Below are 121896 nucleotides of genomic sequence, written 5' to 3' on the forward strand. Positions count from 1 at the left end.
GTTCAGCTCCTGGGTCCCTTTAGTACTCCACACTACGTCATAGTTGACTTTGGTTTGCAAACCTTTTGTGTTTCAACCATAATCAGTTATGTGAGTCAAATCATCAGTGTCCAAAAAGGGTCTGTTTAATTCTTAGCTATGTACAGATACTCCAAATATTGTACATGTGTATGTGCAAGATACGATATTTTTTTCTTTTAGGAGTATACTATCATTCATAAACTCAGGTAAATGTTTATAATTGTGGCTATGCAAATATATGTAATAATACCTCTAATAAAAGCCTCTTTTTGAGAAATAAGCTATTGTGGTTGCATTATGTTGCATATAGATGTGTCTATTATATGGCATACATGAGAATATAAAATGTCGTGAGGTAAAACAGAGCCTAAGTAATCAACTTTAAAGTATATTTCACCTAAGATGCATGGACTTTGAAGAATACTACTGATCCATGACAGTCTATGTAAGATGTTGCCTCTTACATGGACATCCCATTCACCCCCGGAAGTGATTTTTTTTTTCCTTCTCTAAGCTCCTTCAAATTTTTATTTTCATCTTCACTCTTCATGTTCTAACTGTTGTCAATGTTACGTACTATAGGATTTATTTTGGATAATTGTTTTCAGCTAGATTGTAAACTCCTTGAGGAAAGATGCAAATTAAAACTTATTTGTAAACTCCATCCACACGCATACACATTGCTTACCATACTGCAAACACTTGATAAATGTTTGTTGGATGAATTTATACCTTCTTTTCCCCTAGATAGCTCTGGAGTTGGAAGTGCTATAGCCTTTATAGCTTTTATTTATTCTGATTTTCTCCCCAAATGGAACAGCCTGGAGATCTCAAAATCCAGGGAAGGACTCCAGATAGCGCTGATAAAAGGCGCACAACTTTTCACTAAGTGATCTGGGGAGGAGCCGCTCTCCCTGGCCCCTTGTAATTCTCAGCCATCTTTGTATATGACATGTGACTAAAGCACATTTTATCACCAAAATAAGAAATTCCATCACTGTGAAAAACGTAGAAGACAGCAATAACCAATCAACCAGAGGTGATGAGAAGTTTGGAGTAACACACAATGATGAAATAGGACCTGGGTTTTCACCTGGATTGAGGCTTGGTCCACTGAGAGGCGAGAGCCATGTTGGTACCCAAATTAGAAGTCAGTGGGACACAGAAGAATGAGTACTGCATTGGGTGTCACAGGCCTTTAATGCCAGATCTTATCTGCCACTAGGTAATTCTTGACTGAGGGAACATCACTTAGCATCACTGGCCATGGGATATTTTAAGTTCTCTCATAAACTGAAGAGGTTAAACTCAATATGTTCTGATGTTTCTATAAGTTATTAAATTCTATGATTACATATCAAATATATCTGAAGCCTCTCAGTAACTACGCAAACCTAAACAGTATTTTGAGAATTTCTTAAAAGCATGGTATCTGAGTCTGAAAGAGATGATTATAATAGTAATAATAATAATAACTAATATTCATTTATTTAACAGATATTTGTGAGGACCTACCTAGTATAGGCTGCTGGTCTAGGCAATGATACAGCGGAGAACAAAACACACCCAGTTTTGTGGAGCTTATGTTCCAGTTTAGGGAGACAACATTTAACGAATATAATCCAGTGTGTCTGACTGTGATGAGGACCTTGGAGAAAAATAATACAAAGATGGGTGACGGAAAGTGCATATTATACATTTTACATGTATTCTCTCATTACATCTTAACAACAATCCTACAAGATAATTATTATTTCCCTACAATTTATTGCACAGATGGGGGAACTAAAGAGTGGCTTACAAGAAGAAAGGATGAAGATGACTCCAGTGGTACGTAGAAATAGCCACAGAGACTCAGCCCCTTGGTCAATCTACAATAGCCACTGATGATCTGATCATTTCCTCTCCTCTGTGTTTGGATGACTTGAAGGCACTTCCCAGCAAGCAAACCCATGACACTAAAGCCACATTCATTCCCAGTTTATACAGATTTCATCCCATCATACCAACAGCCCATATAGCCAAAGAAAGGGCTTTCTAACACATTGTTTCCATGGTGTTTATGTGTTTCTACCCTAAACAGACAGATGCAGCTTAAGCAATGCATGTCAATCCCATTATGAGGCTGTGAAATGGGCAGAAGTTTTGCCACACACTCATGCAATCACACACATTGTGCACATCCTGTTTATTTGGCTCGCCCTCTGATGATTGGCTGTGGTGTATCAGCACATTACTGACAGCTGGGAATTTCTCCAGTGGAACATGCCTTCCCTATGACAAACATCCAAATAACAATGGGAACACGTGTCTGCCCACTGTGTCCACACAGAGCAGCACAGTTTCTCCAAAAGCAGAGCATGTTGGGTGCTTGGGTTTTGCTGGAATGCCACCGAGGGGCCCCCAGTGACCTTTAGAGGCCGTATGAGATAATACATTCTTGGACCCCTATTTCCGGACTGCTTCGGCAAGGTCAGGATGGCAAAGATCCCACTTCCACAATATCAGATGTTACGGTAATTCCTTCTAGCTAATGTGTAAGAGCAAAGGAATGCCTTCAAACCTCATCTAGGCCCTGTGGAATCTGTTGAAAATGCATGACAGCTGTGGGCTTTGGCGAGGCTGTCTGTGAATGTATGAGATTTGGAAACAATTCAAAGCTAGAAATAACTGTACAACTCATAACCCTGCACCACGGCTTGCTCTCTCCCTCTCTCTTCCCATCACTCATTTCACACACGCTGTAGCTGGGTCACCATCTCATCTTCATGACTTTCATGCATTCCTCATGGCCGGGAACTGTGGGTAACATCCTCCCCACACAAACACAGATGTGAAAAGAAGAAAGAAACGGGGGCGGGGGTCAGAGCAACAGAATGATTTTAATAAGGCACAAGAACAGGAAATTGAGAAAGAGCCTTTTTTTTTTAGTATCCAGTTGGGAGTTGAGAAGCTGCAGTAAACTCACACACTTGTTTTAAAGCCCATCTGCAGTTAGAATCATCATCGAGTTTTCCAGTGATTTATAGAAGCACTCATTTTCTTAAACCTGCATTATTTTTAAAGACTGTGACTATTTACACTTGGCTCTTCCGTCTTATATGTATTCTATGCCCTTCACCGTTTACTCTCTCACAGCAAGAGTGTGCATACAATGCAGTTGAAAAGGACCTACGAGAAACAAGGTCTGCTTAAAGACTCGATTTCCTTACATCAAATGCCTATCATCCGCGTGCCTTATTGATTTGGACCTCAAAATTCCTACTCTTGTCATTTTGACTTAAATGTCACCTCAAGACGCAAAGACCTTCTGCAGCCTGACTCACAAACAATATGACATCCTAGGAAACACTGGCTCTTCTCCTGTGACTTCTGCTACTTCTATGTACAGTCCGGTTGCCCCTCAGTATCTGCGGGGGTATTGGTTCCCGGACCTCCGTGGATACAAAAAAAAAGTCCAGGGATGCTCAGGTCCTTTACATAAAATGGTGTAGTGCAGCGGCTCTCGTATCCACAGGTTCTGGTTGGTTGAAGTTGCAGATAAGGAAATCGCGGTTATAGAGGGCTGGCTGTATGTTTAAAATATGACTTCTTGGCACCATCAGGTTATTCTCGCAGTTTTTTCCTTTCGAGTTAACCCGGTTTTGCCACACATGGTGGCTGTGTGTCAGTCATTAACAACACAGACTCTTAACCAGCCCAGAATAAACACATTATCATTATCCAAAGTTTGGGCAAGGTAACTCCCCAAGATGGAGGCTTTAGAAGTAAAGCATTATTCCTCCAGTTAATAGTATCCCATCAATATCTGAAAATGAACAAGAACACACATATCATATTTAAAAATAACTTAGGACGTGGAAAACAACGTAAAGGGGGAAAAAACGGTTCCTCCTGAGAATTTGCTGGATGCTATCAAGCACCTCATTGGCCAGCTGGATCTATTTGAGCGTTCAGAAGCACAGAAAAAATTACTCTGGCCATCCATGCACTAAAACTGATTACACCTAACTCGAAGAATAGATTCCCAAAGAAACTCACTTGGGGGACGCACATGCTTGCTTGGGGGCATTTATTCTTACATTAAGATCACTTCTAACAAGCTGTGTTATTTGGATTCCCAGGCCACAGTGGATTAGAAACAGCACATTGAAGAAAAACAGCATTTTGGTAGAGGAAAGTGTGCTGGCAATTGCCAGAAGCACAGCTGGCTGGCTCATAGCAAGAGAAAAGGGCAACAGTTCAGCAACGTGATTGTCCAGGGCATTTAGGAAAGGGGTCCTAGAACATCACACTGCAGCAAAGGACAATAATGGACGTGCATAACGTCGACACTGAGTCATCAAGGAAGAGATACGTCTATATAAGAATTCATGGAAGTGTATGTACATTTACGGTGTATTCACAGCAAAACAGTACAGAATGAGAAATTGTGCTCCTTCAGAAGAGCTGATTTCCTTTATGTCCAAAATAAATAAATGTGAAATACCTCATTGTCCCCAAATAACAGATTTTTTAAATTACTGTATTTAAATACAGAAGACTTATAAGAATTTAATATCAGTGTCTCTTGTTTTTCTTAAGCTCAAACTCCATAAGATATACATTACATGCCATCAATTTCACTTAAGCACTTCTTAAATAACTTCAAGAGTATTCTACCAGAAAAGAAAACCAAAGAGACAGAGATTCTGCTTTTATCACTTAATATCTAAAACTGGAAAATTGTGAACGTCACTGTATTCACACACTCACACACATACACACACACACACTCACAAACACAGCACTCCACACCAATGACTGGAAGGCCTAAAAGGAGCAGTGTGCGCCTTCCATGTTCACTTCACAGAGAGAAGCTGATACAGTGAATTAAGCAAGTGAGTGACCTAGGCAAGAGTGAGAGGACAGGGACATTTCTGATGCAGAGCATTCATGGACAGACAGCAAAGGGTAGAAATGCTTAGGGATTAGCTGTCTGGATGGAACAGTACGTGTCTTCCTGTCTCACATCCTCTACTCTCTTGTCTGGGTTTCACACGACCTCTTCCTAGCTTTGAAATTCCAGTGGCGCATCATGACCATCAAGCAATGCACCAACCTGACTCTCATCCTGTACCTGTGACTCAACCTGCTGGTAAACTCCTTTTATAAATCCTGCGATGGGCACCAGCACCAGCTTCTGATAACTACCCTATACCATTGTCTTCATTTCCTGTGGCTGCCATGACAAATAACCATAAGCTGGACGGCTTAATACAACAGAAATTTGTTCTCTCGTAATTCTAGACGCTAAAGGCCAGAAATGAAGGTGTGAACAGGGCTATGCACTCTCTGAAGGCTCTAGGGGAGAATCCTTCCTTGCCTTTTTCAGCCTCTGGTGTCTGCAGGCATTCCTCGGCTGGTGACAGCATAACTCCAATCTCTGCTTCCATCTTCACATGGCCTTCTCTGTGTGCCTGTGTATCTCTCCTCTTTTAAAAGGACACCAGTCGTTAGATTTAGGGCCCACCCTAAATCCATTATAATTCATCCCAAGGTCCTTAACTAATGACATCTGCAAAGACCCTCTACCCAAATAATTCACATTCTGAGATTCTAGGTGGACAAATTTTGGGCGGGATACCGTTCATCCCACCATACCCATCCACATAATTACTTTAAACAACAGCCATGTTTTATACTATGAGTCTATACCTCTGGCTATGCATAAACATTCCAGTGATAGACATCTGTGGAAACAAATTGGTCCACATTCGACAGCCATTCTTCTCCCCTTCTTCCCTAGTCTTAGATACCTATCTCCAAAGTTAGCTGCTGCGAGTTCCAGATACTCATTTTCCCAAGCTCCTTGCAGCCAGGAGTGACTACGTGACTCAGTTCAGCCACAGAGACAGCACAGGAAATTCAACAGAGACAATTTACATGGAAGCTAATGAAGCTTCAGCTTAGGACTCCATACTCACAACGACCCCAGCCAAGACTCTATGACTAATTTTGTATTTTTAATATTATTCTGTCTTTCTTAAAGAAGATCCCCAAAATTATATTTGTTCAGGCCCCAGTAAACCTAAAATGCAGTAGTGTCCCTCATGACAAAGAGAGAATGTCCTACCGAGAGTTTTCTTTTCTGCCCCCTTTCCTCCTGCTTCAGATGCTGCCATGAGGATATGATTATCGTAGAAACAGTGGCCATTTTTCTATCATGAGTGGAATGCTGAAAGAATCCTAGATATTCTGCCCCTTGACATCATTTAGTGCTGAACCCGCCCCAGAGCCATCTCCCTCCAGATTTCTTGTGATGTGAGAAAAATATATAATAAAGGGTTATTTAGATTTTCTCTGTCATACAGCAAAAAGTGTCCTAACTGATATGGCACTTGACCTAGGCTGGACCAATCAGAGCCTTGCCCTGAATTTTTGGACATGAGTCCCAGAGACTCTTGTCGTTGTCCCTCTGTTGGCTAAAGTCACAAGCTATGAAATTCTGGGATGTTTGGCTACCTGAATTCTTGCCACATGAATAAAACTCTTACAGAAAGAGAGACGAATGTACTTGACACAGGGAGAGAAGCACAGCTAAGAGAAAAAGAAAGAAGACTAATGCTCTGGTCCCTGATTCCCAATGTTATGAGAGAGCGTGGCCTTTCTCCAGTCACGGTTGTCCAACTATTTCACAGCTTATCTTCCCATTAAAATCCTCTCTTTTGTTTAAACCAATTCAGGTGTGATTTCTTTCACTAGTAAAGTTAAATCGACTAATTAGTAAAGCTTCCTTTCCTTCTGCCAGATGTTACCATGCCCTGTGTCATTTTCCTTTCTTATTTCCCTTTACCTTCTGCCAAGAAGCTGGAATCCAATCCCATGGTTTCAAATGCCCTTGGTGATTAAGAGCAAGCTATGTCATCAGACATATCTGGGTTTACTTCCTGGCTCTGTTACTTACCAGCAATGAAATGCTGGCAAGTAACCATCTCAAAGCCTCATTTACATTATTTCAAAGAAAAGGGTCATGGTAATATCAATCTCATGTAGTTCTAAGAAATAAATAAGCTGGTATGTATAGAGCATTTAATAGAAGGCTTGACACACAGTAAACACATAAAATATACTGATTATCATCACAAAGCCAAATATCATTATAATTTCTGGATCACAAGACAAAAATCTTTCACTAACCCCAATCTCTCTCTTGCATTCTAATCCTACATCTCTTATTTCCTTCTGAGCCTTTCCATTAATATTCACCAATTTCACCTTAAACTAAACTGATTTCCACTCTTCTTTCCATCACTCCTCTCCCACCCACACTTCAATTAACAGTCACAATTCAGTTTGTGACACTATCATTATTCTCTCAGTGATCCAGCCTCCGACCTAAGTTGGTCTAGTATTGGTTTTGTTAATTACCCTGTCACACGTATGTATAATGCATTCCTAACTAAAACAAAAGCAAAAACAAAAAATCACAAGGATTATGATTTACAGTTTGTTGTATTTTTCTTTTATTTGTTTAGTTTAGCTATTCAATATTTTTAAAAGTGAATCTGAGACTCTACAATCTTGAATCTACTGTGCTAGGCACAGGTGGTGATTTAAAAAACAAAGATATCTTTCACTGGTCATAAAGAGCTTGTTTTCTCAATGAGGAGATACAACATGTGGGCGAACTATTATTGTATTTATCACATTTTTTCCAGGCATTCGGAGGAAAAAATGCAAAGTGTTTAGAGATTTCAGAATTAGAGATCACTCCTAACCTAAGTACACTTTCTTTTAGAAAGTATTACACTTGGTTAAGAAGAATACCTTTCTTTGGGCCCTACGCTTTAGGGAGCTCTGCCCGTTATAAACATACAAACTAAATTTATAAAAGAACACCTGGATGCCCTTGCACCTGAGATCGAGCAGACAGAGCTGATCCAGCCCAACCTGCAATTTTAAATGTTAGCTCTTATGACAAACTTCTTTCAGTTCCCCAAAAATAATTTCTACAAATCTCTTGCTGTTTGTCCCCAAAACAAAAGATGAGTGCATTCGCATGCCTCACCGGACTTCAGAGTTGATACTGCTCTGTTATGTGGGAAAGACCGGAGGAGCAGAATCTGTTAAGTAAGAGAAAACACAAATGCATTAACTGGTCCTGTCCTTCTCAGCGTGGATGCGATAGATTCTTGCGAAATGAAGGCTCTTTTCCCAACTGTTGCTGAGCACCCATTTTCTTCTCCAGGTGTGTTCCAGGTGTGGCATCTGGACATACTCCTACTTTAGTAAATCAGCATATTTGTAATAGGTGTACATGGAAGGTGAGGAACAGTTTTCACTATCAAACATTTCAAATTTTTCTTAAATTTTAGTATAAGTAGGTCTAGAAGTAATATACATCACCTGTGATACTGATTGTTTATATTACCATATGGATTTAGATATTGCTTTAAAAGGTGATCAAAGAGATATACTATTGCTAGCACTTTATTCAAGGAAGTTAAAATACTTATAAAATTTTTCTGTGATGATGCTATTTTGTCATGTCTCTTTATTAAAATGGTTGAACACAGTGTATGAAATTTATGGTAATTTAGAATCAAATACTGCTTTAAGAATTCTACTGACAATTCCAGTTATGATAGCCTTAATAGAATTCTCCAAATTGGAAATTAAAAATACAAAAGTCTAAGAACTATGGTGACTGAAGAAATGCTTTCTAAATTGGCATCACTGACAATATAACACAAGTATGTAAAAAGAATCTTGATTATAACTGCATTACTGACCTTGTTGAAATGAAGGCAAGAAAAAATTTTAAGAAATAAATATATAATAATTATTCATTATGTTTATATTTTATTACTTAACAAAAAGTGTCAGTTGATCAACACTGAATATACAGCTATGCACAATAATAGTAAATTTAGTAATCTTGGATATTAGCAACACTGTAGTCTTACACAGTTTTCAATTTTGACATTATCTACCTAGCAAGGTTTTTAGCTAGATTTATGTTTTATATATTTAGACAAATGGTACGTGGCTCTCATTCATACTTTAGGCCTTGCAAACGTTAACAGCAAGTCTACTTTGAGGGCACTTTATGGGTTAAGGAAAATATGAATTTAGCTTTGAAATACAAGTACCAGTTAAGAGACTCCTGAACAAAGTTGAGATTGGACAAACAGCGAGGAGTCACCACCAAAGAGGGCAAACGTACAAAGCTGGGGATGCCCATATCCACGTCAGAATACAAGATCCATGAGAGCACAGAGTGTGTCTGTTTTGCTTATTGATACGTCTTTGGCGCCTAGAACATAAATATTTGTTGAATGAAGAAATGAATGAATGATAGTTAAAAATCTAATTTAACTAGACCATGGAGTATATAAAATAGAAGAGTGGGAGATACGTCGTAAAGGAACAGATACTGGGAGATAGAAAACAGTTCAAATGATGTTTTATCTAATTCATCAGAAGACAGAAATATTGTTTTATAACAGAGAGTGGCAGACATCTTCCCTCTATCCTCTCTTCAACATGAGGACAATATTGTTCTAGGACATGGAAATTTTCATTGATAGGATCAAAGAGATCACTGGAAAAAGAAAAGGGAGGAAAGGAGAAGAAAAGAGAAGAAAGGAAAGCTCCACATGAAGGATCTTTAAGAGGCTTTGGGGATAAGTCTAGGCAGACATCTGGAGGTTTTATTTGTATAAGGAGGTTTTATTTGTATAAGGGCTCAACATGTTCCGGGAAGAGCACTGAGAAAATGCTTTGGAAATGACTGGGAGCTTCAAGACTGAGAGGTCTAGACACAGGGGAGAGATAGAGGCCACCTCCTCACCTCTTGGGACCTGCTCCCATCGAATACAAGAAACTCATCCTTCCTTGGGGGCATGTCACCAAGCTGTGTCCTGTCCAATGATAGTGATCACAACAGTGTTCACAAGGAAGACAGCTTCAGCGTGCACTACCATTGGGTCCATTCACAGCGCCCTATGGGTCAACCCTTAAAGAAACTCTGCTAAGTTCCCCATGAAAGAAGACCTTTGAAAAAAAAAAAGATAAAAGGGTGATTCTAACTGAAGAGTCATAGCATTGAAGACAAAGAAAAAAATTAAGAGAAGTTCCTCTATAGAACCTATCCAAAAAAATGTAGCACAGCATAGATGAACTTGTGCAGAATTCTATAGCTAGAACTATAGAAAAAAAGAGAAACAAAATGAGAAAAAATTTTATAAAACGTTCACTTCTTGCAAATATTCAAAGTTGGTTCAGTTTTAAAGTCTTGTGTTTAGTCACCAAGTTTCTGTAGAAGTCTCATACTTTTCTTTCAGTTCATAAATTATTTTTATTGCTAAAATTGAGGCTTCACTATATGCCTCTTGACCTGGGTTTACATTTTACAGCTGAAAAAAACATATAAAATCTCAAAAAAAAATCATAGCCAAATTGTTGAACTTTAGCTGGTTTTAGGTCAGAGGGCAAGAATCCATTGAATTTTGTTCTTTCCACCTAAAATAAAGAAATGCCCAAGTTTGCCTAAAGCTTGGCCCTAATTCCCCACTGTATCTGGGGCCAAGTTTTTCAGTTATTCTGGCACAAAGATATAGTTTTTAATGACACCTGAGACCAGGTGAATTTTTTAATTCTAAGATTTCATAAGGCTACAGAAAAAAATTTTCCATTGCCAAAAATTTTCACTTGATGATTTTTAAGGACAGAAAGTGAAGTCTCTTAGAGTAAGTTTATATGATACAATTCATTTGTATCTTAAACTAGTGGTTTCCCCAAAGTAGGCACAGAATAATTTCACGCTTCCATGTGGCTGAGGTCTCAGTTAAGACTTTGTAACATGGAATCAAAGTTCAAATATTCCTTTCCTATTTAGTGATTTCTTCCATCCAAATTTCATAAGCCAAGGTCAATAAGGATAAAACGTGTGAGTGAATGGAGGTTTTGAAGCAATGGATTATTTATACTGTGGTTGTGATTAAGACATAAGGTGGGAAGTAAAATGAAATTCTATAAACTGACTTCATGAAGGCTAACAGTTGTTTTAAAGCCAGGAACTAGAAATTCCAATAAGAACATAATTTATCTTAGTTCTAAAACATTAGTAAATTGCTGAGAAGTAGAGTTTGATTCCCTATCAGGGGAAAACTTGTAAAAGATAAATTTAAGCCAGGCTATCTTCCTCCCAAGATACATTTGTATCCTAGTTTCCACTGAGGATTAAGGTAACAAGTCTTTAGCAAGCTATTTCCATTTTACCAAACATATACCACAAAAGACGTGAACTCTATCCTTCAAGGTATATGTTAGGTGAACCAAGCGGGCATAAGCAAGATAGACGAGGAGCTCGCAGAACACTAACTAATCTGCAATCCAAATGCTAGATTGTACAGAACAGAATAGGGTTTTAGAGAATATCTTTTAAAAGTCGTTAGCTAAATTTTAAGAACAAATAGGTCTTGAGTTAGGGACTCACTGACTCCTATTCCACCCTTAGTGAATGACGATTGTTTATTGGCACCGTGTGGAGTTGTGGAAAGTCAAAGATGACAGAGTCCGTATTCTTTACCAAAAAAATCTGTGGGGGACACAAACATACACAGAGGGACAAAAGACACGAAAATTCTGTACGCTATAGATACATGTTTACGGTGCAAGGTGAACACAGAAGGAAGGCACCAGACTCAGCAGGGGATGGGTGGGAAGGGAGTTCGTTGGAAGGAAGCTTGCACACCAGACATGTGGGAAGGAAAGGGAGACCAATGCTAGGCAGAGAAGCTGAATAAACAACAAAACCAATGAGTTGCAATGAACAAAGTTCCTGGGCTAAGGGTAGGGTAGGGATCAAGAAATAAATAGAAATACTGTTGAGAAGCACAGTTGGGAAGTACAGTTGGAATACTGTTGGGAAGTAGGATGGACAGCTGGGCTGGGGCTGGATATGGATGGTGTAAGTGGGTTGAATGGTAGCCCCCCAAAAGATAAGTCTATATATTAATCCCCAGAACCTGTGAATGTGTCCTGTTTGGGAAAAAAAAAAAAAAAAAAAGATCTTTGCAAATGTAATTAAGTTAAGGACCTTGAAATAAGGAGATCATCCTGGATAATCTGGGTAAGCCTTATACCCAATGACAAGTGTCTTTATAAGAGTGAGGCACAAGGATATTTGACACAGAGGAACAGCCTCAGAGAAGAGGAAGAGGCACTAGGAAGACTGATGTGGAAACTGGAATTTTGCAGCCACAAGAAATCAAGAAATGCCACCAGCCACCAGAAGCTGGAAGAGACAAAGAATGGATTCTCCACTAAAACCCGAAGAGGGAGCATGGCATTATGGACACCTTGATTCTGGACTTCTGTCCTCCAGAACTGTGAAGGAATAAATTTCAGTTGCTTTAACCCACCCAGTTTGTGGTAGTTTGGTATGACAGCCCTATGAAACTAACAAAGGGGACCTTGGGTTCCACACTGAGTCAAGGCTCACTCTGATGGCGAATGATTTTATTCTGCCATGGAGGTGGTTTAAAAGTGGGATACAAGATGGATGGGGAGTTACAGCAGGGATTATGGGGAAGGAACCCTTTTGGTAAACTATTATAATAATTCAAAAAAGAGGTCATAAGATTGTTGTCAAACGTATAATTTCCAACATCGTAAGACCATATAATTCTCATACAGATTCACAAAGTTTCACTGAACTTATTAGTAAGGAAAATGGCAGGATACAAAGCCAGTCTATCTTGCTGCTTCATTATACTAAAACATGCTAACACATGGTGACGATACTTAACACTGTATGTATTATATATTTGAAAGTTGCTAAGGGAATAGATCTTAAAAGTTCTCATTACAAGAAAAAAATTGTAACTATATGTGGTGATAATGTTACCTAGACTTATTATGGTAATCATTTTGCAATATATGCATTCATTAAATCATTATGTTGTAAGTACACCTAAAATAGTATAATGTTATATGTCAGTTATATCTCAATAAAAAATACGGAGTTTCTGAAAAAATAAAACACGCTAACAAATGCATGTAGAGTCAGTGAAAGAAAAAAAGAACTCGAATGAGATTGCTAAATTACAACAACAGCAAAAGTGATTTATTTTCCTTAAGGGCCAGACATCATAATCTTTGGATTATCTTCTTTACTGGGCTAAAACTATTGCATTACTACTGGGAAAAATAAACGTGCACCTTCTTTGTTTTCTACAAGCTAATATTTATGTTTACAAAGTTGTAAAATGTTCTCATGGATACCACTAAACATCAACTCAAGGAAAGATACATTCTTAAGATAGATGACTTTTGGGTGAGTTTGTCAGACAACGCCATCGCTTACTGATGAAAATCATGCCATTATCTTTTTGCCTTACTTCCAACTTCTGGATAACGTTTTCTTAATATTTGAGACTCGAGTCAAAAATAGAGTGGAAAACGTATATTTAGAGACCTTGCAAAGAAAGCCTTACAAGACAAATACTGAGGAGCACCTCCTCCAATATCATGTCATAATTTCATGTTATCCTGATGTAATTTGTTTGCAAAGTCTTCTAAGAGGATATATTTTTAATAAACTGCATTTGTATTACTGTATTCAATAATATCTGAGCAGCTACTGTGTATATAAAGTTACATGATACTTTCCTTCAAGGACTTTATCGTATTGCTAAGGTTTGAGAGTGCTAAAGGTTTTACACATGAAATAATAAAAGCAATAGAAATATCATATCGTAAATGTTAACTATATTTAATCAAATGTCAAAATATACGATTCCCTTCTTATCCTGGTCTTAAATGTACAGTTTCACAGAGAATTTTTGTGTAATGGGGGAAGTTAATGAGATATGATTAGAAAGCTAACAAGACACTGGATTTCATAGATGACCAGGAAGAGGAATCCTGATTTTGCTGGAATAGAATGTAGAAACGACAAAATTAGGGAGTAATGAATTCCATTCACGTAGTTTCTCCTCAAAACAGATTTAGTAATAAGATGAACTTCCTTGGAGACATGATACAAAGAGAAGTCTTTGTTGGCAGCTGAGGAAAAAATATCATCTTAATTTTTTGTTAAATAAAACAGTTTGATGATTTTAAAAGGAGTCATAAATGTACTAGCAACTTCCATTTTAGTGGCTACACAGAGAAGAACTTTATGTCAACCTATATGATTAAGTTTGGATTTTTACATTGGAATTTGTCTAGTACTGTACATATGATGTGACAAACATAGGAAACTTGCTTCCGGGATGCCACTTATGACCCATGATTTAGTTCCCACAGTGCCTGGTTCATAGCTATTGCAGCATTTCTGATATTGTATTGTAATTTTTCTTACTGTTCCCCACAGTGGAATGTTAGCCCCTCAAAGACAGGAAACATGCTGTTTTCATCCCAAAATTCATAGCACAGTGCCCGACACACCCTAGGTACTCAATTAATAAATGTTAAATTGTAAATGAATGTATCCATAAATGAACAAAAGATTTGGGGGTATTCTGCCATAAAACAAGCTTAAGGTAAGTTTGCCAAATTATATTATATATATAATGATACCTCTAAAAGTGATTTACCTCACTCTGTCACTTTTTTTTGGCATATGGTATACAAAATTTCCCTCAAAAGGAAATATTATTAGAAGTTTCTAATTCAAAGCATTAAACCATTTACACAGATATAGAGAGATACATATTGAGGGAAACAGGAATATGTCACACCAAAAAATGCCACTTTGGCATGTGGATTATTTTGAATGAAAGGCACTGAAGAAACAGCAGGTGCAGATACTCTGACTCTCCTATGTTTCCACTGTGTCTCATGCATTTTCCCCCTACGGATGACTTGATATACATCAAACAATCACTGTAGTTCCAAGGTGCATAAGACTGCAATATTTACTCTGTACTCAAAGAATAGCTGTGCAGGGATGGTTAATTAGGGCTCAGGATCAAGATACTTCAGCAATAGCCAATAGCCAGGGTGAGTAAGTCAAATTTTAGGGACTATGGAATTCAAGCAAAAGTAAGGAACTTGGAGAGTCTTGATTAATCAGGCAGATATTAGAGATCAAAGCAGAACTATAAATCCACTGGGATATGCAGGCGGGCCGGAAGCAGGAAATCTGGTTAGTGAAACATATATGGTTATTGCCATTGTATAAGGAGGCTGTCCTTTTCAATAAAATTTTCTTAGAATTTGGGGAATCCTGGGAACCTTAGCATCTATTCTCCACAAGCAGCAAGAAGAGCAGTGCACTTCTGTGACAAGGTATGTCTACACAGATATAGAGGGTTCAGTAAGTGAAACATGAAGTCTACAATTGAAGGTGAGAGCTAAAATGCTATTTCTGAGTCAAGAATACCACAGCAGAGCTCTAAAAAATTAGAATGAATTTTTAAAGTAATTCTTTTGATGAGCTACGTATGTCAAAGTCCCAGAAATATCCGCCCAAAGACACCAGACAAAGAATGCAGAGGAAAAGTTTCAGCCACACTTAGATTCACCTGAGCTAGATAGATTGCCTGTTACGTAAGCTTATCTTGAATTCTCCACTTCATTTTACGAATCAATTCACTCAGCTCTGAGATTAAAGATGGTATAACGCAATACAAAATGTTGTTATTTGACCAGGAAACATCCAAATCCCTTAACAGGATTAGCATACAGCAGAAACCCTCAAGTGAGGGACTCCTTCCAATAAAGTGAAGGGAAACATGCGACTCAAACTTAAAGGGTCTCAAGGAGTCAGCACAAGTTTAAGGAAATTCAATTCTGTTGACCACACGATAAACATAAAATACTTTGAACATGGTATTCCCTCTACATAGGATGTAGCTCTTGACACACATTTCAGCTCAAGTGCCTTTCTTTTCTTGAGGTAAGCCTTACCTCATCCCAAGTAAGTTTCTTTTATTTTATACTCACATACAGTTTGTCTCTTTCCTTTATGTCACATACTTCAATTTTTAACTATAAAATCCCTTATACAATTATTCATTCATGTCTTTATTTATGAATGTAATAGTAGAGACTATGTCTACCTTTGTTCACCATTTCAACTGTGCCACCTAGAATACAGCATTTCATATGCTATGAGCTCAAAAATATTTGTTGACTGCCTGAATGAATGACTAGATAAATGAATGTCATCGCCAACAGGAGTCACTACTATACTTTTAATTCCAACCAAAACAAGTAGAATACAATACATTTGCCCATAAAGATTGGACAAATAGAAAAATATAGCCTAGAAAAAAAAAACAGAGAGCAATTAAAGAGAGACAAATACAAACCACTACTAAAATTTCTGCTTTCAGAAAAAAAAAATCAATTAAAATCAGTGACTCCCTTTTCCTTAGGCAATATCTCCTCTAAACCCAGTTACTGAAATCAGACCATATAAGAAACAAAGGGAGACAGTAGAGTGATTTAACCCTGCCAATGGAGGATGCTTTAAAGGTGGTTTTAGTCATGTTCCCATTACACCCAGTGTAATGGGAGGCGGTGTCCCCCTCTGGAGCTTCCAGTCATAATTGTGACGAGGAGAGTTGGAGGAAAACTCTGAAAATGATTAAAGAGTCAAAAAAAACAGACACCATGATGAAAGCCTAAAGGAATCAGTATTATTTCACCCCCAGAAAAAGTTGGCAGGTTAAATAATGGAATGGTATCAATGTGAGCAGCTGTTCTACATTCCCAGCAGCATAGGTAAGGGAGGGAGGCTTGAGGCTTCAAGTTCAGCCTAAGGAAGGACTCATTCTCCCTCCCACCCCAGTCCCACATAGCTTCTCTCCCACTGCCACGGGTTTCAGGTGGCCTCCCACTTCTCGGTGATAAACCTCTTCTATTTCTTTACCCATGATTCTCCTTAAAGTCCTTCTTGTAAAAAATTTCCTCTAACTACAAAAGTTTCGTGAAGACTCTCCCATGCAGCTACTCCTCTGGAGCAATTATTTGAATCTATTGTTTCTGAAATCTTTTCAAAGCATTTGATTAAAACAGGAAGCCTTAAAAGGATCTCAGATTTCTTTAACGTCTTACGTCAAAAGCAAAAATGCTTGATGTAGATGATACATATTTTCCATAATATTAAGGATATACCTGCAGCGAGACAACATTTTTAAGGGGACAGATGCCAGATTATGTTGTTGCCTATTGGCTTAAATCAAAAATTCCTTTTCCTAACTTTTTAAGCTCTCCAGCAGTTGCAGTCCTGCTTGGTGACAGGTTAGTGAAGACAGAGAAAATGTAACATCTCTCACAGACGTAGAATAATATATCCTTGAAAGAACATAGGCTCTCAGTGTTCACTGAACCACATGTGATAACCTACTTATTGCATGAACTTTCTCCCCGAGTCCTGGGCTCTCTTCCCCTTGCTGATACTGTCAAGTAATGAAACGACTACAGAAAATTTCAAAGAGAGTGAGGGTGAGTGGTATTCAGAACATCTTATCTGACTTCAGTATTTGTAGCCACTGATAGACCTGAATAATATTTTCAAGAAGAATGATTATTTCCTACTGATTCACCACCCCAAACTATCCTTAAGAACAGGTGATTTGGGGCTTTATTCACACAGTGTACAAAACAGTTTAATAAACTGCACTAAATTCAGGGACTGGCATGAGTTCTTTTTCATATTACCAATCTGATAATCAGATACAGAATTACTATTAATTTAAGATTCATTAGAAATCTTCAAGCGTGACGCAACAATCTACACAAAGTTGGCAACTTATATTACAATAACTCAAGTAAATTTATTTTAACATCAATAAATAAACAACGTATCAAACTAGCAGAGAATCAAAACTCTCAACTACTTTTATCTAGGAAATGTTAAAATGAAACCCTTAGTAGAGTTACAATTCTTTACGAAGACAAGATAGAGACATCCCATGTTCTTAAAATTCTAAGAATGATTTATGTTTTGAATTTTAGTTCTGTGTGTTTGTGTATGTATATGTATGTGTATTTTAAGTGGAGAGGATAGGTTTTATTCATTTCCATATGAGTCAAATTAATATTTTTAAATATATAAGATCTATCTTTGCACTGAAAAATCAGAACCCAAAGGGAAAAATATGAAAAAAATCAATTAAGAGAGGACTATAATGAGACCTGATTTACAGTCTTAAGTGCACTGTTCAAATACTCTAATAAGCCACATAGACCCCTTGTGTGATTTCATTTTCATCACAGAGAAATGAACAAAACAAGTCATGAATAACAAAAGCACCTACTATCACTCAATTGAAAATAGACACACACACACAGAAAAAACCAGTCCAAGCAACTTTGGAGCTTAATGCTAACAAACAATTTTATTTCATGTAACCAATTTTGTAGCATTTTTTCTAGAATTTAAGCCTACTACAGTATTTCGTCTTTTGGTCTGCATTTATAAAACAGATTAGGGGGAAAAAATGCCTATGTCAGAGTCCAACTCTAAAGAATTTGTGCAATGCTTCCAAGTTTCTAATTGTATAAATATTCATGTTTCCAAACTGAATGTAATAATTAAAGTAGTGTGTTCTACTTCAAGAAAACCCATATTTCATATTGGACGTTACTCATGGTAACATGGACAGAAGTGCATTTCTGTGCTCTGTTACACATGCTTTTCATTTAGTATCTAAAAATGATATAGCCATGTGATAGGCAACCAAAAAAAGCAAGTTGATGGAAAAAGGCCTTCGAAGTATAATATCTTTTTTAATAAATGTTTTTATCAAAATAGATTAAACTTTAAATTTAACAAGGTCAGGACTCCCTCTTCAAAGCCACGTAAGAAAGTTTCACCCAAGCTTATGATAATCAAAGTGACCCCTTATCCATGTGATAGAGTAATAAACACACAAGAAACACAACTGCCTGTTAGGCTAAATTAAATGTACTTCCCTTCTGTGACAAGTCTTAAAAGAACCTTACAAATAAATGGCTATGAAATGGCTACTATCTCATTGGTCTTCCGTGGTTTTCCGCATTTTTATTATTCTCTTCCCACTCTGCTCCTTCTATATCCACAGTCAAATAAGGTAAATGGGAGAAGATCAAGCACCTAATATTTCTGGATAAATGGAACTAAAACTGCAAGATTAGGGAGCTGAAATGGGAGAAATGGGACTATTTTTGCATAACAGTTACCTCTTATTGGGCTTGCAACAAATGCCCAAAAAGGCACTGGACATGTCATGCATTGCCACTAATCCTTGTCACTAACAAGCTCGTGCTAGACACAGCAGAGACAGCATCAAAATCCAGGTCATCCCAACTTCATAGCCCATGTTTTTCCTGCCGTGCCAAATTTCCTTCCTTTGGAGGGCTCTACTGGAGCTCCAAAAAGGTACAGAGTTCCAATGTTCCAGCGGAATTAAGTGAGTGAGCAAAACACGTTTGCACAGTCAACGGAACCAAAATCAGAAGCATATCCCTTAAAGGTCAGTCATACTCAATACAAATACGACCCAATGATTTTACAAAATAGGATCCCATCCACACAGATAGTAGAAGCTAATCGACTTAAAGGATCCTATGGAAAGAGGTCACCTGTAGTTGCAATTACGTACAGAAGAGAGAAGCAGAAGTCTAGTCTCAGGATGTCTAAATGTGGAAAGGGCACAGAGGGCGCACAAGCAGCCTCACGTGAGGCCTTTGCCTGAATCATGTATCCCCAGTAGCCAGCCTGCTGTCGAGGAAGCGCACAATGGCAACTTACCCATCTGGGGGCTAAGGAATGTCAGCTGAATGTGAAAGATGCCGTGGTTATGCTATCCCACCTCACAATCAGCTGTGTCTGCAAGGTCAGAGTCACCTCTATTTTAACATAAACCGTAGGTAACTCTGTTTACGGCTCTGTCCCTCCAGGGCACCAAGATTTCTCCCTGTGCTCTAGATGGACCACCTGACCAAGTAACAGACCAAGTAAATGACTCTTGTGTTTCAAAAAGTTCTACTCATATACAAAAGGAGAGTTTTCTTATTGAGCAGAACCCAGTTGTATTATCTATTTCCTTAACACTAGAATATTAGTGCAATTTTTGCTAAAACAAATATTTGCAAAAGAAATTAATGCAAAAGAGAACTCTTCAGTTCAATTTATAAGACAGTCTAAGAAAATGAGTACGCTTTAATACCTCTCTAGCCACATGGATTTGTGAATTACAGTAAGTTGACCTGGTACAATTACTGAAGCTTATTAATGAAATTCCCCAGAAAGGAGGCCTTTGTATTATGTAATAATACATAAAATAATCCAAAAAATGAGGTTATTCTTGGTTTATTCCATTGTACATCTTCAAATCATTTACAGTGTTTACTAGCCACATTAATATGTTCTGACGACTTTCCACATAAATACACTCACTATTATCAGATAAACACACATTGAGAGAGATCTGGAGCTGACACTCATGTAATACTGTCACAGTGGACAAAAAATCTGTTGTCAATTTTTTTTTTTTTTTTTGCGGTACGCGGGCCTCTCACTGTTGTGGCCCCTCCCGTTGTGGAGCACAGGCTCCGGACGCGCAGGCTCAGCGGCCATGGCTCACGGGCCCAGCCACTCCGCGGCACGTGGGATCTTCCCAGACCGGGATACGAACCCGTGTCCCCTACATCGGCAGGCGGACTCTCAACCACTGCGCCACCAGGGAAGCCCATGTTGTCAATTTTTTATAAGTGACAATAAAGGCAATAGTTTATCCATGAATTTGTTCCGGCTGCATATAGTATTGACATCATGAGTAGAAAAAGTCTCTACAAGAGTAAACCAGACAGCAAGGAATGGCATATATTTAAAACTCTATAATATAACATGCTATGGGAATATTTTTCTTGTACATTAACTATTATATAAATATTTTCAAACATTTATGTCGAGTATGTTTCTATTATTCATATTGTTTGAAAGAACTCCCATCTTAAACTCTCTGAGAAATTTTGAAAAAAATTTAAAAGTTCTCAGGTGACTATGAAAACTAATATAATTTCTGCTGTCTCCAATTTCAACAGCCAGATTCACTGGCTTCATCTGATTTTCAACAACCAATTTCCCAGGTTTAAAAAAATAGCCCTTATAATAGCTAAGGTTTCCAATAAGCTGTTCTTTAGAGGTCTGGTTTGATAATTACTCCAAGCTCCATAGGAAATGCAATATTTTCAACACACACGGAACAGCACACCTGTGTCCTCCGTGCAGGCTGGCCTCCGGTAATCTCCATGCGAGTGTTTCCAACCCGTTGGGTCTTTTGGGTCTCCTCCATTCATAGAGGGACACAAATGGGAACGTTTTGATGTCTGTTAATTGATGTTTGTCCAAGCATTATGAAGTAATAATCCACAGGAGACACAGAAGCTTTTACAAGGCAAAATCAAGGGAACAATCAAAGTTTTGAGTGGATTATTGCAAGTCCACACCCAGGCAAAGCTGAATCACAGCTTTTCAGCCTTCCACAATGATACTATAAATAAAGCAAAGAAATTTTTGTTCTCGTGTAATCCCCTCTATTATGTGGTCTTGTAGGCTGTCTCACGCAATTGGCGCGGTCTACACTGGGAGCTTGCCATGCGGCGGGGTGAGTCACAGAGCCGTCTGCTGGCCTCACACCATAACTCAGTGGGACCTTGAGGGCCTGTCATGTCCTTGTGAGGTAAATCTCCGAAGTATAGGAAAAGAACTCCTAAATCCAAAGAAGGAAAACGGTTTGGAAAAGTTGAGGTTAAAATGCCCCAAATGCAATCTCAGAAAGAAAAAAAAAAAAAAAAAAACAGAAACAACTACCTTTGAGTTGTTGCTCAATGGAACACTCCAGCACTAGCTTCCATTCAGCAAAGATAAAAATAGAGAGCACTCGTCTGTGTCATATGGTGTCCTATGCTTCTCCTTCAAACGCTACAAAGAACAAGTGGTAGCTGTCCCTAATTGAGGAATGAGCAGACTCTCCCATCAGCACAACTGGTGTAAATTTGCTGGATAATCATTTCAGCTGCAGTGAACAGTATAGTTGAACACCAAGAAAAGGCATGAATTGACTCCCTCCTATGTGATTCCTCGTTTACATAAAAGCCCTCAAGGCATTAACAACTTTGTGGTTCACTTAGTTTCTTGGAATGACATAAATCCATATACGTTGTAAGAAAAATAAATTAAGCAGTACCTCCAGGCCGTGCTTATTTCAACCACCTTTAGTCATTATTATTTTGTCCTTTTAAAAAGTCAGACGTACAGTGAGTGTGCAGGTGTGTGTGTTGTATATGTCCCTTCCACCTGGCAGAAAGCTCACTTTACCATTTATTTGGTCATGATACAAAGCTAACAATCACGCCTGATTTAAGGCAGACAATAGTCCTCCTGTTAATAACATGGTAAATATAAGTTGATATGGGAAGTATTTAATCTGTACTTGTGCCACCACCCTGAAACAACAGGTATAGACATTAAGTTTACATAGAAATTCTCCACACCATGCCTTAGAGGATTAGGGTTTGTGACAATAAACTCAGTACTATACACACTGGAAACGCAAAATAACTATCTGCTAAATTAATGAACAGACATCAGAAAAACACAGTGAGTGTGTGTGTATGTGTGTGTTCTCAGTTGTCTGAAAGGGATAGGATGGAAGAAATTTAAGGAAGGCTATTGCAACGTAAGAGTGGATAGGAGGAATCAATGTCTACATACTGTCTACAGACTCAAACTTTCTTAATTAATAAAAAAAAATTTTTTAAGAGATGTTTGCTTTATCACTGATGAGCAAAGGGATTCATTGTCTTTGGGTCAAATGTTCATGCAATGACTGGGAAGTTAGCAGAGGTCACGGGGTCATGTTGCTTTCCCAGGACTGTGGTATGACAAGTTTTCCTTAAAAAGGATGTGATCAGGACAGGCAATGAAATGGATTGATAAAGACACTATCAAGATAAAGTTTGAAAAAAATCGCAGAGGGCTTCCCTGGTGGCGCAGTGGTTGAGAGTCCGCCTGCCGATGCACGGGACACGGGTTCAAGCCCTGGTCCGAGAAGATCCCGGCTGGGCCCGTGAGCCATGGCCGCTGAGCCTGTGCGTCCAGAGCCTGTGCTCCGCAACAAGAGCGGCCACAACAGTGAGAGGCCCGCGCACCGCAATGAAGAGTGGTCCCTGCTCGCCACAACTAGAGAAAGCCCTCGCACAGAAACGAAGACGCAACACAGCCAAAAGTAAATTAATTAATTAATAAACTCCTACCCCAACAACAACAACAACAAATTGCAGAAATGTTTACTCATTAATTTGAAAAGAAAATGATCAACCTTTCCAGAAAACGCACATAGTTTCTGAGGAGGAACGGTTTTAGACCTACATGCTTAATGATCTGGGGAAGGGCAAGGATTATACTGATGTTTCAAACACTCACGAAGCGGACTCTTTCCAAGGGTCACCTAGAGAGGCTCACTTAGAAAAAGGCTTTAGCAAATAATCCCTCATCTTCACCAAACCAGTATTCCATGTCTGGAATCACACTGATTCTGAAAACTGTGCAGTGTAATAGGGAGAGAAACCGGTCTGGCCTGACAAATGTTCCCACGATCATTCCTGGTTTGTTCGGTAGAGGCTAGGAATTTTTCTAATATTGAAAGGTAAGGAAATGCCTTTTTTTCTTGAAATCAGATGCTGCCTTGGCTGCTGAGTCTGCCCAGCCTTACTACTGAGCAGGAACTAAGGGAAGATCTTGGAGCAGTGAAGGTTATTAGTACAAAGACTGAACCTGGAAAAAAAGGGTTCCCACAGCCTACAGACTTAAGCCCCAACTCTTTAGCGTGGCATATAAGGCTGGTCTAGGAACACTGCTTTCCGTCTTCTACATACATTCTGTGTTTCATGAATATCAGAAGTCAGTTTATTCCTCCGGTGCACCACGTACATTTCACAACCCCATGTATTTGCATGGACAGCTCACTCTGCCTAGTTTGCCCTTTGTTCTCTTTTCCAGCTGGCAAGTTCCTGCTTACTTCCCAAAGCCCTACATCGAATACTAAGCCCTTTCTCTAGCTCTTCCTTATTCCCCAGGTACTGTTTTTGTTTTTTGGGGTTTTTTTTGCAGTACGCAGGCCTCTCACTGTTGTGGCCTCTCCCGTTGCGGAGGCTCCGGACGCGCAGGCTCAGCGGCCATGGCTCACGGGCCCAGCCGCTCCGCGGCGTATGGGATCTTCCCGGACCGGGGCACGAACCCGTGTTCCCTGCATCGGCAGGCGGACTCTCAACCACTGCGCCACCAGGGAAGCCCCTCCAGGTACTTTTAACATCCTTTTAGCATTGCGTTTTTCACATTGTGCCTATTATTTATTTGTATACATCTGTCTTCTGAGACGCCGAGCACTTGAAGATCAGGACATTTTCTTATTTATCTCTATGTTGTAGCATAGTACCTAGCATAGTACCTAGCATACTGTAGGAGATCAATAGATGCTAGTTTTATAAGGAAAAAAGAAGATGCAATTTAGAGAATTAGGAAAATACTCATAATAAAAGTCATTAATGGAGAGAAGATTTTGGACAAATTTGAATATTTACCAAATCCTTCCACCTCTCAATAAGACATGTATAAGTTTCTCAACAGAAGGAAAGAGAATATTTGTTTCAAAAATTTGTAATAACCTGTGCATGGTTTAAAAAAAGAAAAGGTAAAAGTATCATAACACTACAGGGGAGGACATTGCCTCACACCCATCAGAGTGCTGACCAAAGAAAGGAGCCCTGAAGACAGGCTTTGTCACTGAATGAAGGGCATCAAGGTTAAGCATCATAAAAAAAGAAAAAAGAAGTCTCAAGATGAAGATGGGAGCGATGGCAGAAATAGTCTCATAAGATTTCCAAGAGGCAGAGAAAATAATAGCAGCAGCAACAAAAAGTGACAAAGGGACCAAATCAAAACAGATACGAGTATTACAGTGTGCTTTTCATGGCCATTACACGGACAGGGAATATCGGCAGTGGTGCTCTAATGGCTTCACCACGCTTCCATCCATGAACAAAATCAACAGTCAAGCATAGAGGGAAAATTGGGGCTTTGAAACAAAGTAGATCTGGAGTTCAATCCTGGCTCTACCAGTTACTATGTATAAGAATGAACCTCAGATAGGCCTATAGCCTGGGCCTTCTAAGAGATGCCATTTCTGGGAAACTGACCTTTTATTCACCTGGTTCCACAATAAGCACTCAAGAATCTGGAGGCGTTATTTTGTACCAGTGACTTGCAGATGGTCATATGGATTAAAAAAAAAACGAAAGAAAGAAAGAAAAGCTCATCTGGCAGAACCATCACACTGTGTAACACGTACTGGCTGCACCTGTGCCTCCATCTGGGAGGGCAGTGTGTTGCCTCCTGCTTTGTGTAATTGGTACCATAAGCTTCCACATCTTTGTGATTAAAGGAACTTCACATCCTTTCACATGTCTTTGGTATCTCTCCATCAATCATTTCAGTACACTGTGATTGTACTATTGTGACAACCACATAGTATCTATGTGACCCTAGACAAATGACTTAAATTTCTGAGTCCCGGTTCCTCATCGGCATGTAATGGCAGCTCGACAAATGATAGCAATGAAACAGCAAAGAGATTTTTTATAAATTTCCAACTTCAACGTCTTTTACCTTTGTTTACACTCTTTCTTACTTCCTGTATTTAATCAGTCACCAAGTCACATCAATTTATCCTTCAAGATATTTATTGTCTGAGCCTTCCTTTTCATTTCCATATGTTTATAAAACACTATACACTATATCCCTCACTCTCTTGGAAATTTATGATGCATATTAATATATTAAAGACAAATAATTACTAAAGAAAAAAATTCAGTTTATTTACTCAATATTTGCCAAATGAAATTACCTCTGGAACTGTTTTTTTTTTAATTGAATTATTTTGAAATTTAAGCTCTTCTATTACCAACCAAGACTAAACTATAAGCCATGAAAAGTTTTGACCTAAGAAAAGATTTAGGATAAATGAAGGTTCTTTTCTACTTAACTTTAAAATGATAACTAATGATGCTAAATATTGATATTAGTGGGGATAGTAACAATATATTCCTAAATGATTTTATTTCTTTACATTTGATTCATTTTAATCTTGATTTAAATTATAAAACAGTGTAGTCAAAATTCATACTTTTATTTATGCTGTAAATTTTATTTTAAAAATCTGTCTTTGTAGACTAGAAATACCACCTACTACCAGTGTCGTCCTTTTTTTTCTTACCAAACATGGCTAAGTTCCGAAATTTTAGATATAGCAAGGAACTCCAACTAAAGATCTTAACCCAAGCCATTTGGTCACCAAAACAAATACAGTCCTGTGGCTTCATGTTTACTTTCTCACTCCACTACATGTGGAAAATCAATATGAACCTAGGGAAAGCCAAGACAGGACATTGTCTTTATGCAGTTACATGTTAAAAATGGAGCAGTTCTAAAAGTAAGATATTACATATGTGGGAAAGTCTGATGAGCCCACAATAGAAATGAATGTTGTTGGGCTTCCCTGGTGGTGCAGTGGTTGACAATCCGCCTGCCAATGCAGGACACACGGGTTTGATCCCTGGTCTGGGAAGATCCCACATGCAGCAGAGCAACTAAGCCCGAGCGCCACAACTACTAAGCCTGTGCTCTAGAGTCCATGAGCTGCAACTACTGAGCCCACATGCCACAACTACTGAAGCCCGCGCGCCTAGAACCCATGCTCTGCAGCACGAGAAGCCACCGCAAGGAGAAGCCCATGCACCGCAACAAAGAGTAGCCCCCGCTCACCGCAACTAGAGAAAGCCTGCGCGCAGCAATGAAGACCCAACACAGCCAAAAATAAATTTATTTTTTTAAAAAGAGAGGTGGTTACTCTTAAAAAAAAAAGAAAAAAGAAATGAAGGATGTTACTATCCCGAGATTTGGGAGAAAAGTCAAAGATAAAAAAGACAGAGTAAAGTGGCAGTTCACTGTAGAATAAGGGTAAGTATATTTATAGGAACAGTTAAATAGTCGCAGTTTTGTATGAGATTAATAATTTGTTTTTGTTCTAGTTCTGATTAACACTAGCTTATAACTAGGAAGTTTTTGCTGTTATTTTAGCTAAGTTGGTCTTTCCAAATGTGTTGCCTCATTGTATAACTATTTTAACTGTTTCACTAAAAAATTAATACAATAAAAGTAAAAAAGCAAAATTCATTCAGTAGGCCACTAACAAAGAAAGCCTGGATCTGACCTTTATTCCAGAAGAAGAAAGGTTGAATACTGTCCCCAAAGAAGCAAACTAGAAATTGTATAGAAATCTATACATGGTACTTGCATATACTCTATATGATATATTTCATAAAGTAATTTTTATCTCATACATTTTTGGGTGATTCACTCATGTAACAAACTTTTATTGAATATATTCTTTATGAGAAATACTATTTTGAGGATACATGTTCTTAATAAACATGGTGGAACAGTTTAACAGTAAGTGTGGCCAACAGAAAAAGTTGCTTAAAGTAGGGAATCACAAAAGAATGATGCATACATACCTTAAATATTTTGTTCTAACTCAAAACATATAAATGTATATTCATTTGCCAATCTTTTGATGTTGGGCCAAATTTTTTTTTTAGTATGATTCCATTCTTTTTCTTTCCAGAATGAATCATAATCAAAATGCATCATCTAAGATGCAGTCCACTTGTGCTCTTTAAAGTGAAACCTTAAACATATTTGAGAAACAATATAAGTACATATCTTTCCTAGGTGTATACATCTTCCAACATTTTACAGTTGTCTTGGTTCCAATTAGTTCGGCAGCAATTTTTTAGCATCAGTCCTTACTGAGTCTTTCAAAGCAACACTTGTCTGTTTCACCTTCTTTAATCTCTAATTAAATGTTATAATTCCAAAACAAAATATAACTGAGAAAGGCTGATCTTCAAAGATACTGTCCAAGTTGACCGTTGACTTGAAGATTGGCATTACAGAGCAGATGCAAGATTCTGTCCAGTGTCTACAAACCGTTTATGTAAATAGCACATCCATCTCACAGTTCATGTCTTTTCCTTCTGTAACTTTAAAATTTCTGGTACACTGGTGAGTATTTAATAAATAGCTGTTGACTAAATGAGGGCACACAAGTAATTATCCAATCTTTACTGTACATGCCTGAAGCTGTGTGTTTACTGCTAATCCTTTTAGCAGGCAACACGGTACACTGAAAAGAGCATGGATATTGTGATTAAAAGACCAAAATGTGGATGCCAGGATGTGTGACTTCTGGTGAGTTATTTCACCTAAGTCTTCACCTCTCACCTGTATAATAGAGCTAAAACTACCAACCTCGGGGAGTTACTAGGAAGATTAAATAACATAGAACACTGAAAGAGTGTCACAGGTGGGTTCTCCAAGAAGCAGACTCTGAGATGGAGTTAGAGTGTAGAACATTTATTAGACAGTGCTCTTAGGATCAGCACCTATGGCGGGGGGGGGGCGGGGGGAGGAAGGAAGCAGGATTGGGCAGAGGGAAATTTGAGCTTTTTTTTTTTTAACTTTTTATTTTATATTGGGCTATAGCCGATGAACAATGTTGTGATAGTTTCAGGTGCACAGCAAAGTGACTCAGCCATACATATACATGTATCCATTTTCCCCCAAACTCGCCTCCCATCCAGGCTGCCACATAACATTGAGCAAAGTTCCCTGTACTATACAGTAGGTCCTTGTTGGTTATGCAATGGAATATTACTCAGCCGTTAAAAAGAATGAAATAATGCCATTTGCAGGAACATGCATGGACCTAGAGATTGTCATACTGAGGGAAGTCAGACAGAGAAAGAGAAATATCGTGTCATATCCCTTATATGTGGAATCTAAAAAGAAATGATACAAATGAACTCATTTACAAAACAGAAATAGACTCATAGACTTAGGGAAATTTGAGCTTTGATGCAGACCAACAGCTTCAGCTGACCCCACAGGGAGCTTTAGAGCTAAAATGAGCCATTGGAATTTCCCCAGGTAAGGCCAAAATGGCTGGACTTTTATACCTGATGCTTGATCAGGGTGCTTCCCAGGGTGCCAGCCACTCTGGGAAGGGTGTGACCTTAGGCAAGGTGGCTCTGTGCAGCTGAGGAAATCCCTGACGGCTGCCTGTGACCAGCTCTCCCAGTGGCTGGGCCACAGACTCTCAGTGGAAGGGGATCTAGGCATCCAATCTCCATATTCATCACAAAGGGCCTGACAAATGATATCAGAAAACAAAAGGTAGTTCCTTTCCTTCCCACCATCGGTCCCCTTTCCATCTAGACAGAGTCCCCACTCCCCTTGAGCTTTCCCCCAAGTCACAATCCATGCCACCACCATGCCCTCTGTTCTCAGAGAAGTTAACCCACTTCTCATTTTAGCACTGGAAGCATGCCCTTCCTGGGCATGCTTTCCCTGCCTCTGCTAAACAGGCACTTTCTCCCTCTGCATTCACCAGCTTATTGAAAGCACTTATATCTGTTCTTGGATGTAAAGTCAACTATTTTACTAGTATAGATAGTCTACATTATTACTCATCCGAATGGTCTGAATTTCTCTATTTGTATTATCTGTAAGGATCTTAAAGAGCAATTTTGCACCTAATACTTGATAATATTTTAAAATTTTGACATATGCACCAAGAAGCAGGCATCAATTGTTCAGCCCTCATCAAACATCTGGGACCTGCTCCTTGAAGACCTAAGAGACGTCCACAACTGGGACAACAGCTTCTAACCAGAGGTCACGCTGCAGTCAGTTTCAGAAATTGGAGAATAAGTTGAGCTCTTTGGAACTAAAGATTTTTCTAACAAATAAATGTCTGAGTTTTGTGAGCTCAGAACACATCAGGGATTTTAAAAGCCCTGCAGAAGTTAAGACTGCATAGTCCGAAAAGTGCCTTCAGACATGGGTCAGCTGGTCACCCCATAAACGAGACCCCTTTCACCAAGCCCTCTTCCCTTCTATACACGGGGCTTTCTCCTCTAAATGACCACGTCCTAACCCTGTAATAATCTCCTTTATGGTTTAGTTTTGCAGATTGGGAGGGAGGGGTATTTGTTTTGTAATCAAAAATTAACTAAAAAATGAAATGAGGATCATGGAAGCCTTCAGAAACATCAGAGGATAAGAATATTTCAGAAAACTTGCCTCATTCCCCTAAGACTGAGATTAGGACACCCTTAGCTATGTGGGAAAATAAAAATAAAAACCTGATCAAAGTCATCAACTACCGAACTATTTCTGAAAATAGTCCAGCATGTGGCCACAGAAGGGGTGGTGTGGTCTTTCTACAGGTAGTAATGACACGACATCCTCCTATTTTGTTGCTTTCTTAACCATTTTTTAAAATTTATGTTTTAGTTAAATTACAACATTGTGTTAGCTTCAGGTGTACAGCAAAGTAATCCAGGAACATACATATTCTTTTCCAAACATCCTCCTGTTTTGAATGGCCATTTTGGTTGGAGGGGAGGGGCATTGTTTGCTTTTGTGTTACTTACAGTCAGTGGGCTGCTTTAGGACTAAGTTTGCTTCTAATGCAGTATTAGGAAGCTTTTTTTATAAAAGAAGAAATGTCTGGAATTTTCAACCATGCGATTAAGCATTGAGGTTTAATCCTAGTTCCTTTATATGTGTGAACGTTCCCCATCGTACCTGTTGTTAAGAAGTCTGAAAATGCTGGGAGAAGGAATGGGAGAAAGAGAGGAGGCGAGCAGGGACCAGGACCTAAGAAAAGGGTTGGGGTGGGAGGGGAAAGGTAGGAAGAGAAAGAAAGCAAAAGGAGCGAAGGAAGGTATTGGCGACAGAAGGAGGAAGGAAGTGGGAGGAAGAGGAGAATGAATACAAACACGGTCTCAGAGAAAATCAGAAATGGAATGGGGACTCCACATACGGCCAAAGCCTGGGGAAGCTGTCTATATGTGCACACACGTGTGTCCATGTGCACACGAAGCCCTTCATGTTCCTCAGTTACACTACAGAGAGCTCAGAGCGGGTGGGGAGAATGAACACACAACGGGTTCTCACGGGTTCTTTGGTGCCATGTGCTGGCCTTGGCACTTTGCTCTCATAGCCCACGAAACCATCCGATAAAATAATTACTGTTATCTGCAATTTAGAAGCAGGGAAACTGAAGCTCAGATGGGTAAGTAATTTGCCCAAGGTCATAGAGAGAGCAAATGGTAGAGCTAGGATAAAAACCCAGTTCTTTTTGACTCAAAAATCCTTACTCATGATAGAAAAATGCCTGATGTTAATTACAGATTTCATAATTTCTCTTGTCAGTCATTCTAGTTTATATCCTTGGTCATGAAATAGATTATGTGGCAGGAAAGGTTAAACATGTATAGAGGTCACTGGGTGAGTTCCTACCACAGTGACGCTGCCTCCAGGACAGCCTGGCTCGAGAACACCTCTTCCCCTCTTACATAGTGACAGTGTTATGGCTGGTTATGTCCGCCGAGGTTAGAAAGTTCTCCTGTCTTTGTGCGTCTAGTTACAACTCTCCACTATGTGGGAAGAGATTTGTCTCCAAGGACAAAAACCAGTGCTGGATCTCTCTACACCTGTTACTCGGTGTTTTCTGTATAGGCTCCGTCTTCAGTAAGAGACTTCCCCTGGGGGGTGGGCTTTAAGGACCTCAGAATCTCCTGCACCAAAATAAATATCTGACTCATCTGTTAGTTAAAGTCTGAAGTCCCATAATTATCATCTTGAGCCAATCAGGAAACACATTTTTTGTAGGAAGACAAGATAAAACTGTGAACCCCAATTTACACAGTTCCAAAATTTCCTAACCTCTCAGCATGTACCAGTGATGCAGATGCTGGGAGCACATTACCTAAACCTAGAAATATTGTCATTTACTAGGGACCTTGTCTACTAGTGTTCTTCGTCTGGAGCCAACGTTTTCACACATTTTTAATATTGTCTAAAATTTCCTCCATATGTAAGCCATATCTTAAACTTTTTATCTATTATCTGGGTTCAGTTCTTTAGTACATTTTCTGAGATGTTGGAATATCACACAAAAGAAAACTAGAGTAAGAAAAGCCAAGATGTCGCAAATGTTTAGCTGACATAATCCAGGGGTGGGGGGGAAACTTTTATAGGTATTTTTATAAGACTTTACCATTCTATTCATGTAAGCTACTCCTTTATTTAATGAGTGTCATTGGTGAATATTCTCTCTTAATGCGTGACAAACTGTGAAATAAAATAAAATTCCAAGGATGTTAAACTGTTATGTTGTGTTCAAAACATATAATACATTTATTCTGAAGATAAAGAAAAGGCATACAATTTGAGGGCTGGGATTTTTAAAATATTTGTTTTACTTTGGAATAATTTTAGATTTACAGAAGAATCACAACAAGAGTAGAGAATTCCTTTGTAGCTTCACCCTGTTTCCCCGAATGTTAACATTGGCAGAACCGTGGTACATTTGTCAATGCTGAGAGATGGACATCAGTACAATACTATTAACCAAATCACAGACTTTATTCGAATCACCAGTTTTTCCACTAATACTCATTAACTGTTCCAAGATCTCCAGGATGCCACATAGCATTTAGTACAACTTTCATTAAAGCATAATCTGGTTCTTCTCAGCCCGTGAAATAAATGATGGACAGATAATCGGTTTAAATAGCACCAGATCATTAGCCTACCAGGAGGCTTACAATTCTTGGTATTATCCTTATGAAAGAAAAACTTCAGGAAAATATTGAAAGAGGAGGTTCAGGCATCTCACATGGACAGACGTTAGCATATAAGCAATGCTACCTTGCCATTTATGTGTAGAAGGATAACTCACGGCCCATAGAAAAATGAGCAGAGTGATTTAGTAAAAAAGATACCTTTACTCTGGGGGATCCTATCCTAGGATGATAATGGGATGGGATATACAGGTAATGTAAAATATACCTTAGAGTTAAAAAATAGTCCAATACAGGTGAAATGCTACTAGAAAAGTATCTAGTCCAGTAGAGTTTAAAAAATCATTTTAATAAATAAGCAGATGGCCTTAAGAAATTGCTCTGCCAATATGATTACAGGTAATTCTATTAACTTCTCAATAATGGATATCTACCAGGCCTCCTTATGTGAAACATGCCGCCATTTATCATCTAAATGGTAACTGCATCTGTCTTCGATATTAGGAGCGTTTTTAAAAGCTGGTCAAAGTCAGTGTCAGAGAAGCCAACTACCTGAAGATCTAAACCAACATGACTTGAACAAATTTAAAAAGACAAAATGAAAGAAAAAATGTACCATAGAGAGGGTGAAACTTAAGTCCACAGGCAGAGCAGAAATGGGGAAAGTGTGGAAGGAAACCCAAATACCTGGTTTGTAGATGAAAATCTTCAGCCCAATGGCTCCACACAGACACCCCTGTCTCACTCTTCACAGTTGGAATTGGAAAGGAAAAAGCAATGCTATCTCCACTTTTCTCTCCACCTCAGATGCAAAGAGGTTTTGATTCACAGTCAAGATTCTCTATGAAATCTCAGCAAAATTTTGTATCAGGGAATTAGAACTACTTCATGAAAAACTGAATAGGCTAATGAAAATATACAGAGAAGTTCTCTTAAAAATATAAAGCACTACATACATGCAGGCTATAACCAATGGCCAACATTATCATCTTTTACAGAAAAAAGGTTATTAAGAAAGTCGTAAATGAGCTAAGACTGTAATGTACCTAAAGTGGTACTAGCCATAGAGTTTATCTTCAATAAATGGTAACTGTTACTTTTAAATCTTTATTATTAAAACACAGCTACTAAGGATCATGGACCATGTTCACCAAGCATTAGATAATGTTTTGTGATATAGCTGATGTAATTAAATGGTAGAAATTCAGATAGTAATCAGGGTCCTGGTTTCCTAATTCTTATTTCATTAGATTACCTAGTCTTTGACCCTAACGGAGTTAGGCACTAGTGTAATGATAATGATTAAACATAATAAGTTACAACAAAGAGGCACATAGCACCTATCATTTCCCTAATATCCCTTCCAAGCTTCTCATTCTCACAATTTGCCGTAAAAAAAAAAAAAATTAACTTATTTGAGATTATGGTGCAATTGGAATAATTCCATGCCCATGAAGTACACCAGATCCACTGAGCCTAAAAATCCCAACCATACAATCGTCAAAATATTTTTAAGTGTTTTTCTTAAATGCAGTTTCTAGGAAACTGCATTCTTCACAAGCATTCAAGTTACACTGGTACCACTGACATAAAACCAGTATAAATGCACAAATCTGATAACTGACCTCTCTTTGTCATTCAAAAGAGAGTGCTGCATCCCAGATTTGGAAAGAAAACTGATCTGGACACTGTGAGATTTCTGGAATTCTCAATTTCCTAGCAGGTATAAACACTGTGAGAAATCTTTTCTTTGTAGCCAAACTGGGAGAAATACATCTGAAAATAAAAGGTGGAGAAGGTTTCCTTCAGGGAGTTTTTGTTTTGTTTTTAATTTAGGCTGTTTCCCGTAAAGGAAGATGATACAATTGGTTCATGATCAATGGAATGTGCATTTTGAGCTGGTCATTGGTGATGCCATCCATTTGTTCCAGGACTAGCCACCCAAACTGGGCCCCCGGGATGCCCCAGTCCTCACCAGACCAACCAGCACACACTCCTATTCTCTCCTGGGCTGTCCTTTGCCCCTTACAGATCGACTATTTTCTGAAATGCCACATACTCCCAAACCACCTTTCCTCATTTGTTCCAGTTCTGTGAAATAACAGAAAAAGAATGTGTGTGTGTGTGTGTGTGTGTGTGTGTGTGTGTATACATTTCTATAAATATTGGTCTATATATATTTGTCTCTTCCTTTAGTTCCTGGCACAGAGCTCCTAAATCCCTTGGAATTTCTTGGGCGATAGGAGTGTCTTTTGTTCTAATGAGGTGATTAGATAGCTTCCAGATAGGAACTGGTCACCAGAAAGACTAAGCCATGCTTATTAGAAGCTTGGAAGCTGCACACCCACCACCCATCCTTCAGGAGAGGGTAAGGGCCTGGAAGCTGAATTAATGAGCGATCATGCCTATGTGAGGACGCCTCCATAAAAATCCCCAAAGGATGGAGTTCAGAGAGCCTCCAGCTTGCTGAACACAAGAAGGAACAGGAGGGTGGTGCACCAGTGAGGTCACGGAAGCTCCGAGCTTTCCTCCCTCATAACTTGCACTATGCAGATGCCCATCTGTATCTTTTACCATATCCTTCTATAATAAATCAGTAAATGTGTATGTTTCCTTGAGCTCTGTGAGCCATTCTAGCAAACTCTCAAACCCAAGAAGGGGATCATGGGAACCCTGACTTACAGTTGGTCAGTCAGAAGACTTGCGGTTGCCATCTGAAGTTGGGGGAGGCCAGTCTTGTGGGATTCAGTCCTTATCCTGTGGCATCTGACAGTATCCCCAGGTAGATAGGGACAGAATTAAGTTACATTATAGGACACTCTACTGGTGTCAGAGAATTGCTTGGTGTCGGGGGAAAAAGCTCCACATATTTAGTGACCAGAAGTGTCAGAAATAAAGTGAAGTGTGATATAGTAAGGTGAGAGTAAAGGAAACACACCGGAGTGTTTTTCCTGCACAAGTCTTTAAACTCCTATCCTTATCCCAGGTTTTCCTCAATGACCGATCTCTCCCATAAGCAGTTTCCAGTTAGCAGTAAACCAGCTAGTGAAACTAATTTAAACTAAGATCTAACATTTTAAAGGTATTATTTGTTAATACAAATGGCTCTCTATCAGGTAGAGCTTAAGGAATCACAGGAGAATGGGAGTATGAGGGCTCCCCCAGTACCCCGAGACCATTCCGTACATCCTCTAGCCCTAGGCCTGTCATTCTTCTGTCAGCACCAGATCCTCTTCTTGACCAACAGCAAGTATTTTAAAGGAGTCTCACTAAGACTCAGAGTGTAGTTGATTCAGGGGTAAGAGATAAATTAACCCGTTGGTATTGTTATTAGACCTGACATCTGGGCCACTTCAGCATCATGCCCTAGTGCCTTGGTACCCAAGCATGGTCCCCAGACCAGCAGCATCAACATCTCCTGGGAGGTTTTTAAATTTGCAGAATAGCTGGGCTCCACCTTAGACCCACTAGATCTCCAAAGATTTGCAGATACGGTGAAGTTTGAGAAGTTCTGTAATCTACAGAGCTGAACATGGCCAGCAAGTCTTTAATAACAGGTGATGTGTGGTGACACTAACTGTGTAAGCAGATCTCCTGCTCTTCTGATTAGCAAGAATCGTATCTGCAGAACACCTTGCTTCCTATCTGGTCCGTATGAAGTAATGAGAGAAGAATGTCCTGCCAGAAGTAGCCAAGGCTGGAAGTAAGCTTTGATCTGTTACCCTCATCTGTTCTCTGCTGCTTTCAGACTTCAAAAACGAACTTTCTGGTTTCCACATTCACACCATGTTATAGTCATTAAGGCAGAATGATATGTGGACTCTTCACAGTCACTGTGTCGACACCTTGGCCATGCATTACATTATAAAGCCAAAACCAAAGCTAAGGGCCATTCAACATAATTGCTTGAAATGACAAAAATACACCAGGCCTAATTCTTCAGTGGGCCTTTCTATGGCAAAGATACATAGAGAGAATCTTGTTATCTATAGCAAGTATCAGATCATTTTGTCATGTTCCTTTTATACTTTGGGAGGAAGGAAAGTGAGGATGGAAAATGAATGCATTGGGACTACGTAGAAGCCGTATCACTTAGAACGAAAAAAACTGTCAAGTGGTCCCCAAGTAAGGAATAAAACCAAGTCCCCTGTTTGATTCATGTGACTATGGAAATGCACTTCTTTCATTTCTATGGACTATTGGGGCCATGAAAGCTAGTCACGGGCCAACAGTCAGGGTTCTAGCCTTCAGACTCACGTTTGGGGGCAAGAAAAAAGAATTTCTATGATCTCAACAGCCAAGCCTGGTCGGAGAATTGCATGTGTTCTCCCTGAAATTCTCCAAACTAGCCTAAAATGAATGCAGGATAGCATGTAGTACGTATCTCTACATAAGGGGCCATAATGGAGAGTGTATAAAGGAGATCAAGAGGTAATTTTTAAAAAGTAAAACACATTCTATCCCAGCGGAAATAGTAACCTGGTCAAAACTACATCCTGGTAAAATATTTTGCCAGCATCCTGTGTATTGAGTACCTTTTTCCCTTTGGGTTTTCTCATCAGAAATGCAAGTATTGTGTGTGGGGTATTTTTCCCCCAAGAATTTCCTCATTGGCCTTTTCCCACTCGTTTTGATGTCCTCATGAAATTAAGAGAAAACAACTGTGGGAAAGGAATAAGTATGTATGTTAACCCATGCCTGCGTCCCTAAGGCTTACAATACTATTAGGAAAGGTGCATAAAATAAAACAGGCACCCGAGTCCATGAAAATTTGGTCTGTAAAATGTTTAGTTCTCATAAAACTTGTCTTTATAATTTTCCCAGCTCTAGCTCTACAGCAATTACTGCCTCCACACCCTCTTACAGTGCTGTACATACCTTTATGTTACTGTATGGGTAAGGACATTCACTGGGTAAGGATAATGTCTTTTAAACTCTTCCTAGAATACATATATATATATATATACATATATATACATATATACATACATATATGTACATATATATATATATATATAACTGAATCACTTTGCTGCACATCTGAAACTAATACAACATTGTAAATCAACTATACTGCAATAAAAAAATAAAAAATAAACTCTTCCTACTGCCACAGCTCAGAGTTTGGTACCAGGTACACGAAAAGCACTCAGTGAGTACTCACTTCTAAAAATGCATGAAACTCTCCTAACTTTTTGTGGCAGGAACTCAAAAAGAAGGTTAAATTGTTCTTTGGGTGGAGACGGAGGGTTAAGTATGGTGAAGCAATTAAAAACAGTGTTGCCCAGGGGACAGCATGGCCAGCCCACATCATTTAACTATATGCCATGTACATGTCAGACACGGAGAGGAAATTCTTGGCCTGAGCTACCTGAGGTCCTCGACCCTCCTGGCAGCCCTTGAGAGGGGAGAGGTAGCCTTGGCTCTTATCCCTGTTGGCTTTGACCTAGTCAGGAAAGATGCCAAAAGTTGGACCTGGATTGCTAACCCTTTCCTTGGGCCCCCAGAACCACAGAGCAAGCTTCTGTTCATACTCATTGCACTCATTTGCCAACAGCCCTACCAATTTGGTTTAAGACATATCACCGAAGCTTCACTATCGTCATTAATGTCACCAAGAAATTTCAACCTCAGGCAACCTTTATCTTCATGACTTTTTTCCTTAACTACAATATCCCGTTACTATTTTCTTTTACGTGCCAATTCTGCGTGATTTATTTAGCTGTCTCAGGAAAATGCTATGTTACAATACCACAGAAGACATTAACCTTAATGGAAAGTGCTCCAAAATTAAGGTCTTTCATTTTTACTCTAAAGCTTTCTTATTCAATCCCCAAAGAAACAGTGGGTAAGGTGACAATTTAACTACGTCTTAGAATTTGGGAAATGATTTTAAATTATCCCCTGCTTATCCTGGGAGAGAATTTTAAGTAAAGTTCCAAAGTAACTTCATTTGGCAGTGAACTTTCAAAATAAGTGATGGTCACAAAGCCCTGACCAACTTCAGACAGATGTGTGTAGGTCCTTCCCAGAAGGCTGACTACCTCTGGCACTGCTAAATTAGGAGGGCACAGCCCACGAGTCTCGCTTTGGCGACAAGCACCCACACGTAGTCAGAAGTCCATAAAAGGAAAGTGAAAACATCCTCCGTTTTGCCAAAAGCTTGTGTCCTCCGTGCTACACCCTGACATCTTCTAGAGCCTGGACCCCACCCATTCTGATATCTCAGGAATGAAAAATTCTCGCTATTGATGAGTCTTCTCTGGATTTGACCTTTTCCCATTCTGATCTCTGACATCCAGGGCTATCTTCCTCTGTGAATTCAAGCTCCTTCCCTGGCCTGTCTAAAACCAAACCAATCCAAGCCCCTCCTGCCAATTCACTACTCTCTGTCCTGTTCATCTTAGTAATTCCTGATCTACTGCTGCCCCAGAGTGACAATTTGGCACTAGTTTGCATCCTAGCACTCCCCGAACAAGACATTACATGCTTTTCAGAATCAATCACACACAAATTATTTAAAGAGTCCCTATAAATACACACTCAAATATTAAAGAAAACGCAGTGCCACTGCTAACATTTCTCCGAAGAGGGATTTGTGGCGAAAAGCCTTAAAAGGCGGGAATGAGAAGGGCATGGCCTTTCACTCTACAAGGCACGTCGACTTGACCCCAGAGAGGCAGAGAGTCAGCGATGACACCGGCCTTCAGGGTAGTGAACGCTCCACTCTCTGTTCAGCTCCATCTCTGTGACCACCAACGACCAGTGTCATGCCCTCAATGGCTGACCCCCATCAGCAGCTGAGACTGGCCCAGAGCCCGCCGTCTGCTCCACTTGCAAATACCTTCTTAAACCACCTTATATGAACGGTTCAGTTCTCAGGCTACTCCAGCACAGCTGTGGCCAGCTGTGCTCAGCCTCCAGCCCAGCCATGGATTATGTACCAGATGATTCTTGTCCATTGAAAATACTAGAAACAACAAGGAATACATCGTACTGCTGAGAAATTGGATCCACCAAGAGAGACCAAAGGAAAGCTATGACATTTGAGGAACAGGCAAACATTTCCCGTGCAAGCTTTTACCGAAACAGGTATATTAGAAGGAAATGTATCCTTCGGATTCCCAGACACACATTTATTTTCTAGTTCCTTTGTTTCTTCATTTTGTTTCTTTTTGGTGGGAGGAAATTTAGGAGAAGGAGAATTCTCTCATACTTAACCCAATATGTTTTCTTTTCTTCTCTGTCAAAGACCGTAAAAACAACTTTGGATATTCTGCTGGAATGCTGTCACAGTTCTGAATTTGGAAACCAATATAACTATGGCTGGAAAGGACAAGGAACAGAGGCTCACATGGTATAATGAGTAACACTTTTTAAAACTCAGAAAACTGACCAACATCTGCGAATGAACTTGGTCCAGACAAATATGTCTATGTATTACGAGTAGACAATTAAACTTGGAATTGCTGCTTTCAGATGGATCATTTAAGCTCCACACAGTAGCTGGATGTCTTCAAGGTAAAGGCATTATTAACGTTTGAGCGTTATTAACCTCTTCAAAACGCTTCTTGGCAGGAGTTTCTGGATGGCCTTCACCGAGTTTCTGTCATTCCTTCCCTTCTTCTGCTCTGTGCCTTCCCACACTCAGTGAGTGGAACTTTGGATCATTTTTAAAGTGGATGAGGGAAGAGACTGAGAAAAAAAAATAATTGAAGAACAGGGTTACTCTCTAAAGGTAGCAAATATTTAACTTGAAAAATGCCTAAGAATAAATCTCCTCTATGTGGGCAGACACATATAAAACCTTTGAAAAACTAATCCCAGTATTTAACTTGAAGGCACTCTCTTTGATTCACTTTGTCCCAGTGTACCTAAGTCCACTAAAGTTTTCCTTTTCAAAGAGCTAAGTGAACTCCTGCATCTTGTCTCCCTACTTGCTAATTATTTAAAGAGATGATTCAGTGCCATGTTTGAAAACGTAAGAAGCTTTTATTACTAAGGGTCAATATTCAGAGCATGACAAAACAGTTTACTTCATGATACTTCTTACAATTCTTTTCCCACTGACAAATTTGGCCCTTTCACAGAGGCAGTATCCGTGAGCTTCTGGAAGGAGAAAGACTCAGGTTTGCCAAGAGTCTCCCCTACTGGGCTGATGACACCTATTAAAACTCCAAAAAGGAAAATCCTCCGGAGGTCAGGCTGCAGGAGTTTTGGTCCCAGGTCCCAACTGTTTCTCAGTTTGAAGTGAGTCAGGCGATAGCGCATCAGGGTTCCAGGTGCCTGAAGGAACCTGAATTGTTTTGCAACTTTAAAGGCATCCTTCTGAAAAGAGCGGGTCATGCAGAGATGATGCTACTGTTTCTGTGAAATTTTAGTGGGCCCAGAGCAAGCTGCAAATCCATTTGCTATTCCCTTTTTCTAATAGCAGCCTCAGCCCACAGTGTGTCTCAGGGCATTAAAAGGTGTTTTGCATCTCAGAAACCATTGGGAAAGAATAGATTTCATTGAAAGCATGCTCGTTCTGGATTTCAAATTATAGACATGTGGAACTTGGGGCAGAGAAAAGACTGAGAGTCATCTGTGGCAGAAACTGGTACAGTTATCTGTACAGTTAACTGACTACAGTTATCCCTTGCTATCCTTTTGTTTTCTACAGTCATAGAATTCCTGAGTCAGTTGGGCATTTGGTCACCTGGAATACAGACTCTTTTTCCCAGCCACTTTGCATTTAGGTATAGCCATTTGTTTAAATTCTGGCCTGAGGGATCTTAACAGAAGTAATGTGTGGGACTTATGATAAATATCCTTAAAGGGAGAGAACGGGCTTCTCTCCTTCCTTCTCCTTCCACCTGCTACCTGAAGAGTGGCATGATGGCTGGAGCTTAAGCAGGTGGTGAAATCTCAAGCTAGGAGGCACCTAGATCCCTAAAGGCTTCATAGAGCACAGCCTTGCTAATACCGTTGGACTCCTTTCCTCCAGACATACAACAGAGACATAAACTATCTCACTTGGAGTTTTAGTGTTACTTTAAACCAACTCTCCTCCCAATATATCATCCAACACATTTTTTACAGTGCCTTAGCTCGAAATGTTTCCAGATGCAGTTTGTTTGTGTTTTATAAATATCTCCATAGCTTTAAAAAAAAAAAGAAAAGAAAAAAAGCTATAGCTGCCCTCGACATAAGAGTTTCCTGCATATTTATTCCCAAGCAGAAGAAAAACTAGGGGAAAGAGGAAAAACTTCCTCTCCCTTGTTTTGCCAGTTACTCTCATACCACATCCTATTTCACTTTTCTCACCCAGTCTATACCCTGGAGTTTTTAACCATCTACAGGATGGATTTTTCAGCAAACAGGTACAACATATACAAAAATGAAGTGTCTATTGGAGCTTCAGAGAGCTTTGAAAACAATTTTTTGAGAACAGCCATTTCAGGACTGCAAGGCCTTTGATCAATTAAGAGATCAGAGATCAGCACCAATATCGTCGGGATCAAAAGTTCAGCCTTGGAACTTAGCATTAGAAACTTACCGAAAAAAAAAAGTTTAAAATACGTCTAAATATTAATCCGTATTCCCCAAACGTGTTCATTCATATGAGAAGCTTCTCCTGGGAAAAGTTATTTACAGTCAAATAAAGTTCCTTGTTTATATGCATCCTACACACCACACACACACACACACACACACACACACACACACACACACACACACACACAAACGTAAGCTTTATGAGGCCAGGAAGAGGAAGAGTATCTGGCACATGTATTTACGCAATAACTATTTATAGAATGAATCAGTGCAACGTTTCCTGCTTATTTTTATTCATCTGCTTATCTCTTCCATCCTCCTTCTAAACCCGGGATGACAGCAGGGAGGAGAATGAGAAAGACTCTGAGGACAGGCATCAGGATAATTAAAGTAGAGAACGCACTTAATAAAGTAGGAGGTAGGCTACATTCTCCACTCGAAGGAACTCCAGCACACATGAAAATAGTCTCTTCCCCTCCAGAATCACACACCCAGTTTAGATCATTCCACCAAAAATTCTGCATTGATCTTGTCACACACTTGCTTTAAACCTTCCATACTTGACAACTGGTTCACCATAGCACCATTATTTAATGGTGGAATGGTTGACAACAGACAGGATTTTGAAGTCAGAGAGACCAGGGTCCAAAGTTCTTTCATCATTTAATTGAGGAAGTGAATTCACCCCTGTAACTCTCCTTTCTCTCTCTTTTTCTCTCTCACTCTTTCCTTCTCTTTTCCTATTAAACTGAAATAATAGTGTTAAGGACCTCGTTGAATTATTGCAAGGATGAAATAAGACACATATGGTGTCTGGCACATGACAACACCCAGTGTACAGATGACGGTGTTTGTGGCCATGAGTCTGGTAATGGGCTGTCACGGGACTTCTCTGACATATGAGTGGCTGACATCCCTGGGCAGATGAACAGTCCCATATACGGTCAACTCTCTAGTTCTGCTTTTCTCATCTGAAAATTAACGACTTGGACCAGAGAATTTCTAGAAACTGTCCAACTCTAATATTCATATTCAATTAGTGTGTCATTATGACCCTTTGTTAAAATAATTGAAAAAATGGTAAACACATATTTATTTTTTCTTAGTCAGAATTTAGGGGAAATAGCATATTTGTATTGGATATTTCTCACTTGTGACTCACTTGTTGGATGACTTTTCTCAAGTCTAAATACATTAAACTTCATACTCCACAAATATCAAATAATTGGGAATCCCATGATTCATATAACCAACAGGAATACTGAGAAAACCACTTAACAAATGCAGAAGGAATTCATGCCAAAAAAATTGTTTTTTGCCTTACTTGTACGATTCGCCGAAATAGTTTTGTAAATTAAGCACATAATGCAATTCTCTTTTGTGAAAATTATTTTTGACTCACCATGTCCCTATGTCAAACAGTTGAATCCGTGAGCTGTGAATAAGTGTGAGATAATAGAAAATATACATATTGGTCTCTGCCCAGGTTCCTGGCACAGAGCTCCTGAAACCCTTGTAATTTCTTAAGTGATTAGAGACTGGGAACATCTTTTGTTCTAATATTTGGCCTTTGACCTTCGTTTCTGACACAGGGCTCCTGAAACCCTTGTAATTTGCTGTGGGATAGAAGTGTCTTCTGTTGTAATGAGGCAACTCTGGATCGGCTCCTGGATGGGAGCTGCTCACAGGAAAGACCAAGCCATGATTAGAAGCTTGGAATCTTCAGCCACGCCCCACATTCTCTTGAGATGGGAGAAGGGCTGAAAATAGAGTTAATGCTCAGTCATGCCTAGGTGAAGCGTCCATAAAATCCCAAATGCATGAGGTTCAGAGAGTTTCCAGGTTGGTGGACTCATCACACTGGAAGGGCAACTCACCCTAACTCCACAGGACAGAAGCTCCTATGCTAGGGACCCTCCCAGACTTTGCCCTATACATCTCTTCATCTGGCTGTTTCTCTGTACCCCTTATCATATCCTTTAATAAACTGGTAAATGTGTTTCCCTGAGTTCTGTGAGCCACTCTAACAAATTAGTCCAACCCAAGGAGAGGGCCATTGGAACCGCCAATCTCTAGCCAGCTGGTCAGATGAACAGGTGGTAACTTGAGTTTGCGACTGGCATCTGATGGAGTGAAGGGGGAAGGTCAATCTTGTGGGACTGGGCCTTTAACCTGTGGGATGTGACACTGCCTCCGGGGAGAGAGTGTCAGAATTGACTTAAATTATAGGACACCCAGCTGGTGTCACAGGCAATCACTTGTTGTGGGGAAAAAACCTCTCCACATTTGGTGAATAGAGGTGTCAGGAGGGAAGTGTTCTATGAGTGAAAAAGAAGACACACCAGGAATAAAAACATACTAGGGAAGAACAGGGTTTTTCCCTACAGCAGGAGGGAAAGACTGGGTTGTTTTTCCATTTCCATAGGATATAACCTGAGATTCTAAAGCCGCTTTTCTCTCAGGCAAAATATAGGATATGCTAAAGACTTTTCCATGAGAGACATGAGATCACTGGAAGCATAGACAATGAACAGGAAGCATTTTGCTTAACCTATAGCATATAGAAGTCCGAGTGACTTTTCTTTCTTCTATGTCGGAAAACAAATCTACATTGCACGTGGTTCCCTAGGAGTAGGATACTTTATTCTTTGAAACATCTGGCATCCAACTTGCCACCATTGAAAATGACTAAAATAGCATGTCCTGCTTCTTAACTATAAAAGTCATGAGTCAAACCCACATCCCTGGGGTGTCTGTTGTCCCTTAACTACATAGGGGACTGAATGCTCAGAGTGAGTGCAAAACAATATTAGTTCCGAAACTTTTGGACAAATAAGGAGAATCGCTCTGAGCAGAGACTAAATTGGACTGGAACATATATTTGGTTTGTGCAGCCAAAGTACATAATCAAGTATAACAAAACAAAAGTTTGATACCAAACTTGCCAGGGAAACTTGTTTTGTCATTCTGAAATCTGGTCCACTTTAAGCAAATCTTCCCCAAACCAAAAACAAATATCTAATCACACACTATGTTATTGGTCTTGCGTGGTCTTAAAATCACTGCACTGATTGTCAAGGTAAGAAATCAGTCCACTACTTAGAGAAAATCCTGGTTACTTAAATTTAGTTTTCCAGTCGAGAAGTTAATATAAATGTATCTTAGCTAAGTATACGTACTATACCCTGTAGGATATACTTGCAAAATTACTAGAAATCAATCAATAGGTCAGTGTTCCTACGTGCTTAACACTGAGGCAGCCACACTGAAAGACACAGAAGTCAAGGCTCCAGGCTTCAGGACTGCTGCCTAATTAACTGGGTAGTTATTAGTATTTGCAAGCCCTGACTCAAAAAGCTTAATAAGAATGTAATAATTTAATACCATGGACTGTCAATTCCAGTTCTCAAGTTCAACTGATTCAAATAATATAATTCTGGAATTAACGGATAGGCTTAGAAATACCGATATACCTTACTGTTACCACTCACACTTTCTACCCACATGTGGAACGACTTTTTCTCTTCCTAGAACCACTTCTTCCTGCAAGTGGCCTCCATTTCCAGTTTAATACTGGATCTTTATCTTCTGCCCATCTTTTCCAAACCCCCGTCTCAGTCTAACTTGCTTTTCCCACCTTCTAGTCCATTCCTTCTCTCTCCTCCAAAGGTCAGACACTAGTATCAAGACCATATTTCTAGTATCTTTAACGGTACTCTGCAACATTACAAAGTCTATATGCTAATATACCTTATTAAAAAGCTATAAAATTTCACATATACTTCTTTTAAATACACAGGCATAAGCCTTCTTTCAAAATGCCAGCCTTAAGAAAATTATGTCTTTTAAATTCATACTGAGAAGAAAAACAGTGAGATGTATGGTTTCCTTCCCTCAGCTGGAAAACATTCTAAGGGAACTTCTAGGTGTTTCTTTCAAAACATATCTTTTACTATTTGTCTACAGGACAGAACATGAAATATAAGATTTTCACGGTTCTGGTCCCAACCTACTTCTCCAGACTCCCTTTTTCACAGTCCTATACCCTCCTCCCACTCTCCCAACCCAAACCCCATCATCTACTTGAAGAATAAATATATAGGTCTCAAAGCCACGTTAAAGTATCACACTTTCCCTGTAAAAGTTGACTGATTCCCCTAAGTGGAATAAGCCCTATTTAATGCCCTCATTGATATCCGGTCATATTTCTATCATGGTACCTATAATTCTAGGATACATACGGTTTGGCATTCTGGAACTCTACTTCCAGAATTGCCCTCCCCATCTCAATCCCTGTAGCTATTTCAAGAGAAACCACATTTTTACATGACCCTCTCCCAATGGCCACACTTGACTGATCTAGGAATAGACCCCTGGTCTAAGCCAGTATGATCAGAGAACTTCTGAAGAATTTTTTAAACCAAAGCTTTGAAAGTTCATTGATCCCTCTCCTTTGTGGAAAGCATAAAGTTGCTAGTCAAGAGTTGCAGTAGTGAGATCACCACCACAGGGAATGAATCTGGCCTGCAATGAGGGATAACGAAGGTGTCACTGTAAAGAAAAACACAGAGGTAGAAGAGGGAAATTCAGTGCTAGGGGAAGTTACCCCTGCCAGCTGTTCCCAAGGCTTCCCGCATCCCTGTCTTTCATGCTTAATTCAGAACTTCACTGGATTCTGTAGGCCAATGAATTCCTCATTTCTCTTAAACTAGTTTAAGTTGGGTCTCTGTCACATGCAACCCAAAGAGTCCTAACTATATAACTGCCCTTATTTTTGTCATATGCCTCTTTCCCTTGAACAGATTGCTAGCTTCTGGAAAGCATGGGATATGTGTTATTTATCCCCAGTGCAAAGCATGACTCCTGGCACAGAGTAGCCGCTAAATGAATAAATAAATGAGAAAAAATAAATGAGCTAAGTGACTATACCACGAGCAAATTAATCTAGGCTAGTAGCTAATTATTCTATTCAGCAGAAACCTATATTTTTACTCTGGCCATAACTGGTGCACTGCCACTGTTTTAGGCCCTAAGGTAACTAATTTAAGCACATAATCAATCTAAAAAGGGAGACGGAATAGAAAACATGTACAAAGATAAACACATAAACATAATTAGCCATGGAAATAGCTACTTATCTTGTTTATAACTGGTTAAATAACAATTTATATTAGGTAAAAGAAAAATCAACATCCTTTCTAAGCTTACCACAATTTTAAACTTGGGGACCATCATGATACCAAAGCACATAGTAAGTAAAAGTTTCTCTCTTTTCTTGTTTAGACTTTAATAACCTTTAAGTCGATACATTTTCACACAGGTCTTTAGACACATAGACACAACAATCATAATGCCAATGAAAGCTTTAAAATATGATACAAATGTCACTGTAAAGACATTTCGTGAAATCCTTCCTTTGAAAGAGTACAAAGTGTTTCCTACACAAGGATACATTTTTAAGAGAACAAACGGGAGACTGAGTGAAGATAGTGTGGTTGGTTTATATTCTTTTCCCACCAAAAGAATATAATTGGTGGTGGGAGTGGCCTGGGCCTCGCAGCGCTGCAAGATGACTAATAGCATATAGACCACACAAAGCTGTTCACCCATTCAGCTCCATTTGAGGGGAAAAATAAGAGGGCTTTAGGCTTCCCAACTTCACAAGGACTTACAGTACTCTGAGATCTCCACTTAGCTTCTGCTTTTGTCCAAATGAGCTTACATTCCAGAATTCTAAACTCAGCCAACACCAGATGGATTCTTCAAGTTTACTGAGGTCTGGACTTGAAGCCCACAGGAAGCTCCGTGAACAGCTTCAGGGTCTGAGATGCTGAAAGGGCCTCGGGGGTTTACAAACAACCGCTCTGTGTCAAATCGGCTCGACGTAGCTGGCAAGAGGCTCACCCCGCAGCTGTAGGGAAGTACATATGGGGTCAATCCCCTGGCTGCCAGGGCCATCGGCCAACTCGTCTCTCTCAGAAAGGATTCAGTCAAAATCACCAATGTTACCTCCTCGAGGTCTCGTTTCAAAACTATTAATGTCAAATTTCTGAGACCTCTAAGAAGAGTTCACTGCCACTTCTCTAACCTGTTAGAACGTTCAATCACAATGTCACGTCATCTTGATTTCTAAATTAAATGCCTCATGTTGCAGCCAAAGTCCTCTTCCATGGTTTCTCCTCAGGGATGATAAAGTACAAAGAGTCCCTCTTCTGAGTAACAGCACTTCTCATATTTAAGATAGTTGCCCCACTTAATATTCTCAAGGTCTTATTTATGATCAAATAACCATCTGTGTGCTTCTCCTCAGAACCATTTCCAGGGTCTTTTTCATAAACAGTGAAGTCCTAAACTGGAAATAATATATAACAGGAGCACTTCATAATCTCCTTCTACCCAGGTTTTTGAGTCATAATTTAGCTGGAAAACCTTCAAGGAGTGCTCTGCTCTCAACATATATATTCTCACCCTATATACCCACAGTTCCTATAATCTCACAAAGGAGTGTCCAGAAAAAGCCATCCATACTCATCGTTTCCTCTCCCTACCTTCCACCTCAACCCAGGATAATCTGGCTTTTGCTCAGACAGTTAGAACTGTTCTTGCCAAGATCCGAGTTGACAAATCTAATGAACATTTTTGGGTTCATATCTCAGTAAACTTCTTGGCAGTGTTTGACCACCATGCTTTCTTCTGTCTGGTAACATCACGTTTTCCTCCACATTTCAGGAAGCATCTTCCAGATTCCCTTCAAGGCACCTCCCTGCCTGCCTTTTAAATGTTCATGATTCCCAAGGTTCCAGTCCAGGCAGCCCCCTCTCTTTTCTTCATCCCTGCTCTCCCTGGGCCAGCCCCCTTACGCCTATAATATAGCTACACCCACATCCCAATGCATATCAGATCAGTATCTTCAGCTTAAATCTACCTCACAAGTTTCAGTTCCTTTTCAACAATGCCTGCTAGAAACCGCACCCACAAACACATAAAACTCAACATGTTTCACACCTCATACATTATCTAGGTAGCGAATGGCCCAGCATTTACCCAGATTCTCAAGCTAGAAACCTGAGAACTCTTGGCCTCTTCTTTTACTCATTCATTCACTCACTCAAAAATTCTCTATATTTGCCTCTCCCCTATTTCAATACTACACAACAAATAACTTCCCTACCCAAGTGACAAAACAGAGGTTAAAGAAACTACCACATAGGGGCTTCCCTGGTGGCGCAGTGGTTAAGAATCCGCCTGCCAAGGCAGGGGACACGGGTTCGATCCCCGATCCGGGAAGATCCCACATGCCGTGGAGCAACTAAGCCCGTGAGCCATAACTACTGACTGCGCTCTAGAGCCTGCCAGCCACAACTGCTGAGCCCGCATGCCGCAACTACTGAAGCCCATGTGCTTAGAGCCCGTGCTCCACAACAAGAGAAGCCACCGCAGTGAGAAGCCTGTGCACCGCAACGAAGAGTAGCCCCTGCTTGCTGCAACTACAGAAAGCCCACACGCAGCAATGAAGACCCAACGCAGCCAAAAATAAAATAAATAAATAAAGGCACTAATCCCATCATTTAAAAAAAAAAGAAAAACTACCACAGAAATGGATTGGTGTTACAGATTGTTATAAATTTATTGAGCTAAAAGGATGGTATGCCGTGAGGAAACCTACTGGGGGCTTTGAGGAAGTCACATTAGGCTAAGTCTAAGGACGAGCAGTGCTACGTCTGCCTGGTTCTGCCCATCTCCCTCCTTTCCTCTGCAACACACCTGTGTTCGTCTGAATTCGCATAATTTCCTCTGTAGCAAAGCAATAGCATAAATGTTTACTTCTCACCAGTTACTCCATCCACTCTCCTAAAAAGTAAATTGGATTCCTGTCGCTCCCAAGCCTAACATCCCTCACCATCTTCCCTTCACCGTGAGGTCAGAATCTAAACCCACTCGATCCCGCGCGCAGGAACCTTCATGATCTGACTGGGGCCTTCCTCGATTTATGGAAACCTTTGTGCTTGCAGAGTTCCTCACGTGGAATGTCCTGCCCTCCACCCAGTCCCTCATCTGATGATTTTCCATTCATTTTTAGGACTCATTTAGTATTCATTCTAAGATGACTTACAGTCCAGGCCATCTAACTACCCAACTCCAGAAAGCACCATTTACATGGGCTCCAGGAGATGCCGTTGGCAGGGAATTCAAGGTGACCGGCACGCATCCAGAGCTGTGCAGGGATTCAGCCCTGCCCATGATGTAGACTCCCTGAAGCAGTGCTTTCACGGGGCCTGGATGCAGGTCTATCAGAGTGCGGTCCACACTGTATTGTCCCGGCTTGTTTTCCGTGACCTCCCTAGACTGAACCCCCTACAGGCAATGCAAACACATGGCAACATGCCTGGTACATGGTACGTGCTCGAAGACTGTTTTGGGAAATTTGAAAGGAAGTGAAATATTGTAAAACAAAAAGGAGAGAAAATAAAATAATGGACAATGGATTTTGCTATTCTTATGCAAGTTTGTATGAGAGATTATATCTTTGATGGGTGGGCATTTTCCAATGAGTGCCTTAGGGTGTCTTTCTCTTTTCATTCTTTTGCCCCAAAGAACCTATCTTATTCATATATTTGCTTCCAGTGCTACATGGCCCTACCACTCCAGGGATAGCTCTTTCCAGGACATTCTTATAATGTAATCAAGCTAAAATATCCCTTCTTTTCATCTAACTTGGAAAGCTGTGTTTCCGTGTCATAAGGGGAAGAGGTACAAAACAGGAAAAACTGTTGCCATAGAGGCGCATACTGGTTGTATTTTATTTACTGACACCATCTTCCTGCTGTCTCTATCCATCCTGGGAACCTATCTGTAGATCTTATCACTTCTGAGGGAATTCAGTGACTTATCTAAAATAACAAACTCATATATTATTAATATATATGATTTACATATGTGCAAACACACATATATACGTATGCACACATATATGCAAATGTATGTATAAAATCTTGGGTTTCCTTATGATTACATCAGTAATACACGCTCATTGCAAAAATCCAAATGTTTGAATCCCTGAATAAATAAATATTTCTCTTACTTTCCTGATCCAGAATTTTTGACTTTAAAAAGTGAGTGATATAAATCTCCTTTATCCTTTAAAATCTACTCTCCAGAGGAAATTAATATTAACAGTGTGCTATTTTCCTCCATTTTTACCTATGTAGATATCTTCCTTATTATACATATACATCTCCTATAGATTTCTAGCTGTTTTTAACAAAATGGAATTATGCTATACATATGTCTTCAACATGGCTTTTCATTTAATATATCATGAATGTATTTCTAGGTCACTATTTATAGATTTGACTCATCTTTTTCAGACAGACTAATAAATTTCTATAGTATAGATGTATCATAAATTTAAACATTTCTTATTTATGGCCTTCAGTTTATAGACAATTTTTAATAGAGTTGGGGATGGGAAAAGAAGAAGAAATACGCCAGGGGCCGGATCTCCCTACGCTGCCATATTCCTGCACAGAATTTTAAGGATTCCAAGAATTCTAAATTCCAATGTACTTTCCTGGTCATTACGAAGGTACAGTTGTCAAAGTAGGAGGATAGAACATATTTTACTTAACATTCTACCAGTTTAACTTACAATTGTTAAATATTTAGACATAGGATATGTGGCCCTCCATTCATACTTTTACAATGGATCCCACAAATGTTAGGGGAAGCTCTGAAGTGTACAGATCTTTTGGTAACACTAAACAAGATGAAAGTGAGAGAAATAAAGGAGAGAGAACCACAAATGAACAACATTAAGAATGAAAAGTGGACAACATTACTGGATACAACAGAAATTAAAGAGAACACTAAGAAAAAGCGTGTTACTTAAACAAACTAGAAAAATTCATAGAAAATCATATTTTACCAAAACTGCCGTATGTTTAAAGAAAAAGCCCAAATAGTCCTATAACATTAAATAAATTGAGGAAAAAATAAATAAAAGAGTAGGTAAAAATTTACCACGAAGGAAAAATAAAATAACTGGGATCTGATAGTCTTATAAGTTCTATCAAAACATTCAAGAAACAGATAATTCCAATACTACACAAGTTCTTTCAAAAATAATTTAAAAACGAAAGTTTTCAACTCATTTTATGAAACTGTTACACTCTCAATTCCAAAACTAAAGAAGGACATACAAAGAAAGAATGCTACAGGCTGATCCCATGTATGAATTTTGATGCAAAATGCTGAACCAATTATTAGCAAGCCAAATCCAGTAATTAATAAAAATGATACGTTATACCAAGTTTGGTTTATCCCAGAAGTGCTAGAATGATTTGTCATTAGTAATTCTATCAATAAAACTCATTACTTTAATAGATTTAAGGGGGGGAGGAAATATGACGATCTCAATAGATACTGGAAAGGCGTTCAATGAAATTCAAATTTGATTCATAATAGATACTAATAATGGAAGAGTATTTCCTTAAAGAGATGATGAGTACCCTTAAAAAAGAAAAGAAAAGAAAACATCAGCGGAAGTTATATTTAACAGTGAAACATCAGAAATACTCCCATTAAAATCAGGAACAAGTAAAGGAAAAGAAATAAAGAGTTAATTCCTAGAAGTGGAATAACTGAGCCATAGGGAATGAATATCTTTAATTTTAATAGATACTACTGAATACCCTCCCAAAAGGTTCTGCTATTACAGCCCCCAGTATCAATATACAAGTGCCCGTTTCCCCACCCTTCTATCAAAACTGAATGTTAGTCTTTGTAATTATTGCCATCTGATACGAAAGACAAATTTCATTTCACCTTTGTAAAGTGCCTATTCATGTCGCTCGGGGAACCTCGCTTTTACTTTCGGTTGTTGGAGCCCACCGTCAGTACTGAATTGGGGGCAGGGGGCCTAAGGCAGGTTGCTGGTAGTCTTAACGGAGCCTAATGGTTTCAGTCAAAATGGGAAAGTATCTTGATAGTTTTTGACCCAAAAGAGTTAAACCTGCACGGTATAACAATATTATCTGCATCAGAAACTGAGCCAGGAAATCCTTGTCTCTGTCTGATGCCCTATTCCAGCCACCACGCCCTTCCAGAGGCTTCACGGCAGGCAACAGAGTGAGACAGTTCTGGGGTTTCCAACCATGGAACTCCCACGAGGAAAGGTCTCTGAGATCCCAACCTGGAGACACTGGTCCTCGGGTGAACGTGTGCACTACGACTTCAAACCTAAGGGGTACCCACCAACACAGGCACCCCCCTTGCTGCCAGGTCTATGAAAACTCAGTGATAAGAAGATGAGGGAGTCCAGTTCTCCTAGGTTCTTGTCTTAACTTCTTTCTCCCATCAAAGACCTTTTTGGCAGATGGATGAGGTTCCACAGAAACCCATTCTGTGACCACAGATTCAGCATGTGTTTGTAATCCAAGCCTTTTGCTTAAATCACCAGGAACAGGAGGGCTGAGACACGTTTCAGAGTTGTGTGACTTTTGAAACCCTTCCCAGCGGCCGGGTTGCTGTTATTTGTTGCTCTTCTTGAGGGATAACTGTAGTCCTTCCCCACTTTACCTACCAGGGTTAAGATTTAACACAAGCAAAGAAGTCTTTGGATTCGCATAGGTCTGGAATTAGCACCAGCTCCTCCATACAAAGGCTGTGTGCCTCTGAGCAAGTTCCTCCATTCGCTCATCTGTCCAGTGAAGGGAATGATAAAGCCCTCCGTTGGGGGATTGTGGGGATTCAAGGAGGAAAATGCACGCAAATCATACCTGCCTCTTAATAAGTGCTCAATAAACGGTAGCTGTTATCACTATTATTTCTCTCAAAGAATTTTGAGAGAGGCCTATTAATTAATTATGAAATAATAAAGGCCTATTAATTAGTAGCTTGAGATTGTATCTGCTCTTGGGTCTGTCTGTTCCAAAGTAGTAAAACCAAAACATTGGTGAGATTATAGAAGAGCCGTGACAAATTTGTTGACACAAAATTCCAACACAGCTTGGAATTATTTTCTCAATAGGAGAAGGAGAAATGAGAGCTAACACCTATATAGCACTTGCCCTCAGTTAGGTCTAAGGGCCCTGCATGTATTTGCTCACGTAACCCTGAAAACAACACGACAAGGCATCTATTTTCTCCATGTCCCAGATGAGAAAACTGAGGCACAAAACACATTAATGAGTTGTCTGCGGCTAACAAAATGCCAGAAGTGAACGAGTGACAAATGCCTCAAAGAATGCTAAACTACAACTTTAGAAAGCTTGTCATTGAAAGAAAAAACAGACTAAGAAAAGAGATATGTGACATATTCTAACACAAAGCAGACCCCTATCAATGTAACTGGATGATGACAGTAGGATGGTGAAAGGACTCAGCGTGAGGAAGGGAACTTAGAAACTGTTGAAACAATCCAATCAGCTGTTCCTTGACATTCAGACAGCGGTCAAATCTGAGTTGAAGAACGACTATGAACCCCTCTTGCTCTGGGTCACACTTTCTAAACCCAAGCCACATCTCCTGACAGAAAACTCTAAACCACAGCTCCTACTATGAAATAGAAGAAATGTAGCGGCTCTCCTAAGGGGCTTCTTCACCGAGCACAAAGATGAAAACTTGGACAGGTCTCTGATCGTCACACTTTGAGAAGTTACTTTCGTGATTCACTTGTTGAGACGTGAATTAAACAGACTAAGACGCTAACCCTAAAACGTGTCCTTGATTAGAGCTTATTCCACTCTGCAAGCAATGGTTATCCAGTTCATGTGTCTCTGGATCCTCCGTTATCAACTTATTTCTTCTGGCTTGTTATAGGCAGTCATGGCAGAGGACCTTGGGCTCAGTACTAACAGTGTGGTTTTTGACTCCTGTCCTGAACTAAGTCTGCATCAGTGAGACTTTCCTTGGCTTTTACAGCTTATCGGAAGTGGGATGTGCCTTGTCCCTCCTGATGTATGCGGAGTCCTCAGTAATCCCCTTTTCAGAGGTGGGGACCCTCAAGCACCCTCAATACTCACAGAGCCCTGCAGAATCCAAGGCCACCAGTGCTTGCCAGCCATTCATACCACCACGCCACCTCTCCCCAACGGGAGGTTTTGTAGCACACACACTCTTGACCTACTTAAAGAACTTTAAGCTCCTGCAGTAAAAAAAAATACATGCATAAATATGGACCAGATGCACAGATCAGATTTAAGGGGAATAGATTATGGACATGGAGCTGTCAACAGGGCCCTCACAATCACATTCTTTCATCCTCCCATGTGGTATCCACCTGCAGTGCATTGTCAGTGGGTTTGCAATGGGTTCCCACTTTCAAAGCTGGCTTTGTGCCTAGGGGGTTTTTTTTAGCTTTGTTTTCAGCAATGTGCCTGTCCATAGAACTAAAAAACATCTTTTAAGAAAAATACTTCTCCTTTACAAATTTGTCTATAAAGGAGAATTGTTTTAGTATTACCATTAAAAAGATTTTGGTTGACCTTGTTTTTCTTTTTAACCATTAACAACATAATAAAAATTATATCAGGACAGCTACAGGAGCCCAATATTTTACTTTTAAAACTACTCTCCCAAATGAAAATGCTTCCTATGAAACATGTGCCAAACTCTTCTGTATAGACCCTCAATTTTTTTTTAATACAGATAAAACAAAATAGAGAAGTAGAGGTATTGAACTACTAAGCAATAAGAGCCTGAGTCAATTTCCAGTTTCACCTTGGACAAAAGAACACATGTCCCTTGTACTAATCAAGCATCCTGCCTCTTTCCCATCCAGAAAGGTTGAGAAACAATTCTAACGACATACTCAGCTATTCCTGAAAAGATCATAGATGAGAAAGATTCAGCACAGCTCTTCCAGGTTTAGTGCTTCTCAAAGATGAATTCTGATCTTCCATGTAGTCATATAAAGAGCTTCATACAACAGAATCTAGGTTCTCTGAAGTTATTAAAACCAGACAATCTTCTCGCTGCAACTGACTGGAAATGGGATCATTCCCAAAGGAAGTCAAGTATGTGATAAAAATATTAGAATATCCTACCTCTTCAGTTGCACAGCTAACATTTACACTAAAGGGCATGCCAAGACATGTGCTAGGCTCTTTTAGTTACACACTGCTAGAGACTCAGAACCTGAATCTTATGTAATTTACCAAAAATGAAAGAACAGAAACAAAACAGCCACTCTAAATTCATTGAACAAATTGAAAGATTCCTTCCTTGGTAGTAATCAGTCACTAGGGTCCCTCTATTCTGCCTTAAAAAAAAAAATCTAACATCCATCCTCTTCCCTCTATTCCCAACTACCGCAGCCTTACTTCAGGCCCTCAGTACTTCTTGTCTAGGTAATTATAGTAGCCTCATGCTTATTTTTCCTGCCTTCAGACTTGACCCTTCCAATCCAACCTTCCCACAATGATCTTCACATAGCATAAATCTAATAATGCTACAAAAACTTCAGTGGTTCCCATAACCTTGTCAATAAATTTCAAACATGGTACCATAGTTTCTAAGGGACTTCATGAACCACAGTGGTGCCTATTTCTCCAGCCTTACTTCCTGGCCCTCCCTAAGCAGACTGGCTCTTTGAGTCAGGACCCAGATGCTAGGATGGGCAGCAAGTATTGTACATGGAGCCAGAGGGCAAGTCCGAGGATTAAAAATGTTAAGGGTCAGACACGCCCAAAAGCACTTCAAAACAAAGCATCTATGAGATGGTTAAGGTGCGTATGAACGGAACCTAGGAGCTACTGGGAAGTAAAGAAATGAGGTTAAAATAGAAGATACACAAATATGCAGAATGAAGTAGTTCTCAAAATCTGATGTACAACATTGTCACTGTAATTAACAATACTGTATTATACACTGAAATTTTTGTTAAGAGGATAGATCTCACATTAAATGTTCTTACCACAAGAAAATAAAATAAAAATAATAAAATAAAAAATAAAGAGTGGAAAGGCAATAAATCTAAGAGACAGTGGGCTTTTGCCCACCCAAAGCCATGATGGTTCCTTTAAAGTACTCTCTCTCCTTCCTCTTTCTTTCTCCTCACCTGGTTGACTTCAAGACTCATCACATATATCAAAGCCTCTGGGAAAAATTCCCCAAACTCGTAGCTGAGCTGCGTCACTTGTATGTGCTTCTTAATACTCTGCTTCTCTTTATTTCAATACCCCTTTCCTCCTTGTGGTAATTGTCAATATGACAATTACACAGTAGGTAACCACTACCTTTGGAGAGCATCGTAGCATTAGTACAGGTCAGCAAATAACTTCATCTCTGAGCCATATGCAACATTAGAGTATTGGAATCAACAATATTGGAGGAATATTTCTTTTTAAAAATTCAACAAATACATTACTATTTCTTTACATGCAAGTTGCCCATGAAACAATTTGAAGAACCTGATATTAAAATCGATCATTATAAAATCAGGTACTACTTATTACTGCAATCACCTCTTTTCTCCACATAAAACCACAGGAACACAAATCTTTCCAAAGACTTTCATGGTGTCCTAAAGTTCATAATTTTAGAGAATGAGACACAATTATCTTCTTTAGGAGTTCTAAGTCCCGAAGTTACCAAGATAGCCTGACAAATCAGTCCTTTTCCTGATGGATGTAAAAAGTTCAACTGGATATTATCCCAATTCTTTCAAACATAAAAGTAAAGAATCACCTATTATCATCATCCCAATTTGCAACCTTTTAAAATTAACCCCATGATTTTACAAATGTTTGGTTTTACTTTGTCCTCATCACTATACTGTATTTTTAAAATACATAGTGTTTTTGTACTGATTTTAGAGATGAGACTGCAGTTGAAAAAGACTTAGAAACATGTTCAACATTATCCAGGAACTTGGAGGCAAAAAAAACACCTCACTTTAGAAAGCCTCTAAGTTTGAAGTTTTTAAGTACAGTTGACCCTTGAAAAACACAAATCTGAATTGCACAGATCCACTTACGCATGGATTTTTTTCAATAGTAATACTACAGTACTACACGATCCAAGGTTGATTGAATCCATGGACGCAGAACAAGGGTCTGGAGGAACCATTGTGGGACTTGAGCATCTGTGGATTTTGGTATCCAAGGAAGGTCCAGGAACCAATCCCCAGCAGATACAGAGGGACAACCGTAGGGTTTGGGGTTTTGGTTTTTTCCTTAATACAAATTTGAAAAGAAGGAAAAAGAAAAAAAGAATCCTTCCTATAATTGAACTTGATTGCTTCTATTCTTGCCCTCTTCAGAGCTTCACATCCCACACCCCTTTACACTGAACTTGGACTCTACTCAAAGAACTAGCATTCCACAGCTAGCCTGGGAACCTGAGATGTTTTCCAACTAGCAGATCATTGAGTGTAGAGGAGAATATACTAAATGAAATAAAGATAGGTACTCAAGAAAACAGAGTTGCAAAGGTCAAGGAATTTACAGCAAGAAAAGAGAAAATTACATTACATATAACCTGAGACAATTATCTGAGAGGAGAGGGGTAGAATGGAGTACATATCAATAACTTTTTTTTTTTTTTTTTTTTTTTGCGGGACGCGGGCCTCTCACTGCTGTGGTCTCTCCCGTTGCGGAGCACAGGCTCCGGACGCGCAGGCTCAGCAGCCATGGCTCACGGGCCCAGCTGCTCCGCGGCATGTGGGATCTTCCCGGACCGGGGCATGAACCCGTGTCCCCTGCATCAGCAGGCAGACTCTCAACCACTGTGCCACCAGGGAAGCCCATATATCAATAACTTTTATAAAATTTATAAATGTGTAATATTTACAAGATTTCCCCCCTAAATTTCTAGCCAGTTTTACAGCCCTAAACTCTATCCTCTTGTACTTCAAGCCAATAAGACTGTACCTTACTTCTGAGCATTGTCTAGCTGTCCAGACAATACCCCACACTCTGGATTGTGCACTCAGGAACAACAACCAAAAAAACACATAAAATGTAGATCTCGGGCTTCCCTGGTGGCGCAGTGGTTGAGAGTCCGCCTGCCGATGCAGGGGACACGGGTTCGTGCCCCGGTCCGGGAAGATCCCACATGCCGCGGAGCGGCTGGGCCCGTGAGCCATGGCCGCTGAGCCTGCGCGTCCGGAGCCTGTGCTCCGCAACGGGAGAGGCCACAACAGTGAGAGGCCCACGTACCGCAAAAAAAAAAAAAAAAAAAAAAAAAAATGTAGATCTCACCCAGTGAATTGCCCTTCTTTCGAGGGAGAAAATTCCCTTCAGTGTCAGCTTGTTTTGGGTGACTCTCCAGTGTTTTCAAATAATGAGATTTTTTAATCTTTTATATTTTGTGTAGAGTTTATAATTGTTTTCTGTAGGAGAGTAAGTCTGATACAAGCTACTTTGCCATCACTGGGATTGAAATTCAACTCCACTCTTATTTAAAACACCAAAGAAAATAATTATCAAAGCTTCTGCATTGTAAATAAATGGAAACAAAAAATGATGCAGGGAAGGGAACATTTTCCCATCTGCCATCTATAAAATGGGTGAAGCAACCAATATAATCAACATTGCAAGAGATGGGATTAACAGTATAACTACAACTATAATATCTATTTTATTAGAAATCTACAGGGGAACAAGAAAAAGGGAAAGATAGAATCATTGACACCGAAGCTAGCTAAATCTCATTTGGAAATCAGCAACATTATTTAATCCTGTTCTACCTTGACTCTCTGAATGTTTTCTTATAGGCATAACAAAGCCAGCATTTTATCTTGTGTGAGTGCATGTGTGTGTGCTTCTCACACAGAAGTCTAAAGATAATACATAATCCATTTTTGTGGTGGAAGGGAATCTAACTATCTTCATCTTGGCTGAAAATTACAGGGGAAAATAAGCTTTTTACTATATCATTGATAAGCATTTTATATATTACTGCCAACTATGTGGGAGCAGAAAACTACAATATTTGAAAAATAACAATGCAAGAATTGAAGCCAATAGTAAAGCCAGGAAAAAAAAAAACCTTGATAAATGGAGTCGTTTCCAAAGCTAGGAGTATTTAATGCTGAAGAGTAGCCTCTACCATCTGAACTTTTTTTCCATGAAGAACATACATGAGCCCATAGAAAATGTGCAAATATTCTAAACTCTGTGGCTCCCCACTCAACATCACAATTGCTACCTCCCAAAAAGGGTCAGGGATACCCATATACCCAAGACATCTGCCTGAGGCAGCAACTTCTGTCACAATGACAATTCCTGAGAGCAATGCTTTTCAACGTATCACCTGCATAGGAATCACCAAGATCTTCCTAAAATGCAGGTTTCTGTTTTGTGAGTCTGAAATGGGGCTCCAGATTTTGTGCTTCTAACAAGCTCCCAGGTGGTACTGCTGACCCACAATCCACACTTACAGTAGCAAAAGTCTAAGTCCGAACAGACAATTACTCAATTTCGAACAGCACCAAATGCCCTGCAAGTCTTCAAGGGCCCCAAGGCTGTCTTTTTAGTTTTCATTGAAGAAAAACATATAGGAAGAAAAGTTCATAGACAATATGTCTACAACTTGCTAAATTTTCACAAATTAAACCTAACTATGCAAGAGCCCGCTCGCCGCAACAAGAGATCCCACATGCCTCAGCGAAGATCAGGCCTGCCACGACTAAGACCCAACACAGCCAAAAATGAATAAATAAATAATAAATTTTTTTTTTTTTTTTTTGCGGTACGCAGGCCTCTCACTGTTGTGGCCTCTCCCGTTGCAGAGCACAGGCTCTGGACACACAGGCTCAGCGGCCATGGCTCACGGGCCCGATCTTCCCGGACCAGGGCATGAACCCGTGTCCCCTGCATCGGCAGGCGGACTCTCAACCACTGCGCCACCAGGGAAGCCCTAAATAATAAATCTTTAAAAAAATAATCATCACCAGTATCACAAAATTTCCATTATCCCCATGCTCCCTCCTCAGTGCCTATTCCTCTCCAAAGTACCACTAGCCTGATTTCTAGTACCATAGATTGGTTTTATCTGTTTTCATACTTCATAAACGAAATCATCAAGTTTATATTATTTTGTAGCTTATATCATTCAACATTGTAAGACATCTGTATAGCTGCATATAGTGTACACCATTCATTGTTACTACTACCTAGTAACCCATACTTATCCACTCTACTGTTGATGGACATTGGGGTTTTTTTTCCTAATTGTTGCCTATGACTAGACTGCAATGATATTTTAGCACGTATCTTTTGGTGATCATAGGAATGCATTTTTGCTGGGTATATATCTAAAAGGAAAAGTGCCAGTTCATGGGATATGCATACTCTCATATTTAGTAGATACTGCTCAGCAGTTTGTCCCAAATTTATTCTTCATCCTGAAGTGGATGAGATATCTGATTCCCTCAGCAACACTTGATATTTTCATCATTTTCATTTAGCCACTTTAGTGGTACCTCACCGTGGTTTTAGCTTACTAAATCTCCCTATGTTTAATACAATAGAACACCTTTTCATATGTTTAGTGTACATTTATAGTCTTTTTTGTGAAGATTTTGCCCTCTCTCCTATTGAGTTGTTGTCTTTTTCTTACTAATTTGTGAGTATTCCTTATATATTATGATTACAAGCCCTTTGTTAGAAACGTGTACTACAAGAACTGTTTGTCTCTAATCATGTCTTTGAGTAAATAGTGCTTACTTTTATTACACTCTCTTGTACACTATTTTCTTCCATGTTAGGGCTTTTGACTCGTGCCTTAACAATTTTGCCTGCTTCAAAGTCAGAAAGATGTTCACCTATATTGTTTTTCTTTAAATGTTTTCTTGCTTCATCTTCTCCAGTTAGATCCACAGTCCATCTGGAATTAATTTTTGTATATACTGGTGTTTGATACATTTTTGCCATGTGGATATCCAACTAAGGCAGCACTGTTTACTGAAAAGATCATCCTTTCCCCACTATACTCCAGTGTTACCTGTGTCATAAACCATTTGACTATATATATGTTAGGCCTGTTTCTTTCTCATTTGGTATGCAATAGGTAATAAAATTATCTCATCCCAACTCAGGTTGGGAAACTGTTCTAGGCAAGAATGGAATAGTAAGCCATTTTTTTCTTATTCTTATCCTCTTATTATTAACCCTTTTTACAGTCACTTTACTCTTTCTTTGTAACTTTTTCTTTACAAAAAGGTTTGGCTTAATTAATGTATATTAGTTCAGACTCCTTTAAGTGTTATAAATCTAAGTAGCTTAAGCAAAACAGGAATTTTATTAGAAGGAAAATGGTGTCTCACAAAGCCATGGACAAAATCGGGGCTGTGGCTCAGAAAGCCCTCATTACTCTCCGGCCATTTTCTCCTGCCTTTATACTTTACTTTCTTCTCTCTCACACTCTACGAAATATTTTCTCTGGTTCTCTGAAGCACATCGCTGAAAATCTGGCCTCAAAACCCTTGAGCTGTAATATATTAGAGCTTCAGTCATCTGAGGGACTTTCACTTCCTTGGTCTCCCAAATCAGAAAAGATTGCGAATAATATATATTTTTATCCAGCACAGACTTCATCATAGAGTAGCTATCATGATGATGATGATGGTGATGATGGCAGTGGTTAGATTATGAGCCTATAGCCTCATAATCATTCATGAATCTCAAGGGCCAAATTTAAAAGCTGGGCCCCATTGGTTTAAGAACTGGGCAGGGTGGATCCCAGACATGGTAGATGTCAAGATCTACACCTTGGTGAGTGCTGTGTACTGAATTGTGTCCCCCCAAATCCATGTTAAAGCCCTAACCTTCTATGTGATTGTATTTGAAATAGGGCCTTAGGAGGTAATTAAGGTTAAATAAGATCACTCCAATAAGGGTGTGGCCCTGATCTGATAAGATTAGCAGCTTTATAAGCAGAGGAAAAAAGATCTCTCTCTCTCTGTCTCCATGCATACACACCACAGAAAGGACCTAAGAGGACATAGTGAGAAAGCCACCATTTGCAAGCCAGGAAGAGAGCTCTCATCAATGAACAAGTCAACCAGAACCTTGATCTTAGACTTCTGGCCTCCAGAACTGTGAAAAATAAATTTTTCATAAAAGCCACCCGGCCTGTGGTATTTTGTTATGGCAGCCTGAGCTAAGACAGTGGGCATGGACAAAAATCAGCAAATCTTCCTTGCAGTTCTGTCCAGCTGACCTCTACTGTCTAAACCCTATTCCAATTTCTAGTCATTGCCACTTCGGCCTGAGCCTGTTGATTTCCTTAGTGACCCTATAAGAGGACCTTGCTGTGACTTAGCCCTCTTCAGCTTAGCCCATTCCACCAGCTCATGACTCAGGAGCCACTCTGAGAAAATCCATTTTCTGTTCACAAACTTGTTAGTCATCACCAGAGTGCTTTTCTCCCTGAGTCCTCCCATTTGGAGTATCATTAAATTGCTGAGGCCTCTACCCTTTCTCCAGTTTAGCATTCTAAGTCTCAGGCCTGCAGCCAACCTGTCCGTATCTGCTGGACCGCCTCTGCAAGACCAGTGCAGTTTCCGCATGTAGAGCAGACTCTTCACAAGAACGAGTCATAAAGATGGATCACCAGCTCTCCCATCCAAGGCCAAGGGATCAGGAGAGGAAGTAGGAAGTCAATCTCCGGACAAGTCAACCATTACAGAACCTGGAAAATGTAAGAGGTCTGGCCTGCCAGTAGCTTATTATAGTTTGTTTTTGCCCCTCTTTATGCCCACCTAAGACCCTTAAACTCCTCACTCTTCACATATCTGGAGGCTAATCCCATGTGAGAAACACTTAGAAAAACAAGTGTGACAGCTCTGCTTGAGGCCCAGAAAGAAGGCTCTTTCTGAAAGGGGCCCTTTGGTTGTTTTCCCAGGTAAGATGTATAAGACTTGATCCCTGTTGCCTGAATTCCTTTCTCACCACACCCAAGGTCATTTTAATGAAAATTCCAAAGTCCAAGCCAAGAGGATAGAATTGCTCTTAATCCTTCAGCAGTGCCGTCATTTGATCCCTAGACCCGCTGGGGTGATTATGGTGTGTCTGCAGAGCACAGCTAAGCAGACAGCAGAAGGAAGTGGCCGCAAGTGCAGGAGGCTGGTTTCCTGACCCTTATTTCTGTGTCAGTGTGCTGCTGTTATTCCCAAGACCCAGTGGCCTATAGCCCCCCACCAGCCTTTCTCCCTATCATCTCGAGATAACACTGACTGTCATAGCTCTTCTTCATCTTTCAGAGAAGTCCAAGAAGTCATTGATATTTTCTGAATATTATTTATTTTATTGAGAAGGTTGAATCAGAATATAATTCATTTCCTGGTTTTCTGCTACCCAGGGCAGGCTAAGATTTGTGTGGAACATACAATTATACTTCCCGACACCCTTATATCTGTGACTTAGCATTTCATTAGAACGTTGAAAAATTGTGTTGTAAAAGGAAATGGAAAATGAAAGAAACAACTTGGGTGCTTTTTAAGAATGTTTAATTTGTTTTTATTTTCTTTCTTACTTCCTGAGTGATGGGGGAATGAAAAGGCTGACGACCGAATGTCTGGGATTTTCTGGGACCTCTCTGTCCCCTGAGCCAGATATGTGTACATTCTCCAGCGCTGCAAGGACTAATCAGCAGTCTCGGCCCTTCCTAATGACCAGACTGAGCGGCAGCCCCCAGCTTCCTGTCACGCTGAACTCTGGAAGCCAACGTGCCGCCAGCCTCCAGCAAACCTGCCAAAGTCATCTGCTTTGTTATTTTCTTACCTCTGAGTTGAAAGGGGAAGGTCCTTCCCTACAACCGGCCAAACGGAAGGGACTTGGGGGAAGCGCGGCTTCAGAGTGTAAAACAGATTCTTTTCTTTTCAAGCCCTAGAGGCAAACATGTGTAGGCAGTATCCCTCTCACATTAAAAAAAAAAGAAAAAAAAAATCTTTCCTTCTATTAAAATACTCAAGCTTAAAAAGAGTTTTGGAAACTGCTAAGTAAAGATAAAATCTGAAGCACGATCAGTATAAACAATGTCTTTAACTTTCTCATTTTTTCCACCAAATACAGAAGTATTTAGGGAAGATAAAAGTGAATCTGAGTGTTTTCTCCCAGGAATGATACCATATTGACTAATATTCCCTAACCTTTTTCTCCTTCCCCACTACCACCCCACCCCCCATCCCATCCTTCCAGAATTTTCTCCCACAGGTACTGTTCAGCCAGAATGGGGGCAAGGAAAACTAGGCAGTAAGTGGCTGTCACAGTGCCAGTGGCCTGGGAGCATGCAGTGGTCGTGCCTTTCCTCATGACTCAGTCCACCAAGAGTCCCCCGGACCTTGACACTCAAAAAGCACAGTTAAACATAATAGCAGTTTACTTCAAGCTGCTATTGGTGTGATTAAACTTCTTGATTTACTATGAAATATCCGTAACTTCCTTAAGGGAAAGTGAGAATTTTTCGATTTTACTTTAATTCTTGCAGAAAAAAAGAAAGAGTTAAAAATATACCTACTATTTAGAAGGTCTACCGGGAACACAAAAGATCACTATCCCAGAAGACACTCGATAAATGTCACCGCCTGTACCCTTGCCTCAATCCGCACCTGCGTGTACACAGGGAACAGTGAAGTCACGGCGACCGTTCTCAGATTTTTTTCAGGAAAGCCAAGATAATCCTCTCCATATAACTGTTGGCACCATACCTGACCTCCTAAATAAGCCAATAAATGTTTTAACATTCTTTGACAGTTTTCAAATCCTACATTAGGGGCTTCCCTGGTGGCGCAGTGGTTGGGAATCTGCCTGCCAATGCAGGGGACACGGGTTCGAGCCCTGGTCTGGGAAGATCCCACATGCCGCGGAGCAACTAGCCCCGTGAGCCACAACTACTGAGCTTGCGCGTCTGGAGCCTGTGCTCCGCAACGGGAGAGGCCGCGACAGTGAGAGGCACGCGCACCGCGATGAAGAGTGGCCCCTGCTCACCGCAACTGGAGAAAGCCCTCACACAGAAACGAAGACGCAACACAGCCAAAAATAAATTAATTAATTAATTAAAAAATTTTTTTTTAAATAGTAAAATATTATTTAAAAAAATCCTACATTATCGTATCTGGTCCTCCAGTGTGACTCTTTTTTAGGGAGTAGGGACCAGAACCCAGGGCTTCTGATTCAGAATCTTCAGTCAGATGGTAGTCCTACCTCTGTGACCACTCACAGGCCATCTAGCCTTGGGTACATTGGATGATGTATCTGGGTTTGGATTCCTTTATTGCAAAAAGGGTGAGAAGGAAAAGAAAGTTGAGGAGGGTTGAACCAGCTAGTGTTTCTCTTAGTTTCTACAGTTCCATAAATCCAAGAGCCTTCCCAGGATACCTGACTGGCGTGGCGTCTTCTTGAGTTTCTTGAGAATAATGAATAATGACTTTTTGCCTCTTCTTTCTGTAAGCAAGAAGTCAGTTGAAGTCCCATAACTTTTGAGATTTCCACCAACTGGCAAATTTCACGTCGAATAGGAAGGTTGATGCCCTTCTCGAGATCTTGGCAGACCCGTGTGGCTTATGCCCTATGGTCTACATCAGTGTCCCTACTCCCACTGATAGCCAGGCTCTACTGTAACATCCAGCAGCTATTACTTCCATTTTTCCAATGAAGACTCAGACGTAAGCCACTGTCCCCTCTTCATTCTTTTCCCCACCAGACACTACTCACTGAAAGCACTGGAGTGTCCATCTGGCAGAATTTTAATGAAGCTTAAGTTCAACAAAGAAAGTGGCATCACAGCACTTTGAATTAATATCCATTATGACACATCCTCTTCTTACAAGTTCTCTGCCACCCCGGGCCACACAGCATTCCCAGAGACTGGCAGATCTCAGCAACCCCTTTCCAGATGCCTTGCTGCCTAAAACTTCCAGCACCAGCGCCATCAGGAGAGGGGGAACAGAGGGCTGGCCATGTCCATTCAAAGGATGCAACAAGGCAATTTTCTAAATAAAAAGCCACCACCTCCAGTCACTAAGTGCTTCCCTCCCTTGGGGAAGATGGCGCTGTAATCAGCTGTGTTTTTAGGTAACATTTTTTTTCGCTTTGCCACACTGATGTCAACTAATGTGGTGGAACCGAAAAAGCACTTAGCCTGCCGCCCAGTACTGCTCTGCACCTGGATCTCAGTTTCCTTGTTGAAGAAGAAGGGGCTCAGAAAAGAATGGATTCTGAACTTTTTTATGAGGAGGAGCTTCTTATGAACTCCCATCAACTGAGACAGAGAACAAACTTATGGTTACCAAAGGGGGAAGGGGAAGAGGAATAAATTAGGAGTTTGGAATTTGGGATTAACAGATACATACTACTATCTATGCAATAGATAAACTACAAGGATGTCCTGTATAGCACAGGGAACTTCATTCAATATCTTGTAATAACCTATAATGAAAAAGAATCTGAATATATATACATACATATATGTATGTATGTATAACTGAATCACTTTGTTGTATACCTGAAACTAACACAACATTGTAAATCAACTATACTTCAATTTTAAAAAAAGAAAAAACCTCCCATCAAATTTGAGACTATTAGAGAGGGGAGAGAAAGATGCAGTGCTGGCCAGGGGCTGCAGGTGCCAGCACAGCTACTGAGAACAAGGACAGGGGAGTCAGAAGAAGCCCCACCAGCCCAGCGAAAGGAAGCCAGGTACAGTAATGCTCTGGATTGAAGTCCGATAACCTGGCCCTAATCCCAGCTTTTCATTACTTTCAGAATGTTGATCTTAGTCAAATTGCCTAACTTGTTTAGGTCTCTTCTTACTAATCTGTGTAAAAATGTGTAAGTTCTGCTCCATCTGTCTCACAGGGTTTATATGTGATTGAAATGAAGTAATATATGCGGTCGTATAAAACGTTATATATAACATTTATTATCAGCTGATCCCTCCTACTTTATTGGTTGCTTAGCAACATCAAGTAGCCATCCAGTGTAAACAGTTCATCCAGTGTAGATTTTGTTAAATGGACCACGAATCAACCTTACCAGGATTGTCTTATAACAATTTTATGTCAGTTTTCTAAAAACACAAACATCTTAGAAAATGCAGGTGATCCTATATAATGCCTGTGGGTGATGTCTGATTGCAGCTGTCATTTTGTGTTGAAATATTGGCACAGGTAGGCTATACCAGCATCATAGAAACTCATGTGAGAAATATATGTTTCTATGAAATACATGTCTCACATGGGACGGTAGAGTTAGAAATATAGTAATCCTCCCTTATTTTTCACTTTCAAAGAACACAAAATTCAGAACATTTTAGTATCAAAATTATTATTACTGTTGTTACTACTATTATGATATTGTAACTATTTTTATTATCATGCTTATCATTTTTATTGTGATATACAGAATGTTTTCCTTTCTGGCCATTAACCTAAATGATCTAAAGCCTCATCCTTTAAGATCAAGGGAAGATTTACAAGACATTAATTGTCAAAATGTATTATATTAGTTTAGGCTACCAGTTGCATCATTCAGAAGTTATACAAATTGTATCCATAAGTATCATAGATTTGGAAGATGAAGAAACAGAAATTAGGTTTGAACACAGAGATTTCAGGAAAAAGATAATGGGATTAAGGTTCAAACCTGAAGATAAATTAAGAAAAAAAATTCTCCACACAACGATTTATTTTCTTCAAGTTCAAAGGAATGGAAATATGTTAAATTACTTACACAACATTGCATTTTAGCATTATTTGCTTCTCTTTTTTTTTTTTTTTTTTTTTTGCAGTACGCGGGCCTCTCACTGTTGTGGCCTCTCACTGTTGTGGCCTCTCCCGTTGCGGAGCACAGGCTCCGGACGCGCAGGCTCAGTGGCCATGGCTCACGGGCCCAGCCGCTCCGCGGCACGTGGTATCCTCCCGGACCGGGGCACGAACCCGCATCCCCCGCATCGGCAGGCGGACCCCCAACCACTGCGCCACCAGGGAAGCCCTCTTCAGGCTTTTTACTAGAATTATAAAATTTCTACATGCTTATTCCTACTAAAGTTAAATAAAGAGAATAAAATCTACCCCTGAGAGGTAACCACTTTGTAACCTTGTGAGCTGGAGGATAGGCCCTTGAATACTTAGAGCTTACATCATTCAAAACGATCTTTGAGGAAAATGGCTTCAACCAGTTATCATCTCACCCACACTCCCCTTCAGTTACTCTGGATTCGAGAGCTCGCCTGACGGAGTAGGATGGAGTCAAGCACTGCCCTGACGCCGAGGATGGAAGCAGGGCCCACTGTGCTAACTGGAAGCACAGAGGCAGAAAGCTTGGCCCCCTTCTTGGGTGGACCTCTGCTGAAAGAAGTGGTCTCTCACACTGATACCAAACCCGCCCAGGCAGACACTCACTGCATGAAATATAAATGCAGAGTGAACACAGAATGTAAAATCTCTCAGCTGGGAGAACTGCTGCCCCAGCAACTCTGAGCAACTCTCATGAAGCCTGCTGTGCATTCCAGAAAACCAAAAAGTGAGAGCCCTGATAAATCAGATAACCAGGTTATTAATGAGGCAATTTCCCCTTCCTGCTCACATGCTGTATTTATTTTTTAATATAAATTCTCATCATCTTAAGCAATAATACACTCTCTTCCTGTAACCTTTAAGAACTTGCCAAATGGAGCAGTACAAACATATTACTCACATTTTTTGTGTCTGTTTTTTCAGTTTTTAGCTTACACACAAAAAAATCTTGTAAATACAGTCAGCCTTTTAGTTTTTTCTGGTTTTTCTTTGTTTTGTTTTGCTTTTTTTTTCTCTTTTACAGAAGCAATTTTAACTTCTAGTTTTATAATCAGCTTTTTGTCAGGTTATATAAAGTGGACACTTTCCATGGTATCAAATATTCATTTACTATAGCAATTTTTTAAACAACTTGGGCAGTAGGATTATTTTTTCAACAAAATTGGATGTGGACCCCAGAATATAAAAAATTAGTAAGAGCTTAGCCATATTCTAATAACATCATGGCAATGGCTTATAATCCCACTCACGAGGTCCCACTCCATCCTTGACTCATACATTGTCCAGGAAAGACAACAGAACCTAGGTCGAAAAAAAAAAAAAAAAAAAAACTTCTGCTGCATCATTTGTAACGAACATATGGCAGTAAATATTGCTTACTGTTCAATTAAGAAACATTCCCATACATTTTTTAACCTCTTTAGGTAAATTATTCAGATCGCCAGGAGGGAAATCATTAGGCTCAGAATTCCATATTGAGCAAAATCATTAATGACTAAGTGGCCAGGGTCAGGCATGATATGAAAACACTTGCTCTGCCAATCTGTTTCACAGGGGATTCTGAGCTAAAGTATTTTTACAGTTTGAGATTCTGGACCTTGTCAGAGAATTCACGTATGCCAAATTGTTATGTAATCATTAAAATAACAAGGCTTTGGAAGCACTAGGAAATATATAGAGCAATTTTTTGAGATTTTCTTTTGTCTGATCAGGGCAATTCATCTTTTGAATTACCTGTGCCACCACGCAGAGCAACATTTCCCAATGAAATTGTAACCCAGCACATTTGCTTCATCGGCAGCCTGGCCTTCATCCTGATCATGGTTCCATTTGAAAATAATGATCGTCATAAGTGACAATGGGTTTCCTACAGAACATCCTAGTTTAAAGGTCTGAGTAACTGACTATGACCAAGTTACATCAGTACTCCAAATTGTAAAGGAAGCGCCATGTTCTAAAGAGACTTTTCGGATCGAATATCCGTACATCTCAGTAAGCTAAAAATTCAGACCGCTTCTACCACAGTAGATGTCAGAGACTGACACAAGTTGATGGAAAAGAACACGGAACCCTTTTGTTTTAATAGATAGTTACCTTGTGGTAGGTAGAATTTGCTGGGCTCCTTTACAATATGACCAAACATCATGCTGCCCACCTTTTACGGACAGAACCTCTATCATTTGTTTCCCAGGAAAAACAGCTCTGTGTGTGTGTGTGTGTGTGTGTGTGTGTGTGTGTGTACGTACAGACAAGTGCTTTGTGCAATAAATGTTTTATTTCTTCATATCCTTTCTGCCCCTCTTATGGACAAGGGTTATGTCAGGCTTCAGTTGATATTTACTTCAGTTTCTAATCAAACAAAATACATGTATCCAGAATATTTATATCTACATTAGACAGTAAAAGTGATAAATGCTATCATCGGTGCACTTCATTTTGAGTACAACATCAACAGAAGTATTCAGTGAACCATTTGTCAAATGAGAAAATCCATGACAGATTAGGGATGTGTTATGAGAAAGTGAAAGGGGAGTGAAAAAATCAAGAGAGTAAATTAGATGATAGAAATTAGAAAAGGAAAAAGAAATGAAAGCGGATGAAAGTTTGGAAAGCATGGAAGAAATCAAAATGTTCCTTGGAAGTGTAGACTTGAGCAGAAGTTTAAAGCACGGACACTGAGGTTGATTATGGAAAAACTGCATAACCTTTGTCCCAATTTCTTCTTCTATAAGATGCATTCCACCTATACCATAGAGTAAATGAGGAAATGCAGGTAGAGCATTTAGCAAAATAAAGTGAAGTAGATGTTCAATACATATTAGCTATTAGCATAAGTTAGGGTAATTCACATTAAGAGTATCATGATCATTTGTATTATTTATAGAACTTACATTACTATTTTAACAATTTCATCTTTCATTTTCTGAAAATTAATTATTCTAGGTGTCAAATCTTGCCATTCCTCCTTTTTAAAAAAATGTCTAATACTGGTCATAAAGCTATAATATAAAGAATATTAGAAAAAGTTAGTAACAGTCAAATTAGTTCCTAAGATATAATAATGATCTTTAGTTAACTCTTTAAATCAAAATTTTCCTGTATAAATAAAGCTGAGATCAATTTCCTATTTTTTAATCCACTGCCCAAACATGATTTGGATGTCCCGGGATTCTAAGAAAAACAGCTAAGTCTTTCTCCAAAACTTTTGTACTCTTCCCCAACTCCTCTTCTTTTCTTCCCTACATTTTTATTTTCAAAAGATCATTCACAAAATTAAAAATCTCACTTTGCAAAAGCACTCATCTTAGAAGGAGAACAATCTAATCATTCTTTCAAAGAGTTACTATCTTTAAATTTATCTCTGTAATCTAACCTGATTTTTTTAATAAGTATTAGCTCTGAGGACAGAAGCTATATTTTCTTCTTTTATATCCATCATAGTAACTATTTCAAACCTGTCCATAGAGCAGATAATCAATACATATGAATAATATGTTAGAAATGAGAAAAGGACAAGAAGCAGAGGTTAATTGCAAAGGTCATCCAATTTTAGATTCCTAATGAGAATTCACTGAGTCTTTTGGATTTCACCTCTTTCACTATGATTGAAATGCCAAGTACAAGCTGAACAGTCTGCTAACAATCTAAAAAGAAAATATATTACCATGATTGTACAGGGAAACTGGAAGCGATTTTCTCTTGGGTTGGAGGTTTAAACAAACAGGAAGCCCTGTTTAGGATTTGTCTTCATCATCTTTCATCACAAGTCAGCCTGACTTCCTGATGAAGAAATGTGGAACTGCTTTCAGATACGAAACCAAAGGGGGCAGAAATGCCAACCCAACAATCTCCAACTTTAAATTCAAAGTGGCTATTTTCGAACAGCCCCTCTCAATCAGACCCCAGCTCTCCAAGTAAAATGTTGTCTCTTAAAGTCTATGAGCAGTGGGCAGAAAATCAGTCTTTGTTAGAATCCAGCCTCATATTCAAAGAATCTCACTTTATTTCTACCATCGAACACCAAGAAGGGGTGAGAAACAAACCATATACTAGAGAATAATAATAATCACAGACCCCTTAAAGTGTTTTCTTCTCAGCATTAGTAAAATAGTTTTCCGTAGCTACCTGAAATAATATTATTTATGGAATGAAACATAAAGACTTTATCAAAATCTTATAGTTAGTTCAGGATGGAAAAGGAATAATATTTCACAATTTGTCTCTAATCCATATATATAAAATTTTATGTATATCTACTTTTTGAAGTTAGTAATTCCTTCTTAAACTTAAAATTCATGAAACTATTGATTAAACTGCCATTACGAAAATAACAAATACATCAGTTTTCAGGGAAAAGTAAAATTTGAGGATTTTTAATTCAAATAAATTTCTACAAGAAGTTCAAGATGAACTGATAATTCTCTTAACATGAAGAAGCTAATGCCAAAATTTGAAATGGAATTTCCAAGGAATACAAACTACTAAAGAATGACTAGTACTTTATCTAATATAAAGTGGAAAAAATACAAAATCAGGACTCTTATCACTCTAAAAATTATAATGAATTATATCAATACACAGTAGATTTTTATCTACTGGGTCTAGATGTACCATTATTTCACTTGATGAATTTGCAAGACCTATTCTCACTGATACTTCCAAATACGACTTATTCCAAGGTTCCATTCTTAAGTATTCTTGAAAACATTAGTTTAATATAAGAAAGGAAGAGCTATTGTAATACAAAAAGAAAAAACAAGAGCATATTCATTAAATATGATTTGAACCAGACTAATAACAATAAACATCTGCAATTTAAATATATCCTGACTCAATTAGATTCTAGAAGTCATTGATTAATGTTGAAGCCCAGTAGACAATGCAGGCAACTACCACATCACAAACATTCCAGATGTTTCTTGAACCCACAGTTCTCTCCCCACTTATCAAGCCTGTGACAACTACCATTCAGTGTTTTGTATTGCCTTTCAAAATTGCATCTTTAATAGTTATTTTTAAAAAACCAAAGAAGCAAAGGAGAAAGATGAAAATAAACTTCAACAAAGACATATAGTTTGTCTAGATGAAAATAAAATGTGCATGAGAAACATATAAATGAATTTCCTTAGAATGATGCAACCCCTCCAAAAAAAAATCACAGGAGTCATCACCATGGGCGGTAGGATGCTGAGTTTCCCACAGGAAGCAGCTCAGGTAATTGCTTGTTTGTTTTTGTACTGAGAGGCATTCTATTATGTGCCTACGGGTTTCTTCTAGGAGAAAATCTGCCACATAGCTCATTTTGTTTCAGGCATTTTATAGGCATTTTTCTCCCGTGTTTAGAGGGTCTGTCATCTTAATAAGTGTCCTGTAGAAGAAATGACTAAATGGGAAATACATGTTGTTGGCAAAAAAGTTATGTTAGAACATAAGAAAAATGTCTGCAAATAATGTAAAGATATGAATTCAAAGTAGGAAAAACATAGTCACTTCTGGAATAATACAACAAATCGGAGAAAGGTTAGGTTATCCGGCCAGTTCGGTTGTCTGGAAGGAATTCCAGTGTTGAGGCCACAGTTAGGCAAGCCCATGAAAGGAAGTATGGGTTAGCTCATCACTACCTCCATCCCCAAGGATCCCAGTGAGGTCAGTGTAAGAGTTCTGCAAATAACTCTGGCCCGCATATACTGCACCAGGCGCTGTGCTACACAGAGGGGAGATCATATTCACAAGTGAACACTCTCTGGTCCCTGCTGTTATGGAATTTAGTCCAGCGGAGAAAACAGACCCATGAATAAACTATTCCAAAGTCAGGGAGAACATAATGACAGTTATTTCCAGGGTGCAGTGGCATCCATGCAAAAGGCGGGCACTTGGTCCAGTATGAAGAAGGGAAAGGCTGTCCCGGAAGGCTTCCCGGAGGAGACAATCCCCAGGCTGGGCTTTGAAGGATGGGCTGGAGATGTGTAGTCAGCAAGATGAAGATGGACAGAGGAACATTCCAAGTTATGAAAGCGTGAGCAAAGACACATACTTTCAAAAGAGGGTGGGATGAGCGGGCAACTGCTAACCATTTAGTACTACCAGTGTATATATAAATGTTAAAATATACCAGAGTATAAATTTTTAAATATAAGGCTGAAGAGGCTGCAAGGGCCCAGACCTCAGAGAACATGTGATCCACACTGAGGAGCTTGGATATTATCCAGAGGGTATTGGGAAGCACCTGGGAAACAAAACTCCTCTAGTCCCTTCACTGTCCCTCCCTTGTCACCACACACAGGACTGTCGTGAACCTACCTCCTCAGAAAGTGGTGGAGGTGAAGGGGGCGAAGAGGTACCAGCTTGTCCTTTCTCTTCCTGCTGCCATCCCTGAATTAACGTTAACTCTGTTCCCTTTGCAGCCTCATTGGATTGAACATAGGTATTTGGGACACAATAAAAAGTGAATGAGCGCCACAAAGAAGCAACATTAGGGCTTCCCTGGTGGCGCAGTGGTTGAGAGTCTGCCTGCCGATGTAGGGGACACGGGTTCGTGCCCCGATCCGGGAAGATCCCACATGCCACGGAGCGGCTGGGCCCGTGAGCCATGGCCGCTGGGCCTGCACGTCCGGAGCCTGTGCTCCGCAACGGGAGAGGCCACAGCAGTGAGAGGCCCGCGTACCGCAAAAAAAAAAAAAAAAGCAACATCAGAAGAAATGTTAATTCTAATACAAGGCAAGGGGAAATATAGCCATAGCTAGAAACCAGAGAAATAAAGATTAAGCAGGAGTATAGGAACAGACACGTGTAGAGACATTCATCCAAATGTGCAAGCATGAGACAGTGAATATCCACGAACACATACATGAACATACAAATCATGGTAAGAGAGTTTGTTCCACATGTAAAATATTGTTTTGATGCTTAAATAAGTGATTTCTATACATATTGTAGGAGGTGTAATTACAATGAGATCTATGCCAAAATCTTCACGTGGAAACCAGTCCAACTATTTTATAGGCTATGCTCTATATCCATATATAAAAAAATAAATTAACCAGAAAAGTGAAAACAAGTATATTTGGGGAAGTTGAGTGACAGTGTTGATCTGAGAAAAAGAAAAACATAAGAAGAAGAAGGATGACTGAACAAAAAAGAGGAAATACAAACTCCAGCTATAATAGTCAGCCATCTTCAGTGCTACTCTGGTTACCCTGCTAAGGGCCTTAATTGCATCTCATTAAATCCTCAAACAGCCCTACTACTATTTCCCCCATTTTACAAATGAGGAAACTGAGGCTCAGAGAGGTTGAGCAGCAGAGTTGCTAAATGAAAGCCATGCAGGTAATAAACGGCAGGACTGGAATTGGAATCCAGGGGTCGGAATCCAGGGCCCCTGAGTGGAAAGGGGTTGCTCTACCAAAGAGAAAAACTCCAGGTAGAAACCATGCATTTACTGAAGCAATCCAACCCCAAATAACAACCCCAAAAAAGGCTTCCCTGAACACATATGTCATGAAAAGAGAAAAAAACTAATTTTAATTCTCTTCAGAATATCTATGTTAAAAAAACAGTTGACATCTGTGCTCTTTTCCACCATGCTCCAAGCATAAATAACTTGTTAATAACAAACCATCCTGGTCTGTAAACGAAAATTCCACAGGGAAAAAACAATTTTGCAGATCTAGAAAGAAGCCATAAACAATACACCTTACTTTATGTACACAGACATATCCTCCCATCTAAAAAAAAGAATGGGGCTTCCCTGGTGGCGCAGTGGTTGAGAGTCCGCCTGCCAGTGCAGGGGACATGGGTTCGTGCCCCGGTCCGGGAAGATCCCACATGCCGCGGAGCGGCTGGGCCCGTGGGCCGTGGCCGCTGAGCCTGCGCGTCCGGAGCCTGTGCTCCGCAACGGGAGAAGCCACAACAGTGAGAGGCCCGAGTACCGCAAAAAAAAAAAAAAAAAAAATTAAAGATTTAAAAAAGAATGACATGCATGCGAGGTCCAGCTACAAAAGAAAGGAATTTGCTTAAATTTATGACAGAGCAAGTGGAAAAATCACTTTGGAGAAGGTCTCTTGTCAGTAAAATAAATATCTAATTAGTTTTATCTTTCAATTGGCTAAATAAAGAGAGTAACCAATTACTCTGACCAGGAGTTTATTTATTCAACACTTTTTATTCAGAGCTAATAACCTCGACAGCTTCATGGTTCTGAATGTCAGTCATATCTGAGCAGAGTTCATCGGCTATTGGTCTGATTTCCCTATAAAAGGACAATGTCCTGAATATTGTTATATTACACGAACTACAGTTTAATTCAAACATGGAATAATGTTGATTTTAAGAAGAAAAGTCCATAAATCATTATTTTCAAACTTCTGATGTCTATATTAATCCTTTTAATGAATAATACCTTTATTATCATTATTAATACTTGTTGCTGGCTGATGATATCATTAAATGATTAATGCATACTTACATTCCAAACATCTTAAAATTCATTCAAGTCTTTGTCAAATGTCTAATAGGTACAGTAGAGGGTGTTTTAGTGATAAATATGGCATTGAGCTGGAAATCAAGGACCTTCCCATGTAGTCAGCTCCTCTTTTTTTGTTTTTGTTTTTGTTTTTGTTGTTGTTTTTGCGGTACGCGGGCCTCTCACCGCTGCGGCCTCTCCCACCACGAAGCGCAGGCTCAGCGGCCATGGCTCACGGACCCAGGGACCCAGCCGCTCCGCGGCATGTGGGATCCTCCCAGACCGGGGCACGAACCCGTGTCCCCTGCATCGGCAGGCGGACTCTCAACCACTGCGCCACCAGGGAAGCCCCCAGCTCCTCTTTTTATCTGATAACTCCCATAATCACTGCATAAATATTTAAACAAACTTGTAGGCTAATGTTTCACAATACCTCTCCTATGGGACAACCTTTGTTCTCTTTTCAGTGTATCTTAACCATATTAAGAAACCCAGCCCACATAATAAGACTTCTATTTCCAAAACAGTGGTAAATATGGTGCCTGATATTTTTACTTTTTACTTCTAAATGCAGCTAAGTTCTAAGTGTTCCTGTGGAGAAAGAAAACCCACAACAGAAATTATTTGCTTTTTTTAATTTAAAATGTTACATCTTCAAGTCATACTTTCCACAATGAAAACATGTCCGCTTGTTGACATGGTCTACTCTAGCTGAAATGACACAATCATTTCAACCTCCTGAATTTAAAAGTGAAATGTCTTTTTCTTCTTCCAGAAAAGAAAGAACCACCCTGTGATTAAAACTTCCCACAGTTGCTTTTAAAGTGCTTGAACTTAAAAAAAAAAAAAGTCCTCCTCTATTTTTATCAGAAATTACCCTTCCCACACAAACGCTGTGGCTAGCTCTGAGTGGCTGGCGAGTTGAGTTCTTTGCCACAGTAGCCTTCTTCCTATCCCCTCCCTCCATTGCCCCACTCTTTCCAGGAGTACAAGTGGGCAGGATTTCCTATCTCGTTCCACTGCCCCCTCCAAACAGTGGTTCCCTTCCCCTCTCCAGCTGTGGCTTCCCTCAAATTGCCGAACTGCACAGAATGTGCTCTTAACCCTGCATTGGTTGCCATAGGAAATTGAGTCTTTAGATGATGTAATGTCTAAACAACAGCACCTCCTCAAATATTTTCAAACAAGAATATCTCTGAATTGCTCTTGAAGTCACTATGTGTCCACCTAGAAGGACTTTTATTAGAAAGACGCAGACGTAGAGAATGAACTTGAGGACAAGGGGAGGGGGAAGGGTGAGCTGGGACGAAGTGAGAGGGTGGCGTGGACTTATATATACACTACCAAATGTAAAATAGATAGCTAGTGGGAAGCAGCCGCATAGCACAGGGAGATCAGCTCGGTGCTTTGTGACCACCTAGAGGGGTGGGATAGGGAAGGTGGGAGGGAGACACAAGAGGGAAGGGATATGGGGATATATGTATATGTACAGCTGATTCACTTTGTTATAAAGCAGAAACTAACACACCATTATAAAGCAATTATACTCCAATAAAGAAGTTTAAAAAAAAAGACTTTATTAGGCCATTGTCATTATTAAATTATACACTCACCCAATAGTTACTGACCATCTATAGTATGCAAGTCACTTTACTAGGCCCTGCGGGAGAAAACTCATGAAATGACAGCATGACTGTGCTCTGGAACTCATAGTCTAGAGGAGGTGGATGCAAACCTACACAGACCTGATATAAGGAAAGGCTACCGAAGTACCAAACAGAGGGAAAGCAAAAGGCAGAGGGAATGGGAGGGTCAGGAAGAAGGTACGAGTTGTTGACATGGCCAAGGAAAGGTTTCACTGATATCTTGAGATTCTGCTAACTGAAATATCAAAAAGCACAAAAAGTACTGAATGAAGTAAACAGAGACCACAATTCCAAACAATTAGAATACAAATTGGCATTCTTCTTTGGGAATAAGGATCGGTTTAACAATACGTAACTGTTTATAGCTCTGGGGGAAATCCCTGAGAAATATAATAAAGATTTATATACATCAGGTTTTAAACACTATTCATTGACAGACAGCAACTATGTGTCCCCAGGGACCTGGATGAGACTGGAACTTCTCCCTAGCTTATTTCCACTCTAATTTTAACAATCTACACTCTCCCTTCCTTTGGCTCACGTTTAATGAAGCCATGATGAGGCCTTCACCATATTCTTACAAAGCTCTGTCATATTCAACCTTCATTCAACAAACATTTGCTGAGTACCCACTAAAGGCAAGGTTCTGGGCTAAGACAAACAAAAAGAAACAAAATACAGTTCTTACCTTTAAGGAGCTCACAGTTGGTGGGGGGGGGGCACCTCTAATGAGTGAAATGGGAGAGGCACTGAAGGAGTGGGGAAAGGAACTGTGGACAAACAAGGGAGGGGGCATTTAAATGGAGGAGGGGGAGAGAGAAACAATCTAGGGAGAACTCACAGGAAGGTCACCTCTGAGGAGCATCTAGAAGAATGCTTGCCTTTTTCCTACAGAACAGTAACCACATTTCTTGGAATGAAGGCAAGAGCCAGAATTTACAGAGTCAAATTAAAAGAGTTAAATATGTCCTGGAAAGGGATTTATACTTTATCGTCTTGGCATGAGAAAGAATTTTAAGCTACTGAAGAAGTTTAAACAAAGTGAATGTATGTACATATGTGTATTATACATATATGTATACATGTATTAAACGGATGGATATTTATGTTATCTGTATTTAATACTACATTAATGTTATAATTAATGTTGTAATGTTATAATTAATATTGTATCAATTACATACATATGCAATTACTCTGGCAAATCAGTGCAAGATGGATGGGAGAAATAAAGCTAAAAGCAGGAAGATGAATTAGGATACTACTCCAGTAATTCAAGTAAGAGATGGGGGTACTGGAACTTAGTGAAAATCGGAATTGAGAGAAAGGGATAAAGAAATGCTTCAAGTAGTTAACTGATAAATCTTGATTACCAATTGCACGTGTGAGGCTTCTTGCTCCCAAGAACTTGGGAGGATCTCCAGGTTTCTGACTTGGAGGCAGGGGTACAGAATTACCAGTAAGGCATATCCTGAGCATAATAGAGGTAGAACTGTTTCAGGTAAGGAGAAAATAAGTTGATTGAAGCTTGTTAACTATGAGGTACCATGGGTCATTCAGATGGATTCATCCAAAAGATACCTGGAAAAATGTATGGCAACCTTCTGCTCCCCACACAAAGGTACATGGGGGAAGTAGAGAAAAGAATCCAGATTGATTATGGCTTAGACTAAAAACATTTAACAGAAAGGTAGCTGGAAACTCCCTAAATACTTGGAGCTTAAACAACACACTCCTAAATAACACATAGGTCAAAGAAGAAATCTCAAGAAAACTGAAAAATATTTTTAACTAAATGAAAATGAAAACACAACTTATCAAAATTTGTGTAATGCAGTGAAAACAGTGCTTAGAGGGAAATTAAAGAAAAGAAGAAAGATCTAAACTCAAAAAACTAAGTTTCCACCTTAGGAAACTAGAAAAAGAAAAGCAAATTAAATCTAAACTAAGCAGAAGAAGAAAAGAAACAACAAAAATTAGAGCTGAAATCAATGAAATTGAAAACAGGAAATCAATAGAGAAAATCAGTGAAACCAAAACCTGGTTCTTCGAAAATATCAATAAAATTGATAAGCCTCTAATCAGAATAAGAAAAAAGAGAGAAAACAACAATTACTAACACAAAAATGAAAGAGGAGACATCATTACAGATCACATGGATATTAAAAGGATAATAAAAGGATACTGTGAACAAATCTATGCCTGCAAATTTGACAACCTAGATGAAACAGATCAGTACCTTGAAAGACACAATCTGCCAAACTCACATTAGAAGAAATAGGCAATCTGACTGCGCCTATATCTATTAAAGAAATTGAATCAATAATTAATAACCTTCCAAAAGAGAAAGTACCAGGCCCAAATGGTGAATTCTACCAAACAGTTAAGGAAGAAATCATACCAATTCTCCACAATCTCTCTCAGGAAACAGAAGCAAAGGGAATACTTCCTAACTCATTTTATGAGGTCAGCATTACCTTAATACCAAAAACAAAGACACTGCAATAAAACTGCAGAACAATATCTCTTATGAACATAGATATAAAAATCTTCAACAAATATTAGCAAATTAAATCCAATAATGTATGAAAAAATTATATACTGTAACCAACTGGAATTTATACCAGGTATGCCAAGCTTGTTCAACATTCAAAAATCAATTAGTGTAATATATCACACAAACAAGCTAAAAAAGAAAAATCACATAATCATATTAATAGATGGAGCATTTGACAAAATCTAACACTCATTCATGACAAAAACTCTCAGTAAACTATGGATATAAGGGAATCTCCTCAACTTAATATAAAGAACATCTACAGAAAACTTACAGCTAACATATTTAACAGAGAAACTGGAAGCTTCCCATTATGATCAGGAATAAGGCAAGGATATCTGCTCTTGCCACTTCTTTCATCATTATACTGGAAGTTATAGCCAATGAAATAAGACAAGAAGAGGAAATAAAATACGTACTGATTAGGAAGAAAGAAGTGAACTGTCTTTGTTCTTAAATGACATGACTGTTTATGTAGTAAGTCTGAAAGAATTGACAGAAAAACTCTTGGAACTAATAAGCAATTATAGAAAGGTTGCAGGGTACAAGGTTAATATACTAAAGTCAATCACTTTCTTATATACTAGCAATAAACAATGGAATTTGAAATTAAAACCAAAATACCATTTACCCCCCAGAAAATGAAACACTTGGGCATAAACTTAACAAAATATGTACAAGATCGAAACTCTTAAAGGTTAAAAAGTACTGTATTGTCCTATATACAGCTTTCTTATATTTGGCTTTCTGCTAAGTTGAGAACCTTTTTAGCCTTAAGAATCATGCAGTAGAGCATCTTCTTCAGCGTTTTAGTCCACGTAATAAACCAATTCATTCACGTGTATTAATTAAACAGATTCAGTACTTATGTTTAGAAACTACTATGCTGGGAACTGGGGATAAAAAGGCCAGTAAGAGAGTTCTGACCTTGTTTATTGAAGAGGAAAAGGGAGAGTGAGAGGAAATAAAAGAGGAAAAAAGTTTAGTGGCATTTGTGCTCATATTCCCCAGGTTTGACATACCTTATATTTTAATTTTTCTCTTGGGGGCATAGAATTAGAAAAATCACCTAAACCAGTTAACAAATATTTAGATGTCTCCTATATGAGGCACTGTTAGCCAGATCAAACATCAGACAGACAAGCCCTGGAACCACTCCTCTAATGCAGTTTCTTCCTGAAGTACTACCTAAAAGGAGCAAATGTATCTATGCCATAGGGTGTAGGACATCAAACCAAGGATATCTAAGACAGGAACAGTGCTTATCTTCCCAGTAGAAGCACCCTTTGAAAGGATTAGGCACACACTTCAAAGAGTGTTTACTCTCCTATCTCTTGGATGCCTTGGTCTAGTAGCCAGTACTAACACCCCATTAGCACTTCATTAGCCAGGGCTCAAGAATGCTGGAAAGGAGTTCTGGACCTCGGAAGCATCCCCAGACTAAAACTAAGAGGATTCCTCCATTGTGCTCCAATGGTCATTTATAACCCCAAAAGAATACATATCTGAGTTCTAGAGCTGGTGTCAGCTGGAAAAATGTAGCAAGGTAGGACAAATTTTAATATCCAGATATCATATATCCAAATCTTCCTTTGAAAAGACACCAAAATAGGCATCAGGTCTAGGACCATCTTGGCAACATGTGAATCCAAAATCCTTAACTAATAACGAAACTTTGCCATCAGCCTAAGACTTTTACAATAACTTCTTGGTCGTTTCTGCTTTCTGTCTACTAGAATTCCTATTGCTTGTACGCCGTTTAATCCAATGATTCATAGTGCAACACCTGTGATGCTGCATGCACTGAAATTCCCATACAACAGTTCAAAACATTCTTTCTTCATGAAAAGCAAAATCATCTCCCTGAAGATGCTGTTATTAGCAGATGGCATCTGCTTCCATGGCTTCCTGCAGGAGTACTGAACCTCCTCTATAAATTTTCCCTGATGCATTTCACATAGTACCCATCAGACTGAAAAAACACACCAGCCTAAAAGGTTAACATAAATGTATAGTTGCCAGATAACTAAGATTTTCAGTAACTCTGTGCTACTGAAGTGTTAAAGGAAGGTCAAGAATCCTAACTTATTAAGGAAAAAAAAAGAGCAAGACCTCTTGATGCTGTTTTGTTCTAGAGGACAGTATAACAGTTACTCTCCTTAAGTAGCTAAAAAGAAAACTGGAAATATATGATGAAAATCAAATGCTTAATATCCCTTTAAAATAATGAAAATTTCTGATAAAGCTCAGTTAAGTGCACTTAAAATCTCATGCCCTGGTTGAAAGGTCAAGTTTTCCATGAAATATTGAGCAGTGATTCCACTTGGAAATTGCAATTAATAAAGAATGAAAGGAGGGGCTTCCCTGGTGGCGCAGTGGTTCAGAATCTACCTGCCAATGCAGGGGACACAGGTTCGAGCCCTGGTCTGGGAGGATCCCACATGTTGTGGAGCAGCTAGGCCCATGAGCCACAACTACTGAGCCTGAGCGTCTGGAGCTTGTGCTCCGCAACAAGAGAGGCCGCAATAGTGAGAGGCCCGTGCACTGCGATGAAGAGTGGCCCCCGCTTGCCGCAACTCGAGAAAGCCCTAGCACAGAAACAAAGACCCAACACAGCCAAAATTAAATAAATAAATAAATAAATTTAAAACTATTAAGAAAAAGGATGAAAGGAAAAAAATTTATTTGATATGCTATCTTGTGAAAACACATTGGTAAAAGAAATGTCATGTCTGCAATTCTAGGCCAGTTGTATAATCTAAGAATAGTAGCAGGGCAATTTACTGACTATGCAAATTCTATTTTGTTGTTAAGAATAAGATGAATGATTTAACGAATGTAATAAAGAAGGTATACAAAAGGGGGATACTATGAAAACTGATAGTTTCTCCCACTCCTAGTGTCACTTACCACTATCAACAATTTCTTCAACAAATGTTCCATTATAAATCTATACATATTTTTATTCAAATGGACACATATTATTTACACAGTTCTGAACTTTCCTTTTTTATTTAATAATATATTGAAATTTGAAGCTCCTTCCATATCTACATAAAGATAGCTACACATTTTCATTTTTAGTGGCTACATAATATTCCACCAGCATTTAACTTTACTTTGGGTCATTTCCAGTTTAGTAAGCTAGGTATGAAATCTCCTTTTTTCAGGATCTTGTTTCAAAGTGTGGTAGTTTTGCAAAAATAAAATGGAAGCATTTTTTTTTTTTTGCAGTACGTGGGCCTCTCACTGTTGTGGCCTCTCCCGTTGCGGAGCACAGGCTCCAGATGCACAGGCTCAGCAGCCATGGCTCATGGGCCTAGCCGCTCCAGGGCATGTGGAATCTTCCTGGACTGGGGCACGAACCCGTGTCCCCTGCATCAGCAGGCAGACTCTCAACCACTGCGCCACCAGGGAAGCCCAAAATGGAAGCATTTTTCTACTCAGTTTTCTATTCAAACCCAAAACAATTAAGAAAATTGCCATAGGAACATACATGTCAATAATTACCTTAAGTGTGAATGGATTAAATGCTCCAACCAAAAGACACAGGCTTGCTGAATGGATACAAAAACAGGAATGCAAGTACCTTGAATTCAAACAGTGTATAAGGGAGCTTTGATACCTTTTCTCAAGATCTGAACGATTCACATTTAAAATACTATGAGCCTTGACCTTTTCTAAAAGGATAGCACTTTCATAATTTTTTTTCATTTTCTTCTTTGTAATTGTTCTGTTTGAGTTTTCTCTTTCATATGATATCAGTTTTGGTCATATGTACTTTTCTAGAAAATCATCCATGTCTCCAGGTTTTCAAATGTATTTGTTAAAAGAAAAACCTGAAACATTTCCCATAATTTCCTCTGTATCTTGTTATTTTTCCTTTGGTTTCTAATTTTGTGTTTTTACTGTCTCCTTTTTTCTTTTTAATTAGGTTAACTAGTGATTTTTTTTTCTGTGTTATTGGGAGATTCACTTATGCATTAGTTCTGTTTTTCTGTATTCTAATTTATTAATTTTGCTGTTATTTTAATTAAATCTTTACTTCTGCTTTCATAAGACAGTTTTGCCGGTCTTTTCCAAACTTATTCTGTTAAAAGACTTTTTCATCTGTGCTCAAGGCCATGAATTTTCTCCTGAGCATGGCTTCAGCTCTATAACATAAGTCCTCTTGTGCCATGTTTTCATTATTGTTATTTTCTACATGCTCTGTGACTTTAATTCTGATTTTTCTCTTTGACCTAAAAATTGAGAGTTTCTTTTGTTGTTATTGTTGCTTTTAATTCTAGATGACTGGGAGTTTTTTATTTTACTTTTGTAATAAATTTCTAGTTTCAGTGCATTATGATCTACTATAATATTATGCACTCTTTCTAGTTTATAGAATTTATTGAGGCTTTATTTGTGCCCAGATATATTATATGTTTGTTTGATTTTAATATCCAAAAGCATTAGAAATGAGACCATCTTCTCTGATTTCAGATCAAGGGATTTGTGTGTGTGTGTGTGTGTGTATATATATATATATATAGTTAAGATTTCACTATCATGTACATTTTCAAAGAAAGATGCATAAGTATTCTATTCCTTGCATTCGTTAATCTCTGAGATGATCTGTGTACTATATACTCAAACAGCTTGGCTTGGTCCAAAATTCTCAAATTCTCTGAGAACGGTTTCTTTCCTTCCTAACTTTTTCTTCTTTGAGTCATTATTTTTCTTGTTGACCTCTCATTTCACAAAAGTAACAGTGTCTTGAAATGTTTTTTCTGCTTGTGGGCATAATCCTTATTCCCATGTGAATTAATCACCTACCTTATAGAATAATAATAATAACAATATTAACTTGTTGAGTACTTTCTACACGCCACTTTACATGGATTATCTCCTGTTCCTCTTTCTTTTTCTTCAATATCTGTGTATAAATTCCATGCTCATTCTTTTCAGAAAATGATATCTCTGAATAAGGATCGTTCTTTCAGGACCAGCTGAGATTGACTGGTGTGGGAAAAGCCAGGGAGGAAAACTAGGAATGCCAGTACCTTGAATTCAAATATATTATCTCAAAGTATTTTCTCATTAATTCTGAGGCCTCGCTGTGTCTCCAGTTACTGCTCCCTGTATTCAAGTTGCTAAACCTTCATTTTTTCTGTCCTGTCCCCCAACACAGAGTAAGGATATTTTGCCGGGGCATTGCAAAGCATCTGTGGGTGCTTAACTAAATATCCTTAAAGTAGTGTATGCATTTTTATATACACATACATTTCTACATACGTGCATGTTATACACACATACATAAACTTATTCTAAGTTTTACTAATATAAAGGATTATAGCAAACAATTTACAAAATAATAAAGTAATTGTAAAGTCCAGGTAGCCAACTGATTCTCTCAGAATGCTTTCATTGAGTTTGCCAAACTAGTACCCAACCTCTGGTGGTGACTGACAAACAAGTGTGGTTCAACATGAATGCTGGATGATGTTTTCATTTATGTTAATAAGTCAAATGAAAGTGAAACAGCAAAGATGCACATCTGGGAACTTCACTCCTTCGTCAATGACTTGAGCAACTTATTTGCTGAATTATATAATAGATTCAAACACTAGAGGAATACTTCCTTAATTTTTTGTGCTAGAGCCATGACACTGTTAATTTTTATCAGCATGATTAAAATTTTCCCTATCATTTTAAGTCAAAATAAACAAGACCAGAGAGGGCAGACAGCAGAAAAGCAAGAAGAACTACAATCCTGCAGCCTGTGAAACAAAAACCACATTCACAGAAACATAGACAAGATGAAAAGGCAGAGGGATATGTACCAGATGACGGAACAAGATAAAACCCTACAAAAACAACTAAATGAAGTGGAGATAGGCAACCTTCCAGAAAAAAGAATTCAGAATAATGATAGTGAAGAAGATCCAGGATCTCAGAAAAAGAATGGAGGCAAAGATGGAGAAGATGCAAGAAATGTTTAACAAAGACCTAGAAGAATTAAAGAACAAACAAACAGAGATGAACAATACAATAACTGAAATGAAAAATACACTACAAGGAATCAATAGCAGAATAACTGAGGCAGAAGAACGGATAAGTGACCTGGAAGAAAGAATGGTGGAATTCACTGCTGCTGAACAAAATAAAGGAAAACGAATGAAAAGAAATGAAGACAGCCTAAGAGACCTCTGGGACAACACTGAATGCAACAACATTCGCATTATAGGGGTCCCAGAAGGAAAAGAGGGAGAGAAAGGACCTGAGAAAATATTTGAAGAGATTATAGTTGAAAACTTCCCTAACATGGGAAAGGAAATAGCCACCCAAGTCCAGGAAGCGCAGTGAGTCCCATACAGGATAAACCCAAGGAGAAACACACCAAGACACATAGTAATCAAACTGGCAAAAATGAAAGACAAAGAAAAATTATTGAAAGCAGCAAGGGAAAAATGACAAATAATATACAAGGGAACTCCCATAAGGTTAACAGCTGATTTCTCAGCAGAAGCTCTACAAGACAGAAGGGAGTGTAATGATATACTTAAAGTGATGAAAGGGAAGAACCTACAACCAAGATTACTCTCCCCGGCAAGGATCTCATTCAGATTCGATGGAGAAATCAAAAGCTTTACAGACAAGCAAAAGCTAAGAGAATTCAGCACCACAAAACCAGCTCTACAACAAATGCTAAAGGAACCTCTCTAAGTGGGAAACACAAGAGAAGAAAAGGACCTACAAAAACAAACCCAAAACAATTAAGAAAATTGTCATAGGAACATACATCTCAATAATTACCTTAAGTGTGAATGGATTAAATGCTCCAACCAAAAGACACAGGCTTGCTGAATGGATACAAAAACAAGACCCATATATATGCTGTCTACAAGAGATCCACTTCAGACCTAGGGACACATACAGACTGAAAGTGAGGGGATGGAAAAAGATATTCCATGCTAATTAAAATCAAAAGAAAGCAGGAGTAGCAATACTCATATCAGATAAAATAGACTTTAAGATAATGAATGTTACAAGAGACAAGGAAGGACAATACATAATGATCAAGGGATAAATCCAAGAAGAAGATATAACAATTATAAATATATATGCACCCAACATAGGAGCACCTCAATACATAAGGCAGCTGCTAACAGCTGTAAAACATGAAATCGACAGTAACACAATAATAGTGGGGGACTTTAACACCTCACTTACACCAATGGACAGATCATCCAGACACAAAATTAATAAGGAAACACAAGGCTTAAATGACACAATAGACCAGATAGAGTTAATTGATATTTATAGGACATTCCATCCAAAAACAGCAGATTACACTTTCTTCTCAAGTGCACACGGAACATTCTCCAGGATAGATCACATCTTGGGTCACAAATCAAGCCTCGGTAAATTTAAGAAAATTGAAATCATTATCAAGCATCTTTTCTGACCACAACACTATGAGATTAGAAATCAATTACAGGGAAAAAAACGTAAAAAAACACAAACACATGGAGGCTAAACAATACGTTACTAAATAACCAAGAGATCACTGATGAAATCAAAGAGGAAATCAAAAAATACCTAGAGACAAATGACAATGAAAACACGACAACCCAAAACATATGGAAGGAAGCAAAAGCAGTTCTAAGAGGGAAGTTTATAGCAATACAAGCCTACCTCAAGAAACAAGAAAAATCTCAAATAAACAATCTAACCTTACACCTAAAGGAACTAGAGAAAGAAGAACAAACGAAACCCAAAGTTAGCAGAAGGAAAGAAATCATAAAGATCAGAGCAGAAATAAATGAAACAGAAACAAAGAAAACAATAGCAAAGATCAATAAAACTAAAAGCTGGTTCTTTGAGAAGATAAACAAAATTGATAAACCATTAGCAACACTCATCAAGAAAAAGAGGGAGAGGACTCAAATCAATAAAATTAGAAATGAAAAAGGAGAAGTTACAACAGACACCACAGAAATACAAAGCATCCTAAGAGACTACTACAAGCAACACTATGCCAATAAAATGGACAACCTGGAAGAAATGGACAAATTCTTAGAAAGGTATCACCTTCCGAGACTGAACCAGGAAGAAATAGAAAATATGAACAGTCCAATCACAAATAATGAAATTGAAACTGTGATTAAAAATCTTCCAACAAACAAAAGTCCAGGACCAGATGGCTTCACAGGTGAATTCTATCAAACATTTAAAGAAGAGCTAACACCCATCCTTCTCAAACTCTTCCAAAAAACTGCAGAGGAAGGAACACTCCCAAACACATTCTATGAGGCCACCATCACCCTGATACCAAAACCAGACAAAGATACTACAAAAAAAGAAAATTACAGATCAATATCACTGATGAATATAGATGCAAAAATCCTCAACAAAATACTAGCAAACAGAATCCAACAACACATTAAAAGAATCATACACCATGATCAAGTGGGATTTATCCCAGGGATGCAAGGATTCTTCAGTATACACAAATCAATCAATGTGATACACCATGCTAACAAATTGAAGAATAAAAACCATATGATCATCTCAAGAGATGCAGAAAAAGCTTTTGACAAAATTCAGCATCTATTTATGATAAAAACTCTCCAGAAAGTGGGCATAGAGGGAACCTACCTCAACATAATAAAGGCCATATATGACAAACCCACAGCAAACATCATTCTCAGTGGTGAAAAACTGAAAGCATTTCCTCTAAGATCAGTAACAAGACAAGGATGTGCACTCTAACCAGTGGAGAGATATACCATGTTCTTGGATTGGAAGAATGAATATTGTGAAAATGACCTATACTACCCAAAGCAATCTACAGATTCAATGCAATCCCTATCAAATTACCAATGGCATCTTTTACAGAACTAGAACAAAATATCTTAAAATTTGTATGGAGACACAAAAGACCCCGAATAGCCAAGGCAGTCTTGAGGGAAAAAAACGGAGCTGGAGGAATCAGACTCCCTGACTTCAGACTATACTACAAAGCTACAGCAATCAAGACAATATGGTACTGGCACAAAAACAGAAACATAGATCAATGGAACAAGATAGAAAGCCAAGAGATAAAACCATGCACCTATAGTCAACTAATCTATGACAAAGGTGGCAAGAATATACGATGGAGAAGACAGTCTCTTCAATAAGTGGTGCTGGGAAAACTGGATAGCTACATGTAAAAGAATGAAATTAGAACACTCCCTAACACCATACACAAAAATAAACTCAAAATGGATTAAAGACCTAAATGTAAGACCAGACACTATAAAACTCTTAGAGGAAAACATAGGAAGGACACTCTTTGGCGTAAATCACAGCAAGATCTTTTTTGATCCACCTCCTAGAGTAATGGAAATAAAAACAAAAATAAACAGATGGGACCTAATGAAACTTAAAAGGTTTTGCACAGCAAAGGAAACCATAAACAAGACCAAAAGACAACCCTCAGATTGGGAGAAAATATTTGCAAACGAATCAACGGACAAGGGATTAATCTCCAAAATATATAAACAGCTCATGCAGCTCAATATTAAAAAAACAAACAACCCAATCCAAAAATGGGCAGAAGACCTAAATAGACATTTCTCCTAAAGAAGACATACAAATGGCCAAGAAGTACATGAAAAGCTGCTCAGCATCACTAATTATTAGAGAAATGCAAATCAAAACTACAATGAGGTATCACCTTACACCAGTTAGAATGGGCATCATCAGAAAATCTACAAACAACAAATGCTGGAGAGGGTGTGGAGAAAAGGGAATCCTCTTGCACTGTTGGTGGGAATGTAAGTTGATACAGCCACTATGGAGAACAGTATGGAGGTTCCTTAAAAAACTAAGAATAGAATTACCATATGATCCACCAATCGCACTACTGGGCATATACCCAGAGAAAACCATAATTCAAAAAGACACATGCACCCCAATGTTCATTGCAGCACTATTTACAATAGCCAGGGTATGGAAGCAACCTAAATGCCCACCAACAGACAAATGGATAAAGAAGATGTGGTATATATACACAATGGAATATTACTCAGCCATAAAAAGGAACAAAATTGGGTCATTTGTTGAGACATGGATGGATCTAGAGACTGTCATACAGAGTGAAGTAAGTCAGAAAGAGAAAAACAAATATCGTATATTAACGCATGTATGTGGAACCTAGAAAAATGGTAAAGATGAACTGGTTTGCGGGGCAGAAGTTGAGACACAGATGTAGAGAACAAATGTATGGACACCAAGGGGGGAAAGCCGTGGGGGGGGTGGGGGGGTGTGATGAATTGGGCAATTGGGATTGACATGTATACACTGATGTGTATAAAACTGATGACTAATAAGAATGTGCTGTATAAAAAAATAAATAAAATAAAATTTTAAAATTTAAAAAAATAAATAAACAAGACCAGAAATCAACGGCTGATTTGTAGCATTTGCAGATATTCATGGTATAAATACTTTCACTGTGGCTGATTTCAAACCACTCTGACACCTGTCATATCTCTGACCACAGGGTTAGGAAGAAATGCATGGTAGGGCACTTTTATATAATCCTCTCACCAATCAGATACAATTGATGTAAATAACCTCAAGAACATAGATAATAGTAAAATATAGTAATTAAGGAGTGATGAATCTTGAGCACTTATTACCTTTTTAAATATAATGTACTGTACATTTATAATTTTATTTTTAATAATGACTATGTTTAACAATCGACTTGCAAAATTTCAAAGGTTACTAATTGGCTCTAGAGAGCAGACGTGAGCTGCCTCCAGCAGACTATACATGTCTTCAGCTGCCTGTGATTTCCTAAAAACCCTGTTGTCCTTCTAACATCTTCCCTCCTCCTATGGGTCAGCCTGCTCGTGATAAAATGGTATGTCTGAGGACTTCTGTTTAACCCTGACCCTCCTCCTCTTTGGCAGTGTAAGCCTGAATTCAATGACCTTCCTGCAGCCAATCCAAACCCCCGAACTCTGTGATTCCAGGGAGAAATCCTTGGTTGGGCCTTTCAGGACTGGGCCCCCAGCTTGTAAATCACTCTGCTTACAGCCAGACATCAGAGATGTATGTGCCGGCAGCCCGAAGCTATTTCAGTTTGGTATTATTTTCACTGTTTTTGGCACCTGTACTTTGCTGTCTAGTTTGCCTATGCCTGGTTTCATCGAACAGAGCCTTTCTTACTTGTTTTTGCCCCAATGTTGTTTTTTATTATTTCAAGGAATAAACTGGGCTACAGACACATTTCCTCTGCCATCTTTAGTCAAAAATCTGTATTTGGTCTTAAATTTTAACATCTTTCACTTGACAGCCAAGTTCCTCTTGACAAGCGATGCCATGGAGATACATAATCTAAAAGAGATACCGTAAGAATATCAAGTATGGCAGTACCAAAATAAATGTCCCTCACAAAAGAAAGTGCTGAGTATATAGAGAATGATTACAATAGTGAAAAAAAAATCTGTTCGGATATTTGCTGATTGTATACAAAAGTTTAAAGAACCAGAGCTTTTTAAAATCCTCAGCTGAAAAGCATTACACACATTGTTTAATGATAAGAAAGGAGGAACTATCTACATATGTTTCCCATATAAATGGAAAAGACAATTTTTAAGGAGGGAAAACAAGGACATTGACTCACAATCAAGTCATTCCAAAGTGGTGGATTCTGCGGTATTTATTCTCTGTGTGTGAAACATTTACAATTGAAAAAAGAAAAGAAAAGGAAAAGATAGTCCATACTATTCCCGCAAAGTCTTCTATTTGTCGAAAGGAAACATCATTCGACAGCAGCGGTGTGTAATTAACATTCCCAAGGTGGTGGTGGTTTTTTTTTAAATACAGATTTGTTTCAGAACACTTTGAGATCTACCCTCACAGTTAACATGGAAATATTTGAACACATGCCCATTTTGGCGTGTACTTTTTTGTTCAAAATTCTCCTCCAAAAGACAATATGACCTAGAGCAAGACAGAAAGAAAATTTTTCTGGGACAGATGTGGAAGGATGCATGGGACAGCACCGCCTCATTCAATGTGAAACTACTTATCAGGCCAGAAGTCTGCTATCTTCCCATAAGAAGTTGTAGGAGGGAAGGACTGGCAAATCTTATCTTCTAAGGGAGATAGATGGTCCCCAGAGTAACAATGACTCCATCAAGTTTTTACTGAAGAGTTTCCAGATAAATAATGTCTTCCCACAAATAATTTGCTCTCAGAAGGCAGTCCCCAGACGTGGGAAGCAGAAGGAATGGCTAAGGGCTGTGGAATTTTTGAACATGAACAGTAAAGAATGTAAGTCTTTGTAACTGAGAAATTAGATCACTTTGAAAACATAAATGTCTAGGACCAGGACTATTGCACAAGGCAGCACGTTTTTGGAGCCTCCGAAAAAAATGCATTCTCAAGATGAATCTTTACGTCTGTTTCCAGGGGCTTCATTCAGAAGGTGACACTTTTGTACAAAGAACACCCTAGTGCTGCCCGTGACAAGCATGCGGCACTGCCAGCCAAGTCCTAGCAACTCACGAAGCTGTGAGGGGCAGCGCACGCCACGCCGCCACCCTCACTGAACCTCTGCAGCCTCCCAGTGCCCCGAAATTTGGAGTAGAGTCCCCAGAGTGTGAGAAGAAAGTGGCCGAATACATAAAATAAAAGACAAAAGCCGACGGGATTATGCCAGCGGCCATCTGCACAGCTGAAGTCTTCAGGCAAAAAAAAAAGTCTCCACAGTTCCTGAACCAATTGCTTCCTATTCACAGGCTCCCTGTATAGGGCTAAATTCAAAATGGCTCTCGGGAAATTCCTGCCAACCCTGTGGTCTGATTTTAGGCTCTATTTTTCCCTTTCTTTTTAAGACCCGAGGATGTAAGTATGTATCAGGGCTGTAAACTTGCCAGCGTTCACTGGAATGAGTCAAAGGGACCTGGCATTCAATCACAGGGATTTGGGTTGCTAATAAATACAGCGGGCCCCATCCATTGTTGATTAATTCTGACTGAACTCTAAACACCAAACAACAAACACTCTTCTGAACTGCTCTGGTACCCATTAGTTTGATGTGTTTATTAGACAGGGCTGTGTTCTTTCAAGTATATTAACAACAGATTAAAAATCTGCAAACAAATCTAGGTTTCTTTTTATGATTTAAAAGTGCGGGTACCATTTACTAATGTTTTTAGGATTTGACAGTAAATCCAAACAAAACTAAAACATGCCATCATGTCAAATTAAGATCTTGGTACAAAGTATGAATACTTATTGTCAATGTGCAGCTCCCAGGATTTAAACAAATAATCAAAATTTCTACTTAATTTTTTAACGTTTAGAATTGTCATGTTTTTTAAATCCAGTCTTGAACAGGGATTTAAGTGATATTGTAGAATGAGATGTAAAAATCTTTACAAGAAATATGATTTACTGCATGGTTTTAAAGATATAGATAGGGGCAAGACGGGAATAAAGACGCAGACCTACGAGAGAATGGACTTGAGGACACGGGGAGGGGGAAGGGTAAGCTGGGACAAAGTGAGAGAGTGGCATGGACATATATACACTACTGAATATAAAATAGTTAGCTAGTGGGAAACAGCAGCATAGCACAGGGAGATCAGCTCAGTGCTCTGTGACCACCTAGAGGGGTGGGATAGGGAGGGTGGGAGGGAGACGCAAGAGGGAAGAGATGTGGGAACATATGTATATGTATAACTGATTCACTTTGTTATAAAGCAGAAACTAACACACCATTGTAAAGCAATTATACTCCAATAAAGATGTTAAAAAAATAAATAAAATAAAAATAAAGATATAGAGGTTAGTAAGATATTTTCATGGTATTTGATTATATTTATCATATAGCAGAGTTCCCATAGGTTAATTATGAACTGGGCCAAGCAACACATGGTTGTGAATTTGCCATATATTGTTTATTAGCAGTGCCTGAAAGTTAATAAAAAGTACAAGCAAATGTACAGTGTACAGAGATACACTGGTGCCTCACTATCAAGGATTCAAGAGATCAAAGACCACAAGTGCAAATTTTCACACTTTTGGAATGTATTAACTCTGACTATGAATACCTGGTTGAATCCTTGAAAATTTCCAAGGTATATACTTTTATCAACCACGTAGAAGACACAGAAGTCCCTGAGAGTCTCAAAAAGGCCCAGTTTCTGCTATTTCAAGTTCACCAGTGGAAGCAAAGATAACAGAGACATAGATGCCCCAAGAAAATTACCATAAAGGATATTTACCTTAATTCAAGCTGTCTAATCGATTTTACTGGCTTAAAGACCATGTATTTATACTCTGGTAATAGTTTTTGCAAACCATGTGATTTTACATAACTCTTTAAATAATGTGTGAAGGGGAATAATTTTCAAGTTTTGGCTAAACCAAAAACTTCTGGTCAAATCTAGAGCCTTGGGAGAACCATCATGCACTAAGGTCATGCGAGGCAACATCTTGATTTGAAAAGGCGTGCATAAGTGCATCTGCTATTGCATTCACAAAATATTCCAACCCAAATCTGCCACCGCAATATCTGGATTTTCCCCAGAGCTTCCCAGACCACCAGAGTTCAGCTCAGCAACTCCAAAATTAAATCATTACCTCCTTTAATCCTAAATCATGTCATCTTAATTTTTACAGCATGTAAACTACTAAGCTTTTATTCTCTGCTTTTTTCATGAATGCATAAAAGCCACGATAGTGAAGATCAGACGACAAGTATAACAGATTATAAAATTGATTCGTCTATTGAACCCAAAGCTTACTGCTGCTATGGTGGTATTGGTGGTGATTGTGATTAGGTGAGCCCAAAGTAATGTATGATTTTATGACATCTATAAACAAATCCTTTTTACCAAAAGAAAGCATGATAAATATTTCAAAGACCACATGGTATGAAAAATGCAGCACTGTGCCCAAAATGATAAAGATCCCAGCACCACATTTAAAAAAAAATAATCATTGCTGTGTTACATCTAGTACACGCCCCCATGAATAACTGATGGATTGGTAATGGACTGAGCAGAGAAAAGAAAAGACAAGAGAAGGGGAGTATAGAAATGGGGAAAGGCACAAAGGAAAAGGCAAGAGTGTATTGAAGCTTATTATACTAATATAAATCAAATAATATTTTCAATCAATGATAGTTAATCAAGAAAACTGAAATAATAAAAGGACAAATAACACTGATTACCAACAATTAATAACTAAGTCATCTACTTCTATCAGTTAGAAAGTTAGTACTTTATAAAACTAAACCTCACATTGTCAGTGTTTTAAGGAATAGGTTGACATAATTAGTGTCTTGATATCTTTCAGGATAGATGTAAAAAATGGAGAATTTCAGGGGAAATTTATCTGGTTTTCTTTGATCCTATTTGAAACAAAATTCCTCTATCTAAAAACTAAATGGTATTTTGGATTGGCATCCTAGGCACTTAATAATATAGCCCTACACAAATTTTCCAGACCTGTTTCCTATGGTGCCTTGATTTCTCATTCATGTAATTCTGGCCCTGTCCTTTGTTTCATGTAGAACGTTCTTCCCTCTGTATCCATCTGTCAACATTAGACCCATTCACCAAAGTCTATCTCAGGATTAATGAAAAGAATATCAGCCCTGAGACAGATGACTTGATCCAGAAGCAAATCTAGCTAAAGAAAGAATAATCAATAATTATATGAATCAGAATATCTTAAAATGGTGTGTACAGCTTCCTCCTGAAACCGTACCAAGAGCAGGATTTCTTTTTTAAGAAAATTCATGGATGTTTTATTCATGATAAACCCAAACAGAAAAAAATCCAAATAACCATCAACCAGTGAATAAACAAGTTGTGCCGTGATCATACAATGCAGTAACGCTCAGTGAAAAAAGAAACAAACTACTGATACACAGAACAACATGGGTGCATTTCACAGCTTTAAGTTGAGTGAAAGAAGCCAGGTGCAAAAGAGAACATACCGCATGGCTCTTTTTATGTGACTTTATATGATGTTACAGAAATCTAAACAGTGGTTGCGCAGAGGTGGTGTGGAGTGCGATAGGCTGGAAAAGGGCAGAGAGGGAACTTTCAAGGGTGATGCAAGAAGGAGCAGGTTTTTATAGATCTCCGGTCTTTCAGTGGAAAAGGAATCTTCTAGATTTATTAAGTATTTCTTAACTACCGACCACATGCTGAGTACTGAGCTCCCAGCCTCCAGGTGTTGTTATCTACTGCCACCCTTTCCTGTTTCCCAGGGTTGTCTAAACCACCACTCTGAACCTCTGCTTTGACAACACATTCTGCTTCTTCTGGTGTGGGTTTCTTTTTCTTTTTTTTCTTTTTTTGGTCACCGTTTTTGTTTATTTTTAGTGCCCCACTGTATTAAAAAGGCCTCCAAAACAAGGAATTTGTCTTTACAGCCCCCACGTGCCCAGTTCCTGGCGCATACTGAATGCTCAGTGATGATCACTGATAACTAGTTGAATTAAGTTAAGACACAAAACTGATTTTTAAGAGAATGAGATCCAAAATACAAAATCCACTTTAGCACCACCAGAAGACAGCTAAAGTACAAATCACAAAATATGTGAAAGGATTCCCAAAAGCAGTAGCGGTGGAGCAAGGGAAGGTGAGGAAGGTGCCGAGAGGACTCTAAGGTTACAGACAGAGCCCGCAAAGTAGATTTCTCGGCAGCGAGGTGCACACTCATCCCTGTGAAACCTAAATTCCGGGGCTTTCTTTTTGCAAGAGTTGGAAGAGTGAGTTCTGTCTGGTCTCAGGAATTTCCCTGTGCCCGGTGTGGTTCCAAGAAGCAAAGAAGATGGGGACCAGTGAGAAGCCACACACACAGGCCATATTTGCAGGGAGCAAGAAAGGGAGAAGGAAGACTTTGCACCATAAACAGGCAAACAAACACACACTCCAAGGACCTCCCCAAATAGCTTTGCATCTCGCTAAGAAAAGTAAAGGCTAACCGAAGTTATACACAAAGGCCTGAGTTATAATACAAACTCTCTTGCCCTGACCACTCCCCCCCCCCAGGCGAGCCTCCTACAGATAGCTGGCCCGAGGAAAACTCACTTCATTCAAAGACAGGTTATCAGAAAAGAACATTCACTATATCCACTCACACAGACTTCACAGAAAAGGAGTAAAGGGGCAGGAGATACAAATGACGGACACAGACTAGTCTCCACAAAAATCTGCCGCTGAGGAGATGAATAGTGTGACTAGATATTTTCACCATTAATCTGAAGAGCTAGACAAGGTCGTGGCTTCTATGACTCTACAGTACAAAGATGCAAGAACTCAAAAAGCAGTGAGACTACTAGAGAAAAGGAGATATGGGCCTACAGCTCAAGCGAGGAACAGAGGAAAAAATAAGATTATCACAGAAATGAAGGTGAAATTGGAAGGCACGCAGGGGAAAATAGACATGCTGAAGTATACTAGGGACAGAGCAGATAAAAAGAGGAAATCAACCCCCCCAAAATGGAGCTAGAGAGATAAAAAGGATTAGGAAAAAATGATAAAGTAATGAAAAGGAATTTTTCACAACCCAAAGAAGAAAGCTAAAATAATGGAACCATACACATACTTAAGTATAACTCAATAAACCTTTCTGAAATAAAAGAGAATTTGAGGGCTTCCTTGGTGGCGCAGTGGTTGAGAGTCCGCCTGCCGATGCAGGGGATACGGGTTCGCGCCCCAGTCCGGGAAGATCCCACGTGCCGCGGAATGGCTGGGCCCGTGAGCCATGGCCGCTGAGCCTGCGCGTCCGGAGCCTGTGATCCACAACGGGAGAGGCCACAACAGTGAGAGGCCCACGTACCGCAAAAAAAAAAAAAAAAAAAAAGAGAATTTGAATCTATATGCTAAAGAGTACAATGTGTCCCAAGAAAAACTGGTCCATTAGTAAATAGCAACTAGTAAGATTTAAAGAAAAAAATACAAGTAGGCATTGGTTAGCCAGACAAAAATACCAAGTGACTTCAAAGGAGAGAATGCCAATCTAGCGTATTTGTCAAAAGCCAGATACAGAAAGATATTGAAGCCCGTTTACAGTAGAAGAGGGTGTAGTTGTAGCTATACCACATCTGGAAGATAAGGTAGCTACATCCAGAGAATCCTCAAGGAAAGAAAGTGACCCTAAGATTTTCCACCCAGACAAACTGTCATTTCATAAAGACAACAGACAGTTTTGCACATACAAAAAATCAAGGAATAGTCCTCAAGAATATCAGGCTCCCTTTTCATTTGCAGAGACTTTGGATAAAGTGGTTCAGGGCAGACTGTTTGTTGCAGGTATGGAAATGAGTGAGGAAGTATGACTGTCAATTAGGGTGAAGTATGGTGAACCAGCCACTGTTCACCAAACCTAGCGTACTTGCAGTTACATAAGTCAGGTTGGACTTTACTGTGCTGTTCATCTAACCCAGTACTATAGGTACCAGGATCAACTACCGCCAAAGATCCCTCCAGATCAAGCCATCACGTTAGCTATTCCAACCCTGCTGCCAAGTTTGGTAACCACACTGCCACGCGGCCTCTAGCACACTGATTCCATCATTCATTCCCATTAAAATCAAGTGGACCATTTCAATCAGTTGGACCATTTCAATGGCAGCATGTCACACCTTCCTTCCTGGACAGCAATCACTACAAAGCTGCTGTTGCCACTGCTCCAGTTATGGGTCCTCACCACACGGCTTCTCAGCTGCTTGGTATAGACAGTGTACTCTGGGCCCTTCTAGGATACACAGTCAGGAAGTGAGTGAGTAGGTCATACATGATAAATCCACTCCTAAATCTTTGGATTCCTTCATCAATGTTTGACCAAGGCATTTCTGGAATCATGATTTCATTTCGTTTAAGAGGACACTCAGGTTTCAAGACAACTAACTGACATGGTCAGAACCCCAATTCTCAAGCTTATATTGAATTCAGAATTTCTGGTAACTGTACCCAGACTGATGAAGTAAGCCTGAAATTTATGTCCCTTCCTTCCTGGTCTAGCATCATTTTACTCTATTCCATGCCTTTTCTTCAGATTTCTTCTGATATATATTAGCTAAATCTTGGAATGATTTTCTTATATAAGTATTTCATTCATAGACACATCTGTACTTATCTCCCTAAGGCTTGTTGGGATTTGTAGGTTTGAAGAGGTAATGGAGGTTGTCTGTGTGGGGAACAGACAACCCCTTATGGCCAACTACCATAAGTGGGGCAACACTCGCCTCACCAGACAGGTAAGGAGGGGATGCCACCCTACTTAGGGTGGCACAGAGAAATTTGGTGGTTCAAGGTATTAAGAGTCATCCAAATCCACCCAAAAGGCCATACTTCAAGTCTCTGGTTCACTTTTCCCTACCAATATTTTAAGTTCTCATAAGAGGTCTCACAAGAATACGCATTCATCTTATATTAGAATCCACAAGCTAAGACTCCTTTTCTCAGTTACACTAGGCTTTTGACAAGACAAGAGGTTCATTTAGAGCAGTCAGAGAAGCTCCCTGGACCCAGTGCCTTGAACCAGGCCTTGAGCTTGTCATCATTTTCCTTAAGTACTCTAGCATAGCCGGAAGTAGTTATCCTACCTCATCTTGAATTTTTCATGACTATCCTAATGCTCTAACATAATAATAGATACTCGGTCTGACAAAACACACATTGTGATTCTATTTCTGTTTTATAAATAAGTTCATTCGTATCCTTTTTTTAGGTTCCTCATATAAGTGATATCATATGGTACTTGTCTTTCTCTGGCTTACTTCACTTAGTATGATAATCTCTAGGTCCATCCACGTTGCTGCAAATGGCATTATTTCATTCTTTTTTTTTTTATAGATGGGAAAACCAAAATCTGAATAATTGGTTTTTGAGCTTCTTATATACTAATCAATAAATATAAGTTCCGGCTTCTTAGAAATAATTGTGTTGCCAGAAAAAGGAAAACTGATTAGAAACAATCTTTGGACTTGAACTAAAGTGACAATTGCTATATTGCTACCTATAGTCAAATTACAATAGCATAGAAAAGGCCATTTCTCCTTGATTTGGTCCAAGAAAAATGGAAAAGTATATAATGCAATTTCTAGTCAGTTCAAGAGGTTTTCATCCAAGAGAAATATGTATATCTCCACACAGATTTCTTTGCTAGTGCAAAAAAGAGAAAGAAAGAAAGTAAACATTTGTTAGTGATGGCCCGTAACAAAATGTTTTTCTTAAAGGTAAATTCAGTTTCTGTGTCTATTACAGAAGAGTCTGTAGACTGGCACAGAAATCTCAGTGAACTCATTGGAAGCCAATTATTGAGTCAAACAAGAAATAGCAAAATATGATGCAATCCATTGCAGAAACCACAGAAAAGGCAGAAAGATGAATGGATTCTGGTCCATCCAAGAAAAGAATTTATTAATGTAGAAGAGAGAAACCTGAATCTAATCCTCAAACGTATGCATATCAAAATATATATATCTCTAATGCCTGTTACTAGGAGTACAAGTTAAAAAGAAAAGTTTAAAATATTTCCCAATATTTTACTTGTGTGTAAATAAGAACTAATTTCTTAGTGGTAAGAACAATGATTTGAGATATAACGGGAACTGTGATTGGCTTCCAGGCTTACAATTAGATAGCTATACAATAAAGCTTATATCTTTTAACTCAATCAGCTAGTCAGAAATGCAACTCTCCATTTATCGGATGTCTAAAATGTGACGCTGTTCAAAATAACATAGATTCTGAAGAAAACAAAACAAAAGTAGCCCCTCTCTGATGCAGCCTACACACAGTTTGAGGGAAGAGAGCTGCACATTGAACAAACAGTATCATCAATGAATATATGATCATTAAGAGGTACACAAGAAGAAGAGAAAAGGAAGCAAGAGAGGAAGTGATGCTTAATTTGAAACTTGATATGAGGAGTTAGTTAGGCAAAGGGTAAGTAAAAAGTACATTGCAGGCAGCAGGAATTGTATGGACAAAGCCTGTGAGCCTGAAAAGAGGTGTGTTTTAAGAACCCAATGAAGGTAGAGAGAGGTTGACACAGAGGGGTTGGAGAGGGTAGGTCAGGGTCATGTGCTAAGTAGTTCAGAGGATATTCAAAGAACATGAATAACCATCGAAGGTTTTTAATGATGGGAAGACCCGGTAATGGGCACCTTCTGTAGCTCTCCTCAAAACTCCAAAGTGTCCTTAAAATCCAAACTCCTTAATGTGACCTAGGTAGTATAGCATAATTAGAAAATATTGTAACACGAAAAAAATGTCCTAGGACCAACTGCAGTGGAAGTAAAAATAGTCCATTTTTTCCCCTATAGCTGGTATCCTGCCAGTAGTGAAATATGTGTATCCAGTAGGGGAGGGAGAATGTGCTATTAGGAAACCATCTGGTAGCTATATTCCCCATTAGAAAATCAGAACATGAAAAACACAAACATCATAATAGAAACAAAACAAAACAAAAAGAGCAAAGCACATAAAGAGAATTCACAGAAGAGGAAATTCAAATGTAATAAACTTACGAAAAAGGGTTCAACCTCATTAATAATCAAAGAAAAGCAAAATAGAGCGGAACAAGAGGCCTTCGGGCATCTCAGATTGACCGTTTAGATTGGCCAAACCTTTTCAGATGTTTAAGTGCTGTTACATGTGTGGTGGAACTGACACTCCCATGCATTGCTGGTCTGGGATGCAAATTAGTAAAACCTGCCTGGAAAGCAAACCGGCAATGCGTGTTATGATCCCTAAAATATTCAGTGTTTCTAAGAGTCTATCCAAGAAAATAGTAAAGAGATATGTGATTTTTTAAATTTAAAAGTTCAATGTAGTATTTATTTTAGTGAAACACGAGGAACCTAAAATTGCAAATGTTTGACTATCAGGTTAATGAAATACTAAAAAATGGAATATCATGCAGCCAAAAAAAATCATAACTGAGAAAAAACTGAGAAAAAAATGTTCAGATAAAGGATTAATCTCCAAAATATACAAACAGCCCATGGAGCTCAATATCAAAAAAACAATCCAGATAAAAAATGGGCAGAAGACCTAAACAGACATTTCACCAAGGAAGACATGCAGATGGTCAAGAAGCCCATGAAAAGATGCTCAACGTCACTAATTATTAGAGAAATGCAAATCAAAACTACAATGAGGTATCACCTCACACCCGTTAGAATGGCCATTATCAAAAAATCTAGAAACAATAAATGCTGGAAAGGGTGTGGTGAAAAGGGAACCCTCCTGCACTGTTGGTGGGAATGTAAATTGATACAACCACTATGGAAAACAGTATGGAGGTTCCTCAAAAAACTAAAAATAGAACTACCATATGACCCAGAAATCCCACTACTGGGCATACACCCTGAGAAAACCATAATTCAAAAAGAGTCATGTACCACAATGTTCATTGCAGCTCTATTTACAATAGGCAGGACATGGAAGCAACCTAAACGTCCATCGACAGATGAATGGATAAAGAAGATGTGGCACATATATACAATGGAATATTACTCAGCCATAAAAAGAAACGAAATTGAGTTATTTGTAGTGAGGTGGATGGACCTAGAGTCTGTCATACAGAGTGAACTAAGTCAGAAAGAGAAAAACAAATACCGTACACTAGCGCATATATATGGAATCTAAAAAAAAAAAAAATGGTACTGATGAACCTAGTTGCAGGGCAGGAATAAAGATGTAGCCATAGAGAATGGACTTGAGGACACGGGGTGGAAGGGGGAAGCTGGGGGGAAGTGAGAGTATCATCCACATACATACACTACTGAATGTAAAGCAGTTAGCTAATGGGAAGCAGCAGCATAGCACAGGGATATCAGCTCGGTGCTTTTTGATGACCTAGAGGGGTAGGATAAGGAGGGTGGGAGGGAGGCGCAAGAGGGAGGGGATATGGGGACATATGGGGACATATGCATATGGCTGATTCACTTTGTTGTACAACAGAAACTAACACAGTATTGTGAAGCAATTATACTCCAATAAAGACCTATTAAAAAAAAAACAAAAAAAAACAGTATTGTACCGGCACAGACATCTATATGATAGACATATAGATCAATGGAATGGAATTGAGTTTCCAGAAATAAACTCATGCATTTATGGCCAAAAAAAACAAAAATTGTTGAAGCTTGTTTTGTAGCCCAACGTGTGGCTAGTTTTTATAAATGTTCTATGTCTGTTTAAAAAGCTGTATGCTGCTTGCAAAGAGACTTATCAGTTTTCTCTAAAAATGTCTTTATTTTATCTTCATTTTTGAATGATAGTTTTCACAGGATATAGAATTCTAGCTTGGCAGTTGTTATCTCAGAAGATAGAATTCCACCCAGCTAGTGTGTATTCAAGTTTCACGCCTACCTAAGGGTTGCCTGTAGCTACAAATTCTCAGATTTTTTTTTCAGTATCAATATTTGAGACAGATAGTTTTTCTTGAAGCTCCTTTCTGTTCGGGAGTCGAGGAAGACAAGGAAGCCTGTATGTATTCATCTGCATTCATATGGAACAGCCCTTTAGTATCTCAACTTTATGGACACCCTCCTGTTAGTGAACTTGAGTAAGCCCTGGGCTTTGACCTCCATCCCCGGAGCTCAGGATCAGTAATATCTTCAAGTAAATATCTTCAGGGTAGAAGCCATCTTCACTGCTGTGCTTGCATTTGAGTTCCTGTTTCTACTCAGTACCTGCCCTAAATACCCTCTTATGTGCCAGCACATGGACGCATTCAAGAGTATTTTTATTCAGCATTTTAAGTTGTTTTCAGAGGAAGGATTTATTCTGGTTCCTAGAATATCATGTTAGAGAAAAAAATTGTTTCTAATCAGCTTTCAGTGCCCTGATTTTAATATGAATAGACAACCAAAAATCATCAGACGTTTGAAGAAAGTATCTATCATGAAAGATGTAGACAGATTAAAAAAACAGGGGAAAAAAGCAACCTGGAAAAACAGTAGCAGTACAGGCAGCAAAAGAAAACTTCCAAGCTGTTAATATGCTCAGAAACATAAGAAAAGATGTTATATCCATGAAACAAAATCAGTTGAAACAGGTACATCCACAGAACCTAAAAGATGTTGGGGAAAATTTTAAATCTGATAGTAAAAATGAAAATCCTAATAGATATGTTAGAATATAAAGTTGATGAAATCTCTCAGAAAAATAAATTAAAAAAAATAAATGACAGAGAGACTCTGAGACAGAAAATAAGAAGAAAGATAAGAAAATCAGAGGAGCAGTCTAAGAGAATCACTATCCAACTAATAGGAGTTTCAGAAATAGAGAACAAAGAAAATTTACCAAAAGTAAAGCACATGATTCTTCAGATTAAAATATTCCTCTGGGTGCCCAGCAAAACATACAAAACCGATATACCTTAAGACGTATTCTCATAGAATTTTAGCAGACTGAGGACAAAGATTTGGCAGGGGAGGGGGTGAGACACATCAAAAACAAAGAATCTAGAGTTATAATAGCTTCAGAATTCTCTGTTGTAACACTGGAAGCTAGAAGATGGAACAATGGCATCAAATTTTCGAAAAGACAATTATTTCCAACCTAGACTTCTATGCTAAACTCTCAGTAAAGTATGAGGCTGAAATAAAAATATTTTCCAACATACTAGGTCTCAAAATATGTACCTTTCGTGCATCCTTTTCCTAACAGGTACTGAAAACTGTTTTAACAAAAACAAGAGAGTACACCAAGAAAGAGGAAGATGTGGTTTCCAGGAAACAAGATTCTCTAACATCACAGAGAATCAAAGAGAATGATGGTGAGTAATCGCAAATAAGTGCAGCGCCACGGGCCCAGAAAGATTCTCCAAGAAGATGAATTCCATCTATCATATGTTAGACGATATAGAAAGAGGAATTAGAAAAATGCCCCGAGTTTGTAGTTGATAAGAACGCAGAAAACCAACACAATTGTTAACTCCACAGAAAATAGAAAGCAAGCAAGAAAGAGTAATCATAAAAGATTGCATGGCTCAGTTAGAAATAGCATTTATATATTCATAAGAACGTAAACTCCCGATATAGACCTATGCAAAATTTTATATAACTGTATTGAAAAAATATATAGGACCAAAGTGGGTGTGTGTATGTGGCCGGGGTTTGTGAGAGAGAGTTAAAGTCTCCTCGCTCCGAGAGGGAAATAACAGACAAGGCCAAAACCTGCAATATCAAGAAGCAGCAATAGAAATGTGTCATTTGAAGATGTGGAAATAAATACAAAGAATCAGCTTACTTTGTGGAAAACAATGGCCTCTGAGAAGGGACAAACTGAGGGAAAGTTCAGGAGGCCAATGGTTTTGTGTAACAAAATTCATTAAAAAATGGACTCTGTAAACATCATAATTTTGATGAAAAAATAAAAGTTAGGAAGATTCGGCCACTATTCTATTTGGGTCTATAATACAGGACACCCAAGCAGTATACGATATAAATAAGATTTAAATACTTTTATTATTCTTCCATTTTCCAGATTAAAACCAATCTAAGGCAACCCCTATGCCAGGACACCTGTATCACAAGGAGCTCAGGTTACCCTGGAAAAAGGGAGGAAAATGAGAAGTGTTGCCACATTTCTCTTGGCTTGAGCAGCCCCTCCTGACATGCTGCCATGAGGCATATGATGATGCATTGCTGGGTCCTTACGCCTGACACCACAGTGTTTATGAGAAATATACAGGGTTTTCCTTTCATAGTGATGTACCAGAATTTTGCCAAGGAAAGGCACTTTTCACCCACTTTGGGCGTCATCATCTCTTTCTCACAGTTTATACCTTTATATGAAACTTCCCTTCTACCACGTTAGAGGTTGTTCCTACCCTATTGTCCTCAAAAATATGTTTCTCACCCACTCCCTCACCCTGATACGACCACCACACGGCATTAGTGAAGCTTTGTGCATAGTTCAGGGGAAGGAGGGTGACAATGCTCTCTGGCGTTTACTCTCCACAAATCATTTCATATGTTTCATATTTAAGGAGGTTGGACTCAATCACTCATTCAATCTTGTAAAGCTCTGCTATGTTCTGGTGCCAGAGCCCATAATTACCATAAAACAGGTTGATTTCAGGCCGAATTGCACTGGAAAATGACATTTTGCATTTTTATTGGCACTTTGAAGAGAACATATTCTTCTCCAGTTATTGTACTTTTAACACATTAAAATACTGAGAAATCGTCTTTCCATATGTATTATAAGAAAAAATATTCAAAATTTAAGATTTATGCTCGTCTCTTATAATTTTATTAGCATTCTAAGCAAGTTCAATGCCCATCAGACCTAGGTCTAGTTATTTTTATTGATGCCATGTAGACAAGCCTTAATCAAAACCACTAGCAAAACTACTATGTCTCCTCTGCTTCTGCCAGAAAATTGGCAGAAAATTCTCATTTAAAGCTTGCAAGAAAAACCCAGAGGAAGCTTGCAGAAATCCTTTATGCTATATTTCCCAGCAACAGAATAGTTTCCTGCCTTTGAAACTCAATTAATTTTACTTCACCAAAAGTGTGAAAACCAGGTAGCACCTAAGAATCCCATCCCTACTCTGGTTGATCCTTATAAAAATAACACCATGATATTTTGCAACAAACAGTATAAACCCCTTTTGGCCACCCTAGGAAACATGATGTCAGAGACCATGAATATGGAATATTGATTTTCCCTTTAAGCGTGAAAAGAAGAAACTTGCCTACAGCCTAAATCTCTCTGTTCTGTGTACTTCACCAAGAAAATAGTTATTCTGCTGCCTAAGGTGCTATCATACCCTTTGTGTTCCAAGCTTTCCTGGGAGTTCTGTTCCCATAAGAGATGCTTTAGTAAGTTCAAGCCACATTTTGAAAGAAAATTCCTCAAGTGACCACGTAAGCTCCTACCTGCCCCTAAACTCCATCTAATTTCTGGGCACATCTGGGAGGGACCTCATCCTTCTCCAGAGAAACCCAGTTACTGTTTCTTTTGTGGGCTTAGAAGAGAAAGCTGTTGGGTTTCGTTTTTCCTTTACGCGTGTTCAATTAATATGGCTCTAACTAGGCCAGTCCCTCAAGAGGCCTGAGTCGAAGAGAAATTATGAAGGCGTCTGGCAGCAACATCAGCTTTTGTAAATCTGAGAATTATCTCGGTTTTCCTTGGTTCAGCGAGAGCCAAAGTTTCATCCACACTTTGTTCTACTACCATGTTGGATCGGTAGCGATAGAACCACAAAGCAAGCCAACATAATAAGCGGAGTTCAGAATTCTTTCAGCAGGTTGGTTAGAGACACTATGTTTCGGGAGTCTTCAGGGTTTCTCCGGAAAGCCCAGGGAAGTCCAATGGCTGCTCAGATTCCCTTTGAGGGTTAACGGCAGCGCCAGGTCAAGAACCCAGTTCTCTCACCTCCCTTCACCGTGTCAGCACTACACTACGACCCTTAGGTGCTGAATTGGGCGAGTCAGAGTAGATCTGTTGCAATCGGATATGGGGCCGGACTCACAGGAAAGGACTGAGTTAGAGGTAGAAGTTCAGAGACACTCAAAGGAAGGTTGCAGCCACTGACTTTCCCAAAGGGGAAAATGTGAATAGGGTACATTTACTACGAAAAAGAGTAGACTTAAAATTTGTCGTTTTGACCGTTTGTGAATAAACCTGAAGGTCCAAGATACATGGTGATTTGACATTTTGCTAAGATTGGAAGATTAACTGGTCTGAGCCTCGCCTCAAGCCTAGCATGCATACCTTAGCAAAACTTTTATGTCCTACGTTTCTCCTCCACACAAAGTAAAGCTCGTAATTTTTTTTTTTTTAAGAAGAGAAAGTCAACTAGTTGTGTGAGGGAGAAAATAAAGCAAAAGTAAAGATATCTAAAAAAATGATGTCCTTTAAAGGAAACATGAGACAAAGTACATATTGTCGAACTTGAAATGAACAGGCTGATATCATTTAATCAATTAATCAACAAAAAAGTATTATTTGAGTTCCTAATGCATGCCTGGGCTAAGATGTAGGGGGACAGCTGTGAACACCTAAGACACAGTTCATGTCCCCAGTGAATTACAAATAGCCAATTTCAAACAAGATGCCTGTTCTAAAAGAGGAGTACCAGGTGCCTCGGGACCATATCACCAAGGAGACTGACATTGTCCTGCAGGTCAGAGAATACCTACCTAAATGGGTGACATTGAAGCTAAGACCTGTACTCTACATGGAAATAAGACAGTCATCAACTTGTTTCAGTATATGCCTAGTCAGCCCCAAAATTACATTTTATGGAGAAAGTAGCATATCTTAGAAGTCTTTGCAAATTTAAGGATTCTCAAAGTTCTAGAAGTGTTGATCCCTCAAAAGTGTTAATGATAGAACAGCTGAGGGCTGATGCCTGAGACCCCTGTTAGGAGACGAGATGATGAAGATGATGCAGAGATACAGAAGAAATGTGGCCGGAGAGACGGAGGAGGTGAACAATGGTACGAAACACTTCAAGGGGGTTAAGAAGAATAAGAAAAGAGAAACGAGGATGTGTTAGAGATCTTCAGGAGGGTGGTTTGAGGGGAATGGAGGGGTGATGTGATGGCAAGGGCTTAAGAAGGGGTTAGGTGGACGGGAAACAGAGAGAGCCAATAAATGACTTCACTCTTTCCAAGTTGTAGCACGTGTTCACCCTGCCGCACTTCAAGGACCTGAAATCCTACTATTTGCAGGAAATTGTTTTTAATAGGAAGAAGAGAAGAGGAACGCTCTTGTTTGCTTTTCCTCAAACATCATCACAAACTGTCACTAAACGTCAGCATATTCTAAACATTTAACATCTTATTTATTCAGCATTTATTTCACACCATCAGATGCTTTTAGTTGGACAGCAAACTGAGAAAATATTTGTGGTTCGGAGCTATTGATGATAAAATCAATAAAATCACTACTATTCGGGACAATCCAGGAAAACTTAGTAACATAGAGCCTTAAAAGAATGCTGCCTTCAAAGCTGAGCGAGCTCTGCCTCTCACTGTTTGGTCAAGTAGCCCCACTGTTTCCCACACTCAATCTGCTCTGCCTTCACAGCTCTTGGCTTGGTCACTCTCTCCTCTGCTCAAAACATTTCAGGTTTCCTTTATCTACACAAAACAGCGAGCATGTCTTAGCTTATCCTAAAGGGTCCTCTACAATACAGTCTCAGCCAACTTTCCAAAATTACCTTTTAAAAATCTTCCACTTCTGCCCAACTGACCTACTCCCTATTTCTTGTGCCATTCCCTCCTGAACAAAAGCCAGTGTCCTCCCTTGTGTGGACATGTTTCTATTGGATGCCTCTGCCTTGCGCCCTCCATTTGACCATAATTGAGAGAATACAGCTGAAGTATTTATTATAGCGTCCGGCAATAGTGGGTACTCGATACATTTTCTTTCCTATTTTCCCTTCAATAGGCATTTATTAATGAACTGTGAACAACCGATTAGCTGGTTTCTATTGTGTCCTGTATGTCTTGCATGATTCTTTTTTGTCTGCTTATCCTTTTTCAGATTTTGTCCTTTTTTTTTAGTTCAAGATTCCTAGAAGTAGAAATCTGTTTACTGCCATCGTAAAGCCAGCACTTTGAAATTTTAGTCACCCCATAAATACTTCTGGATGACGATGATAGCTCATTTTCTTTAAATGAGTTAGTATATACAATGCATGCAATTAATTGAATTATGAATTTATTACCTATCATAGGATCGGCAGACCAGTAAGTCAGAGGATTAAATTTATGCTGTCCATATAAATATGATTCTACAAGAAAGTACACTTTTTATGTATTTGTTAAAAGTCAATGCCATCTCCCAATAACTTTCCTGTTTCATTCTATTTCATGTCATTATGAAAATTATGCTCAGGCTTCAAAAATATTCTAAACTTTTTAAAGTCACTATTTTTAAAATCTAATATCAAATACAAGTTAGTGACATGCAAAATAGCCACCTCTGCAACAGTTTAGGCAAATCCTATTTTCCACACAATAAAATATGCCTCTGTACCTTAAAGAACAAATGTAAAATCTCTCCTTTTTAGTTTTCCAATACGCTCCATTTTCTGCAAACACTGTGGTCTTATTTCTCTAAGTGGCTACATAACAATGACATAAACATTCCTAACCCACATTTATTATGGAGTAGCACCATTTTCCACACTAAAAGTAACTGCTAGTAAATTTGTGCAAAATTCAGTGATTGCTTCCAAAACTTTTTGTCAACATTTTTCAACTGCTCTGTTTCATGACCATAAAGTTTGAACCAAAGACATTTGGAAAGAAACTGAAACCATGTGAATCAAAGAAGATGGGAACAAGAATAATGAAAGTTGACTTATGTGAAACCCACAAATCTCTCCTAGTTTTAACCCAAAGAGTCATGTAAGATGACTGCTTTCCTCTCCAACCCCTCCATTCCCCGCCCCCCAGCACACCACAACACCCCTACCAGTAGATTTTGCTGTTTTATGTGATTGCTACTAGACTGAAAATTCTTACCTTTATCCCAACTTTTGAGAAAATGAGGAAACACTAACCACCGGGTCTAATAATTACCAGTTCCAAAGAATGATATCCTTTGCAGAGGGTGCCCAATTATTATTGATTAAGTCTACCAACTCCTACTGAGGGGATTACTTTTTCTTGAACATTAGCAAATCCTGCCTCTATCTACACAACACCACAAACCAGTTAATAAGAAAATTCAAACACTTAAAAGCTATTTTGTCCATGTAGTGGTATGCAAACGGTTTTTGGTTTCAGGAGGTTTTGTTCTCTTTTCTCTTCATTTCAAATATTTTTTTTTTCCACTGAATTGACCCTGAATGGGGTATCATGTAGACACAGATTAGGTCAATAGAAAGTGAGTATCTTTTTGAAGGTCACACAAATAACGGATAGAATTCAGATAGCAAGGCAATAGCAAGTACAGGGGTGAGGGAGGCTACTCTCCACAGAGCACTGCATAACAAACAAGAAATAGGAGTCAAGAATCTTATCCTCAAGGAATTTAACTGGGGAGATAGAGCACGTAAAACCATGACGGGTCTCAACCCTGTTACCCTTGTCTGTTTGACTTTGGGCTTGTCACGTCACCTCTGTGGGCCTTCACGTTAACCTTACCTGTAAAAGTGATAGAGTGGGATTTAATCAATCCAAGTTTAACTCAAGAACAGGGACTAGGAGGCAAAATGTAAGGGGGTGCCCAAAAAATGCAATAATCAGGATAAATAATCGTTTATGTGATTTTGTTAATGAACAAACTATGCCCCAAAGCCTACCCGCCTTTTTTTTAAATAAAGTTTTGTTGGAATCAGGGCCAGAATCAGGGTGAAGTGAGTGAGGCAGAGTTGTTCAAATGCAGGGTCAGATCCTGTCTTTATTGAAAATTTCCACACCGTGTTTATCAAGGGTTTTTTTTTTCTTTGCACTAATTTTGATTTTTTTAAATATTGCATTAAAATAGCATTTATCTTTATTACTGAGGTTTTTGAAACTCTGTTAAATTTTGTGCCTGAGATGAAGGGCTCACTCACTTTACCTTAAATCCAGCCCTTTGAGACTCTAAGAAATACTAAAAATAAAATACTAGGAAAAATATGAAATGCATACATAATAAATTATTGAAATCATTGGCCAGCAAGTACCTTTAGTATCTAATAGATATACATTTTATCTTAAACATACAAATTCCACAAGCAGCCTAATACTATAAAAGCTCAAAGCAGGAAAATTATCTCTACAGGCAGAATGGCAATATATGAAAAAATTTTTATTCATAAAATACTGACAAATCCAGAAGCTAGTGCTTGGTTTTCTTCCCCTCATGGTATGGCTGGGCTGTGTTTAGTCTGGCCATTCCATTTCATAGCCAAATCTCTGCATGTTAGAAAATGCAGACTGAGACACCTCAGCTTCCACCTACTGCTTAGTATTGTTGACCTGAAATAAACAGACTACCAGATATTTCTCCGGCAAAGATGGGTTTATTCAGGATCAACAGAGAATTGCAACTCATGGTCTGCAACCATGGCGAGCCACATGCAAGTCCCCACGTGGCAAGGGCAGGAGAACACTTTCATAGGGAGGAAAAGGAAGTTAGGAGGGTTATAGTAAAGCAGGGTCCATGGTTTTTCATTGGCTGATTCCTTGCCAGGAAAGAAAAGGAGTCTTTCTTCTTCTTCTTGGGCTCTGCTATCATCACAGGGTGTGAGAGCTCCTCATTCTATTTAGTTGGGGTTTCTGTTTATTATTTTTTTTATAGTATGTTGAGAAGAATAGTCTTTTTAGAAAGGTACAAATAGTGTCAAGTATATCTTTTTTTAAAATTTTATTTATTTATTTTATTTTTGGCTGTGTTGGGTCTTCGGTGCTGTGCACTGGCTTTCTCTAGTTGTGGCGAGCAGGGGCTACTCTTCATTGCGGTGCATGGGCTTCCCATTGCAATGGCTTCTCTTGTTGTGGAGCATGGGCTCTAGGCGTGCGGGCTTCAGTAGTTGCAGCACACTGGCTCAGTAGTTGTGGCTCATGGGCTCTAGAGCGCAGGCTCAGCAGTTGTGGCACACGGGCTTAGTTGCTCTGTGGCACGTGGGAACTTCCCAGACCAGGGATCGAACCCGTGTCCCCTGCATGGGCAGGCAGGTTCTTAACCACTGCTCCACCAGGAAAGTCCCTCAAGTATATCCTAAGTTGAATTTCTCGCCTTTCTTAAAAGGCAAACCCTTCCTTGACTCCTTAGAAATGCCTGATTTCCCTGGTTTTGCTTCTGTCCAGAGCTAGCTTTCCCACCCTGCATAGGCCTGTCTCACAGGCCATACCTGTGAAACTGGTCCACTCAGAAGTCAGTAAAGCATGAACTCTAAGGCCTAACTTAACGGAGGTGTCATGCTCACACTGGAGGGATGGGGAAGCACGGGGTTTGTGAGATGTGAGATGTAGAGCTCTTGAGAACACTGTGTATTTCCCCTTTATATTGATACATGCAAGGCCCCAACTGGTATTTCCCTCTTTTAATTCATCTACCATAGGTATAAGTCCCCTGATGTACAGTTCAAGGTTAAAGAGAGTAGCTTGAATTAGTATTTACTTACTGCATAAACAAAATCAACTCCTGTTGGAATTATAAGCAGTAGAGCATTACCATCAAAATTACAACAGCTTCTAACGAACAAACAAGCATGTGTGAGAACTTACAGAAACCCTCATCTCTAAACACAGTTGAGGGAGAATTAAGGGGAACAGTGTCAGAGCAGATCAGATTGAAACCCCACATCTTGTCACAACAAGAGAGAAAATGTGAACATGTCCTAAATAAAACAGTGTATCTCTTTATTTATTGATTTATTGATGCTTCTTCAGTTGCCATTTTCTTTTTACCTTCTAAATATCTGCAAAGTAGATAATGAAAGAGGTAGAGTGAATAAAGAAGTGGCTGGAGTATATCTAGTTATTGCCAATAGCTATCTTCCAACCTCTTGCTCAACCACAAGTCCAAATATTGGAACAATAATTATCTAGTATTTCATTAGCATACTCTAACACAAATCCCCTGCAAAACTTACAAAGAGTGGAAGGTGAAATAAAATCTTCTTCAAAAACAATTACCATTTCACCTCCTAAAAGATAATTCTTCTATCATGTACAGCTCTCAAGTTCAATCATCCTTACTTTTCCAACCTTACTAAGGTTTATCCTAAGAAATCTTTAGATCAGAAAAATAGTCATCAGTCCCCTAGAGAGATAATTAATGAAAACTAAAATATTTTATCTGAGGATACACAGACCTATAACTTTCTGTAAATTTATCTTAATTTCACCCCAATATTTGTCTTAGGTATTAATATAATTTCATGCTTTTTATCTTTATGAATATCTATATGAACCTAGTGAAAAATGAAAAATTATGGGAAAGGTAATGCATTTGTTTATGATCCTGCTGTAATTATTTTAAATGTCCTTAAAAAGCTTTCCACAACCTAAATGTCCATCAATAGAGGACTTATTGAATAACTATGGAACATCTATTCCATGGAATACTATGCAGCTACAAAAAGGAATGAGGTTGATCTCTGAGTATTATTAGTCAGTGATTTCCAGAATACATTACTAAGTAAGACCAAAAAAAGGAGGAAAGTGTGTAGAGTGTATTACTGCTCATCTAAGAAAGGGTAGATATAAATATATTCACATTCCTGAAATAAAAGATGAAGGCTTAAATTACAATTTTTTAAATAAAAACTGATAAGGGAATAGAATTAAGGAGATATGGCACGAAGCTAAATTTTTTTTAATATACTGTGTTTTGTGGCTATGACTCTGGGGCCACATAAATACATAATTATAAAATGAAACTACAGTTTAAAAAATTGCTAAAAATAAAAGGAAACAAACAAATAGAAATTTGCATCCTTTTTTGACAAAACTACACAGAAACTATTTAAAATAACCCTGTAACACAATAGTATATCATCAGTGACGGAGACTCTAGGAATAAATATATAAACATGCAAAAATGAAACCAAAGGTGAGTGCACCTTTTCAATAATAATTTCATTGCTGGTAGGTTGCTATTGTTATCCTGAAATTATTATGTGTGTATCGTGGAATAAAAGAAACCAGTAGTTATACTGGTGTCATTGAGAAGAAACTAGATTTTCAATTTTAAAATATAAATAAAAAGCCCAATCAGAGGCAACCCTGTAGCCCTGATTTTAAATTGCATGTATCAGGATGAACTCACAATGCAGGGTTTTGTTTTTTTTTAATCTAGATTTCTAACTCTGTTTTTTTAAAGTCTAGAAACAATGACCAACCAAATAGCAATGATCACCATAGTACCTAGATTATATGTTCTTGAAATACCATTGACCACTAAATGGAACCAGAGCATCTTAGAAAATGGCTAATTTCAGATATGAGGCATCATATGTCCAAGATGATCCTGAAATACCTGATCGCACACCAGAACGCCGTAACACTATCAGAGACTCGTAGGATCGTAGCAAGAGTGCTCAGGAGATAGTCTGAATAAACCCCCTCTGGCCAAGGATGAACCAATTTGAGCATAAACAAGAATAACTACAATAAATTAAAATGCAAATTATGACTACATAACAACAACAAAAAACACATGAGGATGAGGACGCATCACTTTTGGAGAATGCTAAGGAAACAATTTATTATTTTGACAGCTGATAATAGAGAGTAAGAATTAAAGAATTTTTCTGTCTTTTCTGTATAAACTGAAACTCATAGTAGCAACATAGCTGTTAAGAGGAAGTTTCTCTTTACAAAAATATTCCAGCTAATAAGTAAAGAAAAAAAGAATAGAATAATAGCATTATCATTTTGCAGCCTTTAATGAATTAGTGGGTCTGCAGCTATACTATCCAATATGGTAGCTACTAGACACAAGTGGCTATTTACATTTCAATTTACAGTAATTAAAATTTTTTAAATTAAAGACTCAGTTTCTCAATCACATTAGCCACATTTAAGAGCTACATGTGGCTAGTGACTACTGTATTAAGATATAGAACAGATATGGAGCATGTAGTACAGATATAGAACATATATGTACTGATATGGAACACTTCCATCACCACAGAAATTTCTGTTGGAAAGTCTACTCTACCCCTCAATGAACTTCAATTGCTATGAGACACTGAGTGACAGAAGTACACAATAGCACCTTGCAAAATATTAACAATGACAATGTTCTTCAACTGCTAGACAATGAACTTCAATTGCTACCAGATATTGAGTGACAGAAGTACACAATAGCACCTTGCAAAAAAACAAAAGAATAAAAACAAAAAAAGAACAACAACAACAAATAAAACCTGAATAAAATGAAGCCTCTGGATCTAACTACCAATTTCCTGTATTTACAGGAAACACAGGGGACAGAGGAATGAGTTACACAACACTATGGGGATCCAGTCGGCAAATTCCAGACCGTGGAACCCTGCTCAGAACAAATGATGCACTTTTCTTAACAAAAATAATACCCAAGAAAACGGATGGAGGAGGAAACAAATCTCATAAATTCCATGAAATGTAAGAAACATATCAAACAAAATTACAATCCATAGCCCTCATTAAAAGCCTGTTTCAAACAGACTATAAAATAAATAATTACAAATTCTAAAACAAGCGTGGAAATTTGAACACTGACTGGATATTTGCTGATATTAAGGAACTATTGCTAACTTTGGGCATGCTTAAAAATAGGGATATTTGAAGCATCCTTACCTTTTAGGTACACACTGAAACACCGATGAAGTGATACAATACTTGGACTTTGCTTCAAAGTGATCTGGATGTGGGACCTTGGGGAAGTAATAAATAAAACAAGATTAGCTGTGACTTGTTTGTTGGAGCTGGATGATGGGTACGTGGAAGCTCATTATATTTTTCTCTCTACTTTTGTGTATGTTTGAAATTTTCTATAATACAGACTTAAAATTTTTCATTGTGTCAGCCAATTATAATCCACTGTCATATAAAATCTGCTAATTACAGAGGAACTAGCAGAAATATTTAACCGTTCCTCATCTGTGATGAAACAATTTATACTCCAATGTACATTCCAAATCTTGGTAAAGCTCATTGCAACACAAACCTCCAATACAGGATGCTTAAACTTTAGATTAAGTATAAGATTTTTTTTTTTGCAAACAACAAATGAAAATATTTGTCTTAATTAAAACGTTTCTCAGTTAAAAGAAAAAAAAAAAGTTAGACATCACTCAATATGACACCAGTAGGGGGAGATAGATGCTGGATTTCCTCTGAAATTTTTTTTCAAAAAATAACCTAAATTCAATATGATAGTCTGGATTATTTGGGGGTTGAGGGGGTGAGGAGAGAACATTCTCCTGGGTTTTCAGTAAAAAGCATGTCTCCACCCTCAATTCTTTTCCCTTCATTTCCAAGAAAGGAATTGCTGTTCACTCTGCATCATTACAATCCATTTGCTAGCCTAAATACATGTTCAAATTACGGTAATAACACTGTCCAAACTGTCCTTGGCCACTTTTATCTCTTTAATGGACTTCCTAGATGTTATTTAAGTGTTTTTTAAGTACCCCTTTTACTCTCCCATGTGTAATGCTAACGTTACATTTGGCTCAAACTAGTACTCTAGTAAATAATGTCATTCATCTATGCAATTATCTCTTGAATGTCTACTATGTGCAGGGTACTACGGTCAGAGCTGGAATTATCATGAAGAACAAGAATTAATTTCTACCCTCAAATAGTTTACAGTTTAGTAGGAGAGCACAGTACACAGTAGGATAAAATAGGGGAGTACAGGATTGTATGGGAGCCCATGGAAGGGCAGTTAACCCATTTGGAGAAAGACTTCCCAAATGGAACATACACCTACATCTTTCATTTATTCATCAATTTGTTTAATTACTCAACATACACTGATTTTATCCACCCAATACATGCGTATCGAGCATCTTTTATGAACAAGATATAGTGTCCTCTTGATTCAGACCTCCATAAACTTTTCCTGCTCAGGATACACCATCTTTGACAGAGTGTACCTGCCTGTAACAATATTTTCAATATAAATTCTTCCTTCTGCTAGAAAACCCCAGTGGTATTCATATATTACTTCTGGGAATTGTGACCTAATTTTTAAAAAAATTTTATGTTAGACGCTTATATAAAACTAACCGGATACACTCTTTCTTTACTGATCACACAATTTCTTATGTTCTTTAACCAATTCATTTAAAATATTCTTCTTATAGTATGGTACTGGCACAAAAACAGAAATATAGATCAATGGAACAGGATAGAAAGCCCAGAGATAAACCCACACATATATGGCCACCTTATCTTTGATAAAGGAGGCAAGAATATACAATGGAGAAAAGACAGCCTCTTCAATACATAGTACTGGGAAAACTGGTCAGCTACATGTAAAAGAATGAAATTAGAACACTCCCTAACACCATACACAAAAATAAACTCAAAATTGATTAAAGACCTAAATATGGGCTTCCCTGGTGGCACAGTGGTTGAGAGTCCACCTGCCGATGCAGGGGACATGGGTTCGTGCCCCGGTCCAGGAAGATCCCACACGCCGCGGAGCGGCTGGGCCCGTGATCCACGGCCGTTGAGCCTGTGCGTCTGGAGCCTGTGGAGGAGGCACAGCAACAGGGGTGCGGAGGAGAGCAGAGGAGAGCATAGCAACAGGAGTGCGGAGGGCAAAGCAGAGAGAATCCCGGACAAAGGATCAGTGCCGACCAGCACTCACCAGCCCGAGAGGCTTGTCTGCTCACCCCCCGGGGCAGGCGGGGCTGGGAGTTGAGGCTCGGGCTTCGGTCGGAGCGCCGGGAGAGGACTGGGATTGGCGGCGTGAACACAGCCTGCAGGGGTTTAGTGCGCCACGGCTAGCCGGGAGGGAGTCCGGGGAAAAGTCTGGACCTGCCGAAGAGTCAAGAGACTTTTTCTTCCCTCTTTGTTTCCTGGTGCGCGAGGAGAGGGGATTAAGAGCGCTGCTTAAAGGAGCTCCAGAGACGGGCGCGAGCCGCGGCTAAAAGCGCGGACCCCAGAGACGGGCATGAGACGCTAAGGCTGCTGCTGCCGCCACCAAGAAGCCTGTATGCGAGCACAGGTCACTCTCCACACCTACCTTCTAGGGAGCCTGTGCAGCCCGCCACTGCCAGGGTCCCGGGATCCAGCGACAACTCCCCCGGGAGAACACACGCCGCGCCTCAGGCTCATGCAACGTCACGCCGGCCTCCGACGCCGCAGGCCCGCCCCGCACGCAGTGCCCCTCCCTCCTCCTGCCCTGAGTGAGCCAGAGCCCCCGAAGCAGCGGCTCCTTTAACCCCGTCCTGTCTGAGCGAAGAACAGACGCCCTCCGGAGACCTACACGCAGAGGCGGGGCCAAATCCAAAGCTGAGCCTCTGGGAGCTGTGAGAACAAAGAAAAGAAAGGGAAATCCCTCCCAGCAGCCTCAGGAGCAGCGGATTAAAGCTCCACAATCAACCTGATGTACCCTGCATCTGTGGAATACATGAATAGACAACGAATCATCCCAAATTGAGGAGGTGGACTTCGAGGGCAAGATTTATGATTTTTTCCCCTTTTCCTCTTTTTGTGACTCTGTATGTGTATGCTTCTGTGTGAGATTTTGTCTGTATAGCTTAGCTTCCACCATTTGTCCTAGGGTTCTATCTGTTCGTTATTTTTTTATTATTATTTTTTAAAATTTTTTTCTTAATAATTATTTTTTTATTTTAATAACTTTATTACATTTTATTTTACTTTATTTTATTTTACTTTATCTTCTTTCTTTCTTTTTTCCTTCCTTCCCTCCTTCCTTCCTTCCTCCCTCCTGCCCTCCCTCCCTCCCTCCCTCCCTTCTTTCTTTCTTTCTTTCTACTTCTACTAATTCTTTCTTTCTACTTTTTCTCCCTTTTATTCTGAGCTGTGTGGATGAAAGGCTCTTGGTGCTCCAGCCAGCAGTCAGTGCTGTGCCTCTGAGGTGGGAGAGCCAACTTCAGGACACCGGTCCACAAGAGACCTCCCAGCTCCACATAATATCAAACGGCGAAAATCTCCCAGAGATCTCCATCTCAAAACCAGCACCAAGCTTCACTCAACGACCTGCAAGCTACAATGCTGGACATCCTATGCCAAACAACTAGCAAGACAGGAACACAACCCCACCCATTAGCAGAGAGGCTGCCTAAAATCATAATAAGTCCACAGACACCCCAAAACACACCAACAGACGTGGACCTGCCCACAAGAAAGACAAGATCCATCCTCATCCACCAGAACACGGGCACTAGTCCCCTCCACCAGGAAGCCTACCCAACCCACTGAACCAACCTTAGCCACTGGGGACAGACACTAAGAACAACGGGAACTACGAACCTGCAGCCTACAAAAAGGAGACCCCAAACACAGTAAGATAAGCAAAATGAGAAGACAGAAAAACACACAGCAGATGAAGGAGCGAGATAAAAACCCACCAGACCTAAAAAATGAAGAGGAAATAGGCAGTCTACCTGAAAAAGAATTCAGAATAATGATAGTAAAGATGATCCAAAATCTTGGAAATAGAATAGACAAAATGCAAGAAACATTTAACAAGGACCTAGAACAACTAAAGATGAAACACACAACGATGAACAAAACAATAAATGAAATGAAAAATACTCTAGATGGGATCAATAGCAG

General features: G+C 39.0%; 1 long non-coding RNA gene across 2 annotated transcripts; it reads right to left on the reverse strand.

The window, feature by feature from the left end:
- Positions 1-1551: 1551 nt before the first annotated feature.
- Positions 1552-120427, reverse strand: LOC307185616. Of its 2 annotated transcripts, none has more exons than XR_013828120.1 (3): positions 120338-120427; positions 117937-118013; positions 1552-1669 (listed from the first exon to the last, which is right to left on the reverse strand). It is a non-coding gene; the product is annotated as an uncharacterized lncRNA (long non-coding RNA). The 2 variants fall into 2 exon arrangements; XR_013828121.1 differs by lacking the exon at positions 1552-1669 and adding an exon at positions 35184-40416.
- Positions 120428-121896: the final 1469 nt, after the last annotated feature.

This window comes from Stenella coeruleoalba, assembly GCF_951394435.1.
Source record: "Stenella coeruleoalba genome assembly, chromosome: 4".
NCBI classification, from domain to species: Eukaryota; Metazoa; Chordata; class Mammalia; order Artiodactyla; family Delphinidae; genus Stenella; species Stenella coeruleoalba.